This window comes from Cupressus sempervirens, chromosome 2 (assembly GCF_028749045.1).
Source record: "Cupressus sempervirens isolate cs-2001-9-10 chromosome 2, ASM2874904v1, whole genome shotgun sequence".
Taxonomy (NCBI): Eukaryota; Viridiplantae; Streptophyta; class Pinopsida; order Cupressales; family Cupressaceae; genus Cupressus; species Cupressus sempervirens.
Window position 1 is genome coordinate 198,973,858 of NC_143119.1, and position 144,179 is coordinate 199,118,036.

The 144,179-nt window shown below is 35.5% G+C and overlaps 1 protein-coding gene across 4 annotated transcripts; it reads right to left on the bottom strand.

Moving 5' to 3' along the window:
* Positions 1-15,382: 15,382 nt before the first annotated feature.
* On the bottom strand, positions 15,383-94,854 carry LOC149571762 (small G protein family protein / RhoGAP family protein). Of its 4 annotated transcripts, none has more exons than XM_089813170.1 (10): positions 94,701-94,854; positions 93,913-94,151; positions 77,032-77,315; positions 60,139-60,201; positions 59,958-60,006; positions 58,292-58,390; positions 58,106-58,183; positions 57,707-57,951; positions 15,873-16,080; positions 15,383-15,760 (listed from the first exon to the last, which is right to left on the bottom strand). In XM_089813170.1, the coding sequence occupies exons 2-10, from the start codon at positions 93,971-93,973 to the stop codon at positions 15,603-15,605; spliced, it is 1,245 nt and encodes a 414-aa protein (XP_089669296.1). In that variant the 5' UTR covers positions 93,974-94,151; positions 94,701-94,854; the 3' UTR covers positions 15,383-15,602. The 4 variants fall into 4 exon arrangements, with proteins under 4 accessions (XP_089669296.1, XP_089669297.1, XP_089669294.1 ...); XM_089813171.1 differs by lacking the exon at positions 94,701-94,854 and adding an exon at positions 94,305-94,595 and having other exon boundaries at positions 59,988-60,006; XM_089813168.1 differs by lacking the exon at positions 94,701-94,854 and adding an exon at positions 94,305-94,595.
* Between the last annotated feature and the right edge of the window lie 49,325 nt (positions 94,855-144,179).

The following is a 144,179-nucleotide window of genomic DNA, read 5'->3' on the forward strand; positions in this document are numbered from 1 at the left end:
AGGAAGATGATGACAATTATAATGAAGAAGATGTGGAAATGAAAGATGATGTAAATCTAGATGATGAGGAGGAAGAACAGGAAGCTACAGAGGAGAATCTCCCTGAGATTTAGAGTGTTGAGGAAACTGACCTGGAGAAGATTGCAGCAATAATAATGGCCTATTTCCTCAGTCTCTGAGCAAAGATTTAATGTCATCAAGCTCTTATAAATCTCCTATCAAGTTGGTCGTAACAACCACTGCAACACCAAGCACCCAACCAATCTTCATACCTATTCAACTCAGTCCTACATTAAGTAAAGTGATCAACACTTCATCTACCAAGAATCTAGTGCCTCCATCATCATTAGATTTGGCTATATAGCAATAAGGTATTTCTATTGTCTGTGCAATATCTACTTTTTTGGCTAGCCCCTCTATTTCTACTATTGTTTCTATTCCACATTTAGCTAGTACAAGGATAGTTGAGAACAAGTATCAACCGAGTACTAAAGTTTCAACTAAGGATAAGGGTAAAAAAGAAGATATTGATCTAGATGAGGATATAGTTATCCCGAATCAAGATATCTCTACTCTGAATTCTAATCAAATTAACATCATGGGTGAATCGTTGCAAAAGAGAGCTAAGCAATAGAAGCATAAAGAAGAGAATAGCAGGGAAAACCAAGTGCTAAAATGTGTGAAGAACATACTTGTAGATGCACTAAGAATTGAGGTTGATAGTACACAACCTATTTTGATTCAATTAGCAGAAGTTGTCCAGAAATTCAATGAAGATCTGAATGGGCAAGATAAGTTTCTACTAAGAGAAGGGAAATTTAAGAAAAAAATATTGGAACAAGTGGCACAAAAAATTGCAATAAATCAAGTAGAATTGTCTACTATTCTTAGTTCATTGGAAACATCTGTAAATAATGTAACTTCATTATTTTGTAAGTTTTGTGATACATCTATCTTCACCCAAGGAATCAAGGAAAATTTATCTAAGATAGATGAAGACTTGAAGGCAAGTGCACACTAGTTGTCACTTGACCCAATCTATAGTTTTGCTCACTATTCAAAGATTAGATAGCTGACAAATTTGCAAGTAGAATTATTAAGGGAAGAAGCTAGGATAAGGGCCACACTTGCAGACATCCAAGGCATGATTCTCCAAGCATGGATGCATTGTAGAAGCACAGTACACATGCCAAAACACTCATCCATGACAATAACTTCTCTATTACTTATCACATGATGGAGTTATCAGTAGAAGTACAGATTGCATTACATGCAAGCAAGGTGTTACAAGAAAATTGGGACAAGACAATGGCATTGATTTTGATGGTACATTATGACTTCTTGTCACATTTTGGCATCAACGTGTAGTATACACCTTTGGCATTTATGTCAAAAAGGAAGAGAAATATAATATAAGATATATATATATTATATATATATATGAAGAATATTGGGAAAAGTATAATATGAGGTATATATGTGATATATGTATGCGAAAGTAGCATAATATTATACAAATACATGTTCAAATAATCAAAAAATATCTTTTACAAAAGCAATTTTGAAAAATCTCAAAAACATAGTATGTCACCAAGTTGAAGACACGGGATGAAGATAAAAAGAATGTTTTGACCTGAAAATTTTGAGTATTCAATTTTGGATTAATAAGTGTTTTTGTCACTGATGCCAAAGGGGGAGATTGTTGACATTAAGGTCAAGTTTTTTTATTAGTGACTCACACTTAGTCAATTGGTTTAAGCTGCTACCGAGCTTATCTTGTAGTTTGCAGTGTTAATTGAGTAATCTAGTTGCTACTAAGTTCTACAGATGCCACCGAGTTCCAAAATCATTATATTGTTCATGTCAAGCAATATCTACTGACTTGATCAATGAAAGTGCTAACCAAGCTTCACAGTATTAATCAATTTGCATAGTGTCAACTATGGTCTCTAGTATCTACCGAGCTTGTAGTGTTAGTGATGTGAATCTAGTGTTGACCAAGTCAAGGAGTTTCAACCAAGTGATTCAATTTATACCGATCTCATAGTATTAGTGTTGACTGAGCCATGGAGTGTCCACCAAGTGTTTTAGTTTATATGTCAATTTTTACAGTGCTCACTAAGTCACACAAGTGTTGACTAAGTTCAAGCTACTTGGAAGTGATTAGTATGAACCGAGCTTCTACGTCTACCAAGTGCATGATGATGTCGAGTGTTGACAATGGTTGTCAAGTAGCAGAGCATAACCAAGTTTGTCTTTAGAACCTAAGTGTCAGCCAGCAGGCCGACTTTGTGATCTTGATGAAAATCTATGTCATTGTTGATTTTGATGAATTGTGTTTTGGATTCGTATATATGTAATATATTATATGACATCCAAATAAAAAAAAGTATGAAGCGAATATAAAGAGTAGAAGTGCAAATTGAGAAGGCTACAAGTAGTAAAAGGGATAGCAAAGATGTATCTATCATAGCAAGGTGATCTTCACATTTCAAAGGAATCTCAACCAAAAAATTAGAGTGTAGATCAAAGATCAACCACTGGTTCAGCCTTGTATATTTTTGTAAATCCTTTCACAAGGTGGACCTAGCAGTCCTTATTTCTCCTAACAAGGCAGATCACCAAAAAGTGATCAATTGTAAGCCTTAACTGACCAACTTTATACTACAGTACTAAAGCTTGTGGGTATCATCTGCACCCTAGTTTTACTTTCTATTTGGAAGGTTTCTAGGCCACCATATCTTGTTTCAAAGTGTTATGAATGATTTATTTCTTTCATTCTTTCATGCATGCAATTAGATCACAATAATTAGTGAAATAAGTTGAAGTTTTATTGGTCCCTGATTCAACCCCACCCCCCCGCCATCCCCTCCCCATGCCCCCCCCCCCCAGTGAACCTTTCCTACCTCATATTTCCAACATAATTGAGGTTCTTTGATGTGCAAACTCATGCGGAGTTTTCTTTTGTGCCAAACATTGCAAATTTGTGGGTGTTTTAGGTGTGTTTCCAAGTGTGTTTTTGTAAGGGGTTTTGTTACTAGTTGAGTTTTTCATATCAGTTTTGTTTTCTTTTGTTCATCAACCATTTTTCTATTGTATTAGAGTGAAATTTAGTGATTTGGTCCATGATTCTCTTCGTTTGTGAGTTTTGATAGAGATTTTGGTATTTTTGGGCTATTATAGTGTTATGTTTGGAACCTGATGAGCTTTGTATTTGAACTCCATTTTGGAATTATTGTGTAAACTCTTTTGCAGATCTGGAAGTGTCATTTTACATCTCTTTATGATGCCAAAATTTTGTTATAAATGTTTACTTTCATATTTAATAATAATATGTGAAGTTGTGGAGCTTTTGGCATTGTTTTAGGTATACTTGATTTGGGTATTTTGGAGAAATTCACACAGTCATTTGAAATGTTGGTTCTTTGATTTAAAAATTTTCTAAAATGCTTTAAATATGATTTAAAAAATTAGAAAGAGGACATTTCAGACATTTATTTTGACACCTTTTATTTATCATTAAACTGCCTTTTATTTTATCATATAGATTTGGTATGGCACAAATAAATGCAAGCATCCTCAAGATACTTCATCCTCAAAATAAAATAACATCTCCCTTTGTTTCTAGTTCCTACCTTGTTTGATATGGTTTTATTTACATATTCTTAAAAATGGCATTCACTTTATGATTTCATGGAGTATAACTTCCTTAACTACCATAATTACCTCTTGATTGTTTCATGTTTTACATTAATCTTTTTACACCTACACATCATTTTTCATCATTAAACACAACAAAATGTCACTTTAACTTAACATCCAACCACTTGTATAACATAAATATATCTTGTAATGAGAAAAATTTACTTTTGCACAATGTTACCATAGAACTTGGTAATTCTTATTAATAACATTTTAATTGGTTTTCGTAATTCAATGGCTTATGTTCCAATTTATGATGCACACAAACTACTTTATCTCCTCTAAGAGAACAACATTAGTAAAACAATAATAAGGCTATGAATTCCATCATCCAATTTAACATAGTGGTCCTTTTTTCATGTTTACATCTTACAACGTTTCTTATATGTTTTCTCGAAATGATGATAGTTTACATAAAATTCATTGCAAAGTTATTTTGTAATGACTTTTCTACATTATTTTGATACAATGACACCTTCGTATCATTTTATAGGATGAAAAATTCACACTATTTTCAAATAATGAATCTTTCTTATGTCATTTTCACATGATAAAACTTTTATAATATTGTTCACATAATGACACATTTTCAACACACGCACGCACGCGAGCGTGCACACTCACACACACATGGCACCTTCACCTAGTCATTACATAATTGCATTTTTATATTAATCCATAAAATTACACATTACTAATGTTTTTCACACATCATATTCTTACCAAAAAAAATGTGATGAAATATCTCCTATATTATTCTTACATAATAACATCTTATATAGTAGTTATTATAATTATTTTTTAATATAAAGTATTTGCATATGATACATCTATTATGTAATTATTACATTAAGTTTATTATATAATTATTTACAATGGCATCTTATCATTTTCACATAATGACAAATATCTTATGTTGTTCTTGTATTATAACATTTTACATGACATATACTACTTAATCTTTCACAAACATATCTTATATGAGTCTTATATTATTTTTATGCAATGGTATCTGACATATTGTCATTCATTTCACATTATTATTAACCTCATAAAGTTATAATATTTCAGTCAACTGTGTGCCTACTATTTGAATGGTTGTGTTATTAATGATAATATCAAATTTATCAAATATGAAGCTACTATTATAGATTTTATCTTTGTTATATAATCACAGTGAATTATATATCTTCTCTCTCCTCAAATTAACTTCATGAACATATGTTTATTTTAAAATGGACATTTGATCCTTTTTGTCTTGAAATTATATAGTTTTATGAACACATATGTAATTGGGCACACACTAATTCCAATTCTATGATTTCATTTGTCATGATTCTATCTACACTAGTTTTTCATGTTTGTATACATCATAATATCCATGTTCAGTGTATGTCTCATTATTCCATCTACAAGACATTTGCATGGTGTCTTGGTCGTATACTTAGTGGGAGCTATACTAGTTCCAACTCTATTATTGTATTGTGTGTCTTTAACAATAAATATTTAAAGGTGATTATGCACATACATTTTGGGGTGCACTATAGTTTCAACTATACAATTTCTTCATTTCATGATCTCTTTACACTACTCACTAGGTGCATATAATTTATGGGGGGCACAATTTTTTGAACTCCATACTTCCCTAAAGTCCATCCCAAAAATAACATCATCATTAATTCTTACTACAATTTCCACTTCACATTGTGCTCCATTTCATGAATAATGACTAAGTTTTATGTACAAACAAGTAACCCCATGATTTGGTTTAGGTAGTAAAGGTTGGTGTGTATATTATATGCACGTGGATTCAAGATATCATATTAAGATCCAATATCATATCCTTTTATCCTTACCTATATCTTTTATTATGTTCTTGAACTTTAGGATACATGTGAAATTTAGATTTACACATACATTAAAATGCCAGTAAAATGTAAAGAATAAATGTGCATTCCTGATAAATTTATACCATCGTTATACACCACCCTCAACACAAATTGATTCCACAATCATATTACCTAGTTTGCCCTATTTCACATGCCATTTGATTACTACCCTAAAACTCATCAAACATATGCCATTAGTGATTAACATAATCATTGTCGAGCATTATGTACATTCTTTTCTCACTTGGGACTAGCCAACATAACATATGCTAACTCTATTCACCCAAGTTTGAAGTTTCTCTCTTTGGTGCTACCTTTCTTAGAAAGTAACTACTATTTTGTTGACTTCGACAACAAAAGCTTAAATTGAGAACTCGAGAAATGTATTCATAGGCATTCCTCAATAAATCGTAATCATCAAGTGTCAACAAGATCTTCTTTGTAAATAGATCTGTTTAGAAAGAATCTTGAGCTACATTTCTATATTTAGACATAACAATATTACATGAGGATATCAAACATTTACATTTTACCTTGTATGTTATAAATGTGATTGCATCCTATGCTATAAATATGATTCCATCCATAATCATCTAAAAGATTGAAATGTAACAAAAATAGATTAAAGTCTCCATAATATATTGTGCAAATTACATTAAAGTAAAAATAAGTTAAGCCAAATTAACTAAATAACAAATTATGACCTTTACAACATAAATCAAAAACACTATTAGAATTATGACCAATACTTCGATCACTATTCTAACTTTGAAATATACTCGTAATAATATAAAAAGTTAAATCACCATCACCTAAAAAATAAACAATAGTACACTATCTATGACTCATTTTAAAACAATTTAATCTAAGACTAAATTATTATTGAATTACTTTATTTTCTAACTTAAACTTAGATAACAAACGTAAGAGATAGTGCAACATGTTTTAAAGTATCCCTAATGGTTATTAACCTTCTCTCATAATGCTTTAAATTATTTTATGAGGTAGTTGTTTGTCTAAGCCACAAATTTTGTGGCGCGCATTCTTATAGAAGCTTGTTGAAGGATTTGGATGCATGAATACAACACTTGTAGGTATTTTGAAAATCTCAATTTTTATTGCCTTCTAATCTTTAAGCTATCATACGACTAACCACACATTCAATTACAACCAATGTTATTGGTCCAATCAATACCCATAAATAAACTCTAAGGATAGAATGATGAAACTAAATCAATTTTTGATCTCAAATTTATTTTTTTATTTTTTTTTATGGAGGGTTCAGACCTGCAAGTCGCTGCCAAATTCCCCCGGGGCACGATCCCGGCCTCATCCCTTATGATGTCTATGGGCCTTGCACTCAACAAGACTTGATCCTTGGTGGGCTCTTGGTGAGCCATTCAATTTCACCAATAGACCAAGGGCCCGTTGACATTTGATTGACTCAAATTGTTGATATTGACATTTTAAAAAAAACATGTATGTCCACGTTGGCATGGGCACTTCATTATGTTCTTTCAATTGGGAGGTTTCTAATTGAGTGGAACATTATTTTTGTTGGTATTTGGCCTCATGTGCAAGGAAATATCTGAATTTAAACACTTACCTACCTCGCTTGGCCCCTTCAATGCCCATGGTGATGGGAGGATCTTTATCCGACCAAAAGTCCTATCATGGGTGGAAAATGCGTGGGAAAGAGATACACCATGATGACCAAGGGAGATCTTTAGAGTAGTTGCTTTAGAAGTTGTGGGGCACAACCATCATTAATCTTCGAGTTCATGGGGTCCTCCACAGGTTACATGGTTGAAATGTGCAAATCTCATGGAGGTGCGTGGATTTATGTGGAGGGCACGGGCAAGCAACAACCTACATATTATGGGCACATCCTCCTATAGTGTTGAAACAATCCCATTGGTTAATTGGTTAATGGTGGGTCACTTGGGAAGGTAGGGTGGAAATTAGCATAATTGCAATTTCATGGGAAATTTTGATTGGTTTGTTTTTACTTGAGATGTGTTTAGTTCGGACAATTGTCCTTAGCTCAAAAGGTTGTGCAATTGGAAGGAATGGGTTTGGGGTGGCAATTTATAGATTGGTTGTCTTTTCTTTGATGTTAAAATTATTAAATATATGTGAATAGTTTTTTATATTAAATTTATTTGGGATTTTTTTAAAAAATTAGGATTACTAGAAATGTTGGAATGTGTATTTTTACTTGTTCAATATAATATAAAATATATATTGTAAAAATATTATCTAAAATTAATTGATTATTATCTTGAAATTCTATCTAAATTCTTATGCACTTGTTAATTAATTATTCATAAATCAATTAATCATTTTCTATTTCACTCCACTCTCATGATCTAATATGAATAAACGATCAAACAAAATAATTCTTTATGCTAAGATACTCAAATTGAAATGCTTCACACAACCATTAAATGTATGCTTAGAAGTAAATTTAGTCGCAAGAGTAAGAATGCTCAAAATTAAGTTTGAAACTTCCAAGTTATTCTTCTTAAATTTGACCTTTAACACTTTCCTTAAATGTCACATCTAATGGATCTTTTAGCTTATGACATCTTCCACCTAACACACACATAGTGCAAAGGACTTTTCCTCAACCATAATTCATTTTCATCTCTTGTAGTTTAAGGATTTTATAGAATATCAAACTATCCTCTAGATTTGTGTTCTCCACTTGTTCCCTTGTTTTCGCAAGAAATACAACATCTAGAGTTTAGTAGTGCTAGTAATGATAAATTATTATCTATTTAGGAAGATAATAATTTAGGAAAAGCATGTGCACTAGTGTGCTTTCACATAGGATAATGTGATTTTGAGATTATTATAAGAAAGATATTATTGTAATAAGAGGAATTTCTTATATGCATATTACCAAATGTCCTATGCACATCCACACATAAAGATGGTTTTTGAAAATCCATATAATGAGACAGTTAGGTGAGTAGGAAAAGGAGTTATTCAGTGACTTTATAGCAACTCTCTTCCCCTCTATGCAAGGGTGATTCAAATGTATTTAATATATAGTGATTAAAACATAGAAGAATAAAATGTGATTTAAATATAGAAGCTTAAGATGTGTTCAACATATCATTTGTGTGAGGTTGTACATCTACTATAAGCTACGAGTCTATATGTATACATTTCCATAGATAGGAATCAATGTAGTTTTAGATCTACAATGCACCTCTAGGGACACTACCATTCAAAGTCATTATTCATTGTTCAAACAGGTTCTATGTGAATTACAATAATTGCTTGTCAAAAATATCTAAGCCTATGCAAGGTTGACTTTAGTCAACACCTTGTGCCACATTCAAAATCTTTTCTACACAACCTTGATCATAGATAGTCTTTGGACACTCAAATACCAAATAACCTTTCTACCCACATCTAAAGAAATTTGTATCAAAAACTTTGTTGCGTCCTTATATACCTTTTCCTTAACCTCTACTAGAATTTTTCAAACCCTTTGAAGCTTTTGCGGTGCTACTAGATTGGACGATCTATTTGCACACATATTTTCCTTCAACCATTCAATATACTCTTACATTCATCCCTATACATTACATGTCAACTTCTCTGCATTGAACACATGTGAAGAGGCTTGCATGAAATGAATATAAAATAGACAAATCAATTTTTGAATGAAACTTGTAAATTTTTCACATGCTTAGACTTTTTTTTTCAATATAAGGTCAAGTCTTGCCTCCTTTGCAATTACTTGCCATGTGTTTACCATCCACCTAGGAATTTGTTCCCCTAATGTGTTATAGGAGAATTTTTTATTCGCTAACTACCCTAGACCTTATAACTACACCTTAGATCATCTTTGAAAAGATAAAAAGATATCAAGACCCTAGTGCCCCTAATGAAAGAGCCTTGACCATAGCATGGCTTTAGGGCTTCTATTCAAATTCTTAGCTTTGCTAACTTGTTCTCTTACAACCTAAAGTTTACCTTGTCTTTGCAAGTGACATCCCTAGACAATTAATATGAAGACATCTTTAAGCATTCAAAGGATTGTGTAAGTAGGCTAGATACCCAAAAAGAAATCAAAGCATGCAAAGGATTTTGTAAGTGAAAAAAATATCTAGAAACAATCACATACTCTTGTGAGAAAGCCCAAGTTTAACAAACTAGAGGACATTAACATCTTAGAGGGTCCTAGCAGGAACCTATATGGGGAGCTCCAACACCTGGGTTGGAGAACAATCAAACCCTTGTATAAATATTTGTTGTAATATGCTTCCAAACTCACCCTATACCCTCCACACATCTCAACTCATTTCTAGCATTTTAGAAGCTATTTCCTAGGTTTTATCATTATTTTTTCATATATCCTTTATTACATCTTCTAAATATTAGCTCTTTGTAACCATCTCATTTCTTGTGACTTAAGATTTTACTATGAAATCTAGAGACAATCATTTATGTAATACAATAGTAGAATCATCAATAATATTTTCCTATTATTAATACTTTGATCTCTTCCAACCAATATGAATGTCAAGTTTTTAGAATTACTCCATACACCCTTTCATAGTTGTCTCCCTTGTGTTCACTATTTTGAGCTTATTAAACAAACTAAACAATGAAATTGGTAGATGTACCATCTTAAAATGGACACTCTTGCCTTTTAAGACCTTTTAGCACCCATTTTATAATGCCTTCATGGACCATGGATGGACATGTGCTTAATGCCCATTGTGTCCCTCTTTCCTTCCCCTTTCTTTATTATTTCTTCTAGCTTCCACATGAGCTTTATGTGGCTCTCATGTCCTCTCCTGTGGGACTAGATCGACCCAGGTCAACCTAGACTGGTCAAGGTCGACCTAAGTCAACCTTGACCCCAGGGTTTGTGGGGGTTGGAGCCCAAAGAGCCTCAGAGGTTTAATTAGTTTAATCTCACTCTCCAGTCGGCCTGTATTGTTTTCTCAACCAAAAACTCATATATGAGGAGACTTATGGGCTTCATTTTCATATCATATCTCATAGCATACTTCCACAATGGCCAAAATTATGCCTTTGCTTTCAAGGAGTTCAAGCATTCAAGACAATAAAGCAAGGAAGAATTTTACCAACCATTGGAGGATCTTGTGTGGACATTTCTTCTTCAAGATCTAGCATATGTTGGCCATCAAGGGAGGAGATCTACATTAAAGCATTTATTATCTTCTACATTAATGCACACTTGCATCCATGGCACCATGATGGAATTATGGTAGATCCATAGCAAATTGTGGAAATACCCTACATTCATACACTAAATTCAAGATCTACAACACACTACAAAACAAAATCCTTATTGACAAGGGTTTTAAGCAAGATGAATCCTAACATGTATCTTGTTTTAGTCATCTACATTTACATTTATCATTTTAAAGTTGATTCCTTAACATAGAGCTTAACCAAGGCAAGCCCTCAATCCACCAAACAAAAAAACTTTTCATTTTCTGTGTTGGAGCAGGATAACAAAATTTTGTATGCAAATCTGGAAATCACTCACCAAGAATTTTAAAAAGAAGTTGGTTCAATTATGTTACAATGCCCCTTATACACGTCAAGCCTACAAGAACTAACCCTCCATATTGATCTAGACCCTGTTGCTTTTCTGGAAAAACGATTTATGGGGTTTTTATGTTTCATCATTTCCTTCGAAAATCCCCATTCGAATATTCAAAAATAGGCCTGGATCTATGATTTTCAGAGCTAAAATACCTCTTCTACGACATATTTCAAGCTAAGTCTTTTATATTTTATTTTCTCTCATATATTTATCTTAGATATGTATCTTAATTCGATTGATTGTATACACTTAGAATCTAGATCTACATTATTTAATCAATTAGTTTAATTTTGCATACACATCCTATAAGGGTCAAAAGAATGTATTTACCTATATTGCATTCTCCTTTATAATTCAAACTTAGAATCTACACATTTTCTCCTTTGGATCCTTGCTAATCTAATTTGGGTTATAAAGAGGAATCATATTTGGGAATTATCCCTTTCCCTTAATCATATCCTCTTTTGAATGCTTTAGTGGCTTGAAAAGTGGAGGTCAACATCGTATTAAAGCATATTTATTTTCCCCCTAAACAGTGGATATAAACTTCTCCTTAATATTGATAATCATGAGATCTTATTACAAGGTCTTTTTGATTGAAAAGTTGAATAAGGTTTGTTTAGACAATACCACTACAAGGGAGCATGGTCTTTCACCTTCATGGCATCATACTACACACTTTTAATGACTTTGATTTATTCAATATCAATATTTCCAATCTTCATCATCTAAATTTTGCATATTTAACTTCGAGAGATCAAACCTTGACTTTCTTTCTACCTCAACCAAGACAATTATATATCTTACGTTTGTCAATTTCCTCCTCAATATCATCGCTAGTCCCCACTTACACATGATAGTATATCGTTGTATTATCATTAATATCTTTTATCACAATTATTCATCATCATTGCACAATGACTCTGATGCTAGCTTGAATAGCTCTTACAATGTCAACTAAATAGGCATCATATAATGTCAACTCTATAAGCCATTATGTTTCAGGCCATTTACAATGTGACCCACAAATATTATCATAGATATTGGCATTCACAAGCTTACCTTCGACACTAAAACACTTGTTTTGATACCAAACAGTAGCTATGGATCCAGTGAAGAAATAGCAAATGGATTTACAAAGTATAAAATAGAAGCAATTACAAAAGATAATTAGATAATTTGAAGATTAAATATTTATTATAAATTTAGAAGAGAAAAAACAATGAGAGATCACAAAACTCGCTACTCTTAGTTGCCAATGCGAGATATAAAGCCTAAGCACGTATTACATTACAATCCACCCAAAATTGACTTAATTATACCCCGTTGAAATGGCAATTTATATCTGCATTTCACCCCCCTAAAGTTCTCCTTCGGATTATTAGCATGGTCACAATTATGGCAATTTAACAAATGGAATTATGGTTCACCTTCTCCCTATTTTTAATAAGCTTCATTGATAAATATGCTATGCCACTGGATGTTCCATGTTAAATTGTTGGTGCGCTGCCCTATAGATGTATCATTATCATCAATGCTCAAAAGTTGCAAAATGAGATCTATTTCTGCATTTAAACTCCCCTTTCGGATGATTAACTAAATCACAATTTGGTAACTGAATGAATTGATAAGTCGAATACATTTTTTACATAAAAACATTTTGTAATATTGCTATCAAGATTCAGCTTTGTAGCTTTTCTATTCAAACTCATTGACCCAATGGTTCATGAGTACTGGTTCACAAGAACTGATCTCTCATTAGAATGAATGGAACACTAAGCATTCATTCCATCTAGGTAATTTAACACTCATTGAAGGTTTGCAAATAGGGTTGCAAGAAAAGTGGACTTCATTTTGGAGAAAACGGTGGTTAAGCACATTTGAGCTTTTAGCAGTATTGCAATTTGGGACCTATAGCAAAGTCTCAATGTTTCACCTCTATGAGCATCACCTATATACCATGGCCGTCGGCTAAACTCTGGATAAAATGTATCAAAGACAAAAAGAATAGTCAAAAAAAAATCTAGACTCACGAAAACACGGTGACTTTTTCTCAAATTTTTTGTTGTTTTCAACAACAAAATATGCAGATGATGAAGAAATGCTGAAAATTTCAGCAAAATCCATTGTGTTTTGGAGTTTTTGAATTTTGGTCAATGGTGTATTTTTTGTTGAGCTTAGTCGTGTTCTACACAATGAGTGTTAAGTGCTACATTCATAATCATGAGAAATAGGTTTTTGTGAACCACTACTCATGAAACATGGGTAATAATTTTGACTTAAAAAAACTAAACAGTAGAACCCTGACAGCGATATCACAAATGAATGAATGTTTTGAAAATTGTTTTCAATATGAGTTTCTGCTATAAAAAAATAGTGTTCAAATAATACTCACTTTCTTTTTAATCTTGAGTCTCAAATAAATATTGTCTCTCTATTTTTAACAAGCTTCAATAAAGAAACAATGCCAATAAAGATGCAATGTTCCAAGTTGAAACGTTGATTACCTGCTTTGTATACAAAATGACCACCCTAATTCAACAAATAAAGAAACGATGCCAATAAAGATGCACTGAGAGTGGATGTTCCAAGTTAGAAACGTTGATTAGCTGCTCTATATGCAAAATAGACAGTCAACAGAAACAGAAACAGAAACATCAAAGTCAACAAAAACATCTTGGTAACAGTTTAATACTGATGCAGTGGATGGTCATCGTAGTATTCTTTGAATATACAATCGATAGGGATAGGCTATAAAGCACAAAAAGGGCTGCTGAAGACCATCTAATCACGTAATTTTAAATTGAGGAAACAATTACATACCGATGAGGAAAGTAATCAAGCTTTAAAACAATGTTAGTGAGAGCAATTCTTCCCAAAATAATGATTTTTTTGAAATGTGGCAAGAACAAACTTTATCAATATTATGCATGTTATTTAATAATTCTTATGAAGTTTCAGGAACTTTGAGTAGAATAAATTCAGAAATAGTTTATTACTACTTGCTTTACAATACAGTTTAAATACACCCAATACATTATTCTCCTCAAACCTAGATTGCTAGCTACTGAAAGTATTATCATATTGAGTTATAAATAGATTCTCACCAGATCCCTTTCAAATCATTCTCTGCACATGTTTGCCAACAATTTGCAAAGGCACGACCAAATGGTTTAAGAATTGGGATATTCATGGAAAATTAAACATGTTACCAGAGACATGTACAAAATCCTAGAATCGGGCATCTTGAAAGTTGACATCCTTTGGAGCAATGACAAGTCAACAACAGGAAAATATAATTGGTAATTATAATAACACTGTCAACCATAAACTTGTGTCTTGCCATGAACATAAACTTGCTTCTCCTAAAATCAATGGGTCAATCACCTAAAAGCTGGTGGACAAACAATCGTTTCTACTTGCTCTCATTCCAAAGATATTAGTTTCAGTCGAATATACAAGTTTGCAAATAAAAACATATTATTCATAACAAGACAATACATTATGAAGCTTAATGCACTTCATCATAAAGGATAAGAACCATGGAAAGCATGGAACCAATGAAATCTACAAACCAACATGGTTTAAGAGATGGAACTTAGCATCATAATTATAATCGTTAATCAAATCAAGTCACAACCCAGCAAATCAACATTTTGCTAGATCTTGATTCTTGAAAAAATGATTGTATTTATGGTACCACTATTTTGAACGGTGGCCAAGACAGTAATTATTACATCGAGTTTTGTTCCAAACTGGCAAACTCATAGCACCACTCACAAATAATCCAGACAATAAATGAAAAACAAAACTCTTACAAGACGAACCAAAAAGTGGCCTACTTTACAATAATATACCTGCAATCCTTCCGCAACAAGCAAAGTTAATTAAATTCCACATTATGCATCACACACTTGTCCATGGACATGCTTTATATTTTTTCAAAGAATGAGGAAGCTGATATTGCAGCGGCAATAAGCACAGAATATTACCATGATCAGACATACAGTTTCCTCTGAAGAAGAGAATTCAGAGTCAATACATCTTACCATGATTATTAGCAGTCCAAGGCACAATTATTAGGACATTGACTTGCAATTAACTTCAAGACTAGAATATGCATAAATGATAAACATGACATGAATACGAAGGGCCAAAATGGAATAAAAAATGAAACTTGTGTGTAGCCTAGTTTCAAAGAACAATTTAATATTTATTTATATATTATCTACTCAAATGATTACTGCTACAGGATAGAAATATCAGCAATGGACCAACAAATCACACGAATATAGGATCCAAGGATTAATCTAGCAATAAGTAGCACAACTGCCAAATAAAGGCCCATGTTAAATATCTAAACCCATAGAATTGTAAAATCCAAGAAAGATTTTAAAAGCGGTGAATACTTATTACCAGACGGTCACACTTTCATCTGCGAAAATTGTATTATGCTGTTCAATCAAACATTGTACAACCTCCACACTAGCATAATCAATAGGTGGAATGCCATCATCTAGAGGAATCTGTGATGCAGCCTCCAACCCTCCATTTGAGCTGTTGCCATCATCTGCATTATTGTCATAAGAAAGTTCTATCACCAACCATAGACACAAAAATTAAACACTATGAAAGAGGTTATCATTATGGACCAACAGACCAACAACCAACTTTCCAATTACCTGAGGGATCATGCAAGTCATCAAAACTACGTTCACCAGTCCAAGTCCCATTTGAATTTCTGTCTGAAGCCCGTGGTGAAGATATTGGCCCAAAAATCCTGCTTGTATGCCATAACGGGAGTTGCCGTCGCTGAAAAGTAAATTTCCTTTCATCCCTTCGGCATAGCAGTGTTGGAGCCATTTCTACTGCAAGACTATGAGCATCCATCTAATATTCAAGATTTACAACATAGCAAATTAATAATGTTGATAAAATTAAATCTTATATGATAAGAAATCAAAATACAATTTGATGATATCTAGAATATTTACAAAAATGTAAAAATGACCCAGATCACTAACAAAATTGTTAAAAACAAACTGAGTTACCTGTATTATAAATAACTTGATCAATCTTAGCTTGGTAGTTATATAATGTTCCCTTTTGAGGTGATAGGAACATCAGCAAAGGTTGACCTATCATTCAAGTTTTCAAAGGTCAACAGTAAGGATAGGGGACTCGATCAGAGGGTCATGGAGCTTTGCAGGGGCTTTATGAGTCATTCCAAACATTCAGATGGCAGTTCCTACTTTTTAGGAGGGATCACTATTTTCTATAGAATGATTGGAAGATAGTTTTGAGATGTCTATGGACCATTCTGGATGATTTGCGACCATTTTCTAAAATTTAGGGAGGGGTCCTATTTTTTAGGGAGGACTGGCAGTTGACTCAATGACCACCCAGAGCACCATGGGCCATGTTAAGAAATCTCAATTGATTGAAGACACTCCTACTTTTTAGATAAAGTCCCTAATTTTTAGGGGAACTGCCAGTTGGCCTGCAGAACTGAGGCACCATCAGTGCTCAGGGTGATTTAGACAGATTCTAATTTAAAGTTCAAATTAGCATTTTAGGAATAAATTGGGAAATTTTTAATTATTTTCTAAGTTAGATTAGATAAATAATATTAAAATTATTTCCTTAAGTCGCACTTTACATAAAAATAAAATAAAATAAGAACATGGCACATTTTCCTCGGAGTTTGTTTATAGGTTTTTTCAAAATGTGGTCAACCTTCATAATGAGAAATAAGGCCATGGTGGTTGATTTTATGAGAAGTTCATTTTAAATAAAATTGATTAGATAAATTTTCAGATTATATCTTTTGATGATAATTCTCAATATAATTCAACTTTAGAAGTCTCTTTATCTTGAAATCTTCAATTGAGAGATGGCTGATTTACATCTAATCAGCAATGCTAGAATGTAATAAGGAATGTACGCTCGGAACTTATTGTGTATCAATTAACTTGACTGCAGCTGTTAAATGCAATGACATTTGCTCATTGAATGTAATAGATGACTGCCATAAACCGTACATAAATTTTTCAAGAAGAATTATCCAATTGACTATAAAACCTTAACACTCCCTCTTAGTCAAGAAGGATAAATACAATTTGATAATCATAGATAATGGACTATCAGTATTTTAATCAACCCAAAGACATTCAATTAATGATGTCTAAGCTCTTAGTTGATAAGATACCTAGTATGCATTTATACAAACAACCCAAAGACATAAACTTTAATGTCTAAGTTCTTAGTCATAGGCCCCACAAAATGCGTACTTACCAACATATCTAATATGTATCTGAATTAAGTTATAAACAACCCAAAGATAGTCAATTTAATGACATCTACACACATAGTTATAAGATTCACAAAATACATATTCTCATGATTTAAGTACAACACTTACTCAAAATGTATACCATAATTAAGTTTTAAGGATATCACTTAAAAAATAACTTACACAAAAAGAGATAATCATTTGAAAGTCATCACTTTCATAAGAGGTACACACACCTCATAAGATTAATAATCATTAGAATGTAATGATCAATTTTTCTGAGACCCATCCTCAGATTTTTCAATCATACCAAGTTCTCTTCTTAAGTGTTCCACTTTTGATTTAGAAAGTGGTTTGGTAAAAATATCTGCAGTCTGATTCTCTATACTGATGTATCTCAGCTCAACCACATCTTTCTCAACCATATCGCGTACATGGTGGTATGGTATCTCAATGTGTTTTGATCTATTATGGAAAAATGGATTAAGAGAGCCTAATACAACTGTGAGTATCACCATAGATGGTAGTAGGTTCCAATGGTTTCCCAAATAGATCAAAGATGAGCCTCCTTAGCCATACTGCTTCGTTAGTTCCCACTGAAGCTGCAATCTATTCTGCTTCAGCAGAGCTCTGAGCTACTAAACATTGCTTTCTACTAAACCATCATATCATGGCTGATCCTGAGGAAAAACAACATCTTGAAGTACTCTTTCGATCCACAGAGTTTCTTGCCAGTCAAAATCTGTGTAACCTCTTAGAGTTAGACCTTCATTTTTATATTTTAGACCATGTCCAATAATTCCACAAAGATATCTAAGAATGTGGTTTGCTGCTACTAGATGAATTTGCTTGGGGTCACTCATGAACCGACTTAGACCATTTACAACATCACAAATATCAAGTCTAGTATTTACTAAATACATCAAGGACCAATTTGATGATAAAGAGTAGGATCAGCATGATCACAATCTTTAGATGCTTCTCTTAGTTTTAATAAGTTTGACTCCATGGGAGTTTTCATAGGTTTCCATTCCATCATTCCATATCATTTTAGTATATCTAGTGTATACTTTCCTTGATTTAGAAAGATCTGATTAGTAAGTTGCCATACTTCTAGTCCCAAGAAGTAGTGTAGTAAACCTAGATCCTTCATGTCAAATTCAAAAGCTAAGTCCTGTTTACACTTTGCTATAAGATATTCTTCTTTAGTAATCACTAAGTCATCAACATAAAGTACCAAGATCACCATATCCTCATTTTGAATTTTGAAATATAAATTTGGATCTGCACAATTTTTTGACAACCCAATTTTGGACAAGTGAAGATCTATTCCTTCATACCAAGCTCTAGGTGCTTGCTTTAGACCATACAAGGCCTTCTTTAATTTGCATACATGTGTTTGTTTATCATGTACCACAAACCCTTTAGGTTTCTCGAGATAGACTTCTTCTTCTATTACCCCATTTAGAAATGCAGTTTTAACATCCATTTGATGTATTTTCCATCCTTTGGAAGCAGCAATAGCTATTACAGTTATGACAAATGAATATTTTGCAACTGGAGCAAAAGTTTCTTCGTAATCAATTCCTTTCTTTTGAGAAAAACCTCTTGCAAAAAATCTAGTTTTGAATTTGTCTATACTCCCATCTAAAGCATGTTTAATTTTAAAAAACCATTTTGAAGTTACAACTGATTTATTTTTGGGTCTAGGAACAATGTCCCAAACTTCATTCTTTAGGATGCAGTTGTATTCCTCTGTCATGGCATCTTTCCAATTTTAATATTTCATGGCTTCTTCCACGTTTTCAGATTCGGAATTTGATAGTTCTCTCATAAGGGCAACATGGTTAGATAATATATTCGGTCTTTTCCTTTCTCTAATGGATCCAAAAGGGGCGGAAATGGTTTCAGCTTCCTCCAATAACTTTCGGGCCCACAGAGGTCTTTTCTTACATTCTTTAGATACCTCAGTTGTATCCATAGATTCTAAGGAGTTGTTTTCTTTTATTTGATTCTCCCTCTGAATCTCAGGGGATGAGTCTTCGATAGGTTCTTCAAGATTTGACTCATCTTCTACTTTGGACCTTTTGAAGGCAATATCTTCATCAAAGATTACATCTCAACTTAACATTTCTCTAACTAGGAATGTATATCTGATATGTTTTAGATGTTTCACTATATCCTATAAAGATTACTCTTTTTCCAGAATGATCTAATTTAGTTATCTTCTCTTTCGGAATGTGAATGTACACAAGACACCCAAATATTTTTAGATGACTAAGGTTTGTTTTCTTCCTGGAAAAAGGTTTCTTCATGAGTCTTATGTTCAAGATGAGAATGTGGACATCTATTCTGAATGTATACAGCAGTGTTACAAGCTTCTCCCCAAAGGAAGGTTCCTATATTTTGGTCATGTAACATAGCTTTGGCTGATTCAATTATGGATCTATTTTTTCTTTCTAATACCCCATTTTGTTGTGGGTTGTAAGGAACTGTTAGCTCCCTCTTAATTCCAACACTCATACAAAAATTTAGAAAGCTTTCAAACATATATTCTTTTCCATTGGCAGTTCTTAAGATTTTGATTTTGTTTCCTGATTGGTTTTCTAGAAGAGCTTTGAATTCTTTAAATTTTGACAAAATTTCTTCAGACTCTTTACAATTCAGAAGGTAGATCCATGTTTTCCTAGAAAAATCATCAACAAAGATAATGAAGTATAGAAATCCTCCTAAAAAATAAACAAACATTGGCCCACATAAGTTTGAATGAAAAAGCTCTAAGACATCTTTGGTTTTGCTTACACTAGTTTGGAATGTGGTCTTAATATTTTTTTCCTAATGCACACCCTTTGCAAATTCCTTCATGCTTGAACTCTAACTTGGGTAAACCTGCTACCATCTTCTCTAAAGAAGGTAATACTCAGAAATGAAGATGACCTAATCTTCTATGCCAAAAATCATTTTCTGTAGTGTAATCATGTAATAGTGTTGAAGGAGAACATAGGTTTAGTTTGTATAGACATCCATGTCTTGAACCAATTGTATGAGTTCTTAGGCCAAGCTAAGACTTTTCCTTCCATAAATGTGACCCTGTACCCTTCATCTTCAAGTGTTAATATTGAGGCCAAATTCCTTTTTATGCCAAAAACATATAGTACTTTGGTGAGTACAGGTGTGATTCCGGATTAAAGATTGATATTACATGTACCAATCCCTCTTACTGGGTATTTGGAGTCATCTCCAATTGTTACATCATCAACACAGTCTTCATATATTGTGTCTAATTACCCTTTGAAATGCTCCACTATCTCCTACCCAAGTGTTTGATTTGTTTGACACTTCACTAGATAGGGCTGAATAAAAGGCATTGTTTTCTGACTGTGAAGTAGGACTACTTGCCTTGGCAAAAGATGCGTGTTGCTTGAGTCTATCAAGACATTGGTATACCATACTTATCACATCTATAACATTGCATTTTGGAGTAGTCTCGTGGTTTCCTTTTGAATTTAGGTTTCCTCCTTTTGTCTACTTGAGTTGAAAGGATTTGAATGTCCTCTTTTGTGGAAGTATCATCATTCCAAGCTTTCAACATACATTCTTCTTGTAAACAATTGGCGTTGATTTTGCTTAGTTTGGGAACTTTGTATCGAGAACATAATCCTTGTTTGAAGGTTTCCCATGACTTTGGAAGTCCTTTTAAAGCCATTATAGCAAGCTCTCTGTCCTCACATATGTGCCCAATTGTAGATAGTTGATTTCTTTGTTCAGTTATTCTCATGAAATATGAGGAGATGGTTTCTCCTTTGTTCATTTTGATATTGGAGAGATTATCTCTTAGAGTGATTATTCTGGTGGTATTGTTGATTTGAAACATTTCTTCTTGGGCTTTGAGCATTTCATGTGTTGTATCTAGTTCTGAAATGATTGGAAGTAAATGAGTCTTAACACCATCCACGATCAGTTTCATGGCTCTAGTGTTATGTATCTCCCATTTGTCTAGTTCATCATCTCCCTTAGGTGGAGGATTTAAGTCTTCAATGAATTTCTTTAGGCCATTCTCTTTTAGAGTTAATTTCATTCGTAGTTTCCATCCAAAAAAATCTGAGTCTCCTTCAAGTCTATCCTCTAGTGTCATACCATTAGTCATGTTGATGGTTTTAGATAGAATTAGTTGATAGTACTATAAGATATGTCTGAACAAGATCGTTTCTTAACCTTGCTCTGATACCAAGATAAATTTTCAGACTGTATCTTTTGATGATAATTCTCAATATCATACAACTTTAGAAGTCTCTTTATCTTGAAATTTTCAATTGAGAGATAGCTGATTTACATCTAATCAGCAATGCTAGAATGTAATAATCGGAACTTATTGTGTATCAATTAACTTGACTGCAGCTGTTAAATGAGATAACTGTCATAAACCATACAATCTGTTACTGCAGTCAGGGGTCAAAATTATAATCGATGTGTACTCCTTTTGCTGCGAGATCAAACTGTGTATGTCTCATATAGTTAAATCCACGACAATCAAGTGATACTTATATAGTGGTAATAAGTAACCACCTGATGGTGGTGACTCATTCACAACCATCGGGTTTATGAATTATGAATTATGAACAGCTCCATTTATACTTGGACTAACGATCAGTAGAATTAGATACTGTAAAATATTTTAATTAGAAACCATTATATATATATATATATATATATATATATATATATATATATATATATATATATATATATATATATATATGAACATATTCATAAGTAAGAGAAAATACATAAATTTTGCAAGAAGAATTATCCAATTGACTATAAAACCTTAACAAAAAAAAATTGTGAGAAGCCCTAATTAGGGTTCAAACCACTTGGAAGAGGAAAAAATGAAATAAAAGAAAAGATTGGGCTTCATTTCATTCCATCTAGATTTATTATTTTGATTGCATATTGTTGAGATCAACATTTTCAGCAGATTGAAGCTTCAAGAATGAAAACTCTTGAGGTTGCCAAGTTGGAATTATATATGAACATATACATAAGTAAGAGAAAATACATAAATTTTGCAAGAATTATCCAATTGACTATAGAACCTTAACAAAAGAAAAATTGTGAAAAGCCCTAATTAGGGTTCAAACCACTTGGAAGAAGAAAAAATGAAATAAAAGAAAAGGTTGGGCTTCATTTCATTCCATCTAGATTTATTATTTTGATTGCATATTGTGGGGATCAACATTTTCAGCAGATGGAAGCTTCAAGAAGGAAAACTCTTGAGGTTGCAAAGTTGGACATTCCTCCAACCTGCCAATGGACTGTAATTTCTTGATACATGTGGGCATCAAATTCTTTGAGAGGATATTGAAATTTGTGTGAAGAGGTGGTCAAATTCTTTATCAAGGTTGCAGATTAGAACGATTACAGCTGCATTGTGTTTTGTGGAGCATCTCTAGCAGCCATACATTGCCAGGAAAAAGACACGTCTATAGTAGGAGAAATTATATTGCAGACTGAGGTGTGAGCTGAATTGGAGTTCTGATTCAGATCAGTGATTATTGAAGACAATTTCAGATATCTATGGAGTTTATGCTAGTCATACCACTATTTTGACATTTAATTATTGTTTGCAGCTGCTTGTGGGGTCTGGAGAGCTAAGTGTTTCATCATCATTCAGCAGATTTGGACACTACAGCAGTACATATTGTTACATCCACAAGAGCCAGTTAAAGCATGATACGAAACCCATGAGGGGCACTAGCGCACTGCCAACAATCTCCCCCCACAGAGGAGATTCGAACCTGTGGACAAGCTCTAATAGCATTAATTATATCCATAGGAAGTGGTTAAGCCATGACAGTAATCCCACAAGGAATGCTGGCACACTGCCAACACATATACAGAGACATCTTCGAATCAGTTTGGTGCCAAAGTTACCAATCTTCTATATGCTGATGTACAAATCTGACATTTAAATACCCTGGTATGGATTGTCGTATATGTTGGTTTGTTTAGTTGGAATAAAATTGCAGAACTTGGCCTTCAATTAGGGTTGTATATTTTGGTTTGTTTCAAGTTTTTCCTTTCATTTTTTAATGCATTGCATTTGAATATCAGATTTTTTTTTTTGAATCACAAACTTACAAAAACCAGAAAAACAGAGATCACTCTAAAAGCCAATTGAAGTCAAGAAAAAATAAGAGGAAACAAATAACTTGGGCCTTGGAATCCTATTACGGATCTTCAGTGGTATCAGAGCTTCAATCTTGCTCAGATGTTGCATGAATGCAGAGTTGTGTGTACTTCCATTTGATTTAATCTTCAGTTGGGTAGCATGATGAGTCGTCATGGAAAAGTTGCTTAAGGATACAGAGGTGTGGAAAGAGTTTGAACAGCCACAACATAAGATCAACTGTCAATGGCAGCAATTGAATGATACAATTTCTAAGAAATTTGGGTATTTTGGTTAAGCATAACCATCTACTAGAACAGATAAAGTCCTCAAGTCTCACCGACATATAAAGCAACTATGGTTAGCTATGACAAGTATCATGCTCTTCTTCAAAAGATACAGGATATGCTTTCACACAATTCTTGGGTACACCAGATGAGGATGAAAATGAATTGATGTTTTCAATTCCGTACCAGCAGCAGAAAGGAAAAGACAACATTGGGAAAAGTGAAGAGATTTATGTGCAAGTGGGAGTTCTAACAAAGCAAGTTGAGTCAAAAACAACTTTCTATCAAGTGGAGATTCATAGAACACCATTGACCCATTATGTTGATCAACCAGTGAAAGGTGTTACAACCATGGATCCACCCATTGGAGATGTGGAAAACAATCTACCAAGGTATGACCACAATTATAAAATTCATAACAATAACATAATTTCACTTTCTGAAGATATGATAGTTTTTGATCAGGAAGAACACAGTGATTTGCATCCTACATTTGAGGGTACACATGGTTCAAGCATGCGTCATGATGATGTGAATGACACATACCATTATAAATCAGATTTTGTGTATTTTGGGCAGCAGATAACTAGCATTGTCAAAGACTGAATGAAGATTGATTGTAAAGAGCTACCCAAGCGAAGTTGCTTGCTGCCCAAGCAAGACAGCACTTGCAAGAGGTTAAGGAAAGATGTAGTCAACTTGATAATGCAAGAAAACAAAGAGTGTCATGCATTGGATCTATGTTTCTTCTAGGAAACGAATGTATATAGGTTGAGCAAACAAGGGAAGAACTCATAGGCAATGAGAGGAGAGTTGAAACTTAAGTTACCAATTGGGGTTCAAGGACAGATTTGGATACGAGAAACTGGTAGGTGGGTACGTGAATTATTTTTATTCCATTATGGTACATATGGTTAAGTGTGTGTGTAGTGTGTGTGTGTGCGTGTGTGTGTGTGTGTGTGTGTGTAGGTTAAGTGTGTATGTAGTGTCTATATATATATACAAAAGATATGAGAAATATACATAATTGTAAAGCTAAATCATTTCACAGTATGAAAACATAATCATTGATCAGTGCCAAATGCCAAAGATAAATATTAAATGTCAATTGAAAGTGTGAAAATATTCAAACAATCACATAAGTACCCTAGACGAACCCAGCAAGTACCCATACCAAGTGTGTAGCCAAACCCAATACGGGGCCTCTGAGTATGAACCCGGTAACTAAGCTTGAAACTAATCTTAATTTACAGTTTGAGAACATTAATGATATACTCCGCATTCTTCAAAACATAGCCATTATTAGCTATGAAGATAGTAATGGTACCATTTCTACCTGATGGACTACAAAAGGCAAATACGGTAGATGTTGTCTCTTGTTTGCGCACCGAGTTTATGCAATTTGATACAGCTGATGTTGAGGGATATGTGTTGCCTAAATCAGACTTTCCAATTGAGGTAGTTGGTGATTCTCATGATGGTGATAATGATTTGATCGATGTCTCTCTTAGTGGTCCAGTCACTCTAGAGTCTAGAGGCATCTTTATTGAGCACTGGTCTTAGTGGTACTTCAATAATAGATAGTTTCTATTATCTCTCTTTAGTATCTAATACTTATCTATTATAATTTTCTGTAAATATTAGAATGTTTCTAATATTTAGTTTTTTGCTTTTAGAATAGAATGTTTCTATTCTTTACAATTGTTTCTTAAGGAAACATAGCTCAGTCTCTTGTATAAATTGATCTCTTGATCACTGTTAATAACAAGCAACTATTTTTCAATTACTTCTGTAATATGGTATCAGAGCCAATACTCTAAATTTTTTCGAAAATACTTATAATTTCTTGGTTGAAATTATCTGCATTTTATTTTTGAAATTACTTACACGCATATTTGCTTCCAACTCTCTCTATAATCTGATTAGGGATTCTATTCTAAAAGATTTGAATCCGCTGACTTCTAGTTCAGTTCTGCAACCCCTGTCTATCTAGATTTGTCTGCTTTTTCTACACATTTCTGCCATTTTTTGTGATTTTTTTGTAGCAGACCCGTTTTTGTTCAAAGCTCTAATTTTTTGTTCCGAATGAAAAATAAATAAATTCTTGGTGGTTTTTTGATATCTCAACTGGGTTCTCATCTGTTTTTTTGGGCACCTCGATTTTTGAGCCAACGGATCCAAAAACCGACAACATATTCTTTTTGGGTTTTTTGAGCTCTCTTCTGGGTCATCCTTCAAATTTTCTAGGTCTTCCATTTTTTGCCTCGAAGCATGTCCCTTCACAAATTTTCATGCTTTTTCACTGAAAAAACATGCTACAACATCTTTGACTAATATTTTTCTCGAGGGAAATCAAAAGTTCAATGGTTGCTAACCATCTTCGAATATCACGACAGCGATAAGGTGGTTTTGGTTCTCAGTGGTTTTCTCAACAAAAGTCCTTTGTTCCAGCGTTAAAAGGAGCCAAGAAGGAAAACATTCAATGCAACTATTACCACAAGTTAGGGTACATGAAGGTTGAATTTCAGAAGCGCTTAGCTACCCTATCTAAGCAATTTGGTTCATAACCCACAACGAATAGTGCGGAGCATCTTGAGCAGATGAAATCTATCTTTTACGCTTTTTGACAGCTTCGTGCTCTGGATAGATTGACCATTAAGAGAGGGTATTACAATAATAGATAGTTTCTATTATCTTTGTTTTGTATCTAATGGTTATCTATTGCAATCCTCTGTAAATATTAGAATGTTTCTAATATTTAGTCTAATGTTTTAAGAATAGAATGTTTTTATTCTTTACGATTGTTTCTTAAGGAAACATTGTTCAGTCTCTTATATAAGTTGATCTCTTGATCATTGTTAATGACAAGCAAATGTTTTCCTATTACTTCTGTAATATGGTATCAGAGCCAATACTCTAAATTTTTTCGAAAATAATTATAATTTCTTGGTTGAAATTACCTGCCTTTTATTTTTGAAATTATTTATATGCATATTTGCTTCCAACCCTCTCTATAATCCAACTAGGATTTCTGTTCTAAGAGATCTAAATCCATTGACTTCTGTTTTGTTTTGCAACCCATTTTTGTCTAGATCCGTCTGTTTTTTCTACAAATTTCCACAATTTTGTATTTTTTTGTAGCAAGCCCGTTTTGTTGGAAACCCTAAGTTTTTGTACCAGATCAAAAAATATTCACAGATTCTTGGTGGATTTTTTGAGATCTCAACTGGATTGTCTGTTTTTCTGGGTGCCTCGATTTTTGTCCCTTGATTTTTGAGCTAGCGGATCCAAAAATCAACAACATATTCTTTCTAGATATTTTGAGCTCTCTTCTGGGTCATCCTTCAAATTTCTTGGTTTTCCATTTTTTTGCCTCGAAGCATGTCCCTTCACAAATTTTCACGCTTTTTCACTAAAAATGTGCTATGGCATCTCTGACTAATATTTTGCTCGAGGGAAATCAAAAGTTCAACAGTTGCAATTATGGCATGTGGAAATAGCGGATGCTAACCATCTTTGAATGTCGCGACAATGATAAGGTGGTTCTAGTTCTCAGCAGAGGTCCTCTGCTCCAACTTCAAAAGGCTCCAAGAAGGAAAACATTCAATGCAACTATTGCCAAGTTAGGGCACATGAAGGTTGAATGTTGGAAGCACTTAGCTGCCCTATCTAAGCAATCTGGTTCACAGCCCATAGCGAACTGCGTGGAGCACCTTGAATAGATAGAATTTGTCTTTTACGCTTTTTGGCAGCTTTGTGCTCTAGATAGATTAACCATTAAGGGAGGGTATTACAATAATAGATAGTTTCTATTATCTTTGTTTTGTTGGTTATCTATTGTAATCTTATGAAAGTATTAGAATGTTTCTATAAATATTAGCATGTTTCTAATATTTAGTTTTTTGTTTTTAGAATAGAATGTTTCTATTCTTTAAGATTATTTCTTAAGGAAACATTGTTCAATCTCTTGTATAAATTATCTCTTGATCGCTGTTAATAACAAGTAAATATTTTCCAATTACTTTGTAATATGGAATATATACTTTAGCTTTGAATTTATCATCTATACCCATTGGTACAGCAGCGATATCCTTCTTAATTGGTTACTTCATAGCCTTTGATTCCTTATGGACTAGTGGCTGTCCAAGATGGAATCATATAGCACTTCCTAAATTGGCATTGACTACATCAGTGATTCAGCATGAGGTTGTTTCAAGAGTGTTCCTTTTTGACATTCTTTGGTAGGCATTGGTTTGATGATATGTTAATTATCATCCATGTTGATGTACAGAGTTATGATAGCACAATAGCCATTTCTATTGGTTCTTGGAACTACGAGAGTCTATTAACATAGTGTTTCAATGTTTTATATGCAAGGATGGTTACTTTATGGTGATTGGTTAGGATCTGGGTATTGATTTGTTTGGTAAATTATTTCATATAGATTCCCATATGTTGCTTCATGGTTTGTGGTTTTTGGCCATTTTTATCATAGTGGAGCAGCCGGTTGTATGGATAGAGCTAGAGGCCAGGCCTAGGTTCTACAACATGACTAATAATTTATTGGCAACAAATTTTGTAAGTCACTATGACCACAACTTCCAAAATTGTGACTTAGGCAACATCTCATGAGATTTCTCTCTCCTCTCAGCAATAGGGGAGGCTCCCTTTTTACTATAGGTCGCTTCAACAATAACTTAATTGAAATAACGAAAAGGGTGGTTCTCTTAATCAATTTCACTTTTTTCAGAATTGATTTGCAAACAACTACAACTTTAAATTTAACAAAAAGTATCAGTGGCTTGAGTATTAACGTAAGAACAAGACCAAAGAAAGACAACGATGTACTTTATATTGGGTGGAACAACTATAGGAACCCAAATTCTCTTGCATTGGGTTCCCTGCGCTTATTCTGAATGAAGATTCAATAATATGAATAAAAAGTACGGCACAAAGCCTCTTACTGAATATTCACTAATTTCTATGAAAATACTTAACAATGAAGCACAAAGTCTTTCAGTCTTAAGTATTTGAAACCACTATCAACTATAAAAATTTGACCTCCTACAACACAAAGTCTTCATAAATTTAAATTGAACTAACTATAAATGCAATATGTAGCTCAAACTCTGCAAAATTGAATTCAAATCTCTCTTGAGAAAAGAACCAAAACTCACAATCAATTCAAGAAAATGTCGTCACATAACAACTTCAATTGGCAGAAAGGCTCAAACAAACCTACCTCTTTTATTGAAAGTAATCTAATTTACATCAAAGCTCAAAGTCTTAAAGTGCATATACAGATTGGTAGAGTTTTCCTGCATTGCCAAATGATGAAAATTAGAATGAGCACCCCCCTTTATGTAATGTCCCCAATTTTGTCCACACCAGAGTTTCAGGGATTAGCCTATTATTGTGATCCTCGTTGGCTAATTATTGTGAATAGAGGGTCTTCTGTAGCAGTGACTTGGCTTGGGAGGGTCTTATCTTCTCCACATCTAAGTAAGCTACAAGGTGATCTTCATTTGGCTCAGGTCGCACTTCGTTTGGACTTAGTTTTGTGTACTTACTATTTGTGGTAAGTTGGTGTAGATCAAGATGGACCCTTTTCTATTTTTGGAAAGTACATTTGGTCACATGGAGAAATAATAGGAATGACTCCTATTTCAATCAGCATATTTAAATAAATATTTGGGAGTTATTATATTTTTAGTGGCCAAATTATTATTAATTATTAAATGGCTTATTATAAAGTTATAATTTAACTTTATAATTTCACTTAAGTTGAGAAGTGTCATTTATAAATTAATTAAGCCAAGTCAAGTGAGAGAATCTAGTGGAAGCTTCTAGCTAATGTTGTGTGATAAAGCTTCTTGAGTGAAGTTGCATTTTGGCAACAAAAGGGAATCTGGAGGTTATAAATACAAGCTCATTTCATTGGAAAAAGCACGCTTGAATATATATTTATTTTTATTGCCTTTGTGGCTTCTTCCTGAGTTCTTAATTGTGTGCCCTTGCTGACGTATAAGGGTTTGAAATGTCTTTTGCAATTTAGCTGCTGAAGTATAGCTAAGATTGTCTAACTTCTCTACTATTCATCACTGTATCTAAGAAGTGTTTTATTCCACTGCTAAAGTATAGTGGATTTGTCATATTTCTCCAACCTGTTTTACTGTGGCTAAGGAGAACTTTACCATTGATGAATTGTGAATTGTGTGATCTGGATTACATTTCTCTCCTACTGTGTTGTCTGTGTCTAAGGAGATTGTTTTGCTGGAAGAGATATTGTGGAACTGGGGAGTGAATTCACTGAGGGATTATTATCAACCTACTGTTGCATTTGAAGGGCTCAAATTGGGCATTATTGTTTACTGATTTACATTTGAAAGGCAGAATTTATGTTGTTGCATTATTGACGATCCCTAAGCCAATTCATCTCTTTAGAAGCTGGGCGGCATCTTGTCTTGGACCTGCAACCCATAATTCTCAGCGTGGAGACCCGAATATCAGCTGCAGGTGTGTTTTGGAAGGCCTGCGTTCAAGTTACTACGACCTGCAATATCCTTTTTGGGCTTGCGATTCACTATGAGGATCAGCATTTCATTCCTTAAGTCTACAATTTAATTTACAGACCTGCTGTAGAATTTCTGGTACAAGTCAGCATTCAGCCTGCCAATGTGGATTCCATAATCAAGCAACAGGTTTCACAAATAATTGAAACTGCTATAGATAGACATTCTGTTACTGCCAATATAAACAGATTTTATTCTTCCAAGCTTGTTGGTTGTGAATTTTAAAGTAAAATTATGGTGTTAAAGTTTCATTGAGAAAAAATATTGGTTTGTGCATCTCTATTTCAGTATTGTTTCAGTATTTTAGACGATATGGAAAAGACACAGAAATTTATATAAATCCATCATTGGAAAAAGGGGTATCAAGCACAAACAATAGGTGAGGTACACACTTTTTGGCTACATCAAAGAGCATTAAATATATTTGCTTTTCTCAATCACTCTACTGGAGAGTTTGTTTGCAAACTGTTTGACAAAATGTCAAACTTTTGATTTGATAAAGAAATAGATGGGATAAAATTAATTTGGATAAGCCATAACCGGAATAGGGTAATATCACTTTATTTATAGGTGAGTGGCTGAGAAAAAGGTGGAGAGAGAAGGGGAAACCCTTTACTACCTTTGACTTATTCAAGATTACAAAGTCTAATGCACTTCAAATCTGATTGCATGTTACAGCTTTACACGTGATAATATCACATGCAATCGCATCTTGTTTTTACATTACATGTAATTTGTCAATCACATAATTACAAAATGCATAATGACAATATCTTAAGTACCTGACAAGACATGACATTTGTTTGCATCATCCTTTGTCTGTCTTCTTGTTGCTACAGGGTCCTCTATGAACTGGAATATGAATCTGAATCCTAGGTGTTCCTTGGAAAGTACCTTTCCATGACCATTTCAGACTTGAAAGCATTCTATGCCTGCAATCATTCCATCTTTCCTCCCTTCCTTTGTATGATTGCATTATGTTGTCTTTCTTTAGTTACCAAAAAACCATAACATAATCTTTTAAGCTAGAATATTGCAGATCTAGAAGAGTACACGGATAGGATATAAGCAAATGGTCATAGAGAAACAAAGGGTGAAGGATTTTCAGCAGAACCAGCTTTTCAATGAGAGAAAACTCAAAAACTGAATTTTCTGAAGGCACTACATATGAGTGGACAAGCAGCTTAGAACAAGGAAATGAGGTGCACATGTATATATACAAATGGGAAGGTTATTTACTCATAAGTGGAGTTTTTATGTCCCATTACTAGTTAACTGGAAAGCACTTAAAGCTCACAAACAGGTTTTTATATCCATTTGCAGCCTTGGCAAAAGCATGCAAAAGCATAGAGAATGTAGGTTATGTGCTTGAGAGTGAGTTTTTAGCTTGCATTTAGACAATGGAAAGTGACTTGCTTCCTTGGAACATTTCATAATCTTAGAATGGGAAGCAGAACCAGCTTTTCGAATGAGAGAAAACTCAAAAACTGAATTTTCTGAAGGCACTACATATGAGTGGACAAGCAGCTTAGAACAAGGAAATGAGGTGCACATGTATATATACAAATGGGAAGGTTATTTACTCGACTACATGTGCAAGTTAAAATGAAATCCTTGCATATGCAACTTAAATAATTTACACGGAAGTAGAAGGATCAACCATAATAATAAAAACATGCATATCTGAAAAAGAAATGAAAGACCTACATTTATATATACAAGAAAAAAGCCCAAATTTGCTCAAGAAAATTTTTCCCCTTCTTGAAAATCAAGAGAAAAAATCTTCCCAAAATCTTTGAGAAAACCTGAAAACAAATAATCCAAATGATATAGAAATTTCGAGAAAGATCCCCAAAAAGATGTTATATAGACAAAAAAAATTGTCTCAATCCCCTTGAGAAATGAATGCATACTCAAGTCATGATTGAATGTTTGACAACTATAGATGATTGAGAAACAAAATGCATGAATATAGCAACAAGAGTGTTCCAAACCTGCAAATTGAATCCTTTGCAGAGACGCAATGCCAAAGAAAAATGGCGCCTAGAGGAGTAAAATGCTATTTTGAATGAAGAAAACAAGCTATAAAATGTCATTTTCTCCCTAAATGGGCTTCTAGATTAAAAAAATGCAAGCTTTAGAAACTCGTGTTTACTCCTTAAATCCCATTTTCATCAAAACAGTGCCCTAGAAAGGCTATTTTAGGCAAAATGCAGGTTTAAAACATGCTTTGGGGGAGCATGTAAATGACATAAAAATCACCACCCTTGGTCTTTAAACAAAAACGCATTTTAAGAGTAGATTTGCACATGTGATTTGATTGAAAATCACCAGTTGTGAGTTTTTATCAAAAATACAGCCATTACAAGCGTTGTGTTAATTAGTTCAAAATTGTCACACATAAATATTGGAATCCAAATGCATCCTTAGCGGCTTTAAAACACATTTTAAGAATGCATTTGCATATGCAAAAGAAGATAAAATCGCCACGTATAAAGTTTTAATGCCAAACTTGCATGTTTATAACTCAAATACATGCTCATATTCATAACGTATTTTTGTAATGCATATACATATTTCCTTATATGTAAAAGCCTCAAAAAAATGACACCTTAAGTGGTAATGCGCTTTAAAACATTCTTTGAACAAAATTTAATATGCAATAGAGGTAAAAATCGCCACTTTTGAGTCTAGAAGTGCAAAACATAAGTCTAAACACTTAATAACAGGATTTAATATGGCTTTTACATATATGAGAAATAATAAAGTGCTTTTTGAGTTCTCTACACATACATTCAAATGTAGTTTAATACATGCAATCATGTTTAAAGTGGACACCTGATGTGATGACAGGTTGTTTTGACCATTTTACATGTGTTCACAACTCTTTTTTAGTACATTTAAAATTGCCACTATTGACTTATACTGGACTTGTAAAACAAAGCACATGTTTAAACATTTTTAATACCATGTACGTGACAAAGAAAACAACCCTTACACATCAATCCCTCATATTTTATATCTAATTTTAGTTCATATTTTATATGGTCCTCATTTTGGCTTCCAAAAAACCGACCTCCTTGGCCTCGCCCTCTTTGTTTCCCATCAAATCTCTGACCGCGATGACCATTCTAAACACACAACTGGCTTCCTTCTCTGTGTTGGTCCATGGCTTCTTCGATCATTACTTTGTTGGTCGCATTGGGCTGGTCATTCTTCATTCCATTTTGTTTTGTTTTGTTGGCTCTAGACTCCCTTTTCTTCTTCTATCGCAAGGTTTGTTTGTTTGTGTCCTCTCTCTCTCTCTCTCTCTCTCTCTCTCTCTCTCTCTCTCTCTCTCCTAGTTGCTTTGACCCTCGTTTCTCTTACATTATTTCTTCTCTTCTTCACGGGCGACTTCGTCCTCTCGCGGCTGGATACTTGACACACAATTATTCCATAGTCTGTCTCTGTATCGGTGGTGCTTGACTTCTAGATGTGTTGTCGACGAGTTTGTCTCTACATCGGCAATGCTTGACCTCTACATGTGCTATCAACGAGTCTCTCTGCACTATTCAGGATCTTCACATCACTCAGGGATAAGCTTTTTGCCTACTTGGGTGGCAATTCGTCTGGTTGCAATTCAAATATGACTGATGTTGGAGATGCATGCTCATTGAAAACCCAACCTTTAACCTAACAAAGGCTCTATGACCAAATTACTAAGCTGGAAAAGGACAATCAACAACTTAGAGAACAAATACTCTCACTCACTGAGGCAATTATGGAACTCAAACATATCACAGGTTCAAACACTTCTCAAATCAAAAGGTATTCTGATACTTTCACCTCCAAGACTGCAGGTTTAAAAACCCACCTTGAATCCATAATCGAGCAACTTGATGGGTTAGATACCATCAAAGAACAAACCACGGAAATTGCAACTAAACACTCTTTTCTAATTTCTGAAACCAAACAGAAAGTGAAATTATGGGCCTCTCTACAATAACACAACTGCTACTGCACCTATATCGAGTTTGGATAAGATTGTTCAGGAGAAGATAGAGGATGAGCATGTGAGACGTGCTCGTAGGCTCAACCTGCATGTCCGCAATCTCCCTCCCACTTCTGACCCTCTCTCAGTTAGACGCTTTTTCTTTACTAATCAGCTTGGTATCTTTGACATCATATTGGATAAATGTTGGATTGGTCAAGGGGACACCCTCTTCATCTGGTTTCTCAATTTTTCTAGCAGGCTTTGTGCTCTTAGAGCAAAGACAAAGTTGTTCTCTCCCCTCTGAAACACGCTCGGGGTCTTGTGGCAGAGGCTAGACGTGTTGTGAAATGGGCAATTATCAAGAATCTTAGAGTAGTCATTCGTGATTCCCCCAATGGATGGGAAGCGAGACAAGCCCCCAAGACCAAATGACAGTCTCGCCAGCAATCAAACAAGAGGAAGCCTCCACTTGCTCTCTTCTTGTTAACTTTTGGAATGGTAATGGTCCTTTATGGTCATTATCTAGTCTCTTCCATGATGTAGTGGGCTCCGATGATATCCTGATCATCACTGGGACTCACGAGAGTCTCATGTGTCCTCTTCCGAGATATGCAGGTTATAAGTGGTTATCAATTTGTAAAGAGGTGTTACAACCCAAATTTTGCCCTAATTTTTAATTGATCATAATTGTTGGTTTAATGAATTATTTCTTTTCATGATCATGTGAAATGAGTGAGTTACTTATATACGTTATACTAACTATTGATGATATGGCCGGTAATGAATTATTCTTTTGATGATCATGTGAAATGAGTTAGTTATTTATATACGTTGTTCTAACTGTTGATGAAATGGTCGGTAACCTATAACTATTATTAGATGATTAGCAGTTGTTAAATTAGCGATTAATAAGTTCTATTTTGATTTACTATGAATTAATATTTTGGCAAGAATGTTTTACATGGATGATTGCAAGAGAAGATTAAATAAAGGGGAAGCATTGCTAAACGGGATTATCGAAATGGGATGTTAGTTTGGTTTAGTCATCAGGATCGGCAGGTATGACCTTAGACTTCCTTGGAAGGGATACGATGACATGTCCACAGGTTACATTATGGGACCCACATGAGCTATTAAGGAAACAATATAGGAAAAACATAAAATAATCTAATTTAAAATATAATACATAACTTAAGAGATTGTTTATTAATTTTTATCATATCATTACAATAAACACTTACATACGAACACATAAATATAAAAATGAAATGGAACCAATAAATTATAATAATATAATTTAATGATGTCACCTCATCAATATACTTATGTGAACGTATATAAGAACATATTATAATAATAAAATAAAAATTATAACTCTTCAACTCCTTTTTCTTCCTTATTTCTTTTCCCTCTTTATTTTCGTCTTTTTCAAATCGAATTAATGTTTTTGAATTCGAAAGGAATCTTGGAAATTGATAAAAGCCGAGGAGTCTCGGCTAGCCTTTAAGAAGTCGTGAATCGACCAAGGCAACATCACTTTTTCCCACGTCTGATACATTTTCCCATTCCAAGCCGTGAGAATTGTTTCATGCCATGAGTCTTTTTTCCCAACCAAGCCATTTATTCCGTATGCTCAATCAGTGTTATATTGTTCTTGTCTTACTCCGCCATCGTTGAAATCCGCAAACCAAGTGTCAAAGTTAGCAGGTGAAACCAAATTGCCAAACAGGAGTTCCGGCCAAGGACGAGAGGAGCCACTTCTTGACAAACTTCAGGCCCAATCTCAGGTCATGATTTTATGCATTTGTATTCATAAATTCCTCTCTTTTCTGAGTATAAGACCGACTACAGCCGGCTTTTACATTGCTAGGAATGTGACTAGTAAAATATATGTATTTGTATTTCCTTCCTTTCTAAAGTATAAGTCCAACTGCAACCGGAGATGCAATGCTAGGACTGTGAATATTACAATACATCCATTCAAATATCATAAGCCTTCTTTCTTTGATTAGAATTCCGAATGCAGCCAAACATACTTAGTTTAAATACAAATACCTTGCTGATGGTCTCTCGCATTTCATAGTCATTGAGATCTTAGTTTTATCTCTGTAAATTGTAACATCAGTATGAAATCGAATGGTAGTTGTAATGATTATTTGAACCAACATCAATAAACAAGCTGCTATAATTTCCGAAACAAAGATCAGAGTACTCTTTGATTCTCTAACACCTAGGATTCACCAGCGATGAAGCCATTGAAATGGTGAAGAGGTGTAAATAAAACAGAGATCATAATCTTTCAGGCACCTAGGATTCACCACCAAAGAAGCCATTGAAATGGTGAAGCGGTGGAGTTAACCTGCAAGAACCAAGAATGAAATCAAATATGAATAACTATGTAATGAAACACTTAATAGCTCATGCTGTCCCTGCAATGGAATTTGTTAAGTCGAGTGGTGGTGATCGGGTCGTTGAACCCAAACGAAAATCCTTGGCCAAGGTAGTTTATAGGCATATGTGCCAATTTTATGATCACTTGATGTCCGTAGATGTCAATTATATAGGTATAACTGATTGGACAGTCAAAACCACCTGGTAACTCGAATGGCTGGACTGAAGAACATCCCAAGCCCGATCTCAAGGTAAGGAGGGCCATTCTAATATGTTGGGATGTGTGGAGATAAGTATGATCCGAGATTGGGAGGTTAAGCCTATGTCAATGCTTCTCCTCTCGCCAATGCCAAAGCTTGCACAACCAAATAAAAGATCCTTCGTTATTACTGCATGTTTTTCACTCTTTTACTTGTTAATCATCTAGCATGAATATTAGATAGCCTTTTTATTTCAATTAGGGTAATTAATTGCCATCTAAATTTGAGCAAGAATACGTATACTTTCAATTAAGCATGATTTCAATTAAGGAAGATATTTGTTGCTTTATTTTTTCAGTTGAATATGTTATTAGTTAGGAATGGTTAAATTATGTACAATGAATATGTTTCTCGTTATATCAGCTGAACATGAAAATATAGTTGGATTAGTAATAGTCATTTAACTGAATTAATACAGTTATTTCTTGTTATTGCTAAAAGAAGTCTTTGTCATGTGAAATGGAATCAGCTACTTTGTAATTGTTAGAAGATATAGATCTTAAGATGTCTTTGAATTGGTTATGAAAATTCGTTTGTTACAGAAGGTTCATGCTTCCGGTGGGGTCCGCGGATCTGGGGGTGTTGCTTACTTGATTATCAATGATATTTTTAGATCTACCTCTATAGTTCACTGTAACATGTGTACCAGATTCCTGTGCATCCATATTGGCCATAAGAATTGTCGTCAAAGAGAGATCTTCATTGTTGTGTGTTATTTCCCGTCAGCTTCTTCTCCTTATGTCATTCACAGTACCGAGGACAAGGACCCATTTGCTAACCTTTATGAGTGTGTATCTCAATTTGTTGCTTTGGGGGACATCATCATTCTCGGGAATTTCAATGCACGGACTAGAGAGCTCCAGACTCCTCTATATGACTGTTGTTCTTATTCGATCTACACTTTAGAGATAGATTCGACCTATTTGGGAGTTTAGTGTACTTCTAATGATGTTCTTGGGCCGATTTCTTGTTATTGTCACCACCTACTCCAGCTTTGTGAGTCCTCTGGTCTAGTGATTTTGAACGGTCTCTCATGCTTTTCGGGTTCTGAGCTCTTTACATGTTGACCTCACTATGGGGGTACAAGTGTTATGGACTGTGCCCTCACTTTTTCTTTCTTCATTCCCTTCATTCATAGCTTCACCATCTTCACGCTAACCATGCTCTCCTCAATATTGTTCTTTGCATTTCTCCCCACTCGTCGCCTTCTCTCTCTTCTCTCCAGCCTCTTCACCTTTTGTCTGTCATTACCTATCCTCTGCTAGTTTCCACTTCCTCGATGGTGATAGTGAGCTCTTTTCCTCCCATCTTAAGAGCCTCCTTAACCCTGCTTGCTTTAGCGACTCTTGTGAGGCCTCCTCCATGTTTGATTTACTTGTTGCTGTCATTTGGGAGTCCACTCTCCTTCCCATCCCTCACCACTCTTTTCTCTTCCTTAGAACCAAACATTGTAACACATGCCCTATAAACTAATGGTTCAATGTTGACTGCAAATCGTTCTATCGCTTTGTGAATTCTGCTTTTGAGGCCCATTCCCCCGCATATGCTCGCCTACGTTCTTCTTACCTATGTTTTCTTCATTGTAAGAAACGATCTTTTGTCATGTCTTAATGTAAGTCCCTATGCTCCATGCTTATCCACAATCCTTAGCTCTTTTGGCGCACCCTGTTCCCCCACCCTCCACCCTTGACTTTTGCTCCCTAACCACTCACACTGTTGCACTTTATGACATTCCTAGCCAGCCATCTATTTGCCCCATTCCGCCTCCTCATCGTCAATTGTTCACCCCTTCCAACATTTATAAGGCCATTAGATCCATGAGATGCAATAGAGCGATTGATGAGGGGTTCCACGCTGAACTTTTCAAGTTCAGTGCCTTGGTCCTCGGCTCCTACCTACCTATACTCTTTAATAGAGTGGTTTGTACTAGTTTCCTTGATCCTTGGTCAAGGATTCATAATACCAGGCCTGTCTCTAACCCCAACAACTATAGGACCATCATGATCGAGCATACATTTGCCAAACTTTATGCCACAACCTTGAATGCTATGTTATCCAAAGAGCTTGAGAGGAGAGGTTGTAGAGCTAGAGGGCAGGCCGGTTTCAGGCTGACTACCAGACGATGAATCACATTTTAACATTACGCGCTGTTATTGAGGAGGCTAGACACCAATGAATGAAAGTTTACTATTGCTTCGTAGATTTCCACAAGGCTTTTGATTTCATTCCTAGGGTGGCTCTATTCCAAAGGCTTCGTGAGATTGGGGTTTCTGAGATGACGTTAACAGCTATTACTATACAAAACTGTGGTGGGTAGATTCAAGACTACTAAGGGTCTTTCAGTTTCGATCCATAGCACCATTGGGGTGAACCAGGGCTGCCCTCTCTCCCTGTTACATCCCAAATTTTGATCTAGTTTAAAGTATAGCCGTTGAGGTTCACATGAAGTCAGTTGACAGTTTAATTTGTTATAATCTTACGAAATGATAAGATAGTCGTTATAATTTCAAGTGAAGATAACATGCTAGTTGATCATTAATCATGAATTCATGGAATTGAGAAGATGGTTAACCGTTGTGATTATTTATAATTAAATAATTTATCATGATAATATAATTTAACTGTGGAGAATTCCCTCATAGGAAACATGTCGAAGGGGTGGAAGCATTGTCAGAAAGGAATTAGGCAGGAGCATCACCATCACTGGGCAAATGGGTTGAGGACCTAGCAACTTGAAAATAGGATACATCCGTGGGACCAACATGAGCTATTTAAATAATTAATTTAATTAAAATAATTAAATTATAAAACGTACATCAAAAGATGTTAAATAATCTTTCATCATATTATTATAATAGATATATCTAAATACGTACATATAGATATAAAAATGGCACCATTATATTTATAATAATTTAATTAAGTGTTGTCACCTCATTAATATATTTACATGTGCTTATATAAATAATAATATTCAATATATAATAAAATTTGAATTTTTGAATTATAATCTTTCCAACCTTTTTAATTTCTTTTCTTTTGCAATTGATTTAATACTTGGTATTCGAATTAAAACATTTGGAATTTGAATCGGCTATAATCTTTTTTAACCAATGGGAGCCAAGAAGTCACAACTTGTTCCTTTATATGGAAGTCGTGAATCGACCAAGGCAACATCACTCCTTTCCATTTTCTGCTACCTTTCCCTCTCAAGCCAAGTATAACCATTCCCAGCTGAAACAATCTTTCCAACTACACAACCAATATTGCCTTGTTCTTCCTCACTCCACCGGCGTCTAAAACCTGCAACCAAGTCTCAACTAGCGGGTGAAACAAATAGCCAAACAGGGGTTCCGGCCAAGGAGGAGAGGAGCCACATCCAAACAAAACTTCAAGCTCAATCACAGGTCACGAATATATATACAATCGTACTTCATAAAATTCCTTCTTTTTTCTTATTTGAATGTCCGATTGTAGTCAACTACACATTGCTAGGGCTGAAAAAAATACAACATATGCATTCGTAATTCATAGTTTCTTCTTTTTCTAAGTAGAATGTATGATTGTTGTCGGCTACATAATGCTAGAACTAAGAATAATGCAATATATGTTTTCATATTCATAACTTCTTCCTTTTTTTATTTGAATGTCCGACTATAGCCGGCTATGCATTATTACACAGATCAATTTATAATACCTTGTTGTTGGTCCCCTACATTACATAGAGTTCATTGAAGATCTTCATTGAATATCCTTGTGATTTAACATCATTTATGAATTCAATGGTAGTTGTATAAACTTGAATGATTGTATGAATTGATATCAATGACCATGCTCTTATAATTTCCAAACAAGATAATAATACTCATAGATTCTCTATCACCTACAATTCACTGGCAAGATGCCATGAAATGGTGAAGAGGTGTAAACAATAAAATGCTCATAATCTTACAGACACCGAGGAATTCATCGACAAAGAAGGCAAGAAATGGTGAAGAGGTGTAAATAAAAGAAAGAATGTTCATAATCTTTCAAGCACCTGGGAGTCACTGGTTGATAGCCATGAAATGGTGAAGAGGTGGAATGATTTTGCAAGAACGCAGAAGAGAAATCTGACATAATTAAATTATATTAATTAAACAATAAATTCTAAAATCTATAAGAATATCCTTTTCAAATCACAAATTGTTATAAGCTAGAACATATATGTTATTCATGAATTTGTTAAGAATCAACAGACAAAGCCGAATGCTCTGAGATCTAAACACATAGGATTCACCGGCTGTATAGCCATGGAAAAGGGTGAAGAGGTGAGATGGAGCCTGCATTGACAGAAAATAAAAATCAGATATGATACATTAAATTTAAAATAATATCATTTAATAGCTCATGCATGAATCCTGTTAATTGTATCCTCTTGTTGTCAAGTCGAGAGGTATGGTTAGATACTAGGATGCTCAAAGGATGACAAGATGACCCCTATCTATTCCGGGTAGGCAGGGCCTTTCTTGTTAAAGATTGTGTGGGGATAAAGTTATGGTCCCCAAGGTTGGGTGGTTATGCCCCTGACAATGTTTCACCTCTCCCCAAGTTGTCAGATGTACAATAGACAAAGATAAGTTATACATTCAATTGTTTGTCGAAAACAGATATTAAATCACTTTTATGATGTATATGCAAGAAGGTAAGATTGATTGAGTTATATTATCATTGCAGTTATTTTTACACCTAGATGTGAAAAATAAATTTATGAATTGCTTTCATTTATATGAATATTAAATATGAGTATATTATCTAATCTTTAGTTATTGCCATAGTTAAGCATTCGAAAGGAAAGAAATGATACAATGGTATCTGAAGCCCTAATTGATTCAGTGGAATCTGATGCCCCTATGATCTAGTGGTAACTGAAGCCTTAATTGATACAGTGGTATATGATGCCCTAAATGATCCAATGGTAATTGATTCCCTAATTGATGCAGTGGTTTGTGATGCCCTAATTTTATGTAGTGGTATTTAATAGTAATCGTCATTTGATTTTGAAATAGCAGTATTGAATAGTAGTCATATGATTTTGTTATAGTGGTATTTGTGGACTAACCTAGGTGATTGCAAAAGCATTCTTACAATGATTTGTCGGTTCAGATTCCATGGTATGAGGATTTTAATTTCTATAGTAAATTCATTAATGGTGTTTTAAATTCTTAGTTAAGAAATTTTGTTTAACTGATTTTAACTGTCAATCCCTTTCATATGAACAAAAACGATTTAGCTGACTTCCTATGAAAAAGAAGTATTAACTGCTTTTCTTTGAGTATGTTAGTTGTTATTTAAGACCCGAGAAAATTGGTTGTTACACTCCCCCACTTTGTTTGGTTTGAATATTGTCAGTGATGGGTGTAACTTACATCAGGTCTTGATCTCCATTCTTCTTTTTGCAGATGACTTGGTTCTTCTATCTTCTTCTCTGGAGGGTCTGCAAAGGCTCCTTGATGGTTTGGCTTCCTTTTGTGACTACTAACAGCTTGTGGTCAATCTGAGTAAGACGCAGGTTATGGTATTTAATTGCTTAAAGACCTCTCACCTTCATTTCTTCTTTCAGGGACAAGAGATTGAGATTACCTCTTCATATGTGTACCTCAAAGTGAAGTTCTCTGGACCTCGCTTCAGTATAAGACCAGCCATCAAGCCCAGAGTCAGTAAGGGCATGGGATCCCTTGCTATGCTTGAGAGACAATGCTTCAAACATCGTTTCAAGACATTTTGTGCAAGGTATCCCTCTTGGATTCCCACGTGTGACCGATTGTTCTTTACGGCTCTGTAGTTTAGGGTCCTCCTCTTCTAGTCTTGGATTAGGCCTCGATCGAGGGCGTGCAGACTCTACTTCTGCGATGTATCATTAGATGTCACAAGCTCACCCCTCATAGTATCATATTAGCCAGTTTTGGTTCCCATCCCTTCAAACTTGCGGCCATATTCGACTTGATCTAGTTCATTCATCACCTCTATGGTTTTGCGAATTCAACTAGTAATGGATATAGATGATCCTACTTGACCTATTGCTCCTCTGTTACGACTACAAGCTCCGATACTAGTACTAGAGCTCATTGTTGGTATGCTTAAGCAACCTCTCTGCTGAGCTCGATTGAGATTGATATTGATCGCCTCCCTCCATATTAGTTCTCATTGGATGCCCTTGTTCACCTCCTCCCCTCGTGTCAAGAGTTGAATGGGCATGTCAAACTTGATATCTACATACAGTATATTACCACTACTTGGAGTAACCCTCCTAGAGGTTTATGTCCGAGGGTGGCCTTCTATGCTAAGCACTTTCTAGAGATCCGTGATGGGGTTATTATTCATCCTAACTACCTATCTTGACATTGGTGTCATGCCCTGCGTATCTCTCTGGGCTCCTTCAAAGTTGGTTGTCACCATCTTTGGGCCCACAGACCATCATACGGATAGAGATGACCGAATTTGTCAGTTGTGTACTTTAGCGGAGGTCAAGACAAAGACTCACTTTATTTTTCGTTGCCCTATCTATCTTTTATGAGATCAGAGGGAGATTTCATTGCTTGTTCCGAGATTGTTTCTCTTACAACATTCTTCAATTACATTGATCAGTGGTGTCTTGCACTTTACCTTCAAGAAGCCACCCTGCTCCGCAATAGTACTTTGCAGTCACTACTTCCTCATTGTCATACCTCTGATCAGCTTATTACTACCTTTTTCTCACTCTTGTCTCCATCACAGGGTGCGAAAAGGTTGTCCATTACTATGACCATCAGTCACTCTAAGTTTGTGAGACCCTGCAGAAGTTTTTCCCAATAGCGACACTCCTTTAGCAACTCTCAAAGACAGTTCAAGGCTCACCCGCAGTTATATTCTTCTGTGACTGATTTCTTTATGCCAACAAAGGACCCCTAGTCCTTGCCTTAGCACTTCTCTTCTCTTCTTGTTTCTTGCTTTTTTTCCTCGGACACTATTTGGTGCTCCTAATTCTATCTGTTATCTTGTTGTAAGCTCTCAGTCCCATAGACCCTTTTTGTGGTCTTTTGTTGGACAATAATAATCTTATCTTTACCACAAAGATATGTAATGGAACTTTAAAAGTCCACCTTAACATTACAAACTCTAGATTTAAATCTCATCAAAATCGTGTGAAGTTTTAAACTAGCGTTCTAAATCCATCTTAAATGTAAATGAAACTTTTTACATTATGCAATTGCCCATAAAAGCTCTGTTGTCTTGCATTTTGTCACCACAAAATGTCGGTAATAGTACAAAACTTTTCCAAGCTAGTTTCGTATTTCTCTAAGCTTATTTCATTATTTAATTGGCTTATATTGATCAATCAAATAACTCCAATTGATATAACGAATTATTTTACTGAAGGTTTTCATCAAGTCTTTTGCGTTTTCCTGTTTGTCGAGCCTATGCTTGATTTTTGAAGCCGTCAAAGTTATTTTCCTCCTTTTTGAGTGTGTTTATTGGTTTTTAATACTTTGGTTTTGCTCACGTCATTGCTTTCAGTTTTCCCTTCGATTTGATCTATCTTAGGGCTTAATCGGAGTTGACAATCAAGAGATATGGTCGTTTTAGTGCCCAAAAAGTGGACATTTTTTATGCAACAACACGAATTAAAAATATCATGTTATATTTTTTATTTCACATTCACTTTTTGGAAAATATAACTTAAATTCACTTTATGTTATATTTTTAAATTATTTTATCATTTAAATTTTCACTTAAAGTAAGTGTAGTGCATTTTATGTTATATTTTTAAGTTGAGTTTACTTTTTGATTTTTCACTTAAGTGACTATATTAACTATATAGTTCAATTTAATTTTTAGCATTTAAATCAAATGCTCTAGTAAATATTACTTTTTAAATGATATTTTCATGTTATATTATTAATATGATATGTAAATATAATTTATGGCCCATTTAAGTAATATTTTAATGAATTTAAATTGACATGTGCTTATTAAGTCACTTAAAGTCATCAAAAGTGGACATTTTATTTGTCATTACATGTAAAATCCATTAAAAGTGGACCTTTTACATGCCATGCATATAAAATTCAACTTAGAAGTACAAATCCATCAAAAGTGAACTTTTTTTCATGTCTCTGCATGTAAAAGTCGTCAAAAGTGGACCTTTTTGATGCCATTGCATATAAACTCACTTGAAATGTGCAATGACATCAAAAAGGTTTATAACTTCAATATGCTATTGCACCCAAAATGCAAGTTTTCACTTAAAATGTGTAATGACCATGAAAATGTGAGTTTTCAAGCTAAAAGCATATTTTAAAATATGCACTAAAGTTCACGTTAATTGTTACATCCCAATTTTTGCCCTAAAATTTTTAAACTAATTATAGCCGTTGAACCAAATTATTTCTTCATGTTCATACGAAATTGAATTAGTTCATTATAACTATTGTTATAACATGTTAGTTATAATCATTGCTTATTCCTTCATTTTCATGTGAAATTGAATTAGTTAATTATAGTCGTTGTATCGATTTAATTATCATATGAAATTAAGTTAGTTAATTCTAGCCGTTGTATCAATTTATTCATGCTCATGTGAAATAGAGTCAGTTAATTATAGTTGTTATATATATATATATATGATAAAGAAGTTAGTTATTATGATATTGATGAAATTCCTAACGGTCACTTGATGATTTTAAATTAACAATTTATAAATCTTGAATTGATGTCTTGGCGAGAATGTTGTTTTGAATGATTACAGGATGAAGACCGGAGAGAGAGGGGAAGCATTGTGAAACAAAGTCATCGAAAGGAGATGGTTATATGGTTCAGTCGTCAGAAAACGACAGATTTGACCTAAAAACCATCCTGGCAAGGTTATTAGGACTTCACAAAATATTTCATGGTGGACCCACATGAGCTATAAATAAAAACATTATAATAAAACAATGTAAAATAAATATAAGTTTTTACCTTTAAGAATTATCAAATAATAATATCATTTAAATATTATTTTATACTCTCAAATATGATCATATCTAAATAATATTAAAGTGGTACCATTACATTAAAAACATTAATCCAACAATGCCACCTTACCATTATGTACACAGACATAATTAAGAAAATAAAATAATTACAAATAATATTAAAACCTTTTCATCTTCTTTTCCTTCTCAATTTTTCTCTCCTTTCTCTTCTTTCTTTCTAGCCGTTTTGAATAAAGATTTCGAATATGATCTTTGTAACTGATGGTAGTTGTAAGGTCTGGCTCATGTCTATAATATGAAACCTTTAAACGTACCTCGGCATTCATTCCTAGTTTTTGGCATTCATTTTCTACTGTCGGCTTTCAAGCCATTTTACTTTCAAAACCTCCCTGGTAGTATACAAAATAACTTGCAAAGGCAACAGCGGATGTATACTGTGCTTACAGCTAAGTGATCTTGTAGCGTGTTGAAGAACTCACCCAACACCCGAGCCACTTAGTAACCAGGCAAAGTCACGTAAGAAATTTTATTGCATTTTATAGAAACCGCTTTTCATTTCTTCCATATTTGACTTTGAATATGCAATCACTCCAATAGCAGACGTATATGCTCATCATCTTTCATTGCAAGTATGTCGTATTTTCTTTTATAATAGTGACTACGATCTGTGATTAAAGCCAATTGTTTTTCCATTTTCAATTTGCCTTTTTATTAATAATGAAGTAAGACAATGATTGAAGCCGGCTATAATCTTTTCAAGTTCGTTATAACCTTCTAAAGATCAGTCAATTGCCATAGCAATGTTCTTATTCAAGTCTATTATTCTTTGTAATATCCAAATATGCAACTTTCTGAATTCTCGTCGAAAGGCTATCTTCTCTGATAAAATTTATTATGCAATTTGATAAAATGTTTGATAATTGAGAAGAGATAATAAACCAGAGCACCGAGGAGTTCACCAGGCTAAAAGCCAGAATATGGTGAAGAAGGTGCGAAGCATGTAAGTAAGGTTAATTTGAAGACACCAAGGAATCACCGGCTTGATCGCTTGAATATGGTGAGGAGGTGCAGATGAACCTGTAAAAACAAGAATGATATCAGAATCAAATAATAATAAATTAATTAATGCAATAGCTCATGCAAATTCCACATGTGAAATAAGTTGTCAAGCTGAGTGGTGGAGATCAGGTTGTAAACCCACAATTTGAAATCCTTGGCCAGGGTGGAATTAGGTAGACTTGCCAGAACAATTGATCTTATTGTTGTCCAGATGCTTTGATGGCTGGATCAATGACCATCCCAAGCCCGACCTCAAGGTAGGGAGGGTCGTTCTATTAAGTTAGAACCTGGGGGGATAAGTAATGGTCTGCGGTTGGGAGGTTAAGCCTATGTCAATGCTTCTCCTCTCACCAAAGCCAGAGCTTGGACAACCAATAATGAAAACTTCACAACATAAATTGTACGTTCTTTAACTGTATGTTAGTTAATACTTATCAAGTTGAAGATCTTTTCCTTTAAAATTAGTTGCTACAGTTACAAATATTTCAATTTGAAATTCCTTTCAAGAATGTTTGCTTTATATATATATATATATATATATATATATATATATATATATATATATATATATATATATATATATATATATATATATATATATATATTCTACTGAAACCTAGAAGTAGTTGAATGATTACATCTGATATTTACTTTCAGCTGATTAAGTAATTTATTTACATTTCAATTTGTGAATTCAGAATTGTAATTAGATTTATTTCAGTTTATATAGCCGTTGAAAATCTTAGTCATGTGAATAAGGGTTAGAAATCAGTTAGTTTAAGACTGAAATTAGTTAGTAAAAATCCATATGATACATTCATGCTCTTGAGAAACACATTTTTGGAAGAACACATGCAAAGAGCCTTAAAGAACCTGTTTGTGAAGATTGTGGTTAATTTCCTTCATGGTTTTTCACGAAATCTTCTCCAATAGGGTCCTTTTTGCCAATCCATGAGTTTTCAAACAATGAATGTGGATTTTTCTTGCTAAAAAAACGTTATTTTTAACTCCTTTCAAGGGCACATTTTTTAGAAAATCACCAAAAATCTTCATTATTGGCTCATGTTTTGGCAAGAGGAGGAATCGATTTGGCATTTTTAGTGGTTTGCATTGCATCTTGGCTCACGTTTTTGTTACATGCCTTTTATGAATCACGTTTTTGCTAAAAATGCCTAGAAAATTTGGGTTTTAATCCACTTTTATGCGATGTGAAGTCACTCTCTTGCATTTAGATCCATGTATTAGTATTTGGGAAAGTCATTTTTGCATTCACAAATCAAAAATGACTCAAAAAATGCATTTTTTGGCCACGTTTTTGCAAAAACAACTCAGATTTTTGCATAAAAAGTCACATTTTTGTTCAAAAAACTCAAAAAATGGCATTTCCAGCCCATACTTTTGATCAAGAGGGGTTGTTTTTTAGTTTTAATGCATGTAATTGTCTTTGGAGTCCATGTATTTGGCATTTTCATGTCAAATTCGACCCTTCATTGCTCATTAATATTTGTTGAATGCAAGTACAGAAAAAGTCAAATTATTGTTTGAGAATCTAGATTTGGAAGAGGATTGGTCTTGAAAGTCTATGATTCTTGCTAGTTTGGCTCTCTGATCTCCAAGTAAGTGGACATTTTCAAACTTGCTAATCAATTTATGCCTATCTTGCTATTTCCATGCATATTATGGCTTGTTATTGCACATTTGTCCAAATATATGCTATGAAAAGTGCATTTTTTCTTTAAAAATGATGGAAACTCTCATTTTCACACTTTAGGAATTTCTCCAAATTCCAAATTCGAATTTTCACTTGAAAGAAACTTGTCTGTTGACGTGTTTGAAATTAAGACTAAAGGCATGTGTTTGTTTTGTGTTTGTTTTTCATTATTTGCTTGTTTGCTTTTTGATTTTTCTTCTTTTGGAAGAAATTGCAAGTTCTTTCCCAAGAACTTGAGCACGTTTCACTTCACTCCACTTTCCATTTCATGCAAGAGCATCATTACATTCCATTTCCATCTTTCCATGCCACAACACTTCACATCTCATTCTTCACATGCGATTACATGTATTTCCATCCATCATCCACACATGCATGTAATCTTATTCTCCATTTCCATTTTCACTCATCACACTTTCCGCATCCAAACGCATGTCATGATTACATGAAAAGTCTTTTACATGTAATTGAACCTCTAAAACCCGTTTTTGACTAAAAGTCACTTTTTAAAAGGTCAAAGATGTCATATGCATGTTTTCTCATGTACTTTGACTTCACTTTTCCACCAAGATGACTATAAAGTTCACTTTGCCTCAAGTTACATTGTATTCGTTCCTTCCATATGCACTTACACCTCCATGAGCAAATCTATGTAATTTCATCATTCCATGCCATAAAGCGTGTCATCTCATCCTTCACACACACGTACATGTAAGCTCATCTACCACCCCCATTCGCATGTCATCTCACTTTTTGTTTCTTATTACATGTTGCACATACATGTAATCCACTTTTCGTGCAATGACATATTGAAAGTCCAAGTCACTTTTTTTAAGTCAAAAGTTGTCCCATGCGTCAAGCACTTTACTCCAAAAAAAAAAAAAAAAAAAGTTAAAGGTGTTGATGGAAAGTTGTTTTGAGTTTGCATTTGAACATCATCGAGAAGGTTTTCAAAGTCTTAGAGATTCCAGAATCTGTCAATCTACAAAGGAGAATTCACAAGAACTTGAGTGGGAAAAGCTTGATTGCATCAAGTTTTCAAATAACAACGAACAATTCAACAAAGAGAGTTAGAGGTTATCAAAAGATGTTACACCATGATTATCAAGGTGAATGCAATGGTACAAAATACAAGAACTTCCGATCTTGTGATCATCCGAGATAGCATCACCAAGTACAAGGCCCTTCAGAACAATCCCTAGGATTGTTTCAGTTCTCTTTCGTCTTTCTTCTTCTTCTTCTTTCATGTTTGTAATTGAAGAGAATGTATTACATGAAAATGTGTAATTACATGTAATACAACTTACATGTGTAATTATATGTAATACGAGTTGCATGTGCAGTTGCATGTAACCCAATAATTTCTCTCATTAGTTAGACCGAGTTAAAGTTGGTTGAGCTGCTCCCACTTTTTCCTCCATCTTTTTCTCAACTCCTGTGCCTATATAAAAGAGTGCCCCCTCATTGTAAAAATCATCTTTTGTTGTATGCAAGAAAGCTCTGTCACATTTGTGCAAGCATAACTTTGATTGTGTAGTATGAATTTGAGAGAAAAGTAAATAAAAGCAGCAATTGGATTCAAAGCTTTGACTATAAGCAATTGTGATAGAGCAAATTAAATGCATTGACTGTAATTTGTGCCTATTGTCTTTGATTCTTGTCATTATTGTGTGTTCAATAATAGAGCATTGTGATTTAAGAAGCAATTGGAGCCAAAGCTTTGACTGGGAGCAGTTGTGGCAATACATAGACTAGGAGCTTTGATTGTAGTTTGTATTACCATCACAAATTCACAAAAATTAGTTAGAATTCCCTACTTCTTGAAGTCTTTGTGCCCCAATGGTAAAGGTTATTCTTATAGAATAGGTTAAAAGAAGACTTAGAGCCAAATTGGTACGCTTTCAACTAGCCTTTGAGTTAGTGTTGGTTTATCGGTATCACCATTTACAACTTTAAGATATAAGTGTAGTTTGAGTTTTCATCTTGCCCATTATTCGCTCCACGGGTAAGTGGATTCTTTCCTAAAAGCTAAGAGGAATGAATATTGGTAGCAGGCCTTCCAAATTCTCTCAACTTCTTGCTTACTTTGAGTTGATCCAAGGAACAGTAAGAATGGGGAGTCTTTCCTTTAATGTAGGAAAGACTTTGTCTCACACACTGTGGCTGGTCATCCTATTTTGCGACTAGATTTTATCCAAAACTGTTGGTTGCAAAATATCCACCCAACAAGCCTCACTGTGAAGAACAAAGATATGCAATCAGACCAAAAAACCCTACCTCCAAAATGCTTAATTCCTTAACAAATTTTGATAGACAACTCCGATTGAGGCCTAAGATGGCTCACAATGAGCGGAATTGAAAATGTAAATTAAGACAAAAAGAAAACCAAAAACTAAACACAAGACCAAGAAAACGCCTTAATCAATTTAGCCTACAAAAATTTTCTACGGTCCAAATTTTGCAAATACAAAATTGGGGACAACAATAGAATTGATGGAGCATTTCATTCTTTGGTAACTTCAAAGTTTAGCTTGTTGACATCTTCAAAGTTATATAGAGCATTTCAGAATTGGTAACTTCAAAGTTTAGCTTTGTACCAGCTCTTTGTCAAGGTTTGATCTTTTTCATATTGGGGTCATGATGAGAAGAGATATTGAGGCTTATATGCGATGGTTAAGCATGTCATTCTTTCAGTTACCCTGGATTGAGTCAAGTGTTGGGATTGTTATTATGGCCCTCATTGAGATTCATTGGTAGTATGAGTCTATAGTTATATTTAGAGGGGCGCAACATCAGCATGGTGGGTTCTCTCTAACATCTGTTTAAATCCTAACATGAAGTTGTTTCACTTATGGTGTATTGATGTTTATATCAAAATAGAACAATAGATTGGTAATGTGAAGTGTCTCAGATTGTTAGGGATCTTCGGGAAGAGAGGACTGAAATGTCCCCTTCTTAGGTGACAGGAACATGAGCGAAGGTTGACCTATCATTCAAGTTTTCCTAGGCCAACAGTATGGATATGGGACTTAGTTAGAGGGTCATGGAGCTTTGCAAGGGCTCTATCAGTCATTCCAAACATTCAAATGGTAGTTCCTACTATTTAGGAGAAGTCCCTATTTTCTAGGGAATGACTAAGAGTTGATTTCGAGGTGTCTACAAACCATTTTAGATGACTTGAGGTCGTCTCCTAAAATTTAGGGAGAGGTCAATTTTTTTGGGGAGGAATGGCAATTGACCACCCAAAGGACCATAGAGCAAAGAAAGATCCATTTGAGCAATCTTACTATTGGAGACAGACTCATTTTTAGGGAAGGTCCCTAATTTTAGGGGGAATTGCCAGTTGGCTTAGGTTAGCATTTTAGGAATGACCTGGAAAATATTTATTTATTTCCTAAGTTAGATTAAATAAATAATAGTAAATGATTTCCTAAAGTCACTTTAATTGTAATAATATAAAGTAAGACAATGGCACATTTAGAGTTAACCATAAGTTGTTAAAATGGGGCCAACTTTTATAATGAGATATAAGGCCTTGGGGTCGGTTTTATGAGTTGACGTCAATTTTCAATAAAGTTTATTAAAATTAATTGTGAGAAACCTTGATTAGGGTTCACACCGCTTAGAGAAGGAAAAAAAGATACAAAAAATAAGGTTGGGCTTCATTTCATTATGTTCAGGTTTATTATTTTGATTGTATATTGTGGAGAGAGCTCTGAGATCAGGGTTTTCAGCAATTTGAACCTTTTAAGGACAAAAACTCTTGAGGTTGCCTAGTTGCACATCCCACCAGCCCGCCTGTGGAATGTAGTTTGTGATACATCAGTTGCTAGAGCATGTGGGCATCGAATTCTTTGAGAAAATATTGAAATTTGTGTGAAGAGGTGGTTGAATTCTTTATCGGGGTTGCAGATCAGGACAACTAGAGCTGCATTGTGTTTTGTGGAGTATTTCTAGCAGCTGTACATTGCCAAAAAAAGCCAGGTCTCCTATAGAGAAAGACATTATTGTTGCAGACCAAAGTGTGAGCTCAATTCAAGTTCTGATTCAGATTGGTGGCTACTGAAAACAATTTCAGACATCTATGGAACCTACATGCTAGCTATACGATTATTTTGGCTGACCATTATTGTTTGCAGGTGGACATGGGGTCTGGAGAGCTAGGCATTTTATCATCATTCAGCAGATTCAGACACTACAGCAGGTACATATATACCTGAGACATCTTCAGATCAGTTTGGTGCCAAAAGTTATCAATATTTTATATGCTGATACACAAATCTGACATTTAAATGACCTTCAATTAGAGTTCTATATGTCGGATTGTTTAATGTATTTGCTTTCAATTTTCCAAGCATTGCAATTGTATATTAGGAAATCTCAAAAAACAAATCAAAGAAAACAAAATTCACAAAAAATTCATAGAACATGCAAAAGCCCAAAATAAAAGTAGACTCTGCTCCAAACTCCAGTCAAAGTCAAGAAAAAAAATGTTAAGAAGGTTAGCAATTAATAAATTGAAACATCTGATTTAGTTGATATAATATTCATATATTATAATTGCTGTCTTATATCAGTGCAGTATATTTGCTATTTGCTTAATCTTATACATTCAGATGTGGATTATATCTACTAACGATTCTCTGCAGATAAACTTAGTCTGATTATATCGAGATGCATTAAACCCAACAATATCAAATTAGATTGAGGCACTTCTCCTTCACTCCGATCATAGTATAGGGTGATACTCATTGCACTTAGTATTCATAACTATCGGGTCTCACCTTATCATAGAATATACTAAAGTTGTTAACTTTGGTTATGAATCGGTGCCAGTACATGTACATGTTGAGGCATGACCACATAGGGTCATGCCCCTATTCGGTCATGTTTCAACATGTATATGTATTGGTTCCAATCTGTGTCTGCAGATCATATCAACAACGTGGCATAAAGATCTCAGACCAGAATTGGATTTTACTACAATAAGAACAGATATTTAATCAGTAAAAGATTCTAGGATAGATAAGAAAGACACTAGTCTGCCATATCAAATAAATCAGACTGAAACTGATTAATAAGTCTCCACCAACAAAGATTCATTAAACTTTAAAAAAATAAGAGCAAACAAATCAGTAGGGCCTTGGAATCCTATTAGGGGTCTTTCAGTTCACAATCTTGGTACAGAATATGCTTCCTTTCTACAAACAAGGACCAACAAAGAGCCCATTACATGGTAATTAAACCTCACTACTTTTTCAACTATGACCTGCTTTAACATATTGCAGGTGCTCATGGCTTTGGATGTGTAGAATGATTTACTGTTGGAAAAAGTGATTTGCATAGCTAATCAGCCAGTTTAAAATGAACTGCAGATGCTTAAACTTAAACCATGGTATGATAATGGGTGTTGAATTGCAATATCATTGAGACAGAGAAGAAATAGTTTTGTAAGAGTAAACCTTTTGGACTAGACAAAGACCATAAGTCCTCTCAAAATCTTTTCAGCCATCAAGTCAAGCTTTATGAAACTAGATTTCAACCATTTTCTCAACTTCCATGACCTGATTTTGGCTATAGAAAACATGAATGAAATTGCCATTTGGAATATTTCCTGAAGCAAGGGAGTAAGAGTAATTTTTGGCAGTGGGCTATAAAAAGTATGAATGTAGAATTGGAATGTTATTTCAATTAACTTTGGCCATTGTTTTAGCTAGGGTGCTACTAGCCTGATTGTAGTTTCTCTTCTCGGACTGTAATTGAAGCCATTAGAACTGCATCGGGATGATTCAAACATGAATTAACATTTTCACTGTTTGCCAGTTGAAGGTGCATATTTCCTTTGGCTTTTGGGCATTCCTGATTTACTGGATTATAAGATCTGAATCTCCATTGACTATAAGTTTCATTGCTCTAATTACTTTTTGATAAAAAATAAACTCCTCCACTGAGGGCTTGAAGTTCAGACATGTTATTTGTTTGCACACCTACTGCTTTTTAATAAGCAATTACTGCTGTCGGTAAAACTGGTCATTAATATTTGTTAGTGTGTCCGAAGGGATAGGTAATTTGGACTGGTTGTGACACTAGGTAGTCACACCCCTTCAGCACTGTATATGCTATGTACTGTATCCTATCATCATCGTCATTGTGGAGTAAGAATTGTGTTGGCATTGTAAATCTGGTACACATGGCTGTAAACATTTTCTAATATTAATAAAAAAGGCTTCGTGAGTTCTCTGATACTTGGGTTACATTGCATTTCTTTCCATTACTATCTATTCTCGTATGCCTTAACTTGTTACCCGAAGGGATAAGCACTTGGTGTTGTTGCCTATAAAGGATCTGGAAGTGACAGAACACAGTATATTTGCTGTGCATATGTGAAGCTGTGTCCAAGGGGTTTAGCCTAGTTGGTTGAAGCAATGAGTTCTCATTGTTGGTTTAAACAAATAAATGTCTTTTGAGCATTTAAAGCATTGTTGCAAATATCCTTTATGTTGGTGGATGTTATATTTTCAGGAAAGTCTGATTGTAACTTGTATTTGAGTTTGTACACAATCTGGAGTTGGTGCTCACTATTGTATTGGGTTGGTGCCCATGTTTTGTAACTAAAAGCTTTGTATGCTGTGGTTTTTTACCCAAGAGGGTTTTCCACAAGAAATCTAGTGTTTGTGTCTTGATGCTTATTCTAGTAATTGTTTATGTGGTTTCGTGCTTTTAAAAGTTTGAAAGTTTTGAAATACTGATTCAACCGCCCTAGTATTTCATGTGTGCTCTTCAGATGCTTGAAGTTTCCATGTTGTCCTTGGCATTGCGGCCCTTCCCCATCCTCGCCTTGTCTAATTTCTTGAAGTGAAAGACCCCTTTCTCTTGAACCTTTCTTTGATGTTGTCATCATGTTTTCAAGTGTTCCCATCCTCCATTTCACCTAGCAAAACAAAAAGAGACTTGAATAAAATTCATGAAAATGAATTTAAACCAAAATCAAAACACTTTGCACATTTCCAATTTTCCAACAGATGTGCGATTTCACACTCTCTAGATCTAATTTTCCTTGAAAAATGAGTTTAATACTTTAAAGCTGCTTGAGTTTTAGTGTTTTTCCAAGTCAACATTCAATGATTGTTGATGTCTTCTCCAAAATTAACATCTAATATAAAATTTCCTGGCTGCTACTACTGCCATGCTCTGCTTTTTGCTTGATCAAATTGTGTTGGGTGTTAAAATGAATTTCAACACGCAACCTTTATATACATTTGAGGCCAAGGGATGTGCTTTTGGGGGCTAGCCCAAATCAAAAAGAAAGAATTAAAATCATTAATTTCCTCACCACATGTAGGCCAACCTGATTGGGGCCTTCTAAATTCAATTTAAATTTAATTAATTTTCTTTTCATTTGACTTCCCCTAGCCTAGTTGATTAGACCTCCTTTTCAACAAATTTCAAGTGCAGATGTTTTTTGGGGAAATTGCTCGTCTCTTGGGCTCAGGAGTTTCGACTTTTGTCACCTTGTTGGGCTTCTACATTTTTAGATTTGGCCCAGCACTTCAGCTCATACGAATTTTGGATTTAGCCCATTTGTTGGGCTCGAGCAATTCACCTTGGGGCGGGAATTGCTTGGTCCACGGGCTCCATACATGGAGCGTAAAATGCCTAGTCGTGAGGCTTGATCTCTCAAGTTGGAGCAGAATTCATCATAGGGTTGGGCTTCTTGAATGGCTGAAGTAGAAATTGCTTACTTCTTGGGCTCACACACCTTGCATTTTCAGAGTTTGCCAAAGTCTTGAGCTCAATGCTTGAGCAGAGGTTGTCCACCCATGGGGCTCATCAAGTTTCAAACTTAGTCTTCTCAGCTCCAGATCCCACTTTCCCTTCCCTTCAACTCCCTTCAAGCTTAGATGTTGCTAATACCAATCCTCATCTCCAACTTGATCTTGATCAAAAAATCATTTGCTTGATTTGTCTAAGTGTTGCATTGATCTTATATCTCCCAACTTCACACACCTTATGCCTTCACTAAATCCATCTGACCTTGGATTGGATAATCTCTCACCGCACTTGATTATGATTTGAATCCGATTGGAAATGTTTCAACTTCCTTATAGCCATGCCCAAATTTAGCTCAAGTCACCACTTGGATTTGGACCTGACGTGCACCCTTCTGGTTTGGGGATTGGAAAGTACAAGGGCAGAGACCATGACTATCTTGGAATTGATTTCCACATTGATGCACCTAACAATCTACAAAATTCTCACAAATGTCTCCTTGAAAACTTGGGTCTTGAACTTGTTGAATTCGCTTGACATTCTAGCTCATGATTTGGACTTGAAACTAGACTCCTAATCGATCAGAAAAGTTGCTTAAATTCTACTTCAGATCCATCTGGAGAGGCCACGTCTAAACTGAGGCAATTAACAACTCTACTGCAAAGCAAAAGACGGGGTTCCATTTACAATGGGGCAATGGTGTGAAAAGGTCACAACAGTATGTGCTTATGTGTATATGTAAGTATAGATGTATATAACATCTACAAACTTGTATGTTAATTTTCAAGAGAATTTTTATATTTGCATGTTTAATAATTTTTGAGTTTTGTCAGCACCCCATCATATTAAATTTTTGGTATATTTGCAACAAAAGATTTGTTATTAACACACCCATGCCATAAATTTGTTGTTACACTGCTGGCTTATAAATATAATCAGCTTCACCACTAAGGTGCAGCTTATTCAAACCACAATAATCAAACTTCATATAGATCATTATGATTAAATAATCAAGCTAGAATGAACAACTTACATTATTGAGGCCAGATTTTTCGCTGATCCGAAGAAGAAGAGCAGTTACAAATTCAAGGGTTGAATGGTTCACGTGTGGAAGTCTTTTCAATATTATTCCAAGTTGTCTTGTGTTCCCTCTAGCAGCTTTGATGTCGTCATATAGGTCAAATGGAATAATTGGCTCAGGAAGACTAAGAAGATAAATTTTAACTAAAGCTGCTGCATCAATAGGACTCGTGCCCTCAGGCAATGAGGCATTCCCATCTGCAACAATTATTTTTTAAAATATGAATATCATGAAATTTTCAAAATATTATTAGCTATCTTCACTTATATAAGCTCACAGTTTGTCTAAATTGTTTTGCTTGGTGTAAAGAATGTCATGTCAAGTGAAAAACATGTGATTTAGAGCATTTACCTTCATTGTACAAAGAAATCAGACCTTGAACAACCTTTATATCTCCTTCAGTTCTGAATATGTACTCTGCCTTCAGTCCTGGTGATTTCTACTCGAATCAGACCTCTACACATTTTAGCTTTTCGGAAAAAATTTTATGAAATGGATTAAATCTTAAGTCTATCTAAGGAACTGAGAGAGACTTACCTGATTGCGCAATGTAATCACCACATTTCATCAATAATTGAGGAATATGCCTTGAAGAATTCTGTCTCTGTACAACAATCTCAATTGGCACTCCAAAAACTGTAAATTTAACAAAGAATGATCAAATAAAGAGTAAGATCATGAGAAGTAATGAAACGCCTGTACTTGTAAACCAGCTAGTTGCTAAATTCTTCATAAAAAGACTAAGGTAGTTTTTAACACTTCTGGTCACTGCCAATGGGCATATTGATTGATCAGTGAACAAAGGCAACAGTAGACAAAAGATGAATAAATGCTCAGCGACATCCAAAATCATTTCTGTATTTATATAAAAATATAGTAATATTACAAAGAAAATTCATCTAATATAATTGTTCAGAAGATGATTTTGGACCTTTCTCAAATTGAATTATAGTTTTAAACTATTTCTTCATATTTTCCATGAGAATTGATATAGAAAATGAAGCAGTTATTGAGCAAGACAACTATGCATATATAGATAAATGATTAATAATTTAATAGCATCACTTCTGAGAAGATTACTGAGGTTTTTGTCTCAGTAGTCAGTGCATTTGTGTAATGTTTTTCTCAAAATAGAACTTCAAAGCCTTCCCTTGCCACATCAACCCCTATAAATACAACAATCCTTCAATGTCGGGCAATATTAGAAAACTAACCTAAAATCATTTAATCCAAGACAGCCTCCAAGATAAAGTAAAACAATTAATTATGTATCTATAATGCAAGTAGGACACCAGCTAGGAAAGTCATCCCAAAATAAGAATAATTTATTTAATATTTATTATTCAATTACTATTTTATGGTTTATTTTATTTAAGGTATTGATGCGGACCAACCCAACCACCAATTGGGAGCATTACATTATCAAACTTGTATTTTCTACTTTTATTGTCCTAAAGAAAAATTTTCATTTCTAGATGATGGTCACTCGTGATTATTGCAAGCTACTTGCTTTCATATAATTGTTCTAAACAAATTATTTGTCTTTTATATCTTGCTTTCACCTTCAGAATTTGTTTGCTCAAATATTTGTGTATGTGTATCTGAACAATTCTCATTGATCTTCTTTATTAACATAGGTATCAGTCTTTAGACACTAATCAAGACACATTTTGGAGAAATGAAGAGAAGGCCCTTCAACCAGTTCGCAATCCATCAAGTATCATACTTGAATTTGTAAAACCCTCCATTATGTTTTTGAGTTCCCAATAGCTTGTGGTGACTGACATTTATAGCCAAGTGTAAAGCATGTATAACAATATACTGAAAAAATTAAAACTGCATTGTATTGTAAACAGCATCTATGCAAAATTAAACAGGCAAAATGATTATTACAGTCATTTTGCATGGCTATCTAGGAAAACATTGTCATACAGAAGAAAATTTGCCAACTCTTTTCTTTACAATACAACTTGATCTACAATAACGAAGTACTTCAGAAAAAATGAGAGTCAAGCCAGCAGTTTTCTTCATACACATTAAAGTAGAGCCTAAATATCTTGAGAGAATAATAAATATCCCCAATGGAAACATAAATATAAACAAATCCCTCATTTAAACTTTGTAATTCCAAAGTAAAAATTTGCACACATGAAAAAGGTTCTAAAATAATCTGCAAGTTTATGAACAAATCCATCTCTTGAACCTCTGGTGGAGAATTGTGACATGGACTCACCATCATTGCGTGCAACTCCCTGCACAATATTCAGACAAGGTTGGTGACTTATTCTAGACCAGCAACTTGGAATAGTCAGGATACTTCAGTTCATAATTAACTTTAGTCATAGTGTAATCAATTCACACCAGATCAAGTTGTAGCAGCATACCTTCTGCCATCTCTCAATGTTGCTCAGTATTGACTTGCTTCGCTGTGCAGTTTTCTTGGCCGCCTGCACATAACACACGTTTTCAACGAACTCCACATTTTCATGTCATTTCAAGAATCGATTCATTACAACTATATGTAAAATAAAGTCCTCAATTATTTCTTCAAATTGTTTGTTGTGGGTATCATAAATATCTTGCATAAGTTTGAATCAAAAGAAAGAGCCATCTTATTTGTTTCTTTCATTTGTAGTCAAAATGTCTTTCTTGCATTTGGATATCTGCATTGTTATCAACACTGCAACATGGAACATGATCCAATTTGACATGTCAATTCATATGGTCGGGGCCATCTAAAAAACTTCACAGTATCTTTGTCTTCATAAAAAAATCCTCACAAATTATCTAAGCAAGATCACCTACTGTAAGTAGGAACCACTGGGAATAGATATGCAACTGAAGGACATAAAACAGAGTAGGGGCAAGGCCAGGGTTCACCCCTATAAATGCCATGAGAGAGAACCCATCCCATGCAATCATGTAGGTAAGTTGACCTACGAAAGGTAAGGGATGGCAGGTAGGGATTAATTACCATGCTACCAAATTGAAGCCATTCATCCAAGCTGCTCATTGAAAGCCACTGCTCAAACGTCCCAACCAGTAACTTCATCACATTGTGGACTATGTTACCAACCAACTTTTCACAAAGTTGACAATAATGTCCCCAGTGATTAGGATTACCAATACTTCATGCAGTAATGAAAACATTATGTGGCTCACTCTGAATATTAAGAAACTCTGCTAGATTATTATGCCACCCCATTTATCTACTACTATCTGATTCACTCCTACTGTGTAATATTCTGAGACGTAACTTTTACCCAACGTGTGACTGAATGTATATGATGTAATTTTGTCAAATGGTTCTCAGACCTCCTGTAGCAGTTCTATTACCACTGTATGTAGGTTCTACCAAATTCTGAGCACTAAAAATCCAACCACTTGAAGTATTTGATGACAATTGTTATGAAGAAAACTCAGAACAGTTACACCAGTATAAATCTATGTTTACTGAAGCTAAATTTTGGGGTACAATAACATGAGAAACCAACCCAAACAATCATTCTGAGATTACAAACTTGGTAGTACTGAACATGGCATACATAACAATATGTAAAGAAGACCCTAAATATGCTGTAAGCAACAGTCAACTATGTTTCAATATGAAAGGGAGAATGGGTTGTGAACAGACCCGTATAACCACTGATATAGACCACTGATGTTTGCACTGGCTGAGGACCCCATATGTTTATAATGCCCGACTCCTATGCAAAGCCGACTGGTGCCAACTCGACAGACCACTGGTATCTGCACTGCTAGTTCGGGGGTGTTGACTACTGGCCCATATCCGCTGAAGAAGGAAGAATAACGTCTGACACGTTAAACCCGATAATGTGCTGTGTCTTACCCACATGAAATGCTACCGGCCGCTGGTCTAAGGTTACTGCTGGCAGTTCCAAATCATGTGTGTGCTTTCCCGACTTGGACTCACCTCCCCTTCAATGTGCAAACATGCCGTCAGTTAAGACTTATCGGCCTTCACGTTGGATGATATAATGCACTGTCTCAGGGTGCGGACTTCTCACAAAAATCCTTGCTCACGTGTCACTAAGTGAGTTCCTTATGATGCCAACTCTGAAATGTAGTTATTCTGACTTCTTAGTCCAGTCGGCCAAAACGCTGAATGATAGTATGCAGTCCACACATTTAGAAGACCAAACACGAATTTCTCTACAGTCACGTGCTCAAATTTCCACTTAACAAGCTCTCATTTCCTGGACATCTAAGGCTTCACTTAAGTTCAAATAACAAAATCCTGCGACTAATACTGTGAACAATGATTTCTTACCTTACTGCCTCTTTATCCAATCTTGCCGACTTCTGCCCATGCTACCAATATTCAGAAAGAGACTTGGGGTGACATCCAAACCTCTCACAAATAACTCGAGGGGTTTCGTCCTCTGAGTTTTTTCAGACCAGTCACTTTTAAGTAACTAGAATATGAAATCCCTTGGTTTCATCAACTTCTTGTGTGTCTCCAATCCCAAAACAAACTCTCATTTATAACCTTGAAGTGAGGGAAAACACAAGGAGCAAGGAACGTGGGATTAAAACTTCATTTTCGTCCTATAGTCACTTAAAGCCAATTTATAAAGTAAATAGCTTTATAACGTTAAAATGACTTAATTCCACACACTTTAATAAAATTCTAAAGTAAATTAAATTAAATTTCCATTGTGACTAGTAGGCATCTTGTTAGATAATGTCGTTAATCTATCCGGATGTGGAGATAGATTAAACTGGCGCCCAAAAATACTAGTGCTGAGAAGGGGACATGACAATCCTCCCTTCTTGAGATTGCTTGCCCTCAAACAATCTCAATGCTGGATGCTGCAATATAGACTCACCTTCCCAAGTGGCCTCTTCATATGGTAAGTCTTTCCATCGGACTAAATATTCCTTGACAGTTCTATTATGCAGCCTTCTCTCTCGTGTTTCAATCACTTCCTCCGACACCAAAATAAGCTTACCCACTTCATCAAGTGGGGGCAAACTCTCTGGGGGTACAATCTACTGGCCCACAGCCTTCTTGAGGCATGAAACATGAAAAACATTGTGGATTCGGCTGTCACCCGGCAAATCTAGCTCATACGCAACCTCTCCTACCCTCCTAGACATATAATAAGGTCCATAGAATCTGGGCTTAAGTTTCTCTGACCCACTTTTCTTCAAGGAACTCTGTCTATATGGCTGTAGACGAAGAAAAACTCTATCACCCACCTCAAAACTCCGCTCAGTGCAATATCGATCAGCGTATAACTTCTGTTGATTTTGTGCCTGCTGAATATTATCCCTGAGAGCTCGGAGGATATCCTGTCGGTCCATAAACCAATCTTTGGCCAGAGGTGCCTGGCTGTCCTGTAATGCCAAATCAATAAAAGAAACGGCCTCATAACCATAAAGGGCACAGAAGGGAGTCATTCGAATGGACATATGGTAGGTGGTGTTATAACAATACTCCCCCAAATACAACCACTTAACCCATGCTCTCTTCTGCCCTACAATGTAGTTCCTCAAGTACCCTTCCACCCACTTATTCACTATTTCGGCCTGACCATCCGTCTATGGGTGATAGCTAGTGCTAGGAGTCAACTCTGTACCTGTCAATCTAAAAATCTCCTGCCAAAAGTTACTGAGAAACCTATTGTCTCTATCACCCACAATAGTCCTAGGTAATCCATGAAGCCAAAAAACCTCTCGAAAAAATAGCTCAGCTACGTGAGAGGCTGACCAATCTACGGCTATCGCGAAGAAGTGTGCATACTTGGTCAATTTGTCCACCACTGTAAAGATGCAATCCCTGCCTATGACCCTTGACAACTTGGTAATAAAATCCATGGAGATACTCTCCCACCTCTAGGCTGGAATAGGGAGAGGTTGAAGTAATCCTGCAAGAAAACCCTGTTCAGACTTGTTCTGCTGACAAGTCAGGCACTCTCTGACATGCTGCAATACATCGTCCTTAAGCCCCTTCCAAGAGAATTTCTCCCTGATCTACCTGTAGGTTTTTAAAAACCTTGGGTGCCCTGCTGATGCTGCATCAATTTACAGTGCACATAATGTCCCCCTTCAATTTAGATTCAGGTACTAGGTAGATTATGTTTTTGTAATATATAACATCATTCATTACCTTGTACAGCTCGTCCTGAAGTATACTATCCAAAATCTGGCAGGCATGAGCATTTTAGGAATACTCCACTAATAACTGGGACCTCCAATCTACTAAAATCTCTGAAATGGCGTAACATGCTAGCACTAGGGGTCGTCGGGAAAGAGCATCAACAACTATATTATTTTTCCCTTTGACATATTCAATGTCAAAATCGTAAGTTTGTATCTTGCTGACCCATTTTTGTTGCCTTTCATTCAACTCCTTTTGTTCCGAGAAGTAATGCAAACTGTTATGATCCGTCTTAACTGTAAATTTACTTCCCACCAAGTAATGCCTAATTTGGCTAAGGCATGCATTATAGCCAACATCTCCTTATCATAAGTGGAATATAACAACTCGTTGCCCCTAAGTTTCTTGCTCTCAAAAGCAATGGGATGACGGTCCTGCATCAATACTACCCCTATTCCACTTCCCAAAGCATCAAACTGTAAAATGAAGGGCCTAGAAAAATCAGGAAGGGCTAGCACTAGACATGAACTCATCACCTGTTTCAGTTTATCAAACACTACCTCAGCATCCTCTGTCCAACTAAATGCCCCTTTCCGTGTCAAATCGGTAAGGGGTGTTGCTCCTTGTGAAAAACCCTTGGCGAACTGCCAATAATAGGAACAAAGACCAAGAAAACCCCATAACTCAGATACATCTCTAGGTGGCGGCCAATCTAGAATTGCATGTATCTTCTTCTAATGCACCTTAACCCCCTCAACACCAATCACATGCCCCAAATAGAGAATCTCGGTTAGCCCAAATTCGCATTTAGACTCTTTTGCAAATAAGAAGTGCTCCTCCATTAGACTAAGGACCTCATCCAAATGTTGCAAATGTTCTTCCCAAGTCTTGCTAAAAACTAGAATGTCATCAAAGAAAACCAATACACTCTTCCTTAGCTGCTTCTTGAAAATATGGTTCATGCATGATTGGAAAGTGGCAGATGCGTTAGTGAGCCCAAATGGCATCACCAAAAACTCGTAGTGTCCATAGTGGCATCTAAAAACTATCTTATGCACGTCCTTCTCACGAACTTGAATCTGATGGTATCCTAATCGAAGGTCTGTCTTCGAGAAATAAATTGCCTCGTGAAGCTCATCCAGTAACTCATCAATGCAGGGAATAGGAAACCTGTTCTTAATGGCCCTCTTGTTCAGTGCGCAGTAGTCTATACACATCCGAAGGGTGCCATCCTTCTTCTTAACCAACACCACTGAAGAAGCAAAGGGGCTAGAGCTAGGTCTGATATGCCCCATATCTAAAAGCTCCTTTATCGTCTTCTCTATCTCTTCCTTGTAGTGTCTGGGGTGATGATAAGGGGTAGCAATAACGGGTTTAGCTCCCTCCTCAAGCTCAATAATATGCTCAAACCCTCTATCTAGTGGGATTCCCGGAGGTATATCCTCACACACTCTCCTGTGCTTATCTATAACTGTTTGAATGTCATAATGATTCGCTGCCCTAGATCCTGTGTTTCCTTTGAGGAGATGAAACACTATGTAGCCCACTCTATATCATCATGTCTCAAAATGGCCTCCATCTTGTGAGTTGTAATTAATCTGGGTCCACTATCGGGTATGGCTTTGAAGACTACTAACCGATCACCCTGCAAGAACTCCAACTGCATAGTCTCGTGGTCAAAAGTGTACCTGCAAAGAGTCCTTAACCACTACCTACCCAGAATGGCATCCAACCCATCCAAGTCAACAATGTAGAAATCGGTCTCCAAAAGATAATCATCAAACTATATCTGAAGACCAACTACCTTCCCTGTACACCCCAAAACTTCACCGCCTGCTACCTTCACCTCAAACTCGGGAATGTCAACTATCGGCAAACCTATCCTAGATACCATCCGTGTGCTGATGAAATTATGTGAAGCTCCTATATCCAAAAGGCATACAATGCGCTACCCCTTAACCACACCCCTCACTTTAAAAGGAATACATGCCAGATCACTAGAAAGAGTAGCTATAACTGGAGGTTGTTCCGTAACGGTTCTTCTCATCTTTTAGGGGTTGCTCTTCAACTTTTTCCTCCTCGCTGTCCTCAACCTCTTCACCCTCCTGTTGTTCCTCTTCATCCTCGGACAGAACCTCAACATAATGTATCTTGCCTTTCCCAAGGCACCTGTGATCTAGGGTCCAAGGCTTGCAAGTAAAGCACAATTTCTTCCTTCTCAGTTCATTCCATGTTTCAAAATCCAACCTGGGAGGAGTGGGTTTCTGTTGGTTTTTATTTCCTTGGTTCGATGTAGATCCCCTGTAAGGTTTCTTCATAGGTTGTAATATCGATGAGGGTGAATCCAAATCATGAGTTATCTTGATCGCGTCATCTAGAGTGTTTGGTTTAAGGACCTTAACCAAACCCCTAAATCTATCCTGTAAACTTTCTGTGAATAGCATCACTTTCCGTTGTTCTGACATATCTGGCACCATAGCTGTTATATGTTGAAACTCATAAATGAACTCATCTAATGATCCACTCTGACATAACTGCGCTAAATCCCTGTAATAAACTTCAGCATCCTTCCTGTCAAAGCAGGTAATCAGCTTAGAGCTGAAAGTCTCGTATGAAGTTATGAGACCATGATTCTATGTGACTAATCCATGATGCCACTAATAGTATGCGGCTCCCTCTAGGTGCATAGTTACAAATCTGATGGCTTCTACTTCAGCCATGGGCTTAAGTGTCAAATAAGTATCCAGCTTATGAATCCAAGCTCTAGCGGATGTCTGAACACTGCCATCAAAGGTGGGGAGAGTAAGTTTGTTCATAACATGTTTTAAATCCCTGTTAGGTGCTCTCGGTCTCCAATCCTGTTGCTACTTGTCATCCTCTCTTTTCTGATTTAAATATTGAACGAAAGTCAAATTTTGTTTAACTTGATCCAAAAACAAATCCCACTCATCAAATGTTGCCATAACATTATCTGGTAACAAATTCGAGGCTGCAGGTGGTACAACTTCTTCTTCAGCATTAAAAACCAGCATCAAAGGTCTGTCTGTGTTATGTGTGGGGGCTCTAACTTCTCGGGGAGACCCAACTATACTACCACCTCCACTATGATGGCTAGGAGCCCTTTTGTGGACTAGGAGCAACTGCTGCATAGTACCTACTAACTGTTGAATAGCATTTGCAATGTTCTTTTGCCCATCTCTGATAGCCCGTAAAGTTTCCTGTACTTCCCTCTCTTGTTCATCTCCGTTATGTGCCATTTGAATATTGTTTTCTGGTTCAACCTGTTGAGTAATATCAGCTTGTTCACCTGTTTCCAAGGTTATTTCCTCATCAACAGAAAAACTATTTTCAATGTCAATATGTACTGAGGAGTCTACTTGTTCCGGTTGTAGGTGACTGAATTTATAATGTCTTCTACTCATTCCAGGCTGATATTTTAGGATGTTAATGTTATGCAAAAATTTAATTGTTTCCCACAAGATGGCAGGTCTTGTGGCTCTGATACCACTGTAATATTCTAAGACGTAATTTTTACCCAACATGATTGAATGTATATGATGTAATTTTGTCAAACGATTCTAAGACCTCCTGTAGCAGTTCTATTACCACTGTATGTAGGTTCTACCAAATTCTGAGCACTAAAAATCCAACTACTTGAAGTATTTGATGACAATTGTTATGAAGAAAACTCAGAACAGTTACACCAGTATAAATCTATGTTTACTGAAGCTAAATTTTGGAGTATAATAACATGAGAAACCAACCCAAACAATCATTCTAAGATTACAAACTTGGTAGTACTGAACATGGCATACATAACAATATGTAAAAAGACCCTAAGTATGCTGTAAGCAACAGTCAACTACGTTTCAATATGAAAGGGAGAATGGGTTGTGAATAGACCCATATAACCGCTGATATAGACCACTGATGTTTGCACTGGTTGAGACCCCCGTATGTTTATAATGCCCGACTCCTATGCAAAGCCGATTGGTGCCAACTAGACAGACCACTGGTATCTGCACTACTAGTTCATGGGTGTTGACTACTGGCCTGTATACACTGAAGAAGGAAGAATAACATCTGACGCGTTAAACCCGATAATGTGTTGTGTCTTACCCGCATGAAATGCTACCAGCCGTTGGTCTAAGATTACTGTCGGCAATTCCAAATTGTGTGTGCTTTCTCAACTTGGACTCACCTCCCCTTCAATGTGCAAACATGCCACCGGTTAAGACTTATTGGCCTTCACATTGGATGATATAATGCCTTGTCTCAGGGTGCGGACTTCTCACAAAAATCCTTGCTCACGTGTCACTAAGTGAGTTCCTTATGATGCCAATTCTAAAATGTAGTTATTCCGACTTCTTAGTCCTATCGACCAAAATGCTAAATGATAGAATGCAGACCACGCATTTAGAAGACCAAACACGAATTCCTCTACAATCACGTGCTCAGATTTCCACTTAACAAGCTCTCATTTCCTAGACGTCTAAGGCTTCACTTAAGTTCAAATAACAAAATCCTGTGACTGATACTGTGAACAATCATTTCTTACCTTATTGCCTCTTTATCCAATCTTGCCGACTTCTGCACATGCTACCAATACTCAGAAAGAGACTTGGGGTGACGTCCAAACCTCTCACAAATAACTCGAGGGGTTTCGTCCTCTGAGTTTTTTCAGACCAGTCGCTTTTAAGTAACCAGAATATGAAATACCTTGGTTTCATCAACTTCTTGTGTGTCTCCAATCCCAAAACAAACTCTCATTTATAACCTCAAAGTGAAGGAAAACACAAGGAGCAAGGAATGTGGGATTAAAACTTCATTTTCGTCCTATAGTCACTTAAAGCCAATTTATAAAGTAAATAGCTTTATAACATTAAAATGACTTAATTCCAAACACTTTAATAAAATTTTGAAGTAAATTAAATTAAATTTCCATTGTGACTGGTAGGCATCCTGTTAGATAATGTCGTTAATCTATCCGGATGTGAAGATAGATTAAACTGGCGCCCAAAAATACTAGTGCTGAGAAGGGGACATGACATACTGTGTTTTGCGCCACACTAGGATTTATGGTTTTTAACACCATTCCGCATAGCCATTACACCACAGATATGGGTTAGACAGTCCCTTGCAAGAATCTATAATCATGATGCCTCCATAAGAAAAAGACTGGTAAACACAGAAATCATCTAGCATACAGCATCGTTTTCCAAAATAGTAGTTAGGTCAACATATATACTTTTTTTAAGCTTTGATAATTTTGTTGTATTTTATTTTTAGACCAACATGCACCTACATATCCATACAAAATACTAAAAGACGTGGGAAGTTGGAAGAATGAGGAATTAGAAGCATTTGGGTCACACCCTGGCTGTTTGTCTATTATTCTAGTATGTTTTAATAACAGAAAATTGGTAAGAGTCACTTTGGCATACAAGAAAGAAAAAGTGTAAGTTGGAGAATTAACTGCTGAAAGGAGAATCAACAGCGCAAAAAGAAACATCTACGAGTAGAGATAACATCTAGTTAAGTCAACCAAGAAAAAGAAACCTACCGAATGTAACTGCCAGTAATGAAATTCTAAGCTCAGTAAACAGCAATTCTATTTTGTCTTTGTAAGTAATTATGACTTTCTTGATGAGCAGGATGACTTGTTTGGTGCAGAGCAGGCTTCTGTTCATACACCTCCTAATAGAGATGATATCAGAGAAAATAAGCTTTCATATGCCACAAGCTGCAACACGAAAAGGAGTTATTTCACCAAGGCAGGCCTGTCCGATGAAGCCTTAGTCAATCAAAAGACAGAAAACAGAGGATGGAACCAGGCGCCTATCCAAATTGAACAGAAGGCTAATTAAATCGATAGGCTTATATGTGGGGGTTTTGCTCCTGGTTTTTACTTTCTTTGCAGGCAAATTGTCAACCCAAGTCGTAAAATATTATTTCTGGTTACTTTTCTGTTATTTTAGAATTTGTTTAATTTCCTTTTAAAGAATAGAATAAATTAATGTCATATATATTTAATATACTTTCAATAATTTCTCCAAAATAATTATACAGAAAAATCTCAAGAAAGTTTCTATTTAATATAACCAGATTTGTTCAAAATGATTATAAAAGGCGGATTTTTGTTGAAAAAATCAAGAAAGTTTCTATTATATACCGTATGAGCCATATAGAAATATCACCCATTGCTCAAAATTGCATTAATAAGAATGGGTAGCAAGCTTGTTTATGTCTTCATACTGTGTTATTTCAGCAATTGGAATGCTACTATTAACAGATGCGGCTGGGAGAATTATTGCGAATTTTATTCCGATGGTAGATCTAGTAAGATTTGTTGTGGTCCCAGCATATGAATACTAAATATGAGTTTTTTTTAATAAGAAAAGTAGTTTATAGATTTGAAGATGCTAATTAAGTTAATTTTGGCAGGAGAAAGGGTCTGTTTCAGGAAGCAGAGGATCATAATGAAGAATTCTGGCACAGAAGATTCAGGGCCCGCCATTAAACTTCCATAGAAGCATTTCTATAATAAAACATGATGGCATCTGAAAACTATCCCTCAACTTACATTGTTTTACACCTCCTGCTCTCTCATCCTGATGATGGATCACGTAGTGTGATTCGAAACATTGATGAAAAAATCTTCACACAATCTAATCCAGAAACTCAGTTAACTATGATGGATTGTGGAAATCTGATCGCATTAATATGAACAAATGTTTTGTAGTTTCTCAAATAAAGAAATCAGAGATGATGGTATCTGGAAATTTTGTTGCATGTGGCTCTATCTTAATAGTAATATGAATAAATGTTTAGAAGTACTGAAATTAGGAAATCCGAGTTGTAATTTTGTCTGCCTAAATTGGGTATTCTATTTTCAGATTTGAAAGGATTTTATCTTTATAATAAAATTTTCATCCCTCAACAGAAATATTTCCAATGCATTTCCTGTTTTTTATTAGGATATCAATATTCTTGTTGTAAAAACTTTTTGCTGGCTATATAACACCAAATTCTTTTACTGAATTAATAGTTTGGCAATGTTGAAATGTTTTCTAATTTATTCAGTATTTCCCAAGTTTGTTATGTAATAGAAATTACAAGAATTTTGAAATGAGGATGTAAAATCAGATTGTAATTGTAAGGAAATTCTGTATTTTATTAGAAAAACCTCAGATCAGAATTACATATATTAATATTGGCACCTGAATTGCAGTCAAATATGCCTAGTTGTGCCACCAAAACGTCTTCCCTTTACTGCCAATTCCAACCACAAGTCATGAATACCCTTGCCGTCCTCAAGCGTTCAGATTGCTGGGCACATGCAAGGGGCTGCTGCGTAACGTGACTCCTTCTACACCTCAGTACGGCTGCCTTTATATAACCTAGGCTCCAGCAAATGTGACGTGGCCTCCCACAGTTGTTTCAATGCAAAACGCAAGGAGGAGTATGCAATGTTGCTGCCGTACAGTCTTCCTTCACCACGGCTGCCAGCATGCAGACTTCCAGAACAAATTCGAACACCAATGTAACCTTCCAGCAAGGTCACGCAACCTCCACAAGTCAGCAATTAAACACTCTCAGATATCTCCAAGCCACAGTAGACACAGTAGGAGAATGTTGGCCAATTGTATACTTCAGCACAATTGCCAAGAACTTCTCAGACAAGACCCTTATACTTCAGGAAGGGCTCACAAGTCAAAAATCAGAAAAAAGCCACAAAGGCACAAAAAGAAAATATATTTTCAAGTGTGCTTTTCCCAATGAAATGAGCTCTCATTTATAATCCTTCGTTGACCAAAGTTTCCTAAAAAACTCCACTTCATAAATTGTGGAAGTTTCCCAAAAGAACTCAACACTAGAAACTTTCCAACACACTTTTTAGAAATATCACTTAATATCATTATTATAATCATATAAACATTATTATAATAATGCAACTTAATAATTAATGAATAAATAAGAGCTCAAGCAATTATTAACTTTATTTACGGCAGGTGACGACCAACTGCCAAAGCCACCCACCCATTGCGCTGCCAAAAAAAGACCTACTAAAAATAGTAAATCCACAACTAGGACCCCCAAAACACCCTGTCAGCTCACAAGAAACACTATGATGAGCTAACTCCATCAACTGCGTAGACCTGCCAAAAACGGGGACATTACACTTGTATTATGTGGGAAGCCCTGAGAGGGCTAATCTGGTTGAGTAGTTTCAAAATGTTATATTTGATTGGATCAAAGAAATCTCATGGTTGATTTTTTTAATTACAAATTAGAGAGAGTAGAAGTTGTTATGTCTAATTTTTAAAAAAAAAATATATATATATATATATATAATGAGAGATCTCCTAGCCTTGTTATTGGGTGGTAAGGGTTCCACTTCTTGGGAAGGGTTTAGCATGCACTTGAAACCTATCGCCAGAGGGATGGATCAAGGTAAACTTCGATGGGGCGTCCAGACATAACGTAGGCCAGGCCAGGGGTGGGTATGTGGCTCATGATGCTCAGGGGTCCATCATTGCGATGGGAGCAAAGAGATTGCTTGATGGAACAAATAACAAAGATGAATGCAAGGCAGCTTTTGAACGGTCAAGATGGCCCAATGATTGGGAGTAAGGAAACTTCATCTAGAAGGAGACTCGCAACTGATTATCAAAGGCATCATCAAACGATCTATGCACACATGGTATCTCAAGAGGCACATTAGGTGTATTCGGTGTTTGCTGGAATCCTTGAGGAATTCAAAGTCACGCATTTGCTGAGGGGGGCAAACACAATGGCAGATAAACTTTCAAATGTAGGGGTGGATGGGTCCCTTGTGGGCAAATTTGAACTTTTTGAAGATCTTTGCCCAACGGTTCTAGATGAGTCAGCATTCTAGTACCCACATGTTGGCCGGGGATTTTTTACCACTTTGAGGCATGATTTCAGCCTTCATTCGATTATTGTCTACGGCAAGCAATGTGACTTCAAATCTATGTGGAGAGGGGGGGAAGGTTGAATCAATAATGGAAGTGTCCAAAGGGGCATTCATGACTTCGTTTGGCAAGGACAGATCGCTAATGCCAGCCTTTTGGTGAGGGCTCAGCCTTGTCTTTAAATTGGTTGTGATGAGGACCATTTGCACCTCATGCTCTGGCTTTTGAGTGCATCTAGTGCTGAATTATCCTAGTGCTACCATGGAAGCTAATTTCCCTTTGGAGACTTCATGTCTAATCCCTGCGTACAATGGCCCCATTTCAATTTTCAGGGTGCGAAATGTTTTCAAGATTGACCAGTTGAAGTTCTAGGAAGCAATGGTCGAAATACTCGACGATGAGTTTCTGAACACTTATGAACGTCCCAAGACAAACCTAGATATTTTGTCTCTATTCTTGGGTCTTGCCCTTTTGGTCAGTACTTCATGAGATGAGGTGTTGAGGGTAGCTCGTGCTTGTCTAGGGCTGAAGCGGGTGGTCGGGCTTGAAAAGATTCTCAACAGGGTGGAGGTTGGGGTAGGCCTACACATGTTTCAAATGCCTTGGAGACTGATTGGGAGCGGTCATTGTGAATAGCAACCGCTGGTAATCTTTACTTCTTCTCTGCCTCAGGAGGTGCATTTGGTGGATGCTCAAAAAGGGCGAAGGGCTATGCTTTCCTTCTTGCAAGAACTTGAGCAAAACCGGGCGACAATGATGGCGCGTAGGAGGAAGTACAAAACAATGCTTGTGAGATCCACAGCTCCTCATGGTCCTGATGCTCGTCCATTGATAAGAAGGCAACTCCGAGTCGCAGGCCAGGTTGGTGGAGAGTGGAGTGGTGGAGGGAGGGAGATGGGAGAGTCCAGTGGTGCTGCTCAAAAGGAGGTTGCGGTGGGGGGTAGAGCTGGAGTCCGTGTTGATGCCTGTACCAGTGCTCGTGGTCGTGGAGATATGGCAACTAGTGGTCTTGTGAGCCTGAACGTCTCCTCTAAGGGAGAAGTGGCCAATTGGTTCAAATAGCCTAGTTTGAGGCCCTATGGCCTCTCGGCCAATGTGTTGCTCTCAATGTTGGTTTGGTGTTAGTCTACTATTTTTTGATTTCTCTATACAAGGTGATGGTATAGGTTCCGAAGGCTGCCAATTTAGTGGCATTTGTGTTTTTGTCATCTTTGTTCAAGGTTTTGTAAAGGGTTTCATTCTCAGCCAGCCTAGTGGCTCAAAGTGTTTTGCTGGCCAAGTGCAGGGAGTGTAATGGTTTTTTATCCTTGTAAGTTTTGTGGCCCTCGGGATGAGTCTTTCACAACTTGGGCAAATTTTGTGTCTGTATGGATCAGTCTGCTGAGGCAAATTTACCAGTTTAGTAGTCTTTGTTTTGGTAATGCTTCACATCTCTCAGCCACGTTTTTTGGCTTGTATGTACTCTTGAAAGCTTTATCAATAAAATCCAATATTATTGATAAAAAAAAGAGAGTTCTCCTAATTCAAAATGGATGTAATCTATTTGATGAACCATTATTAAAATGTGTCTTCATTTATTTATTTATTTTTCTTTTATAGATTCTTCATATCTCATGAATTTATTCACCCTTCTAGGATTTCAATTCATAGTTTCTCTATCTTCAGGAAGCATATTGATTATAATTTTTAGGTTGTCATTACTTCAAGTTTAGAATGATATAATGTTTTAAGTGTTGTTGTACCCAATGAAGACCATTATAATTCAATATGTGAATGTATTTGTGACGTTCATTACACCAATTACACAGCAAACCTGGAACTTGTTGGAGGGTGTTATCCATAAGGAAGTTTGAATGCAATAGTAGAAGATATCAATCCATTTGAAAGTAAATTTTTTTTTTTTAAGAAATTATTTATTGTGAAGGATATCAACTTGAATTCAGGTCATAAACGCTCTCAAGCTTCATTGCTACTAAGCATTATTTGCAAGTCAAATCTGAAGTCAGTATAGATGTATATTTTTAAAAACATTTTATAATATAAAACATATATTTTGAAAAAGAAACATTTTAGAATAGAAACATATATTTTGAAAAGGAAACTTATTTCATTTATAATAAAAGCATTTCTTTTCAATCTATTAAATAAAATATTAGTTTTTGAAATTGATTTAATTACATTTTATTGCGACAAAAAAGAAGTCTTTTTGTACCTATATAAAGAACAAACTTTTTTACAAAACAAAATATAATTAAGGAACTAATTATTTTATAGAACTGTAAAATATTTTTTTACATTTTAAATTTTTATTTTTGAGGGTTGTATGATATATTTTACTTTTTTTTTAAATTATTTTTTTAATTTAAAATAAAAATTATTTATTATTAATAAGACCTCTCAAAGCATATAATTATTTCACAAAGTAATAACTTTGTCTTGGGATCCAAACCAAAATTTATACTCATATATGATTACATATACTAACTCTATTGTTGAGTATGATGTGAATTTAGAGATGTGGGAACTAATGATCGGGGTAAGAACATGACAAGGGAACCTCGGAAATCACTATGAGGGAAAGGATAGCATCTATAGTAAGCATTACTGAAATAGCAACAAGGCAGTCATGAAACATCAAAAAACCCAAGAGAAGGGTACCAATAAATGTATAAATCTCATTGTACAAAAGGAAGGCAAATCTTCCACGCTCCATATTTAAATTCAATAAAGATGTGAAAAAGTTATATGAAGAACTAAAATGTAAGGGAGGGTGTGCCCTCTCAAGACATTTGCTAAAACAAAGGCAATTGTACCATATATATACAGGGCAGGAAATGTCCCAGGCAATACTGGGGGTTTTTGCCCCATTCTTTCCCCCAGTGCCTGTACTTGAACAGGGAAAAAACAGTATAATTTATATTGTTCATAATATATAAGGCTTTAAGCCTTTTACCGATCAGAAAAAAAATTATTATTGTTTACAATTTAAGATTAAAGCAATGCTATCATTTAATTCTTTTCTCAATTTTATTGTGATATTGCCTTACAAAGTTAATATTTTAAATTTTTATGTAGTAGTAAAGTTTTCTATGAGTATAATAAGTCCTTATTAGTAGTAGTTTTCCCGTTTTGTCTCAATTTATTTTCCTCATAGTAAAAAGATAAAACTTTATAATAATTAAACAATTTTAAACTAAAAAAAATTAATTATTTTGAAGATTCATGTACGCATTTCTTTCAAATTCAAGTTTCATGCATGTCCAACTTGAAAACGTTAGTTTTTGTTTTATATGTATGAGAACTAAAATAACTAAATCTATGGAATCGAATTTTAGAATTTAATTTTACATTTATTTAATTCAGAAAATTAAATTTTGAATTTTGTTATTATGGGTATTGATTTCTGTCATATGATATATTTCTTCATTTATTTAACAAACAAAATTCCTCTAAATATTTAATTCTCGTTTAAGGGGGTATACAAGCTGAAAACCTCAGCTCTAAGTTAATATTCACACCAACCATCACATATAACCAAAATCCTACAACCTGCAACATGTCTATGACAAATATTTTCTTAATATTTTTAATATTAAATTAAAAATAAAACATAAACCTATTGGCTTATCGTTGCATGCACTAAAGTATGCAACTGCTAGTAATATTTAATATTACAATTGCAAAGGACCACCTCTATTAGACAGTGATGATTCATCAAGTTTTTAAAAGAAATCTCCAACTTTATCTGAACACTGCAGGTGGAGAGCCATTCCCTATGCATAAAAAGGGAACAGGCATCGCCAATGGAGAACTCTAAGAAAAAAGGAACAAATTGATCACCCATCTACAAGGAGCTAAACTGAGATAAGACAAAGGAAAGGAGGACCACAGCAAATGAAACATCTCATGATGACCTTGGCCATTATATTCTTATTCTATGTAAGAGAAAATTATTTATTCTCAATAATCTCTAGCTCTAAAGCAAGACAGAATTGCTGCAAAACAGAGAAATTTGAAGAGCTCATTAAGGTATATATGGTTGAAACTTGTAGAGCTGATGTCCAGCCACAAGTTAATGAACAAGATATGAAGTTGAACATTCTCTATCAAACTGCTCAATGCAAAAACTATGGAATTGGACACAATGATGATGCAAAGAAGGCAGTTATGGATGATAAGCACTTTGTTAAAGGGAAAGATTCTTAAAAAGCACATACCTCTCCCACAACAACTTTTCCAGAAGCAACCTTTTCTTTTGTTTCTGAAATGCTCCTCTTCAACAGTATACTTGTTGAAGCAGCAGCAGAAAGAATACGTTCCTGCATAGAATCTTGTGACAATGGTGAAGGCTGCTGCTGTCTTGTTTGCTGAAGAAGAGACCACCGTGATCTTACTGCAGTTCCAGCACGTTCAGCTGCTTCTGCAACACTAGACCCTGCATCCTTCGCAACCTCTTCTACAAATGCTCCTGCTGTATGGCTTGCCTGTTTTAGCTTGATACCTGTATCAAACAAGAATTAGAAATAGATTGTCATGATAACAGTATGATACCTAACACAAGTGCAGCATAAAGCAGTCACGTCAGAATTCATCTGCTGTTTTTTAATAAATTATCCACATATGTCAATAATGAGTAGCTTATGAGTAATTTGGATGCTCACATTGCAATTTAGAAATTCTCTTCGACCCTGTGACTAGAGCAAGCTCACTTACATTACAATTAGCTGGTGTTTCTGTTATGCTTTGTCAAAAAGTACCCAGTGTGTTTTTTTGTAGCTTACCAGATTAGTGTGAACCAAAGATAAGTTGAACCCCTAATTTACTGATTTGTTTTGTGTTTAATATAGGACTCTGGCAACAAGAAATATATCCATATTGACTATAGAAAAGAAAAGTATCTCATCCTCAGGCAAAGAATTACAATCAAAATCATTTGCAGCCGTAGATTGGACATGTCAAAGATTTTTGGCAAACCGAAACCTGTATTTCTTGAATTCTTTAGTTTCATTTTTTCCCTTTGGTAAATGGGAAGTTTTGCAGAGTGTATCTAATGCATGTGTGAAATGCTCATGCATTGTTTTAGTTAGACATATCGGTTGACAGAAAGAAAACAAGATCCTAGACTCACTCCTATATAAGGCACAGCACTTGCTGAAGGTTTTACAAATGGGTTACAAGCAAAGTGTTAAGTAACATGAATCGGTTCTGCAAATATTATTATATTGCCATTGTTGTAGATATGTTCCAAGTGCAGATTTGGATCTCATATAAGTATGAGAGGAGACATGTCTCTTGACTCCAAGGTTTAAACATCATTAGTTAGTATATTAATAATATAAATAACCATATGTATAATACATACATACATTATTATTATTATTATATAATATATGTAATCTATATTATATATTATATATATAATAATATATGTAATATATATTATATATTATATATATAATAATATATGTATATAAAAGAATATTTATCTAATGATGATTTACCATCAATATGAAACTCGTGATCATATCAATCTGATTATAACTACAAACTTAGCACTCCCTCTTAGTTAGGAAGGATTGATATAGAGCATATTATGTTCTTGAGTATATGAAGAGATATCATCTCAGTATGATATTCCTAGAATGGCATATTTAAGGATATCAACATAAATCTATCAACACACACATATATATAATAACATATATTACATATGGAAATGGCTTCGATTCACGATGAGGCTAAATTTCTCAATACTTCTTGTTTAGCAAAGAGGGAATTGAAGCAAATTCTATAACTTTAATATAAGTTTAAACACCACCTTAAGTGTGGTCTATAATAAATTTATGTTAAGATGTCCTGCAAGATCCGGCTGGAAGAACCATAACAATTTAATTTCATGGTATCTGGCAAAATCCGGCCCGAAGAACCATAATAACACTCGCGCCAACACATTTTGGTGTTAGGAGATAGGTCTACTATTGATAAGATCGTCATCTTTCAATAGTTACCTTATGTTCGTTACCATAACATCTAGCACTCTGGGACAACAATTTAATGTAGTTTGTTATGATAACAAGTCCAACTATTGATAAGATCGTCACCTTTCAACAGCTCCCCTCTAAATATATACATCAATGAAAAATCATCACCTTTCATGACATAATCACAACAGCATCATGTATTAACTCACATGATATCCACCATGAACCAAGTCAGAGGGTGGACCCACCATAGCTACTACTAGAGGGTGGAACAAAGGTTTTCACCTTAGACTTCTCTCTCATAAAGGAGAGCGCATTACAAAGAATTTCTCTTAGATCTTCTCCTCATAGAGAAGATATCATCCACAAAGGATTGCATCTCAAAATTTCTCCCTCTGAACATCAATTTTGGGAAATCAAGTCCTCTAGTTACTTCCTCAGAAACTCTCTTCACCCAAGAATGCATGTCGAACTCACTCAAAATCTAATATCAAATGTTTGATTTTCTAGTGATAAGTCATCACTTCCTCATAATATACGTAGGAGTAGGCCCATCAACATCATGCAGTCACCCACATGTATTTCTAGACTCCCTTTGAGTATCAATCTTCTAAGCTCCTACATTGCCATAGAAGAAGTGTCATACTCCCTCTTAATGTAGAAGGATCTCATAATTTCAATCATCAAAGATGGTTGCTTCAAGAGCCTCACTTAATCCATCTTGATCATCAGGGTCTTTGGAGCTACTATGATTAGATTGTGTCTGCACAATATTTGGTAGCATATGTAAAGTACCAACCTTCTTTTCTTGTAAGAACATCCTCAACCATAAAGGAAAAGATTGAAGCAAATAACCCTTATAGTATGTATAGAATTACAAATAAGAGAGAGACTACAAAGAGAAGATAAATGTAAAAGATAAAAATACTTATCTGCACATGAAGAGTCTGAAATTGTCCTTTTAGATTGAGAATGGAACATCTCCCCTCTAAATTAGGTTTAAGTGGGAATGGAAAAAGACTATTATTCAACCCACAATGTAAAATTTCCACTCATTCTTATATTGTTTGAACAATTTTGTATCAAATATGACAACTCCTTTCTAAGTTCCAACATGCTCTTTCCATCCATTGAAGGTCCAAACATTTATTTAGTTTAACAGTATAAGCAAACATGTCCTTCTATTTTATCAAACTCGTCCACAATACACCAATATCTTGATTAAGTATGTGTGACATGAATGACTCTACAACCCATAAGTCAAGTTTCATTCATCAAGGAGAGACTTGTAGATGGTTCAAATGAATTCTTAAAATACTTCACTAACGTCTCACAACTCAAATTTCCTTACAGTAACTTCTACAAATACAAGTGACATCATTTAGAAGTCATCACTTCCTCATGATGTGCACAGGGGGTAGACCCATTAAAATCACATGATCACGATGTATGAATCACAGTCCTCTTGACAATGGCAATTTATTGATCACTAGAGCAATCCATCTCAACATTGTTTACTCCCTCTTAATCAATAAGACTGAGATCATCGAAGATTAGCTAAATAGCATTCTCAATCTTCTCCCTCTCTTTCAAGGTTTCCTAAAATATCAACCTGCCTCTGATTCTCAATCTCCCTCTTTTCCTGTAATAACATTCCCAGAGGAAAAAAAATCAAGGCACATAGCTCTTATAAAAAATATGGGAGAGAGAGAGAGACTATATTAATAGCTAAATAAAATACTCAAGGATAAATACTTAACTATACATCAATATCCTTTTATATAGTCTTTCATACCATTAGACATTAATATTGTAATCGGAACAATTATTTATTACTTTTAATGTCCCCTTCTATTAGGTCGGCTTAGAATGATCCTACAAAGGATATGAGATTCACTAGAAGTTGAAACTTGATTTAATTAATTGTATCTAGACCAAGTTGTAAATATCATCACTAAATTCTATTAGAAATTCCAAATAACATCCATTTTCTACATATATCACATCACATAAGGGATGGTAGATTTACAACTGCTCGACGTTGGACACAACCTATGTGGAACTCTCTTACCCCAACATGGGTGTTTTACTCTTCCCCTTGTTCACACTCCCTATCCACTACATAATCAATGCAATTCTTCTTATAGACTTATCTGTCATTTACTGATAGTATTAATTATTACATTAGATTCCTTACAAGAGAACAATGTATAATCACATTAAAAACTAATCATTTTACCAATGCATATTTAGACTCAATTTGATTGTTATAATGATATTTCATAACAATATTATAATTTTTTATAATATTGAGGATTAGTTTATTATAACACGACAACTCTCAATAATAATCTAATCCTTCATCTTTTTATAAAATAAATAACCTAATTATGAAATAGAATAACAAACATATAGAATTTAAATGCTCTTTCTCAGACCTTGTAAATTTCGCGAGTGAGGTTACTCTTCACAATATATAATAGAGGGTCAAATATTCCTCATACCTTTTCATATATGCTCAATCTTGGGTCCCAGTGCATTTGTATTTACACATCACCCCTATCTTATTTGCCTAATCTTTTCGGGAGTTATGTATTATTTCTTGCCAATGCATGAGAATTTGATAGTAATCCATAATCATTATTCTATTCACTTAGTAAGGAATTCACTCATTTATGTTTAATCTCCTTTTCGAACATGCTTTTCATCTTGTATTTGCCATCGTGGCAATATGAATAATATTCTATTCTTGTTTGCTGATATAATAGCCCCTTGATGTCGATATAATAATCCACTTGTGTCAATTTAAGAGATCAGCTTTTCATCCCTTGATTGATCTTTCTCCAAGATGAACGCTGTCAGGAGGCTATGCAGAAGCATACCTCGGTCACATGATGAGGGGGGAGATAGTTTTCAATCTCGTATCAAAACCCTTGTAATGCCCCGCCAGAGATCCTTGGAACAAGGATTCAATATAAGCCAAGATTTATTTTTTACAAGTATGAATGCACATGACAACATCATACAGGGATCACAAAGATCGCAACGAAAGACTTCACCAACAATTCCGGCAATCAACGAATCTCCAAACGCCACTACCGAACTGACACGCACAAACTCAAGAACAAAAACCAAAGACAAACATCAGAACACAAAATCTCTAATCTCCAATGTGTTGAATCAAGGAACCACTAGCATTCTTAAAGGGCACTCAAAGTCCAAATTGCATTCTCTGAAAAATAGTGGAGATGCCCCCTATTTTTTGCGTGAGAGAATTACAACTGATAGTCTCACGCAAGGAAGTACCTCTTCGCACGAGAAAGTACACAGACCCACGCAAGGAAACGCCATCTTGCGCGAGGACATGCTTGGCCTAGCAACCAAAACACCCAAACTCATGTGGGCTTTCGCACAAGGATACACCACAAGCCACGCAAGGAAACCCAACACACCATGGGAAAATTTGCATTCTCACGTGAGAAAGCACAATTTCACTGAGGGTGCAAATCAATAAGCTAGAAAACATAAAGGTAAAAAGCTAGGAAATAAATTTCCTCCACACCGGGGAGTACCGGATTCTCGTAGATCGAGGAACAAACACTCGAGCAAAATAACTAAAAGACGAAAACTGCATCTAACCATCTAACATAGCAGTGAGGAGAAATAACTGAAAGCAACATCGCAGTGTACAAAAGCAACATCACAATGTACAGAAATAACATCGCAATAACTAAACAACCAAACTAAGTACGCGGTTCCTCCCAACCGTTAATAGCGTCATAAGACTATCGTGGGTCCTAGCCATCCCCTGCACGTAACATCCCAAACTACTAACCAAATCGTCAGAGCTATCTTATGAGGATGTCACTACTAAAATATGCTACAACATAAGATTAAGGAAATCTAACATGCTAGAAGTAAAGCATAAGATAATCCAAAAAACAACCACATCATCATAACTTCTGGAAGTACCACGAAAGATTGAGCCTCGCAAGTCACCTGACAAATGTACGCACACGTCCTCATGTGTTGCGCACCACCATCACAAAGATCATAACACAAGGACTAGATGAGAACACAAGCACAATATCACTCAATCGAAACAAGCTCGAGAGGACAAATTCTACACGAATCCCAAAGAGCAATAAAACCATACATCATGAACTCACTTAACCGGACTCAATCCAGGAGTATGGATTCTACATAAATCCCAATGATGCAACAAAACCACAACATCATGAACTCACTCGACCAACCTCAATCCGGGAGTATGGATTCTACACGAATCCTAGTGTCCACGAAACAAAAGCAAAGATCCAAAAGAAACCATAACACCAAATAAAAATAACTCAACCGAACACAAAGTCAGGAGCACGGATGTGGCAAGCATCCAAATGCAAACACTAAAGTCCAACAATGGTCTGACTAACATCCAAACGGATGATCCGGGTCCACGACCAAACTCATGCCAAAAAAAACCCAAGAAAACAAGGTAGCGCGCAAAATGAGGTAAAACCCCCAAAAATTGTAAAAACTTTCAAATTAAAACCCATTTGGTCTTTGGGCACAAAAACCCTAAAAATCCAATAAAATTTAGGTTAAGACATCGTATGTAAAAACGGCCAACATAACAATGCGAAACCCCAAACGCCATCCCAAAAATGGGGAAAATGTTCATAACCAACCAACTAGGCAAAACCAGCAAACAAAAACAGAGGGGAACACTAGTTCTCAGCCACCTAACAAACGACTACCAAAAACCGAAGCTGAAACAATAAAACAGGAGAGCCCTACCTCATAGCCAAAAGGGCAAAACAAGAATCTGAACCATATAATAAAAATCCTGCAGTAGTGGCCGAAAATCACAGCAATCCAAGTTCTCCTTGAGCTGATCCAACGAGACCAATCTCGTGATGATCCCACACTCATAGCTCCCACAACGAACAAAACAGTCATTCCTTATGAAGAGGATTTTGGGTTTTACTCTCAAACTTTTTAATTCAAATGTGAGAAGTGAGGAATTAAATTCCTTTTTGGATACTTATTCCCTCGAAATCGATTAGGAAAAATATCCAGCCAACCTACTTAAACCCGAATCGACCCAAATGAAAACAGGTTATTCCTAAAAATAGGAATTCATCTATGGCAAAGCTGTCAGAAATTAAAATAAAATAAAATAAAGCCCAAAAACCCCAAAATCACAGAAATTTCCTTAACAACTTCTGCAACAAAGCGAACCTCTAAATGCATAGACACGCTTACTGGTCTAATCACATAATGCAAATGAGTTCAGATTTAATAATCACCTAAAGGTTTAATTAAACAATTAAAATAAGGATACATCGACCATATAGGGACAACATTAGTAAAATATGAATGGTTGAATCACTAACTCCATGTGCCACTACCAAGGATATAAATCCTGCACACTAAACAACATAATCAAGTACAATTGCATATAACAACATAGTCGAAGCAATAAATGCATTAAATAACATAATTTAACCATTTATTCAATTATATTGAAATAATCTATTTACATCACTCACGTTCACATATAACATAGTGAAGCAAGAATGAAGTAAATAACTATAGCATTAAATCCATCACATAACATAATTAAAGATATGTCCAAATACCAGATAATCAGATATCATCATAAAACACACTATCATCTCAAAATGGCATCATTATGCAATATGATCAATTGAACAACATAGTAGTCTAACATCTATGATACTAAAATCAAAGTATAACCTCTGACCCTCAGGTCATCTCAAACGTAAAACATAACGAGTAACAAATATCTCTCAAATCAGAATATAACAAGGTAAATATCCGCAACACATAACCAATGAATCAAACATGAACAATCTATTTCTAATTATTTAAGCATTTAATAATGGTAGTTTACACAACGTTAAAGGCACTTAAAACACATAAGCAAACACCATCATAAACATAACTAACAATTACTACAAAAACCTAGTCCAGTGTAGCATGGTAATAATACACAGTGCAATCTCTGCACACATCTCACGGTAATCACAAAACAACCTCATGATACCACATTGATCCTGGTAACCACAAGCATAAACCTCAATGAAACATCTAACACATCATAACCAAAGCAAATGATATAGTAACATAAATCCAATCACCACAAGGGTGTAGACCACTCATGGTCCCAATCACGATCACTCCACACAGATAGATCAACAAGGTTGCATCCATCGGGATGACTTACAAAAGTCAAATGGGAGAGGCACTACAACCCTGCACTTGCTTATTCCTGGAAGTTTTCGTCTAGAGTAGACTCATCGAACATAGATTCTACAATAACATATATCTTTTCTTCTATAAACGTTTTGATTTATGGAATAGACGTGATGGTAACATTGGCTAACATAGAGTAAACAGAAGCTTACTATGGAGATTGTGACTCATCCATGCATCATTCTTCTTAATAACAAAAGAGATGATACATCTGTTGTAGCCCATCCAATTTACAAGTGCCAAATACCATATAATATGAGAGTATTGATGTTCTGACAGATACAAATGTCGTTCCAAATCTTTCCCATTGTTTCTTCATTGGGCATATGGAGGGTCGATATTTTAAACCCTAGATAGGGTCCACCTTATATTATCGTGATTTTCCTTTATACAGGCACCTTAATATCTAGTTGTCCTTATTTTATGTCAAGTCGAGGTATAATTCTCTCTGAGTTCTCGTGATCCCCTTCTATTATACTCGATTGGAATCGGGCCTTCTTGATATTTTTCACATACCTTATTCACTGGTCACATCAATGGTCATGGGGTTGTTATAGAATACATCGGCACCTATGCAGGGTTCAACAAAGTTTACTTGGTCGTGGTTGTAGTAATATCCCCTTCCTTGTCTAATTTTTCGTCCACATGTCTCAAGCAAGACACAATTGCAGGCACTTGTCTGTCCTTGTCGACTATCATGCCCTTTCTCCTCGGACCACCTGTGATTTGTCTGTGTGTCCTTAGTACCAAGCGCTGCTTGTTTAATATGTGCTCCCCTCCTCATTAACAAATTCTCCAACGCTAAAACTCTCAACGGCTTTTTTTATTGAAAGAATGCAATCCTCATCAAGTTTGTATAAGGTTTAGTTTCCTCCCTCATAAGCCAAGTTCATTTAATTTGATTGAGCTTCTGATTCTCGCTTAAGACATCAAGCCAAGTTAGCATGCATGAAATTCTATTTGATTCAGATATTCTCAATCCTATCAACTAGATGATATCATGAATGATCAGGTTGCTATCATCAGACGTCTTTAACAGAGTCGCCTCTTCCAAATGCATGACCTCATCAACTAGGTTGGTATCATCCAACCAAGTATTTCTATACTAATAATAATTCATTAATCATCCACACTGTAATCAATTCCCATATCATGATTCAGTGTATATTTTTATTTTCTTACATTTGCAGTTAGGCTTTGATACCATGTTAAGTAACATGAATGGGTTCTGCAAATGTAATTATATTGTCATTGTTATAGATATGTTCCAAATGCAAATTTGGATCTCATATAAGTATGAGAGCAAACATGAAGAGACATGTCTCCAACGTTTAAAAATCATTAGTTAGTATATTAATAATATAAATAACCATATGTATAATATAAACATTATTATATATATAATACAATATATGTAATATATATATTTTATATTATATATATAATAATATATGTATATAAAAAAAAATTTATCTAATGATGATTTACCATCAATAATGAAACTCATGATCATATCAATTTGACTATAACTAACCTTGGAGGAAACTCTGTAGTTAGGCACACTTGAGCTGTAATAATACTGGAATGGGTGACCTCCCAAGAAGTCGATGTGCTTCACCTCTATGAGCATTACGTAAATGCAATGAGTGCTAAGTGTTCAAATCATTCTCATCAGAGATGGGTTCTTATGAACTAGTATTCATAAAATATGGGTCAATTGCTTTGACTGAAAAACTACACAATTGAATCCTAATAGCAATATCACAATTTGACTTGTTGTAAAAAATATCTCCTACTCATCAATCGATGAGCTTAAGGGGGTTTATAATGAATGGTTCATAAGGCATTAAACTTGATGAAGGTTTTACAAATGGGGTTGCAAGCAAAATGGGCTTAACCTTGGCGGAAACTTTGTGGCTAATGAATGGTTCATAAGGCATAATACTTGATGAAGGTTTTAAAAATGGGGTGGGTTGCAAGCAAAATGGGCTTAACCTTGGAGGAAACTTTGTGGCTAAGGGCACTTGAGCTAGGGTGGTATTAGGATGTGTGGCCTCCTGGCAAATCCCAATGCTTCACTTTTGTGAGCATCAACTAGATGCAATGAGTGCTAAGTGTTCCATTCATTCTCATGAGAGATGGGTTCTCGTGAACCACTACTCATGAAACATGGGTAAATGAGTTTCACATAAAAACTACACAGTTGAATCCTGAAAGCAATACCACAATTTGGCTTGCTGTGGAAATCATCTCCTATCAACTTCCTAGAGTTTCCCCCCATCTGCTCAAAATAATGTGGCATGTATTTCAGCACAACTTTCAAATACAAAATTCAAACATTATAGATATTGTCCTAGAAATATCAATGTGCCCCAAGATGCATATTTCAGACAGGCAGATAAATAATTGTAACCACCAAGCATGCTCAGATAGACAGACAATAAGAAGAATTCATTTATGTCCACCTTCTTCAAACAAATATAAATTTACAACAGATCTCAAACAGGTTATGTTTTTTTTATATAAAATTTCAGCAAATTATTTATTCATATAGGCCACTATCCGAGGATCTTCCCACAAAAACAGTTGAAATATTAATATAAAATTTCTGCTCTACAGAAAAAGAACCTACCAAGGATGCTTTTGGTTAGTGGGCTAATTGTTAGCAACTTAGCCTTGCCATTTTATAAAAGCTTATCAAAATAAAGCAGAGGTTTAACCATTTTGCATGTTTCTTCTGTGCTCTGCAGTCAAATCTCTTAAACTTGTGTCACTTTACTACTAGATGTAAACCCAAAAGATAATACTGGAGCTTTTGGTGGGTTGCATGCATGCCAAAGTTTCGCCCATATTGGCTTAGAGCCCCAAAGGAATTAAAGCTATGCCCTTTTAAAAGCAAAGGTAATTTGGACTGAACTCTCAAGGTCAAGGTGCTCTGATGGTTCTTACAATACCATATTGACAAACATGAGAAAATTGCTAAGTTCAATCTCCAGGAATGAAACTCAGACTTCAGCAAATGGGAAAATATCCTTCCTCTAATGTGGTTCCAATAACAAATCCAACCTAACCAACCAATTAATAACTGTATTTCAAACTATATGGACTATTTTTTTATGTTTCTTTAACATTACCTTACATTGAAGATTTGTCTTAGAATTAATGCAAGACAACTTTGACTAATAATTGCACAGTGCAGTAGTTTAGTTCCCAGGGATCTGTGCAGAACAAATAACAAGCTTTCCTAAAAAAATACTGCAAAGATGTTTACCTTTATTTGCTCCTAAATTTGACATCAAATTTTCATTTTTTTTAAAACATATTTTTATCAAGCAAGATGACGTGATCAATTGAAGCCCTCCTCCATAGGAAAAGAACCAAAATCACAGTACACATCAGAAGCTCCCCTTCATGAACAAGAAAGGGAAAGAAAATTCTAAGAGCCAAGAAACAGCTCCAAAGCAATAGAAGAACTAAATTGAGAAGACAAGATTGAGAAACTGCTAAAATCCTTCAACAGAAGAAATAAAATGAGAAGAAGAGATCAAGAAACTACTAAAATCTTTCAGAAGGAGAGAACATATGATCATGTACAGGTCAAGGTCATTCTCCTTCAATTGCAGGAAAGAAAAGGCTACATAGTCCATTTTGCTTCAAAGAAAATACAATAACCATGGCTTCAAAACATAAACTTTCAGCTTTAGATTAACCACCTTTACATTTATTTATTTTTAAAGGATCAATAGAGGAGTTTTGAATTAGAAATTTGTCAGCATCAGAAGCTACCTCCTCAACATCCTCCTTGACTTGTGAAACAGCCACAAAAAATGTAAATAGAGCATTGATTACCAACCTCAATGTCCACAAGTTTTCAATTCTTGATTTCTTCCTCCTTTTTGCAGGGTAGGCAGGCCAGTTTCTTTTTTATTTCATATATTCAGACTGTAAAAAAGTTGAAATATCTAGAACAAATGGCCACATCTTCATCTTTCATGAAATCAACATCAGCATCACTAGGGATAAATGACTCAACCTCTTCCCTCTTCCAAAAAGAATTGATATTCCTTTTGTATTGCAGCTTGTTAAGACTTTTCAAAGTTAAAGTAATCAGAGAACTTTACTAAATTGTAAATTTTGGCAGTTTAATTCTTGGTGATTTGATCTGAAAGTAAATGGTTTTCCTTACTACAGAGTTTTTAGCACTACTTATTAAACTTTGATTAGCTCTGACGTATGCAACAGAAAAAAGCAGCCCTAAAATTGACTAACCTCCAGTACTATACTTTACGGTATACAGTGATCTGCTAAAGATTCTATTCAGCTTTTGACGGAAACAAACATTGACTAAAAAATAGAAACTGGGGCTTTTACGATATCCTTAAAAAAGATAATCAATTTGCTATAAAAAATTCTGCAGAATATTTTGCTTTAATTTGATTTCAACCTATCAGACAGACAAATGCAGCCCTAAAATTTAAGAAATGTGCAATATTTTACTTACATACTACACTCTGTTTAAGATGCCTGTTAAGCTTAATGCAAAACAATTCAACCTGTTCCCCAACCTAGTACTTTTGAGAAAATGATTGTATGGTATGACAAAACTTCATATCCTAGCATTATTGGTTGTAATTTTGACTAGTACGCAATTTTTATTGTCAGTGTGAAAAGAGTTAATACAAAATTAGTAAGCTTCTAGCCTATCTAGAAAAGTCATATTTACAATACGATTATTCTAACCATTTTGCCTTGCCTCATGCGTGCTCACCAACTGTTCTATAGTCATCCAAGTCCTACATATGTTCCACTCTTGGAGGGGTGGCTAAACTTCCGCTCTAACTTTGTCACCTCCGCATCATTGCCTTTAAGTACCTCATCTACAACTTTGACACCTATTCTGTATACCCATTTCCAAAGCTTCCTAGATGTCAGTTTTTTTAGTTAGGTTTGGGACTCCTATAATTCCTAGAGAGATTCATTATAATTTTCTTACTTCATATTATGTTTTAAAAATAGAAAAATTTACATACCCACCTTTATGTTTGTTTCTTCTTTCAGGGAGAAATGTTGTTCAAGGATCCTAAATTATTTTCAGCATTTAATATCAAGAATCCACCATCAGAGCAAGAGATTGCATGTTTCTCTCATGTTCTCTTTCTTTTAGAGGGACTTTTTTTCTTCACATGGGTTTTATGATTTATACTTCCCAATTCTCTAAAAGGCATCATTTTGTACATGGGTACCTAACAATGCTACATATTTGGTAAGATCCATCTATCCATACCCACCTATACCATGCTTATGGAAGGGTGTAGTGTATTTTATTTATTTATTTTTTACATTATATGCACCTAAGGTGGATGTATTACTTGGGTAGTTTATAACTTTTACTTCTACTTTCATATGCCTGGCCGCAATGGCACTACCCTTGGGAATCCAGACTAACCACTGTGCGGAGGTGATGGCTGCCCTTCAAACAACCAAATTAACTAAAGATCATGGTCTTACTAGGTTTCTTCTGTGGAGCAAACTCAACTTCCCATGGGAGACACCCCTATTCACCCCCCCTGTGACTAGCACGCCGCCTAGGATGAGGAAGATTGTTTAGAAAAACCTAGACATGAACACTGTGAGGTTGGGTATTGCCAGGGAAAAAATTGACTCGATGGTTGTGTTAGAGTGGGGGGTTGTCATTGCACCAAAAGATCGATTTGTCAATGCTCGATACAACTACTCAACTTATAGTACACAGGAGGCAGTTAAGCCCTTCTCAGGAGCACTAAACAAATTTCCAATAATCTCGCCCCCAGCATTTTGAGGGTCTGAGGATCTGAACCTGTGACCAAGCTCTGATACCACTTGTTAGAGTGGGGTTGCCATTGCACCAAAAGACCGATCTGTCAATGCTCGATACAACCACTCAACTTATAGTACACAGGAGGTGGTTAAGCCCTTGTCACAAATCCCGAGGGGAGCGCTAAACAAATTTCCAACAAGTTGGTTGAGAGGAGCCAAGAAAAATTAATCTCAAAGAATTAATTAATCCCTCTGCTAATAGTAAGTGATTCCAGCAAAGAGCCTAAGACGGATACATTGAACAATGCCAAGAACAGTCAGTTGGACAATTTTAACTCCATCAAGTGGTTGTATCATGAGATAAGTGATATCAGTGATAGGAATGGCTGCCTTGGAGGGTAAAGTGAGTAATCAAAAGGTCTTTGAGTTGGCTGACAAGGAGAGCCCAAATATGGGATCCTTAACTGACATGTCAGCCTTTTATAGGTTGAAAGCTAAAGTGCTAGAGTTGGACAACAAGCTAGCCAGCATTGAAAACACTCTAAGAGGTATTGCTGATCAGAGTTACAAAATACTCAAGGTGTCCAATGAGCACATCAAAATTCTTATCAGCAAGCTGGAGAACTCGACTGGAGACGAGGTTATCATAAAAGTTGTTGATGATCAAGGGGGTCCCATAGACAGTCAAGATAGGCCTGGTAAAAGGATCAAGGCCAGCACCAGAAAGATAGCCACTGCTGCTTCTACTAAAATCAAGCAAATCAAAAATGTTGCTGAGAAGATGGACTAGTTAGAGCTGCAAGTTGCGGAGCTCCTCAAGAATATGGGATAATTGTTTTGCTGTATCTCTTGGTCCTCACTGTGTTTTCTTTTTGTGTCTTTTGGTTGTATGCCTAGTTGTGGTCCTTTCGTGGCTGGCTTTTGTTCTGTGGCTGGCTCTGTTTCTTTTTGTTATGCTTTCCTATATGGGCTTTAACAGTATAAATCTTTAGCTTCTTTATACAAGGTTTCAAGGGCCCTTCAAAACCTGTTTTACTTAATCAAAAACTTTCACTTTCATAGTTTAATAGAGACGTACTATAAATGTGAACACGTCTCCTATTATCCCTGATTGGTTGCAAATTGACACCTCTTGGCGTTGTATCACTTTCATCTATATACCCACCTCTCACTTTCATCTATATACCCACCTCTTGCACTCATGTGAGCAATCTATCTCTCATATATTTTCTTCACATGGGTTTTCTGATTTATCCTTCCAAGTTCTCTAAAAGGCATCATTTTGTAGATGGGTACGTAACATAGCTACATATTTGCTGCGATCCATCTATCCATACCCACCTATACCGTGCTTATGGAGGGATGTTGGTGCATTTTGTTTTCTCACATTATATGCACCTAAGGTGGATGCATGAACTCAGGTAGTTTATCTATATGACTTGTACTTTCATAGTTTAATAGAGATGTACTATACATGTGACCACATCTCCTCCTTGGTGTTGCATCAAATTCATCTATATACCCACCTCTTGAACTCATGTGAGCAATCCATCTCTCATATCTTTTCTTTACAAGAGTTTTATGATTTATCCTTCTTAGTTCTCTAAAAGGCATCATTTTGTACATGGCTACATGTTTGCTAAGATCCGACCATCCATACCCGACTATACCATGCTTATGGAGGGGTGTTGGTGCATCTTATTTTCCTTTGCATTTTGTTTATTTTTCATTACATTATATGTGCCTGAGGTGGATGGACTTAATTGGGTAGTTCGTACATATTGATATGACTTGTACTTTCATAGCTTAATAAGACGTACTACAAATGTGACCACATGTGAGCAATCTATCTTTCATATCTTATCCATTGCAGGTATCTCTTATTTTTAATTAGAATTCAAGTTATTTAGTCATGGTGTTAGTCATGGTGTCTACTTCAACCACCAAATCTTACAAGAAAGCCAATAAAAACCTAAAATTGACTAAAATACAATATAGTGCTTCTGAACTCGATTCACCCAAAGATTTTTGCAAGTTCAGTGCAAAACAGCTCTAATTAAATATTGCAAAGCTAACAGTTCCGTTCTCAAAATCTGCTCAGAAGACAACAAATTTCATTTGCTATGAAAGTTTGAAGGACATTATTTTAGTAGATTTCTTTACCCTTTTTGAAAAATTGCATAAAAACACTGACACGGTTTTCTTCAAATGCTTTACAAAAATTTAGTTGTATGGACTCGAAATCCAATTATTTTTAACTTATTTTGTACTTCAATTTGTTGTGACTTATCAGACAGACGAAATCATTCCTAAAATTGAGCCAACAGGCGAACGCAATATGCTGGATTCAGTTCAGTATCCACGTAAAGGTTGTTGGAAAACAGCTATAACTAAATAATTGCATAGCTTAGCAGCTCCATTCATTGCAAGATACACTGGAAATGAATTTGATGTGCTATGAAATTTTCAACAAGAGATTCGATTTTAATCCGCTACTTAGCCTAACAGAATTCCCATTAACTAATTTGGCATCCACAAGAACTTACAAATTTCCATTCAGAACAAATTCATCAGAAGTACAATGGCATAATCTTTACGAGCTTCCAAAGTGGAGCTCCAGGTTCAAATCTTCAAGAGACATACTTATATGTCAAATTTAGATAAAATATCATATCATCTGGCTGGGTGTGAGCACAAAATAGGGCAAATCGCTGTTCTTAAGGTTAGACTAAAAGAGAATAAGTCTGACTGTCAAATCAACAGAACTTCGTCCACGCAAACTTCAAAAAGCATGCTTCGATCAAAGGTCAAATTTACAAGACCAAGAAACCCTCTGAAGCAATTATTTACAAATTGTACTTCGATCAGAAGTTCTTCCAGGAAAATTCACGGATATTTACAAACTTACGTTTGATCTAAACTCGTCCTCGATATTGATAAATAAACTTACTCTAAATGAACATTTATTTCACAAAACTTTCCCGAAATTAATTTCGTAACCGCTTCTTGCAAAAAAAAAAAATAGTACGAACAAAATACACTTACTAGATGACGAAAAGAATCCCGTAGCCTTTTCACGCCACTGTGAAGATACCGTGGACGACATGTGTTCTTCCCCGAGCTCTGAAAAAATCTACTTAACCTTCAAAACTCTTCCAGAAACTTCTGAAAATCTGCCTCTGGCCTTCTAGAAACTTCCGAAAACTCCTGCTCTGCTTTCCAGCAGCTTTTCAGGTTCTCTTCAACTACGTAGAAGCTCTGCAAAATAGAGGCATCGATCCAAGCTGCAAATCACAACAATCCCAATCATATGCCATGAAAATTTGTTTTACACTTCACAATAAACTCTATCTGCCTAAAAGGACAAAATAAATGTCAAAATAAATGGCATGAATCGCAAGAAAAAGTCAAGACCGTCGGGACAAGAAAAAACATGCATTAAAGACATGTAATCAAGCGCCTCTCCTCTGGATTTTAACGAAATTGATGATAAATGCGACAAATTTGTGCAAAGATCAGGAGATCCAAAACATCGGGCCGGCATATCTTATTTACATGTTTGTACGCTGCCTTTACTACTATTTAAAGAATGTGCAGTATTTTAATAACCTAATTTATAAAACAAGAATGATAACAAGCACTTTACAGGCTTGTTTTGTAATTATACTCTTAAAGAAATAATGATCACATGAGCTTTTTAAAATTGTGGGGCTTACAAATAGCGCCGCAAACGAAACGATAAACAAGGTTTTAACTTGTAACGGTCTTCTGAATAGACTGTAGGAATTGAAGAATATTGCGAGGGAATGTGACAGTGATTAATTCAAGTTTACCTTCAATGGCCGTGAAAAGAAGAGTATATTCTTGGCTGTTCGTTCTTCGTTAATTTTCCTGTCAACGGCTGGATTTGTTTGCGGCTATGGATTTGTTTGCGGCACGTCTTTGTCCGAATATTTGAAACTGTTATTTGTAAACTTTAAATCCGATATAAAAAACTTAGGCTTCATTTGACCCAAAATGATTGTGGTCAAGCCTCGCTGGCACCTTTTTTATTTAATTTAAGGTAGGTGTGTTTTATGGAAAAAACTAAAAACTCTCTTTTTGAAAATACTTATGTTCTAGTGGAAAAGAATATATCTCCTTAATAATACCTGTGTTCTATTAGTTTATGTGTTCTATTAGTTTAATATTCATGCTTATTATCTTAATGTCTAACTTTTTTTATAATATTATATCAATAATTGTGACTTTAAAGTTGTTAGTATAATATTGACTATACATAATTAAATTAAATGCACCCTTAGTTGTAAAAAGTAATGAATGATGTGATGTCACATCTATGGATGCCCTTTTTGTACAATCATTGGTCTCACTTTTTATTTGACCTCCTATCGACAACTTGGCAAAAGTGTGTTGATGTGGCATCATAATTGATGATGTGGACTTGAAACCTTAGTCATAAGGAGATAACTTGCCAAGGAAGATGATTAATGCAATCAGATTTCCACAATCCATGATTTATAATGTTGATTTTCTGGAATAGATTGTGTAGAGATTTTTCATCAACGTTTTGAATCACACTACGTGATCCATCATCAGGAAGAGAGAGCAAGAGGAAGATGATGTAAATATTGAGATTTTTTTGAAGTTTTGAGATAGGATTTGGATAAGCACAAAGTTAGAGTGCTTCTCTCCCCTAGCTCACATGACAATTATATCTTATTTAAGAGTTTAGATGTAATGAGTGTTAAGTATGTTGCAATACTCATGTTTTAGTTTGTTGTTAAGACTTTATGTATTTAAAGATAATTATGAAAAAAAAAAATTCCTTAGTAATACTTGCATTTTAATTTGTTGTTTAGATGTTTCTTATTTTACTTGTCATTAGCAAACATGACAACTATATATCATTTAAGAGTTCAGATGTAATGATTCTTAAGCATGTCATTTATTCTCAGTAGAGATAAATTCTTGCAAACTTTTATTCATCGAACATGGGTCAATGAATTAGACTTAAAAAATACATATTGCATTTTGATAGCAAATTCATAACTTTACTTATTATGTAATATATCTCTTACAGTTTATGACTTGGATTAATAAATAATGCAACCCTCTATTTTATGTGTATATATTGTTTCACTTACTTTTGGATCACATTAAGTTATATAAGCAATGAAATAAAAGATTTTTAATGACACTTATGAGGTCAAAGTAGTTTATGGGATTTTAAAGTGTCAAAATTCCCACCACAAAAATAAGAAGATTTGTATTGCTTGAAAAGAATAAGGACTCTCTTGCAAAACTAAGTGTCTCTTCTTCGTTTTGTTCAATGTGTTTGAGTGTCCTCTAACTACTAATTATCTCTTGCTTATGTTTTTGGTTTCAACATTTAGCTACAGTTGATATCTTTGTTATATTGGGAATGTCTCCAAGAAAATTAGCATATTTGTTATCTTGGACTACCTTGAAGAAAAAGGTTGGCATGACTTTTGTAATCTCATGTGATCTTCATGGCATTATTATATATGTAAGCTCATTGTGAAGATTAGTCGATATAAGCAATGTGTTTATATATTATTCTAAGATGTTTTCTTTGAGTTCTCTTTGACTATCTATTGATCGTCTAATTATTGCAATCATTTTTTATCTTTTTTTACATTAAAAAAACCAAACATGATAGTGTTATAAAATTTGTAAACATCTTTCGAGCTTTGACCTTCAGCAATAAACATTTATCAATAAGTTAGTACTTTTGTCCAGCTTGTTTCCTCGAACAAGATGTGTAGATTGGCAATTTCCAAGGTGTCTTCATTGTTGGTTCAAATACTTTAGCACATTAAGAACTCTATAATAGAATCATGTTATCTCCACCACCCCTTTGTTTCAATAACAACATATTCTTTTTTTTTCATTCTTACTAAGGTATTGTCCACTTGCTAGTCTCATATCTAAGATGATGTGAATGAGCCATTGATTGAACTACCAATATTTTTGCTTTCCAAAAATTTGCTCCATTCTAGGATTTTTCTTCTCTTTGACGTAGCAAGCTTTTATGTTCTCTATTTATTTTACTCATATGACCTTCATGCAATCTTGCATATTAACATCACATGTCTTTCACTTGTCATTATATTTTATTTGTGTGCTACTTCTTCTAGTTAGTTCTTCCTCCATAATTTGTTTAAACAAATAATAGTATCTTATACTTTAAAGTTTCTTTAGATATCTTAACAACTAAACCATTGTTAATGCTTTAAAAGGAAAATAACCAATTCAACCAATAAGATCTCAAATGTAACAACAATTTTAATTCTGAGGCGTTCATCAATGAATATGAAGGGTTGGGAAGAGTCAGTTTCAACAAATATGATCTCATATAGAACAAATTTTGATTTTGATTTTATCATTGAGAAGAAGAATTATTTTTTTAGTTAAGGGGTAAACTCTTTTAACCTAAAGCTATGAACTAATGAGGCCACAAACAAGGGACCTCGTCCCCATTAGATTTGAACCTTGATGGCAAGGATAACAACTCAACAACATAACCATCACAACATGCCACTATTGGCATCAAGAAGAAGAATATGAGGTATTAAAAAAAGTGAGATTAAAAGGGAAATATAAAAATAGAAGTGTCATGTAGTCATAAGTAGTTGTCTTTGTAATATTGTAAAACAAGTGTTGTTTGGTACAATTGAAGTTGAATTTGCAAGTTTAATAAAATATCTAAATTCTCATCTCTGTAAATACAAAAAAGAAGTACAAGAATATTAAGTACATTTAACTTTTTTCCTTGTTCTTAAATATATGAATTTCTCATTTATTTTTATGTTATGAAATTGCTAATTAAATTAGATGTTAGATGATAGATATAACATAAAATAATTAATAGCATTAATAGAATCGACAATAAATGCAATACTTCTTAATAAATAATAAATAGGTAGAAATGTGTGTTGTGTTAATACATGTATGTATTACAATAGTAAAGAGTTATTTTATTTACCACATATTTTAAAATTTTGCATCTTTAATTAAAGGCAGAGTCTAGATGTAAATAATTATAACTGAAAAAATAAGAATAATAACTTTATAATAAAATAAATATAGACTTTTTCGTTCATCTTATAATGTGATGGTTAAGTTGTGCCATTGTTGATATTTCCACCAAGTTTTGAATCGATGTTGGGTTGTCGTGATTACTGGCTTAACTAATTTGTTAGTACAACTGATAATTGATGTTGATGATAAAAAAAAATTAGTTAACTAAGCACTAAAAAAAATGTAGGAAAATTGGATCAATTATTATTTTGTCATTGATTTCAAGTTTATTGACTTACTGGTTTATATAAGTTGCCAAATCATCTAAAGGATGTGGTGTTGAGAAAATAAACGGTTGGTAAAGACAAAAGATGAAATGAAGAAGTAATGTTAAGTGTATGATCTTAAATGGGTAATTGATGAATAAGTTTGTGACAAGGTAATATTGGTTTGATCATTTTACATGATTTGATGAAGAGTTAGAAGGATGTACAAGTTAGTTATATTGGTTGGTAAGAAAAGTTTGAAAAGACAAGGAGTAAGTGTGTGCTAACAACCTGGAAATAGTGGTCGGTAAGCAAATATATTGTTAACTGTAAGTGTATTGAACATGTGTCAAAAAATAAGTTTGTCACAGTGTTACCAAGAAAGAAAGTTTAACCAAGAAAAGAAATGTCAACCAAGTCAATGGTGTTAACCGAGTAAATGATGGTGTTCAGTGAAGGAAGAACACAAGTCGATAAAGATAAACAAATTTGATAAAATCAATTATGGGATGACATTGAGTGAGAATCTAGATTGGTTTAAAAGATTCTAAGGAAGGAAAGAAGTTTGTTAGTAAAATATATGGATAAAATTGGTTAGGTAAGATCAAATGGAGGAGATTCAAGGAAAGGTTTGTGATCCAAGAAAAGTTCAATTTCCAAGGTGAATTACAACTGAGACAATGCATAAAATGTTTTTCCAAGTGCTAAAAACATTGAATGTAACCTGAGATGTGATCGAATGGATGAGAGGAATTCAGGGAAATCCTAATAAATATGATTAAGTGATAAAATAATGCTTAAATGAAGGATGAGTAGGAATGATGTTGTTGCTAATAGTTGAATGTGTACATAAGGGTTTATCGAGAAAAGGAAAGTGTGAGCCAAGTGAAGGAAATTGTGTTGAATTAAGTACTTTTTTATCAGCCAAATAAGGAAGAGTGTGAAGAAGAGTAAAAAGTAGAAAGAATATTTGAATAGACAAAGGTAATTATTATTTCTACAAATCATTTCATCATTACTTTCTAACCATTTTAGCATAAAATCTCTTATCCAAGTGGATTTAATAGTCCTATTTGTAAATCTTTTGTAAGGTGGCATTCTAATGAATGTATTAAGTCCTTTAATAAGGCCACTCATTGAGGAGTGATAGATCTAGTTGATCTTTGGTGAAAATCCCCTAACAAGGTCACATTTAGTAAATGATTTTGTAACCTTTAACAGGGTTTGATCTTAACCAAGCTTACTTCAAAAGAGTGAATTTCTTTGTGGGTGATAACTCTTGCAATGGTTTTTACTCAAATTAGGTTTCCACGTTAAACATTAGTGCTAATATGTTATTGGATGTGTTGTATGTTATTTCATGTTTTGATATGCTTAAAGTTATAAACTATTGTTGGTCAGTTGCACGTTGAATATAATTAAGAAAGATTATTTGATGATAAGTTTAAGAGGTGAAATTTGTTTTAAAGGGACCAGAGATAATTGATTCACCCCCTCCCCCCTCTCAGTTATCTAATAATTAGTATCAGAGTTGTTGGTGCTTAGAGGTAATAGTTAAAGACTTGAGCTAAAGATATGAAGATGTATAAGAGAGAGGTGCCCAAGTTAAACAAGGAACACTTTCCTATATGGAAAAGCAAGATGAGTCTATATTTATCTAGAAATAGAGATTATGCATTATACTACTTAGATAATTACTATATTTCACCACAACTTGGATCTATGACAGTTGAGCAGATGAGGGAAAGGAAAGAACACAACACCTTAATGATTGAGATAGCTTCTTCTTTGATTGATGTTGAATTTGATGATATCAAGACCTCTGCTATGTCAAAGGATATGTGGGAAAAACTTGCACTCGTTTGTGGAGGTGATCAAAATGTACAAAGAACAAAGTTTGAGGGTCTCAAAGGAAAATTTAATGACATGAGAATGCAAGAATGATGCAGGAGCATCCTGGATTTCCTTGCAATCCTGCACATTTGTTCATTCTAGTAGTTTAACCAAGTTCCTCCTATCTTGGTTGAGCTTTCTAGTATTAGCTAAACTATTTATGTGTTAATCGAGCTTACTGTGTCAACCGAGTTTCTTCTTTGCTAACCGAGCTATGCATTGTCAATTGAATGACTTCAGTGTCAATCGAGCTTTTTAGTGTTGACTAAGTCCTGCAGTACTAGTCGAGTTGTTCTGTGATGACCAAGTGAACCTGTTGTTGCTGATGCTTAGATCCTTCTTTGACTAGGTTTGTTTGTGTTTGATTTTTATTTGGAGTTGACTCTTGTATTAAATTTAGATTGTGAATTTAATGATAGGATCTTGTCTAGGGATGAGTGTTGACCATTTTTTAGGTTGCCCTTTCTTTATGTAATGTTTTAGAATCTTCTATAAGTCATTCTGGCAAGTATAAGTAGAGGTATTTGATTCAGTCTAGGATAGAGAATTGGAAGAGCAAATTTAGGAGGAAGAAGGACTTAGAGAGTCCATAGCAACTATTACAAATTTGAAGTTATATTTTTGTTTGGTCGTAACCCAGAAGGCCTCATAGTTAGGCATGTATGCTAATAACTTGATGAATCAATAAAGCATTATTTTCTCTCTCTCCTTGGTGTTGTTCTCTGTATTTTTCTTTCATTGTATTTTATTAACAAGGTGGTTGGATAGTTGGGTATGCCTCTAGCCCTAGCTATTCATCCCTCCTTGTACTAGGTGGTATTAGAGCCTGAGGTTCATCCTTGTGGAGATTGGATCATGTGGAACCCTAAGTGAATTTGATTATAGGGTGGCAAATCTAAGGATTTGGCCTATAACTTGCAAGGGGATACGATCTTGTAGGAACCTGATTATAAAGATGGTTCGAGGTAGAGGAAATCCTAACAATGCCATATTGGATACATCGAGACATATTGCAACTAGATTAGATGTTGTGGAGATAGTCCAAAGGAGAGGAGCACGCATTGATGATGTTTGTGATAATGGAGCCTTAGCACCAAACCCTAATCAAGAACCTGAAGAAGATCAAGATGAGAAATATTGTTGAGAGTATTATCTAGGGAACATTCAAAGCGTGTTGTAGAATTTATTCCTTATTATGGAAAATCAAACACCAATGTTGTGTTGGATTGGATCTATGATATGGAGAAGTTCTTTGAGTTTGAAAATACTCCTGATAATAGGAAGAAAAAAATTGTAGTTACTAGGTTGAAAGGTCATACCTCACTATGGTGGGAGCATTTGCAAACTAATAGACAAAGGAGAGGAAAGGAGAAGATTAGGACTTGGCTGAATATGGTGAACAAGGTGAAGAATAAGTTCCATACTGTTGATTACCAAGTTAGCTTGTTGAGGAAAATGCAAAATTTGAGACAAAGGGACATGACTATGAAGGAGTATACTGAGGAATTCTATCGATTGGACATCAGATATGGACATGTGTATGATGATGTGGAGAAAGTTGCAAGATATCTAAATGGATTGAGATCTAGAATTCAAGATGAAGAAAATTTTGTGAAATTGAAAAGTGTAGAGGAAGCATATCGATATGACTTGAAAGATGAGGAGATCTTGAAAAAGAAGCATGAACAAAGACAAAGAGGTAGAGGTGGTAGATTCGAGAGAGGCAGAGGTAGATCTTATGGAGAAGGTGGCAGATCTAACAACATTGTACAAGATAAGAGCAAATCTAAATGGAAAAATGATGATAAAGGCAAGACCAAATGGAAAGGTGGTAATTCTTACCGATGAGGTACTACTTCTTATTGAGGAAGAGATAATTCTTATTCTAGAGGTGGTTTTCATGGTAATTGTTTTAGATGTGGCAAAGAAAGGCATAGATCTTTTGAGTGTAGATCCTCTGGTGATAATGAACAAGGTAACCAAAATGTTATGATCCAAGGAGATCCTAAGGGTTCACCAAGTGAACCTGAGGCTAGAGAAAATATGATGGTGAGAAGAACTTTGTGTAATAAGGGAAGTGATGAGGAACCTGTTATGAGGATAAATATTTTTAAGACCAGATGTAAGATGGCTAGAAAATGCTACAAGGTGATCATTGATAGTGGTAGTTCAACAAATTTGGCATTAGAAGAGATGGTTACAAAGTTGTAGTTGTAGAGGTTGAAGCATCCTAAACCCTATCATGTTTCATGGATCAAGGATGAGCATAAGATGTTGGCAAGTGAACAATTTATTGTGAAATTCAAAATTGGACATTATATTGATGAAGTTCTCTGTGATATTATGCATATGGATTGTTGTCATACTTTGTTGGGTAGACCCTGGCAATATGATAGATATGGTGTGCATGTTGGAAGATTGAATCCAATATATTCTTCGCGTGAATGGGAGAAAGCAAGTATTGTTTCCTTCGATTGAAAGACCGGATGAGGTTGATTGTACTACTATGAGAATTTCCATGGTTAATGGAAAGCAATTTGAAAAGGAAATGAAGAGGAATCAAGTATTTTTTGCCATTATTCCTAGGTGAATGAGTTGTACCAGTAGCAATCGAGTGACAAAAAATATTGTTAACCAAGTGCTAGTTAGTAATAATTGAGTGTTAGTCAGTAGTGACTGAGTGACAAAAGTTAGTGGCGACTGAGTGACAACATAACCTAGTAGTGTTAACCGAGTGCTACTAGAAATTGCAAGTTTACTAAATAAGTATAAAGATATTGTTGTAGAAGATATACCTAATGGTTTACCACCAGTAAGAAGTATAAGTCATTGCACATACTTGATTCCTAGAGATAGTTTTGCAAATAAAGCACCATATATATTGACACCTACAAAGAATGAAGAGCTTAACAAACAAGTGCATGAATTTTTGTAGAAAGGTTTGATTAGAGAAAGTTTGAGTCCATCTATTGTACCTATTGTATTGGCACCTAAGAAGAATGGAGAATGGAGAATGTGTACTAATTCCAAAGCTATTAACAAGATCATAGTGAAATACAGGTTTCCTATGCCGAGAATGGATCACATAATGGATTGTTTGAGTGGATAAAAATATTTTACCAAGATTGATTTAAAGAGTGGTTGTTATCATATTAGAATTAGAGAAGGTGATGACTAGAGGACTACTTTCAAGATAAAAGATGATTTGTATGAATGGTTGGTAATGCCTTTTGGTTTGACTAATGCACCTAGTACTTTCATGAGGTTGATGAATGAAGTTCTCAATAGATTTTTGAGTAAGTTTGTGATTGTTTATTTGGATGATATTTTCATATTCAATAAGACTAAGGAAGAACATCTTGAGCATGTTAGAAAAGTATTGCAAAGATCGAAAGAAGAGAACTTGATGATTAACTTGAAAAAGTGTTCCTTTATGCAAGAGGAGATTGTGTATTTGGAAATTGTGATTTAGTTAATGGTTTAAGAATGGATCCTAAGAAGGATAAAGCAATTTTGGAATGGCTTACAATTGAGAATGTGGGTGAGGTAAGATCATTTCATGGTTTGGCTAGTTTATATAGGAAGTTTATCAAGAATTTTAGTTATGCTTGTAATGCTACGACTGAGACAATGAGAGGAGATAAAAATGATTTCAAGTGGACACATGGAGCTAATAAGAGTTTTGAGATTTTGAAACAAAAGTTTGATGAGTTACATGTATTGGATTTACATGATTTTGATAAGGTATTTCAAGTTGAATGTGATGCAAGTGGTAGTTCAATGAGAGTTGTGTTGAGTCAAGAAGGTTAAAATATTGCTTTCTTTAGTGAGAAGTTGAATGATGCTAAAAGGAAGTATTATGTATATGATCAAGAGTTTTATGCTATTGTTCAATCCTTGAAGAACTAGAGACATTATTTGATTCCTAAAGAGTTTGTGTTGTATACTGATCATAAAGCTTTACAGTGCTTGGGAAGTCAACATAAATTGAATCAGAGACATATGAAGTGAGTTGAGTACTTGCAGAGTTTCACATTTGTGATTAAGAATAAATGTGGAGTTACTAACTGAGTTGCTGATGCATTGAGCATAAGAAGTTCTTTGTTGACTGAGATGAATGTTGAAGTTCTTGGTTTTGATGAAATGAAAGTGTTGTATGATACTAACCCTGATTTTTCTAAGGGGTGGAAAGAGTGCAGAGCACCAAATCTATTAGGTCACATGAATAAGTATGACAATTATTTCATTCAAGAATGTATGTTATTCAAAGGAATTCAATTGTGTATACCAATAAGTGCTATGAGAGTTAAATTGATTAAGGAAAAATATTATGGTAGATTGGCTGGACGTATTGGAATGGATAAGACATTGATTTTGCTTAAGGATAAGTATTATTGGCCACAAATGTATAAGGATATTTAGAAGTTTGTAAGGAGTTGTGGAGTTTGTCAAATTGCAAAAGGAGTAAATCAAAATACTGGTTTGTATACACCCATTTCTGTTCCTGAGAAACCTTGGAGTGAGATTAGTTTGGATTTTATTATTGGATCACATAAGACAGTAAAGGAGTATGATTCCATATTTGTTGTTGTGGATAGATTTTCTAAGATGGATCATTTCATACCATGTAAGAAGACATCAGATGTTGAGCATGTTAATGATGTAAACTTCAAAGATATTGTTAGATTGCATGGATTACCAAAGAGTATTATTTCTGATGGAGACAAAAAAGTTTGTTGGTTATTTTTGAAGCACTTTGTGGAAGAAGATGAGTACTAAGTTGAGATTTAGTTCTACATTCTATCCACATATAGATGGATAGACAAAGGTTGTGAATAAAAGCTTGGGTGATTTGTTGAGATGCTTAGTTGGAAACAAACCAAGTAATTGGGAGCTGGTATTGGCACAAGCTAAGTTTGCATATAATAATTCTATGAATAGGAGTACAAGAAAAATACCTTTTGAGATTGTTATTGGAATGCAACCTAGAGGAATGTCATATTTGAGAGATGTTACAGATGAAGAGAAGAGAAGTGTTGAAGGAGAAGAATTTGTTGGTTTTATGGAGTCTTTGCATAAGGAAGTGAAGTTGAGGTTGTAACAAGGTACTCAAAAGTATAAGGAGAATGTTGATAATTCTATAAGACATCATGTTTTTGAAGTTGGTGATGAGGTGATAGTTCATTTGATGAAAGGTAGATTTCCTATTGGAACATATAATAAGTTGAAGATGAGGAATTTTGGACCTTGTAAGATCTTGACAAAGTTTGACAATGGAAATGCTTATGAAGTTGAGTTACCCAATGACATGGATATATCTCCTATATCTAATATTTCTAATTTGCATAAGTATCTATTGGAAATATAGATGAAGTAACTGAGAGGGGAGGGGTGAATTAGTTACCACAAAAATAATTTCAAAGATCCCTTAGATGTCTATAATGCTTACTTACTGTTGATACTCGGTAAATAGTGCAGGAATACTGCAACTCGGTAGATTAACTAGTTACTGAACATCTAGCATTCATAGTTATTAATATGCATGCAAAGGTTAAATAAACGAACACAAGAGACACCAGATTTAATGTGGAAACCCAATATGGAAAAAACCACCAAGTAACTAGTCACCAATTTTTCACTCTTCTGAAGTGAGCCCTATTAGGAGCCAACCTTGTTAAAGGTTACAAATACACACTGTTAGGTGTGGCCTTGTTAGAGGATTTAATCACCCTGTTAGGAGTAGCTTGGTTAGAGGTCTTAGAAAAATTCAAATGAACTATCACCTTGTTAGAGGATTTACAAAATGGTTGTTAAACCAACTCTATAAAGAGATTTTGGATTCATTGTTACAATGATTAGAAAGCAACAATGAAGTGACCTGAATAATATGCAACTTATCTTTTGTTGATTACAGATCTCTATTATTCTTTACTAGATCCTTATTGATCAAATACAACTTTGCAGCTTGTCATGTCCCCTTTTCAAATAATTAAAAATAATAATCTTTACTAAGGCAGGCAGGCCCAAAAAAAGTGAAGTTTCAAAAAAGGGGGATAATCTTTGGAAGCTAATGGACTAATAAATGAAAATTATTATTAAAATATGTTTTATTAACCCCTCTTGGACGTGAGTTAGAGTTATGCCCTCTTTTAAGGGGTTTGGAGGCATTTTGGGCTCATTCCAAAACTTGATTTTTGCTCATTTCTTTGTTGTTCTTAAGAGGTTGTCAAACCTGTGGAGAAGGAGACCCAAGAACGGGAGTTTGCAAGTTTCTAGGAAGGCTAAGGATGGGAGTTTGAAGCCATTCCATGTGCATGCTCATGCAGAGTTTGCCTTTGTGCTGAACAGTGCAGATTTGTGGATTTTCGGGTGTGTTTTTTGTAAGAGTTTGGTGTTTTCGGTTGAGTATTTCATATCAGTTTGGGTTGTTTCTGTATTTCATAATTTTAGATGTTAAAGTAGAGTTGAATATATTTATTTGGTTGTGATTATAATTTTTTGATAAATTATTAGTATTTTTGTGGTGTTTCTGGGCTATTCTGTGTTGTTTTCGGGAGCCCGATGAGCATTGTTTTTATCCTTCGTTTGGGAGCTGTTGTGTAAATGTTATACAGATCTGGAAATTTTATTTTGTAGGCTGTTATGCTGCTGAAATTTCTATAAAAATGTACACTTTCAGATTTATTAATAATATGTGAAGCTATGAAGTTTTTGGCACTATTTTCGGCATACCCGATTTGGGGTTTATTGAGAAATTGGTGGATCTTTGAAATATTGGTTGTTTGATTTTAAAGATATGATTAGAGGCTTGAAATCTCATATAAAATTAGTAAAGGGACATTTAAGTGGTATCAGAGCAATGATCTTGCCAGCCTGAGGGTTTGTAGAAGTTTGCATGTCAATTTTGACAACTACCCAAAACTTGCATGTCATAATTTATGGTTGCATGTTGCTTCTAATCAGCTACATGTCAAAATTTATGGTTGCATGCTACTTCTAATCATTTTCATATTACTTCTTGGTGAATATGGTGGTTGCATGTTGCTTCTAATCAGCTACATGTCAAAATTTATGGTTGCATGCAACTAAGTGAAAGAGAAAAGGGATATTTGCAGCGAGAAAAGAATAAAGAAATTTTGATCAAACATCCAGTTGAAAGTAAAAGTACAAAATCTAAGGAAGGAAAAAGTATGGTTTATCTAGATGAGATGGCAAAAAAATTCTTCCAAGACATCTAAGGTATTTTTCATAATTACTAGTTGCTGTAGCTGCATATTGCAAGTAGTTTAAGTCTCATATTTGTATTGAATATTGCCAAATTAGTTGCACATTCATGTTAAGTTATTGTTTAGACAATCTGGAGTCTTTTTGTAAGCATTCTCTTTGATTCAAATCGAAACAAGAGTCCTTGCAGCAATTTGAAAAATTATATCAGTCATACAACCCCTTGCTTGCAAAGTGTTTGACGAAATGTCAAACAACTGAAGTATAAAGATTCTTGGTGTTTGAAGAAGTTATAACATATTGGGGTTACAGTCTACTTTATCTAGAATGAACAGGTATAGTACAGAGTCTCAGAGGACACGATCTTGGACAATTGATATCCAAAGTCAGAACAGTAGAAAGGATGGTTATTTAGACATTCAAGATAAACTTAGGAAAATAAGCCATGACATGTTTGAATAGTTGGTTAAGCACCACCGTATGATGAATGACATGCTGTCTGACCTAGCTAAGGTGGATAAGTTGATTGGATTTCTATTTGGCAATTTTTCTCATAGGGAAAATGACACAATTACCAAGAACTTGCATGAGGAGTTTGAGAAACTAGCTTATAGCCAGGTAGAGGTCTCAGATTCTACTCTGCCATAGGAGGTAGTGAGAAAGGATATTACGCAGATTGATAGTAATGGTCAACTTGATACTCAAATTGAGACAATTGTATATAGGTCATTAAAGGGTGATGTCACAGGTATTCAGGATGGTATAGTTACAACAGGCAGTGACTACAACATAGTGGGTTCAGATGATGATTATGAGGATGTTGTTGTGCATGATGGTGAGATACCTGGTAGAGATGAGCAGACATTGAGCATTCATGAATTTGTTGAGAAAGAGTACCAGGCACAGTTAGATGCTTCATCACATGAGGTTGAGGCTGGTAGTACTTCACATGATTTGTCTAGCCAACTGAAAGTGAAAAAAGGCAGTATTGTGACTTCATTATCTCATCATGACAAGTATGTGGAGTTAGTTGGTATTGGTCATATTACTCAGGTGAGGAGTTTTCTTGAGTTACTAGCTGATTCTAGTTTACAGATATGGACTTGAGATTGTTATATTAGCGTTTGGGATTCATTTGACTGGAGATCTTTAACACTTTTTGGTAGTAGTGTTTGTTTGGGTGCTATCATGGATTTGATTAGCAGATTGCACGGTGTTGTCTTTTCTTGTGCTAGCAGCTTGTCCGATGTTGGTGTTAGTTTTTATACACCAGTGTTGGGCTTTGTTCATATATCTAGTCGACCATACTTACTGGAATGTGTTGATGATCTTTCATATTTGGTAGTGTGTACAGATGAGTCTCGGGATCATATTGGCATTGATGACATCCAGGAGGATGCAATGGGCAGTTTTGAAGACTTAGTTTCCTTGGTAGTTTCTTTTGGTACAGAGGAGTTGGACAGCAGTGCTACAATTTTCGATACTCCATATGTTGATATGAGCTTTGGAGTTGATTCATAGGATATGGATGGTAATACTCTAGAGACTAGTAACTTTGAGGATACTCCTTTAGACAGTGCATTAGAGGAGGCTTGTAGGAGACAATCTAGCCAGTGCCATCATGTGTCTAATCAATTGAGAGTTAGTGAGCGAGACATTGCTATCACTTGCCAGCATTTCGATGTTGCTCGTCAGTTGTTAGCATTTTATGGATGGGGTTCTCCTACTAGTGATGAGCAGGAAGGCAATTATCTTTCCTTGATAGAGATCCACTCTTTATGGGAGGCTATTCAAATTTTGAGACATAATTATATGCAATTGGTAGCCGATAGAGATTATCTTACGGAGTGGGGGAGTACAACATTTGACACATTATTGGCCAAGGAAGATGAGGTGAGTGAGCTTACTCAACAACTCGAGGTGACTTCTAAGATTCTTGAGAGTACATAGTCGGCTTTCGAGGAGTCACAGTTTCATTTGACTAAGGTGACCATGGAGTTGGAGCAACTATAATCTTTACCAGATTTTGTACAGTCACAAGCTGTGGTGTCTAGTGATCTGAGGATGTCCATGGTCGAGATTATCAGAGACAGTGGAAATGGGGATGCATCCATCCTTGATACTAACTGTAGACACCTAAATTTGATTACATTGCTTTGGTAATCCTATTTAGTTATCTCTAAAGGCATCACTAATTAAATTCCTATTTAATTAATCCTTTTCCATCTCCTAGCTGATTAATTTAATTAATCATGTATAATCCTAATTGATAAATCAAATAACCTATCATTTATCAATTAAATCCTATTCTTCTATCTAATTCCAAAATCCCCATTTATCAAATAAATCTATTTGATAAATAAAACCCTCAAATCTAATAACCCCTAAACTATCTTAAACCCCCTTTTTAGCCTAATCCACCCCATCCACCCATACTAACCAAGCTTAGCCACTAACTCACCCACCCTCATGAATGCCATCCACTTGAAAATCTCTAACAAGCTTAGTCTAATCCTAAATCACCTATAATCCCCCCTAACCTTGTCACATTCCCTAAGCAAGCTTAAGACTTTCCTAAGCCAAGCAAAGTCAACAATCTCAACTCCCTCCAAAATATCCCAACCACTAAGCTTTGAATGCTCTTACAAAGGCCATAAAGACTCTTACAAGCCCATTCATTGCTCTTACAAGCCATTATGAAGGGTCTTTATGAAGATATTATCCCTTGAGCCTCCTTTGTTGACTCATCCATCCCCTTGCCTCCATCCACTCACCTTGTGACATGTGTCACTCCCTGGTTGGTGCTAAACGAGCACAACCTCCTTAAGCTTTCATCTCTCCTTGCATCTTAACCCTCCATCTCTCAAGCCCTTAGCCTATAAATTGAATTCCCTCCCAAGCCATTTCATCACAATCCTTGAGTTAAAGTTATAATGCTAGTTTGAGAAACCAAAGCCCTTAACCATACTCTTATGATGCCAATTTGAGAGCTCACGAAGCTACCAATTTGCCATTTTCCATCTCAATTGAAGCTAGTTTTGAGAACCTTGAGCATACATTTTTAATCTAAGCAAATAGACTCATCCCTAAATCAAGTGACCATCCTCATTGGGAGAGCAATTCTATGGCTCATATTCTCATTTGAGGGTTTCACTTTGTCTCTCATACATGTTATGGTTTTTATGCTAGTTAATGCTTTTGTTTTTGAATAGATTAGTATTTCTTGCTAACATATTTTTCATATACATTTTGGCATGCCCGATGGGACCCCACTATGGGTCATTTAATCATCTATTTCTATCTATATGTTATTTTTTTCTAATAATCTAATGTTTCTTGTTGTTTGAGTGAGTTGTAGGGTGTTTCACTTGTTTTTGCAAGTTGAAGGGTACACTTGGGAAGAAGATATACCCTCAAAAATTCGAAAATAACAAAAAAGTATAAATTTTTTTGGAAAAAATCCACGCATTTCAGCTCTTTTCATGCAGTGTCATCTCCGCAGATTGGCGTCTGCGCCTGCAAACTATCGTCTCTACTTCTTTCTCTGTCGTCTCCACAACCAAATCGACGTCTCTGCAGATCAACATTTCTGCCTGGTCTTCTGCTATCGGTGCCGCCACTAGACTGTCATCTTTGCATCCTTGACTATCGTCTCTGTAGATCAGTGTCTTCGCTAGCTACTCTGTCATCTCCACAACCTACACTATCATCTCTGCCACCGCCAACCTGAACTGTCATCTCCATCGCCGCCAACCTAATCTATCGTCTCTGCATTTCAATGTCTCCGCCCTATTTTCTATTTTTTATGCCGCTAAACTGAACTATTATCTCTGCCTCTTTCTCTATTGTCTCCGCAGATCAGCGTCTCCACAGTTTGGCGTCTACGCCTGATGAACTGTCATCTCCGCCTGTCTCTGTTGCATTTTTGTTTTAAAATCTTTATTTCCCATAGTTAAAGTAACAAAAGTAACAAAAAAGGTTAAAATTAACAAAATAAAGTTAAATTTTTTTTTCCATAGTTAAGCTTTCATTTTGGAAGATTTTGGGTGACTAATTAATTTGCTTTTTTTTTTTGTCTCATTGCAGGTTGGAGCAACAAGCTTAATCATGTTTTTTAGGTTTTTCGTGGAATGAACTTGAATGGTTAAACACATTTTTCTTTGAATGTATGTTGTTCAAAACACACTCTTGAATGCCATGGATAAGAATCAAAATTTTTCTTGGAATGCATGACTAAAACAAACACAACTCAATCTTGAATGCAAAAGATCAACTAACCATTGCAATATCTCACACTTCAATTTTTGGGCATGAAAAGAATCTACATTCTAGAAACTTCCTAAATTATAAAAACCAAATAAAGATGCTTTAAGTGAGTTTGTAGTTGGACTCACCCTCTTTAATCACCCATCAATTTAACCATTGGTTGCAATCTCAGCACCATCTATGGGGATGGGTCCACCTAAGAGGGTGTTAAGTGCTCCACAAAGATTAAACTTCACTTACTTGTGTTGTTATTAATTTTTCTAACTTAAAAAATTCCTTGAATGCACATTGGGTTCGCTAACACTTCATTTGGGCACTAAAATTGAACAACTATTGACGTGGAGGGCCTCCGGGCGCGCGCTTGAAAACGAGTTTTACACATCTTTCTTTTTGGGCTTAAAACAAAATCACACCAACTCTTGAATGCCTTAAAAAAATTAATCGATACTTGACGTGGAGGGCCTCTAGGCGCGCGGGTTTACTTTCTTGTTGACCCTAACTCTACTTCTTGTTTGCATTCTTCGATCAATTTTGCTTTGTTGGCGCATTTCAAAGTTGGAATTGAACATTGTCTCTTAAACATGAGTGCTTGCAAAGTCTAGATCAACACACATAAGAGTCAGTTGGTAAAAGAACAAGCGTGTTTTTTAGCCCAAGGTCATCCAAGTCTTCTCTCCCCTTATGGTCTTTCGAGGCCATCTTGGGTGCATAAGATTAGGATCCAAAACTTTGTTTCTCTTTTTAAGAGGCTTGCTTGGGGATTTCATCACCCCTTGGGACGACCTCAACTCCAGCGTTCTGGCAGAGTATAAAGATCGGGAGGTGAATCCAAAGACACCTCTCTTGGAATCAAGATTTTGTCACTCGGGCTAAGCCTCAAGGAACTTTATACCCTTGAGAAGTGAAAGAGGAGAAGTGGGTTACCGCTCCTCTCGGCTGTGTGACATCTTTTTGGTTTCATCTACGAATTTGGGCCTCACGTACCTTGGGTATATTGAGGACTCCCTAGCTAAACCAACTGTTAGCCTTACAGACAACCATCTAGGATGTTAATGTGTTTGAAGTGACTGATTGAAACATTTGTAGAACACACACACTCCTTGGCGCAAGTATCACATTCTGAGAATCAAAACTTCTATCTGGTTGTTTCTATCTATTGCTTGGTCTTTTACTTATTAAATGCATGTTTGCCAAACTTGGTTAATCCTAGCTTAGGGCATACTTAGCGTAGTCACTGCCTATTTCAGAAGTTGAACAAGTTGAAGAAAAACAACTAAGATCTCTCAAAGCCAAGTAGATTCAAGAATTCATGTCAGAACAACCCAAACCCAAACAGAAGTTTCACAAAGTTAAACTCAAGCCATCTCAGGCATACCAAGAACTTTCAGCCAAAAGAAAGGAACTAACACCAAGCCCTCGAATTGCCAAACTCCACAAAGCAGAGGACAAAGCTACCGACGAAGCCCTTCAAGATGCCTAGTTAGATCGCACTATCCAACTTAACCAACATCTAGGAGTTAACAATGCTTATGCCTTACCAACTAGGCATGACTTCTATGATTAGACCCCCTTGTTTCTCCACATCTTCTTGCATGAGCTTCACTTTAGAGTAATCTTTCTAAGAAAGCCAACCATCTTTAGTCTTGCCCTTAAGCATTTTAGCTCATCCATCTCATTTAGAACCAAACCATCTAGCCAGCAATCCAAAACTTCACATCCAAGCCTTCAAAATTGTTGTCACTTTGCCAAAAGTTTTCCATTCCTAACATCTTCCAAATCCACCAACCTCACCAAGGTTATCCCTTTGACAGAGCTTTGTCTAGGGTAATCTAGCTTTGTCACTTGTTATCCCTCATCACCTTAAGCAGGTTGGGATCCACAAGTGGTCAATCTCGTGTTCTTCCTAAAGGATCATCAGTCTATCCTTAAGTTGACACAATCACCACCAAGCTTGCACATAGGAAAGCAAACCTTTCATGCTTTGGCAACATATCTTTGAAGTTAGAATCCCCAACCCAATCCTCCTTAGGTTTTGTCATATAGCTTTGCCTCAACCTAGGAAATCTTTTGCATAGAAAAGCCTTCTCCCCTTTTTGCATCCATCAGCATTGTTGCATCTCATCCCTAGGAAACATTCTGCATTTTCATGCCACCCATCACTCGCTTAGGTAAGAATAAGAAGGAAACAATGGAGCCCTATCATTTGGATCCAACAACATCGCTCCCCTTGAGCACTCAACCATCCATCAGCCTAGAGAACACTATACCATCACCTGCTGACATTGAAGCCTTCATGAACCAACCAGGAAATGCAGTATTGGTGAACGCCATTATAGACAAAAATAAGGAAACAATCATGGCTAACTTTCGAAGGGACAACATTGGAGCCTTTGACTTTGGAAGACCTCCCCCCTTATCAGAGCCATCTCACCCATTGTTTGGACAAATCCCACCACCCATAGGCTCTTATGATTCGAATTATCCTCAATATGTGCCAAAAGAAGAGCCTCAAACCCATCCATATGATCCAACAGACCCAAACATACCATCCTCCACTCAAGCTGAGATCTCCCTTCCATAAGCCAATCCAGTCACCACCACTACACCATTGGTCCATACCACTCCATCCCAAACTCCCTTCGCCCAAAACACCTCACCATTCACTACTTTCACTATTGTTGCTGCTGCTCCCAACCCAGCCTTCCAAATCCACGCATCTCCCAAATCAGTGCTAGTATCTTTGGCCAACCTCAGCAATTAACAACCAGGATGCCACCCATGGGGCCAAGTAATCAACCCTTCATCACCCCCAGCTTGTTTACCTCAGCTTAGAACACAATTCCATCATTTCCACTAGGTCCTTGGAGCTCAGTGTCATCAACCACAAATCCACAAGCTACTACCCTCACTCCACAAAGCTATCAAACCCCACAAGCTACTACCAATGTTCTGCCAAGCTCTCAAATGACCCAAGCTCCTGCCACCCCTCTACCCAACTTTCAAATCTAGCCACCAAGCTATCAAACCCCATCAATTCCATTTCCAAGCTTTCAATTCCCACCACCTCCACCACCAACTAATCCATTACCTCCTATTACCAACTATTTTTCTATGCCACTTCTAGGAGGAAATCCACCACCACCAACCACCAATTACCTGGCCTCTTTTGCATTGCAGATACCTTCCCAAATGGGGCCACAACCCACATATATTGGTCAAACTCCTCAAATCCAAAGCCAAGTTCCACAAGCTCCCTGATCCTTTCCCCAAGCTTCACAACCATCTTATACCTTACCTCCAAAAAGCAATCCATTTGTCCCATAACCAGCTTATGTTCCTCAATCCCAACCTCAAATCCAATATCAACAGCAAGCCTCACAACACATGCAGCAATATGTGCCACCTCCACCTCAGCAACCCATCATCCACCATTCAGTTGCCCAAGCCATGTACAATCCCTACCAGCCCATACCTCAAAGTCATCCATATTCCATTGCCCCATCTAGCACATACCTACCTCAGGGCACTCCTACATTGGGGGCACCCCAGCCATCACCCATTAATTTAGAATGGGAAGCCATGAAGACAGCTTTGAAGAACATCCAGGAGGGAAATGATCCAAAAACCTTCAAGTTTGAGAATGTGTGTCCTTACCCATTTGACAAAGCCATTACCATGACACCATTTCCCAAGCATTTTGAGACACCCAAATTTGACAAATTTAGAGGAAAAGGAGACCTTATCACACATATCAAAGAATTTTACATGCACTACCAAGAAGTGGCATACGATAATGTCTTCCTCTTGTGTCTCTTTCCCAAAAGCTTGGCCGGACCAGCTCTTGAATGGTTTTATAGAATACCATATGGCACAATTAAAAACTTTGCTGAATTGTCTAAGGCATTTGTAGCCCAATATGCCCATCTTGTTGAAACAGAGCTATTAGTAGTGGATCTTGTCCACACTAAACAAAAAGGTGGAGAAAGCCTTCTCGAATATTTGCAAAGATGGAAAACCCTTACCACCCGCATATCTTGCACCTTGCCAGAGCACCATTTGTTGAAAATGTTTATTGATAATGCCCATCCTAGCTTGGCTCACCACATGACCATGAACTATTTGCATACCTACAAAGATATCAAAAAAAAAGGAATGATCCTTGAGCAAGGACTCATTAAAGATGGTGTGGTCAAGATTTACAAGGAGACCAACCAAAATCAAACACATTCCAATGACAAGTCTAGGTATTGGAACAAAAACAAGCATGTTGCAACAGATGGCGTCATTGACACCAGACATGTGAATATTGTTGGTTCTTCTCAAAACCAGTCTAACCCACCATATCAATCAAACAATCAACAAGCTATCAACTACCAACAGCAGAATAACCAAAGCTATCAAAACCATAATCCAAGACCCAACTTCCAAGGGTCTAGCAATCAAGCTAATGCCATCAATGTAGCTGCAGGGCAAAAGCCCAGATTCCAACCTGCACCTAGAAACTATACACCCCTTGGTGAGCCATTGGATGTCATTTTTGAGAAATTAGTCAAGGAAAACCTCATCAAATTTCCTCCTACCCAGCAAATCAACCCAAGCCAATCCAAAGCTGCATGGCACAAAGATAATGAGTATTGCAAATTTCATAGGGTAAAAGGTCACACTACCCTCAGATGCATGAAACTGAAAGATTATGTGCAGGACCTCATTGATTGGAAAGAAATCACCGTTGGTGCCCAAACCTCTCCCAATGCAAGCTTACAGATCTATCAAAATGCTTTTCCTCCTCACAACAACCAAAATCCTAGAAAAGAACCTATCCAAACCAACAACAACAACACCAAAAACCGCCAACCAAACCAACAACATGGGAAGAACAATGATCACACTTCATCCTATATAGACTATGGTAGCCTCATAGGTTATATATACGAGAAAGAGCCTTCTGTCAATGTTATCAATATCCAAGGACCAAATAATGAGTGTGTAGTCACCACTCGAAGAGCACAATTTAACATCGCAGGTCCACCAGTGTCACCAGCACCATCAGCTCCATCAAAAAGCCAGTACAATATCTTGGAACACCTTGGGAACATGCCAGCCCAAATCTCCATTTTAGACCTTCTCTGCACTAGTCCTATGTACAAGAACATCCTTGATAGTGCTCTCATAGAATCCTGTGTCCCTTCAGATATTAACGCTATTGATTTTCGTAATCTCGTTGGACACCTATCCTCCTCATGCGTCCTATCATTTAAACCCACTGACATACCCGTGGTCAAGCCAGATCACACCCTTCCACCCCGCATAGTCATCATGGTATCCAATTTTTCCGTGAAAAGAGTAATGATAGATAATGGACCAGCCTTGAATATTTGCATCCTAAAATTCATAAAACAAGCTGGGTATACTGAGGCAGATATCATCAGTGAAGTTATCACCATCAAAGCTTATGACAACTTGGAAAGAACCACAGAAGGAACTATTTTGCTACCAATCAAGGTTGGGCCAGTCATCCAAGAAACACTCTGCCATGTTATTGATCTAAACCTACCATTTAACATCCTCCTTGGTCGCCCATGGATTCATGCCATGAAAGTCGTTCCATCCACTTACCATCAGTGCGTCAATTTTTTGCATCAAGGCACTGAGGTAACCATCCATGCCGATCTAGAACCCTTTGCTTACTGCAATGCGGTTGAAGCTTCATATACAAACCATTACCCTAGAATTGATATCGGTACAGCCATCGCAAGGTCATCCCACACTTATAATGACCCAGAAACCATCCTCGCCTCCACCCTGTCTATCGTGAAGATCAATAACAAAGGTTGTGGAGAGTATAATCTGTCATATGCATTTGTTGTCGGGGCACTCCCACTTGATCCACACTCCCATGGACGACTGACATATCACAAAGCTAAGGTGATTCCACCTCCTTGATACAAATAGTTTGGCCCAACAACCTTTGTATCCTCAAAATTCCCTCTTCATGAGGAGCTCACTCCAGATATCAACAATTGGTTACATAAGGATGCACCTCCAAGAAATCAAGCATGCCTTGATCACTTCAGCCAGAAGTATCCCCAAGAACATAAGCTCATCACTGATAAATGGAACTATCAAGGTGGTGGTCTAGGACCAGAAAAAAGAGGCATGCAGTGCCCCATCGATGCACACAAGTGGGAATCAAATTTAGGTCTTGGCTTTGGCATACCCACAACTAAGGGCACCAATACGAACAGTCACGCTTTTTCAAACATTCACCACGACCTTGTCGAAATCGAAGACATTCCTGAGGAAGTTGAAAAGAGAGCCTACGATGATATCCCAAACCAAATCTCCCTCAGAGACTCTGTCCTCCAAGAACTATCCATCCACCTCATTGACCTACCACTCGCCCATCCAGAACTCATAGATTGGGACCAACCAAGTGTCATACACATTGATGAGTTCACATCAGAGGAAGAACTTCTAAGATTCATGGGAGCCAAAACTCCTCACAAGAAAACAAAGCTAGATTCTGCCTATATCTATAAGCTAGATCCCAAGTGGTATTTTGGAGAAAATCCCCAACCTAGTTCCGATACACCCAAAATTGGAACTAAGGTAAATCCAAGACTAGCTAAGGCAATGAAGAGAACCCCTCAGCAAGAAAATCTAGAGTCACAAGCAGAACACGAGGATTTAGCATTGCCTCCTCAAGATAATCGACCAGAGATATCTTCTATTCTAATTGAGGATACTAGAGAAGTCAACATCGATTCTTAAGAGATCTCCAGACTTGTTCACATTGCTGCATCCCTATCACAAGACCAAGTTGACCTCCTCTTTGAGGTCTTAAGAGAGAACATTGGCCGATTTGCAGGGTCATATCAGGACATGCTAGGACTTGATCCAAAGCTTGTAGTTCATCGTCTTGTAGTCGATCCAAAGATCAAGCCTGTCAAACAAAAGCTTAGAAAAATGCACCCCAAGGTGGTTTTATTGGTCAAAGCTGAATTAGAAAGAATGTTAGCTGCTAAGGTTATCCGACCTATTGACTACTCAGAGTGGATCTCCAACATGGTCCCCGTCACTAAACCTTCCGATGACATCATAATCTGCACTGATTTTAGAGATCTTAACAAAGCTTGTCCAAAAGATGATTTTCCCTTGCCCAACATAGATATGATTGTAGATCTTACAACTGGACATGAAATTTTTTCCCTCATGGATGGATTTTTTGGGTACAATCAAATCAAGATTGCAGAAGAGGATCAGCATAAGAAAACATTCACTACCCCTTGGGGAACTTTTTGCTACAACATGATGCCTTTTGGCCTAAAGAATGTTGGGGCTACCTATCAAAGAGCTATGATAGCCATTTTTCATGATCTCATCCATAGCATTTTTGAGGATTATGTGGATGATATCTTTGTCAAATCTCACACTTTCATGGATCATCTTGCTGACCTGGAGAAAGTCTTTGATAGGTTAGCCAAATATCATCTCATGCTGAATCCCAAGACGTGTGTCTTTGGGGTCACATCTGGAAAGCTTCTAGGCTTTATAGTTTCTAAACGAGGTATAGAGATTGACCCCAAGAAGGTCAAGGCTACCTTAGACATGCCTCCTCCCCAGACATTGCAACAGCTTCGCTCTCTTCAAGGAAAGCTTCAATCCATTCAACACTTCATCTCCCAGCTTGCAGATAAGTGTACACTGTTTTCACATTTACTGAAGAAGGATGAGAACTTTAAGTGGGATCCTTTATGTCAGCGCAACTTTGATTAGCTCAAGCAGTATCTCACCAATCCCCCTATCTTGGTTCCACCAGTTCCTGGTTGTCCCCTGATTTTGTACATATCAGCAATGCCTACTGCTCTAGGGGCACTTCTAGCACAGCTCGATGACTATGACAGAGAAAGAGTCATCTACTACATCAGTAGAACCCTAGTTGGTTATGAACTCAATTATACTCCTATGGAAAAAGCTTGTTTGGCAGTTGTTTTCTCAACTCAAAAGCTTCACCACTACATGCTAAGTCATACCATCCAACTAGTCTCCAACATCGACCCTCTCAAGTATATGCTCTCCAGAACAACACTTACAGGTCGTTTGGCCAAATGGGTTATGCTCCTTAGCGAATTTGACATCCAGTATGTGGACAGAAAGGCAATCAAAGGGCAAGCTATAACAGATCACCTAGCTGATGCACCTCTAATAGATGCATATCCTTTGATCATAGAATTTCCAGATGAGCATATCTGTCTATTTGAAGAACAAACCCCATGGAAACTTTATTTTGATGGCTCATACACATCTCATGGATCAGGGGCAGGAATATTGTTGGTCACACCTCAAGTAGATTACATTCCAAAAGCCTTCAAGCTACAATTCCCTAGCACCAACAATATAGCTGAATATGAGGCTCTCATAGCAGGATTAAAGATAGCCGCAGAATGGAACATTACTGAGTTACAAATCTTTGGTGATTCTCAGCTCATCATCAAGCAAGCCCTAAATGAATATCAAACCAAAGATGAAAAGCTATTACCCTACAAAGAGCTAGTTGATTAGCTAACCCAGTATTTTACAAAGCTTCAGTTTACACAAGTGTCTCGAATATAGAACAAAGCAGCAGATGCTATGGCTACTATCGGCTCACTCTTGGAAATTCCCCAAGCAGCTATACAGTATGAGGTTTTAGTCGAGCAGCTCCTCACACCCACCTATGCGAATGAGGATTCAAACCGTGTGTGTTTCCTGGTTGGTCCCTAATCCCCTTGGTACCATGAGATTCATGCTTACCTTAACGATGGTATCATATCCCCTCACCTCACACGTACCCAATGCCAAAACTTCATCCGAAAATCATCCTGCTATGTTATCATAGCCAATACCCTATATCGTCGGGGTTATCATGACACTCTCTCTCGATGTTTAGACCAAAACGAGGCCGCGATGGTGTTAAAAGAAGTAAATTTTGAACTTTGCGGTGCCCACACGAGTGGTATTGTCCTAGCGCGACAAATCCTTAGAGAAGGCTACTATTGGCCTACCATTGAAGAAGACTCCTATGACTTTGTTAGAAAGTGTCCCTCATGTTAGCAAATCTTGTGCACACTCCAGCAAATGATCTACAGCCTATTGCACCACCTTGGCCTTTCACTTGTTGGGGCCTTGATCTAGTTGGAACTATCACACCTCTCTCATCTGATGGACATAAATGGATAATAACAGCTACAGACTATTTCTCTAAGTGGGTGGAAGCAGTTCCCCTAGTCTCAGCTACAGGAGTTCAGGTCTCTAAGTTCATCTTGTACCACATTGTTTGTCGCTTTGGCATCCCATCCACCATCTTCATCGACCACGGAGGTAACTTTGAAAATATCAACATGGAAGAATTATGCACTTCCCTCTGCATCCATCACCGCTTTTCTAGCCCATATTTCCCACAAGGTAATGACCAGGCAAAGGGAACTAACAAAACCCTCCTCAAAATCCTAAAGAAAGTTGTCAATGATTCTGGTCGCGATTGGAACCTACAAATAAATCTAGCCCTATGGGCCTATCGAACCTCCTTCCGTACATCCACAAGCACAACTCCATACTCCCTAGTCTATGGTGCTGAAGCAGTACTACCCATAGAGGTTGAACTTCCCTCCTTGCGCATATCCTTGCATGGGCAAATATCAGATGAAGAATACAGAGTAGCTCGGCTCACCCAACTAGATCTCTTAGATGAGAAGCGACAACAAGCATATGATCATCTCACAGTCTATCAAACTTGTCTCAAAAGGAATTTCAACAAGAAGGTGCTCCCATGACACTTTCAGCCAGGCAACATGGTCCTCAAAGAAAACATGAAAGTCCAAGCAGATCAAGAAAAGAAAGGTAAGTTTGAACCTACATGGCTTGGTCCTTATGTTGTCACTGCCTCCTTTGGCTCCAAAGCCTATCAACTATCTACACCGGAAGGAGAACTCTTGAATGATCCTACTAACATCATTCATCTCAAGAAGTTCTATGCTTGAAGATCCTTGGTATACCTAGCTTTTGAAAAATATAAAAAAATATAAAAACATAGTAAAGAGAAATAAGCATCCAATGGTGAAAACTTGGCAATTCAAGTGCCTTGGATAGGTACCTTGGTGAAAACTTGGTAATTTAGGTGCCTTGTGTACTAAGACTAATCTATTATCTATCACTATCATCCCTCATCCATTCACCCACCATCCCATAAAACACCTTCTTGTTCTCTTGGTGTTCCAACCAAATATCCAAAATCTAATGGAGCTTGTAAATACCTCATGTACAGCTTGTAAATCTTGTACATCAGCTTGTAAATCTTGTACGCTAGCTTGTAAATCTTGTATCGTCCCTTGTATCATAGCTTGTATATCCAAATCTTGTCCAAAGCTTGTACCATATTCCAGCTTGTATTATATACCAAAGCTTGTATCCTAGTTTGTATCCTATCACATGCACACAAAGAATCCCATTTTCCTTAAGCTTTTCACAAACCATCTACCTATCCGCCTATGACCTATTGTAGACATCCCACCCTTCACAAATATTTCCATCTCACAAAACCCAAACATGAATAACCTTATACATTTGTAACATATCTTGGTCCGTTAGTTTGTACATCCTCTTTTGCTTAGTACCTTTGTATCTATCCAGCTTTCGTGTCAGTTCCTCCTTGATTAGCATCTTGCACACATCGCACAACCCTTGGTTAGCTATTCCATTGCATCCTTTAGCTAGATCTCCTATCACCAAATTGTTATCCTTCTTAGTTCAACTTGCCAGATGCATCACTCATCCAGATCCATCAGCTTAGGTGCTCTCCGATAGATCCTTGCAGGATATAGCTTTCCTCATGTCTGATCTTGGTCCGTTAGTACCTCGTCCTACCCATCTCATTGGCAAACGGTTCTCTTTTGGATTTTCGCTTTCTTTTGATTTGGAATCTTCCCTTTTGGGTCTTGAAGTATCTTTTCCAAGCAATCTTTTTGTTCCCTCCTCAAGGTTGCCATGATCTTCCATATCATGGTATGCTGCGAATGGGGCAATCTGAGCGTAAGGTCTTGATTAGGTCTTTTGTTTGTTTTTCTTTTCTGCTTGTGGGTTACCTAGTGTTGGTTCCACACTACTTCCTCTGGGATTCATGTGTGATGCTGGGGCAATCCTTGCGTGTTTGTTTTGAGTCAGTTCGTCAGTCCTCTGGACAGTTGGTGAAAAGGTCGTGATGTTCTTGGAAACCTTGGCAATCAACCAACAATCCTATAGCAAATCTAGTGCTCAACTACATAGTGGTACTTCTCTTTGAAGTATCCCCCCGCTCAAAAAGCTTGAATGGAATCCCTTCATCTCCATTATCCCCCATCCATATCTAGCATCCGTCTCTCCTACCTCAGCTTATGCATCAGTATCTCTTTGAAACAATCTTCACTTTTAGCTTTAGGGATCCACAATCCTAGTCTTAGGGATCCACCAATCCAATCAATCCACCAAGCCTCATCTTTCGAGATCCACAATCCTAGTCCTAGGGATCTCCAAAACCCATCTTTCGCTAATCTGACTCTTTGAAATCCTGTTCATCAGCTTTATCATCATTCATCTTCGTATCCTAGATTCCTTTTTATAGCACTCTGCTCCTTCATCCTCTCCCCAATCCCAAAAGTCTTAAGCTTGCTTCCTCTTGTGCCTCTGATTCTCCCTTTATCATTCTCCCATAGTGAGAGTTTGAGCTAACTAAACCTCTTCTCTTAAGCCAATCTGAGTCTCCTTGCTCATCTCAGATTCTTGTACTTTTCAAGAAGTCGTCGAGCCTCGCTTTCTCTTCCCGCCGCCTTCTTGAGGGGGCATCATCTAAGTCTAGTCTCTCCTCTTCTTATTTGAGATTGGGGCAACCTTGTTGTTAAAACAACTTCCTCGTGTCGTCTTCGTTCAAACTTCTTTGAAATAATGTTGTCTCAACACTATGTCAAAGAGGGGAAAAAGGTAGACACCTAAATTTGATTACACCTCTTTGGTAATCCTATTTAGTTATCTCTAAAGGCATCACTAATTAAATTCTTATTTAATTAATCCTTTGCCATCCCCTAGCTGATTAATTTAATTAATCATCTATAATCCTAATTGATAAATCAAATAACCTATCATTTATCAATTAAATCCTATTCTTCTATCTAATTCCAAAATTCTCATTTATCAAATAAATCTATTTGATAAATAAAACCCTCAAATCTAATAACCCCTAAACTATCCTAAACTCCCTTTTTAGCCTAATCCACCCCATCCACCAATACTAACCAAGCTTAGCCACTAACTCACCCACCCTCATGAATGCCATCCACTTGCAAATCTCTAACAAGCTTAGTCTAATCCTAAATCACCTCTAATTCCCCCCCCCTAACCTTGTCACATTCCCTAAGAAAGCTTAAGACTTTCCTAAGCCAAGCAAAGTCAACAATCTCAACTCCCTCCAAAATATCCCAACCACTAAACTTTGAATGCTCTTACAAAGGCCATAAAGACTCTTACAAGCCCATTCATTGCTCTTACAAGCCATTATGAAGGGTCTTTATGAAGATATTATCCCTTGACCCTCCTTTGTTGACTCATCCATCCCCTTTCCTCCATCCACTCACCTTGTGACATGTGTCACTCCCTGGTTGGTGCTAAATAAGCACAATCCATGTGCTCCCCTTTGAGTGAATCCTAGCCCTCCTTAAGCTTTCATCTCTCCTTGTATCTTAACCCTCCATCCCTCAAGCCCTTAGCCTATAAATTGAATCCCCTCCCAAGCCATTTCATCACAATCTTTGAGTTAAAGTTATAATGCTAGTTTGAGAAACCAAAGCCCTTAACCATACCCTTATGATGCCAAATTAAGAGCTCACGGAGCTACCAATTTGCCATTTTCCATCTCCATTGAAGCTAGTTTTGAGAACCTTGAGCATACATTTTTAATCTAAGCAAATAGACTCATCCCTAAATCAAGTGACCATCCTCATTGGGAGAGCCATTCTATGGCTCATATTCTCATTTGAGGGTTTCACTTTGTCTCTCATATATGTTATGGTTTTTATGCTAGTTAATGCTTTTGTTTTTGAATAGATTAGTATTTCTTGCTAACATATTTCTCATATACACTAACATTGGCATATCGGGTTCGTTCCCACTAGAGTAAGGTTCAGTTGAGTTGGGTGCTGCAAAAAATTGCTATGGTATGCCTGACATGGTGGTGGCCTCTAGTACTAATGGCACATAGACTAGATATGTTGTATCAAAGATCACGTGTGATGTTGGTGAGCCAACAGTTGGCATGGTTCCTGCTAGTAATATTACTCCCTTGGCAATGTCTTCAAAGGTAGTAGTCAATTCCAACTTGGTTAGTGATCGATTGCAGTTAGTTTCATCTAGATTGTAGTCTGAGCCATCGACTGAGATTGGCACATTCTATTAGCACTACACTGTGAGGTATGCTCATCAATTTACCTTTGATGACCATGTTGATGAGATGATGATACAGAGATGTACTTTGGTTCCTAGTGCTTGTCCTTAGTTATGGGACGGTTTGATGCCTCGGGATGAGAGTTGTGATAGACATGACATGGCAATAGGTTTTGCAGTTGACAGCTTGATAATACATGACTTAGAGTAGGAGTTTGGGAGTGATTCTTTAGTAGTTGTTGTTACTGATTCTACTCCTTTGGCTATGACATCTCCTAACTTAGCTGGTGGTCAGTCACAGTGGGCTATATCACTTGTTCATGGAAAATTTGGTTTGGGTTCCATTTCTTGCTCTTTATCTTGTAATGTCTTTTCACCATCAGCAGTGCATGGGAGTTATGGTTATGAGATAGTGGCCAGTGATTTGAAGAGTTGTGTTGATTGCAGGAGTTGTACAGTGTGTGGATTCTCCATACTTGGTACAATTTCATTCGAGAGCGTTCACCATTGTTGCAGAGTTGGATTGTACATTCCATATAGGCCAGTGGGATACGTTGATGGTATTTACTATGTTGGCAGTTTGATTTGTCCACTTTACTTGGGTTCTGATGTTCTAAGAGTTTGTGTCTCATGGGCTTCTGACTGTGGCAGTGGTGATTTTGGAGTTTGGTTGAGCTATAATTGTCAGTTTGATTATGGATTTCTCTTGGTCATATTGCAGAGGATATTGTAGGAGCCTGTGTTAATTGGCAGTAGTATAGTTCATGACTACATTTGGGATCTAGGTGAATTGATTGATTTATTGTTTAGCCATTGCTTGAGGACAAGAAATATTTGGGAGGGGAGGACTTGTCATGTCCCCTTTTCAAATAATTAAAAATAATAATCTTTACTAAGGCAAGCAAGCCCAAAAAAGGTGAAGTTTCGGAAAAAGGGGATAATATTTGGAAGCTAATGGACAAATAAATGAAAATTATTATTAAAATATGTTTTATTAACCCCTATTGGATGTGATTTAGGGTTATTTCAAGGGGTTTGGAGGCATTTTGGGCTCATTTCAGAACTTGATTTTTGCTCATTTCTTTGTTGTTCTTTAGAGGCTGTCAAACCTGTGGAGAAGGAGACCCAAGAATGGGAGTTTGTAGGTTTCTAGGAAGGATAAGGATGGGAGTTTGAAGCCATTCCATGTACATGCTCATGCAAATTTTTCCTTTGTGTTGAACTGTGCAGATTTGTGGGTTTTTGGGTGTGTTTTTTGTAAGAGTTTGGTGTTTTCGGTTGAGTATTTCATATCAGTTTGGATTGCTGATGTATTTCAGACTTTTAGATGTTAAAATAGAGCTGAATATATGTATTTGTTCATGATTATAATTCTGAGATAAATTATTAGTGTTTTTGTGGTGTTTCTGGGCTATTCTGTGTTGTTTTCGGGAGCCCGATGAGCATTGTTTTTATCCTTCGTTTGGGAGCTGTTGTGTAAATGTTATACAGATCTGGAAATTTCTTTTTGTATGCTGTTATGATGCTGAAATTTCTATAAAAATGTCCACTTTCAAATTTATTAATAATATGTGAAGCTGTGAAGTTTTTGGCACTATTTTCGGCATACCCGATTTGGGATTTATGGAGAAATTGGTGGATCTTTGAAATATTGGTTGTTTGATTTTAAAGATCTGATTAGAGGCTTGAAATCTCATATAAAATCAGTAAAGGGACATTTCACAGCTCCTCCAGGATATCTAATCCTTCATCAAAATTCACTCAATATTTGCTTATTTCATCCTCATCCATATTTTCTACTTTCACACTTGATTTCACAACTTGAACATCTATATATATACCTTTCAGATTATCAAGTCAGCTCAAATATAAGTTATAATAACTGAAAAAATCATTACATCAGTCAGCTACATTTATTGAATGAAACAATTTAACTTAATATCAAAACAATAAAATCCTTCGTTGGTCGACCCAGTTCGGTAACCACTGCTCTAGAATGGTTTTCTAGTGTTAACCAAGTGAAGCTTGGTAAACACTGCAAATCCTGCAAAAATCCTTTGGAGATCGAATGAACTCAGTTAGCACTGACCTTCCTTTCCTGACCTTGTGAGCTCAGTAGAAACTAACTTTTTGTCACATTTCCTTTGATGACCAAGTGAGCTCGGTAGACATTAACTTTTCTTCGTTAACCTTGGGAGCTCGATTAACTCTAACTTTTTGCCACAAAATCCTTTGATGCTCGAGTGAGCTCGGTAGACATTAAATTTTCTTCATTAACCTTGGGAGCTCGGTTAACACTAACTTTCTACTACACAATCCTTTGATGCCCGAGTGAGCTCGATAAGAACTGACTTTACTGTGTAATGTTTAGGAACATTCGGTAGTCATTGTAAATTGCTTTGCTGATCATTTGAGCTCAGTAGACTCTGTCTAATGATTGATATGACATTTTTGTAACATCAAAGACAATACACAATTAACAATTGTATCCAACAGTATCATGAGTCAGATGATGAAGTTGTTGTATCAGATGATTGTCCTGAGAAACGGATTGAAGAGGTTGAATAGGTATTGGATCAGAGAGTTGGTAAGAGCACAAGAGGAAAATATTATTATGTATTTGGTAAAATAGAAGAATAGACCATTTGAAGACGCTGCATGGATTTCTCAATATGAGTTGGATTCAACTTAGTTTTTGACACTTACATGATTCAGAAAAATCATTTCTTTCAACCTTGGTTGTCTGATGTAAGAGCATCCTAGGTTTGCTTGCAATCCTGAACTATTGTTCATTCTGGAAATCTAACCAAGTTCCTGCTATGTTGGTTGAGCTCTCCAGTGTTAGCTGAGCTATTTTTGTGTTAACCAAGCTTGTTGTGTCAATCAAGTTTCTTCTTAGCTAACTGAGTTGTGCAGTGTCAACTGAATGACTTCAATGCTAACCAAGCTTTTCAATATTGACTGAGTCTTGCAGTATTAGTCAAGTTGTTCTATGATGACTAAGTGATCCTTCGTGTGTCAATTGAACCTGTGGTTGTTGATGCTCGGGTCCTTCTTTGACCAAGCTTGTCTGTATTTGGTTTTTAGTTGGAGTTGACTCTTGTATTTAATTTAGATCATGAATTTAACAATAGGATCTTGTCTAGGGATGAGTGTTGATCATTTTTAAGGTCAACCTTTCTTTATGTAATATTCTAGAATCTTATGTAAGCCACTTTAGCAAGTATAAGTAGAGGTATTTGGTTTAGTCTAGGGTAGAGAATTGGAAGAGGGAATTTTGGAGGAAGAAAGACTTAGAGAGTCTAGAGCAGCTATTGTGAATTTCAAGTTATATTTTGTATATGGTCATAACCTAGAAGGCCTTACAACTAGGCATGTATGTAGATAACTTGATGAATCAATAAAGCATTATTTTATCTCTCTCTCTCTCTCTCTCTCTCCCTAGTGTTGTTCTCTGTGTTTTGCTTCCATTGTGCTTGCTCAGCAAGGTGGTTGGATTGTTGGGTGTGCCTTTGGCCCTAGTTGTTCATCCCTCCTTCCACCAAAGAAGATGAGAACATCGTACAATATAACAAAAAAATCAAGGAAGTTGTTAGTGTTATTAAAGAAGATGGTGGAATCATAAGTGAAGAAGGTGTGGTAAGAAAAATTCTCAAAACTTTATTACCTATATATATATTATTAGAGTTTCTTCTATTGAGGAACTGAGATCCATACCTAGTAATATTGTTACTCTTGATGCTATGATCGATAAGCTGACTATATTTTAGCTTAATAATTATGATAATAGTTTACCAGAGATAGAAACCACTTTGAAGATATCTCTAAGCATTTCTAGTACAAGAAGTGAGAAGGAAAGTGATATTTACCATCATTCAAGTGGAAGTGGCTATGACTGCATGTTACTCGAGGAGAAAGAACAAGAAGATCTAGAAGCATTGTTGGAAAAGGGGTTACCAAGAGGAAAAAGATATTACAGAGGTAAATTGCCTTTGAAATGTTCCAGTTGTAACAAGATTAGTCATATTTCATCTATGTGTCCTAGCAATGATGGGAATGATAAGAAGGACAAGAGGGAGAACCAATACCAAAAGTTTAAGGATGGTAAGGACAAAGGAAATAAATCATGTTACCTAGATGAGGAAGGCCAAACTAATGAGGAAATTGATGACTTAGAAGAAGGTGATGAAATAGTTTGTGTTGTTAGGAAGGATGATTCAAAAGAAGAAAGGTGTGGAGATTAAAAAGCCCTTAATTCTCAAGTTTATAAGATTGATACGTGGATTATTGATAGTTATTGTGATTGTTCACATCATATGACTAGAGATTTTGTTAAGTTTGAAAAGAAAGAAGAATATGATGGAGGACGTGTTAGACTTGGTAATGATGCTCCATATTTTGTCAAAGGAAATGGATCCATTGTGCTAAATGCAAAGATTAAGTGTGATAATGCTTATTTGGTTCTAGGACTAAAATTTAAAAAAATTGTTTGGCATAACTAAAAAACACAGGTCATTGACTAGAATTTCAAGACTAGAAGGTGAAAATCTATGATGTTGTTGGAAAATTGATTGGTATTGGTGAGTAACCTAAAATTAACTTATTATATATGAACTTTACCGCAAATACATGTCTTATTGCAAGAAGTGAATCAAGAAGTGAAGATTCTTGGCTATGGCATAAAAGGTTCTATCATGCAAACTTTGATAACTTGATCAAGATTAGTAAGAAGTAAGGAATTAGGGGTTTATCAAGATTAAGCAAGCCTGAAAAATTCACGTGTAAGCAATATCAGATAAGTAACATGACTAAATCAAGTTTTTAAAGAAAGTCCTATTAATTTAATGATATAATAGAGTTGGCTCATAGTGATCTTTATGGTCCCGTGAGAGTACAAAGTTATAATGGTGATCAATATTTCATTTTATTTGTTGATGATTACTCTAGAACGATGTCTATAAATTTTTTTAAGGAAAAATATTATGCATTTCAAATGTTTAAATGGTACAAGGCAAGAGACAAGAAGGAAATAGGTAAGTAGATGAAGTTCTTAAGATATGATAGAGAGGTGAGTTCATTTTTGATGAATTTATTGTCTCCTACAATGAAAATAGAATCAAAAGACAAGTCTCTGCACCAAGAACTCTACAAAAAAATGGCATAGCTGAAAGAAGGAATAAAATTATGTAAGAACATTTCTAATTGAGCAGGAGGTTTCATAAACATCACGGAGAGAAGAAATTGGTACTATTATGTACACCCTAAATCAAGTACAAGTGAAGAAAGGTAAAAATAAGAATCCTTATGAACTTTGGTATGGGCATACACCTAATATTACTTTAAAATATTTTAAAGTAGGTGTTACATACTGAAAGATGCTAGGTATGGAAAGCATATTTCTAGGATACTCCACAAAGAGAAAAGCTTATAAATTTTTGAATAAGGCTACTTATAAAGTTATGAAAAGTACAATTGTAAGCTTTGATGAGTTTGAAAATAAGAATGAAGAAGATAGCAAAAAGGAACCTAAAAACTATCAAAGATTTGTAAATGTTTGAGAAGGAGTTCCTGACACTTTACCCAAGATACAACAAGCTAAAACTAATGAACCAATTCAGGCCACACCAAGTGAATAAAATTTTTAATAATAGAGAATTGAGCATGTCTTAGAAAAGTATGTTAGACTTGGAACCATTTAGAGAGTCAAATAATTGGAAATAAAGATGCACGAATCATGACAAGAAGTAAGTTAAGAGATAATGCATGTTTGATTTATGAATTTGAACCTAGATTAGTCAAAGATGCACTAGATAATGAAGATTGGATTCATGCAATATAAAAAAAGGTTGATCAAATTGAAAAGAAGAACACTTGGTCATTAGTGTCGAGGCCTAAGGATAAAAATGTTATTGGAACTAAGTGGACTTTTAGAAATAAGATGACTGAGAATGGAGAGGTGACAAGAAATAAAGCAAGGCTAATGTGTAAAGGATATGATTGGTAAGAAGACATTGATTATGGTGAGAAATTTGCTCCTATTGCTAGACTAGAAAGTGTGAGAATTCTACTTGTGTATGCTTTTAATAAAGGTTTCAAGGTATATCAAATGGATAAAGTTTGTAAATTTGAATGGGATATTAGAAGAAGAAGTATAAATTGAGCAACCAAAAGGATTTGTCAGAAAAGACAAGAAAAAACATGGTATATAAGTTGCACAAGGCATTGTATGGTTTAAAATAGGCACACTAAACATGATATAAAAGACTTCATTCATATTTGATGAGGATAGGTTTCATTAGAACCAGTGAAAATGGTAACTTTTAGTTGAAAAGAAAATTTGATGATAAAGTATTACTAGTTAAAATCTTTGTTAATGATATCATATTTGGAGGAAATGAAGCTATTGTGTAGATCATTTGTCGATGAAATGAGAAAGGAATTTGAAATGTAAATGATTGGAGAGGTCAAATAATTCATTGGCTTACAAGTTCAATAGACCAAGAATGTGGTATACATGGCACAATCAAAGTATATTAAGGAGATCTTGAAATTTTTTGGGATGGAAGACTCAATACCAATTTGTACACTGATGATAATTGGATACAAATTTTCAAAATAAGATGACTCTATCAAAGTAAATGAGAGATTTTACAAATCCATGATTAAAAAGCTACAATATGTTATTCATAGTAGACTAGACATTTTTCCTACTATAGGTATTGTGGCAAGATTTTCTTATAATCCTAAAGAGACACAAATGTCTATTGTAAAGAGAATCTTGAGATATCTGAAAGGAATCGAGGATTATGGCCTATGGTACAAAATGAACAAAGATTTTGATTTGAAAATTTACATTGATATTGATTGGGAAGGTAATGTGGATGATAGAAAAATCACAAGTGGAGGAGCTTTCTTCTTAGGAGAAATATTGGTGAGATGAATAAACAAAAATCAAAGTTGTATTTCATAGTTTACTATAGAGGTTGAATATAATGAAGTTACAATTAGTTGTTCAAATATTATGTGGATCAAACAATTATTTGAAGGGATAAAAGAGGAAGTAAATTGTCTTGTGACAATCTATTATAACAATACCACTGCTATAAATATTTCAAAGAATCTTGTGATACATTCCAAGATAAAGAATATATCAATCAAATATCACTATTTGAGAGAGAAAGTTCAGGAAAACTAAGTAAAGTTGGGATATAATTTCACCAATCTTATATCTAAGGATACTTTTGAGTACCTAAGAGGTAAACTAGGCATCATTCCCCATTCTAATTTTCAATAGAGAAAGATGCATGTTGCATCAATTCATGCTTTATCAGATTATCTATCTATGAGTTGATGTAGGTGTTCACTCTTTAGGAATAACCTAAAGTTGTGAAGAAGGTTAAAGATATAAGGATATAAAATTTATTGGTACAAAAACCTGTACAAGGGATGATTCCAAAGAAAAATAACTTTAGCCTATGTGTTGCAAGAACTTTTGGCATTGTTGTCAAAGGAAGAGAAGAGCTATATGGTGAGTGAAGCATAGAATGCATAGAAGTGTTGGATACAATTGTTAATTGTGTATTGTCTTTGATGTTACACAAATGTCATATCAGCCATCGGACAGAGTCTACCGAGCACAGATGGTTAGCAAAGCAATTTATAGTGACTACCGAGCATTCTTGAACATTACACAGTAAGTTAGCTCTTATCGAGCTCACTCGAGCATCAAAGGATTTTGTAGCAGAAAGTTAATGTTAACCAAGCTCCCAAGGTTAACAAAGGGAAAGTCAATGTCTACCAAGTTCACTCTGTCATCGAAGAGAAAGTTAGCTTTTACCGAGCTCACTTGGTAAGTGAAGGAAGGTCAGTGTTTACCGAGTTAACTCGATCTCCGAAGGAAGTTGCAAGGTTTGCAATGTTTATCGAGCTTCACTTGATTAACACTGGGGAAACCATTTTGGAGCAGTGGTCACCGAGCTAGGTCAGGCAGCGAAGAATTTTATTGTTCTAAAGAATTAAGTTTAATTATTTTGTGCAATGTTTGCAGCCGGTTGATTTAATGTTTTTCAGTTGTTGTAACTTGTAATTGAGCCGACTTGACAATCTATAAGGTATATATGAAAGGTCAAGTTGTGAATTCATGAATATGAAGAGTGTGGATGCATAAGAGTGCAAATGTATGGATGTAAATGGAATGAGTGAATATTGAATATATGAGCGAATGTTGTGGAAGGACTAGATATCCTTATGGAGCTGCAAAGTTGTATTCAATCAGTGAGGATCTAGTGAAGTAGAACAAAGATCTGTATTCAGCAAAGATAAATTGCATATATTTCAGATCACTTCATTATTGCTTTTTAATCATTGTAACAATGATTCAAAATCTCTTAACAGAGTTGGTTTAACAACCATTTTGTAAATCCTCTAACAAGGTGACAATTCAGTTGAATTGTTCTTAAGACCTCCAACCAGGCCACTTCTTATAGGGTGATTAAATCCTCTAATAGGGTCACACCTAATAGTGTGTTTTGTAACCTTTAACAAGGTTGGCTCCTAACAGGGCTCACTTCAGAAGAGTGAAAATTGGTGACTAGTTACTTGGTGGTTTTTCCCATATTGGGTTTCCACATTAAATAGGATGTCTCTTGTGCTCATGTTATTTCCTTTATGCATGCATGTTAATAACTTTAAATTCTTAATAAGTTAACAGAACATCTATCAAGTTTCATCATTTATTTGTGTGGTTACCGAGTGTCAGAAGCAACTATATTTTAAGACAGCTTAGGATCTGTGGATTTATTTTTGTGGTAACTAATTAACCCCTCCCCTCTCAGTTACTCCATCTCTATTTCCAACAAGAAGGTTGATGAGCAAAGAAAGGGGAGAGAGAACAAAGAAAATGAGAATAGAAAGAAAGAGAAGCATAGAAGCATACAAGGGAGATAATTGCTACAATGATGACAAGAGGAGAGAATACAATTAGGGGGAGCAGATTAAGGGAGAAGATGGATGTCAAAAAATGAAAGTATATATGATGATCAAGATCAAGAGAATGAAGACCATGAGGTTTAATGATAATGATATTGGATGGTACATTTTAGATGTGTTGACATCAATGCCAAAATGAGTGATTATTATTACAATTGATAACTGATGTTGATGATGAACAAGGATAATTAATCAAGCATTGAAAGGAATGAAGTGGAATTGGATATGTTGGATACAATTGATTAATTGTGTGTTGTCTTTGATGTTACACAAATGTCATATCAATTGTCACTCAGTGCATGCCAAGATCACTCAGGCAGTGAAGACAGTTTTCCATGTCTACCGAGCATTCCTATGTAGAAGACAATGTCTATCGAGTCCACTTGGGGCATCAAAGGAAATCATGCAAAAGAAGAGTGTTAATTGAGTCCACTTGGTTAATGAAGGAAAGTTGGATGAAACCTGTTTTAGTCAATCTCACTTGGTTACCAAAGGATTTTCACAAGTTTGCAGTGTTAACTGAGCTTCTATTAGTTAACACAGGAAATCACTTCTAAGTTAGTGTCTACCAAACTAGGTCAGCTAATGAAGGATTTTCTTATTTTGGTATATTAAGCTCAATTGATTTGTCTATTGGTTCTAGCTGACTATGGTGATGAATATTAATTATTCTAAATTGTATTTGAGCCGACTTGACAATATGAAAGGTATAAGTAAAAGGTCAAGTTGTGATTTCAAAGTGTGAAAAAAGTAATAAATGAATTGTAAGATATGAAGAGAGGAAGCGAATTAGAAGGATAAGCAGAATATCCTTATGGAGTAGAAAAGCTATATTTGATTAGGAAGGATTAAGTACAATCCAGAATGTAGATTTGTAATTAGTAATTTAGTTGCATCTCAATTAGGCCATTTCATTGTTACTCTCTAACCATTGTAGCAGTGATCTAAATCTCTTAACAAAGTTGGTTTAACAACCATTTATAAATCCTATAACAAGGTGGCAGTTCTATTGAATTGTCTAAAGACCTCTAACAAGGCCACTCCTAAAAAGGTGATTCAATCCTTTAATAAGGTCACAAATAATAGTGTATTTTGTAACCTTTAATAGGGTTGGCTCCTAACAGGGCTCACTTCTAAAGAGTGAAAAATAGTAACTAGTTACAATTGGTGGTTTTTCCCAAATTGGGTTTCCACGTTAAATCTTGGTGTCATATGTGTTCATGCTATTTATTTCATGCTTGCAATTAAGATTGAGTAATTACTGAAAATATCGTTAAATCTACAAAGTTAATTGGTTACTAAGCACATTCAACATTTATCGAGTTACAACATTTTATGTATGGTTACTGAGCATAAACAATATTTAGTTTTCAGATTATAATTTTTACTGACATCTAAGGGATCTAGGATTTATTTTAGTAGTAACTGATTCACCTCTCCCCTCTTAGTTACTCCTCTTATATTTCTAACAATTGGTATCAGAGCATTTGGTCCTTGCAGAGAAGGTTTCAAGTACCTAAGCTAAAGATCAAGATGTCTTATAAAAGAGAGATTCCAAAGCTCAATAAAGACAATTTTGTAGCATGACAAGGACTCATGAGGTTACATCTAGCTACTATCAATGATTCAAGTTGCAATTATCTTGATGTTGAATACAAAAGTCGCACTGGAACATTATCAGTTGAGGACATTGCTAAGAAGAAGAACCATAACATCATGATGATTGATATTGCATCTTCTCTTAGTTATGTTGAATTTGATGAGGTAAAAGATTGTAAATCTACTTATGAAATGTGGACCAAGCTGAAAGATATCTATGGAGGAGATGACAATGTAAGAAGAGCCAAATCAGAAAGTCTCTAAGGACAATTTGACCAAATAAGAATGAGAGAAGATGAAATCATTGCAAAATATGTGGAAAGAATCAAAGCCAATGTAAGTGAAATCAAAACATGTGGAGGAGACATTAAAGATGAAACTATTGTGAGTAAAGTACTTAGAACTCTTCTTCCTATCTATGCAATAAGAGTGTTTTTTATTCAAGAAATGAGATGTGATCCAAATAAAAAATTAAATTTGGATGCTCTAGTTGGAAGATTGACAACTTTTGAACTAGATAACTATGATAACTATGTTCTTGTTTCCAAGAGTATTGAGTCTACATTTGAAGCCAAACTCTCATTCAAAGAAAAGACCAAGAAATCAAAGGCAAATCAATCAGAAAGTGAGGAAGAAATTGAAGAAAGTTCTAGTAGTGACCTTGAAATTGTTGAAGCCCTACTTGCAAAGAAATACTCCAAAGGCAAAGGAAAGTACAAAGGTAAAATCCCTCTAATCTATTTTTCTTGTGAAGAAATTGGTCATATTTTTGCTAGGTGTCCAAACAGAGAAAGCAAGGATGAAAAGAAATCCCACAAGTACAAAGGTAAGAAGGAATTCAAAAGTCACAAAACCTACAAGGCTTGACATTGCCCTAGTAGTTCGAATAGTGGTAAGATTTTTAGAAAATACCAGAGAAAACCATATGATGGAAATCAAAAGAATCATGAGATATCTGAAAGGTTTTGATGATTATGGATTATGATACAAACTTGGAGGCAATCTGGGCTTAAAAGTATTTATGTTAATTAGGCAAGAAGTCTTGATGATAGAAAAAACACTAATGGTGGAGCATTCTTTCTTGGTAAAAGATTGGTATCTTGGACAAGTAAGAAAAAAAATTGCACATTTCAATCCATAGTAGAAGCAGAGTATGTGGCATCAGCAGTGAACTATTCTAACATTGTTTGGTTCAAACAATTGTTGAAAGGAATGAAGGTAGAAATCAAAGATCCAACAGTCATATATTGTGATAACACCAGTATAATCAGCATATCACAAAATCCAGTGATGCATTCCAAAATAAAGCACATTGCTATAAAATATCACTTCTTAGGAGAGTTGGTGGAAGATAAAGAAGTCAAATTGGAATATGTGAATACAAAAAAATAGATTATAGACATATTCACCAAGCCATTACCTAAGGATGCATTCTTGTATCTAAGAGGTAAGCTAGGGGTCATTCCCCCTATCTAGAGATTACTAAATAAAGTTTAGTGATGCATCAACAAGAACTAAGTTGAAGATCAATCAGTTGATGTAGTATTGATAACGACATATTGCAAATGAATTTGTACTTAAGGTACATTGATATGATTAGTATTGTTGTCTTTGGCATGTGTTGTCAAAGAGGGAGAAGTTTACAGTCATATCTCTCTAAAAATTTTGTTATTTCATAGAGGGAGAAGTTCTCTATAGTAAGAAACCAAAGAGGGTGAAGTTTTTCAAAGAAGAAAAAAATTGTATAGCTCATACTGATAGAGGGAGTCTTGCTCTCAAAATTTCATTGTGCTATGACATTTGTGTTGCCATCAATGCCAAAGAGGGAGATTGTTGGATACAATTGATTAATTGTGTATTGTCTTTGATGTTACACAAATATCATATCACTTATTAGTTAGTGCATACTGAGCTCACTCAGGTAGTGAAGACAATTTTTCATGTCTACTAAGCATTCCTATGTAGAAGATAGTGTCTATCGAGTCCACTTGGGCATTGAAAGAAATCATGCAGAAGAAGAGTGTTAACCGAGTCCATTCGTTTAATGCAAGAAAGTTAGATGGAACCAATGTTAACTGAGCTCACTCAGTTACCAAAGGATTTTTGCAAGTTTGCAGTGTTAACCGAGCTTCTGTTAGTTAACACAAGAAATCACTTTTGAGTTAATGTCTACCGAACTGGGTCACCTAATGAAGGATTTTCTTATTTTGGCATATTAAGCTCAATTAATTTGTCTATTGGTTCTAGTAGGCTATGGTGATGAATATTAATTATTCTAAATTGTATTTGAGCCAACTTGACAATATGAAAGGTATAAGTAAAAGATCAAGTTGTGATTTCAAAGTGTGAAAAAAGTAATAAATGAATTGTAAGAGATGAAGAGAGGAAGAGAATTGGAAGGATAAGTAGAATATCCTTGTGGAGCAGAAAAGCTATATTCGATCAAGAAGGATTAAGTACAAGGTAGAATAGAGATCTATAATCAGTAATTTAGTTACATCTAAATCAGGTCATTTCATCATTACTCTCTAACCAGTATAGCAATGATCAAATCTCTTAACAGAGTTGGTTTAATAGCCATGTATAAATCCTCTAACAAGGTGGTAGTTCTATTGAATTGTTTAAAGACCTCTAAATAGGCTATTCCTAACAAGGTGATTAAATCTTTTAATAGGGTCACACCTAATAGTGTGTTTTGTAACCTTTAATAGGGTTGGTGTCTAATAGGGCTCACTTTAGAAGAGTAAAAAACAATAACTAGTTACAATTGGTGGTTTTTCCCAAATTGGGTTTCCATGTTAAATCTTGGTGTCATATGTGTTCATGATTGCAATTAAGATTAAGTAATCACTGACAATATCTTTAAATTTTCAAAGTTAATTGGTTACTAAGCACATTCAACATTTATCGAGTTACAACATTTTATGTATGGTTACTGAGTATCAATAGTATTTAGTTTTCAGATTGTAATTTGTACTGACATCTAAGGGATTTGGGATTTATTTTAGTAGTAATTGATTCACCCCTCTCCTCTCCATTACTCCTCTTATATTTCCAACAGGATCACTTGTTATTTTTTCATTGATGTCAAGCTTATTGACTTACTAATTTATGTTATTTTTTGAATCATGTGAAGGATGTGGTGTTGAGAAAAGAAATGGTTGGTAAAGACAAAAGATGAAATGAAGAAGTAATGTTAAACCACTAGTAACATCTACTCATTCTCACTATTCTGAAGTGATTCCCTATGAAAGGCCAACCCTATCAAAGGTTACAATACACACTGTTAAATGTGACCTAGTTAGAGGATTTCAATCACCCTATTTGGAGTGAGACTTGTTAGAGGACTTTATATCATTCATTTGGAATGTCACGTAATTAAAGGATTTACAAATGACTTTTAGGTCAACCTTAATCTAATGGATTTACCCTAGACTGGTACAATGATTAGAAAGTAATAGTAAGGCTTGATCTGATAACAACTTACAACTCACTTGTAGATTACAAATCTATGTTTTAGTCCTCCATTCTACTTGGCTTTCACACACTTTAACTTTGATAGCTTGTTCACCCTTTAAGCATTCATACTCTTAAGCCTTCTTGATTTTCTTTCCAATAGCAGTCTCTTCTGTTTTGTCTTTGATGAAGCAATACTTTAGATCTCTTGCCTAACTTAGGTTCTCCAACATTGATCAACCTTTCTTCTAACCAACCATTTCTATAAATAGAAAATTAATATATTTTTCCATTCACCCTCTATCATCCATTTTAGGATTAGGTTGGATTAGGTAGAATTCAATGAATCTACCCACCTTTTCATTTTAGTCCCTTCTAGAAACTTCTCCTTCAATCCTCTTTAAATTCATCTCAAAATGGTTTACCATGAATTTTGTGCCACTAACTCATCATAGTTATCTTCCACACACTTCAAAAAATTCAAGAAAATAAAATAGTCAGCTTAGATTTGTCAAATCTATGATTTAACATGAATACTGGCACTCAAGATCAAAATGTTGTCACCTAGCTTCTATATTGTTCTTCCACTCGTCATCAACTAGATCACTCAAAAAAAACTAAAGTTTACTAGTGCTCAACATCAACTAAACTTTACTTAGCTTACATTGTGTTACTCAACATACACTTGAATTTTGACTTTGCTTGGCTCCAACTAATTTTTTGATCATCTTGCAGTAACTTTGCTCGACACCTACTATCCACTTTGTCAAGCTTGGTAGACTCAGTTCTTCTTACTTGTTCGTCTAGACTTTGTCAGTGTATCCAACCTTTGCAACCTTAAGCAGATAATCAATGCACTATATCATCACTGTCTTAACTGATCTTTGTACTTCCTTTTCACATACCATAACTCAACCTTTTCTCTAGGTGCTTTTGTTATCTCATTTGATCAAATCCTCCTCATCAATCAAATAAATGATAGTACTCAAATCTTCTAAGTAGTTGTCTTACCAGTAAGTAGTAGGTTTGACATCAGTGACAAAATAATAATTGAAACACATTCTCATACTTGTATCAATATGTTTTCAACATGTATGAGATTAAATGGGCAATTGATGAATTGATCTATGACAAGGTAATACTGGTTTAATTGTTTTACATGATTTTATGAAGAGTTATAAGGATGTACAAGTCAATTATATTGGTACAAGGAATAAGTGTGTACTGCCGAGCTTGAAATGGTGGTTAGTAAGGAGAGATATTGTTTGGTGGAAGTGTACCAAAAATGCATTAAGGAACAAGTTTGTGATAATGTAAATGAGAAATAAAGTATTACTGAATAAAGAAGTGTCCACTAAGTGAACTTTGTTAACCAAGCAAATGATAGTATTTGACGAAGGAAGAATATAGGTTGGTAAAGACAAATAGTTTTGATAAAATCAATTGCGGGACAATATCAAGTGAGAATCTGGATTGGTCTAGAAGATTCTAAGGAATGAAATAATTTTGCTAGTGAAATATACAAATGAAATTGTTTAGGTAAGATCAAATGGAGGAGATTCAAGGAAAGGTTTATGATCTAAGAAAATTCAAGTTTCGAGGTGAATTATAGCTAGCACAATGCATAAAACATTTTTCTATGTTCCAGATACATTGAATGTAAGTTGATATGTGATTAAATGGATTAGAGGAATTCAGGGAAAACCTAATAAATGTGATTAAGTGGGAAAATAATTCCTATATAAAGAATAAGTAGGAATGATATTGTTGGTGATAATTGAATAAGTACAAAAGGATATATCAAACCGAACAAAGAAAAAACAAAGTGTGAATGAAGTGAAGGAAACTGTGTAAAATGAAGTGTGTGTTGATCATCCAAACAAGTAATAGTGTGAAGAAGAGTAAAGAGTGTAAAGGAGATATGAATAGGCAAAGATAGTTATTATTTCTATAGATCATTTCGTTGTTACTTTTTGACCATTATAGAAAAAAATATCTCAACCAAGTGGATTTAATAGTCCTATTTGTAAAACCTTTTAAGGTAGAATTCTAGTGAATGCAACAAGTCTTTTAATAAGGCCACTCATTAACAAATTTAGTTAATATTTGATGAAAATATTCTAATAGGGTCACATTTAGTAAATGTGCTTGTAACCTTTAACAGGGTTGGATCTTAATTGAGCTCACTTGAGAGCAGTGAATTTCATTGGGGGTGATAAGTCTCACTGTAAGTTTCCACTTTAAATACTGGTGTTAAAGTATGATTGAATATGTTGCATGTTATTTCATGTTTTTATATACTTAAAGTTATAAACTTTTGTTGGTTGGTTATATGTTGACTATGATTAGGAAGGATTATTTGTGACAAGTTTAAGAGTTGAAAATTGTTTTAAAGGGATATGAGATAACTGATTCACCAAACACCCCCCCTCCTAGTTATCTAACATAAGCTAGTGTGATCTCAATTTATGAATCCTTGTCATGTTTTTGTTGGTGGTTTCATAAGTATGCAGGCTTATGCATAACCCTCACTAGATTTGTGTTCTTCTGGGCTATTTGCACATGTTAGGCTATACTTATGGTTATGGGTTCTTGTTGTTGTAGTAGTGTCAGGGATGACGTCTCTCATTTGTGGCCTCAACTAGTTACAAGCCAAACTCCAAATTACCTATGTTCAATCAAGAAAATTTAGAGTTTAAAGCTATGAACTCTTGTTATAGCCTTGTGTGGCTTGATATGTTGTTTAAACTTTATTTCCAATTTAAGTACTTTAATGCTTACTTATATGAAAATTTTGATTGAAAATATGTAGTGGTGCATTACTTTCCTAAAATTGGTTATTAATAGAGGAAGGGTTGTTATTATGCAGTTTAATGTTCTTTGTGCTCTATTTGTTGTTACTATGCTTCTAGAGTACTACTATTATACCACTAACCAATACACTCTTGTTGGTGCTATTTTCAAAAACATAATTATACTTGTAATTTACAAACAATATAAATATTTATAAATTTATTATGGAGTTTATTTGTTAAAGTTGACAAAAGCTTAACCCATAGCTCCAAGAATCACTTGCATGCAAACACTTGTCACATGAAGAGAGAAGTGTTGAGTTGTCATTTTGCACAATGCTTAATTGTTACAAGCTAGAGTTGTCGTTGCAACAAAAGATTGACCTGTTAATGCCTGATACAACCACTAGACTTATGGAACATAGGAGGTGGTTAAGCCATGCCACAAACCCCAAAGGGGAAGGTTGGCAGTTAGTCCAACAATTCCACCCTAAGCGTTACTCGAGGAGATTCAAACCCGTGACCAAGCTCTGATACCACTTATTACAAGCTGGAGTTGTTGTTGCACCAAAAGATCAACTTGTTAATACTTGATACAACCACTAGACTTATAGAACACAAGAGACAATTAAGCCATGTCATAAATCTCGAAGGGGAAGGCTGGCAGTTAGTCCAACATTAATGATAGGATTCCTTTCAAACTCCTCTTTTAAAAAGCTTATCTATGATCAACTCCAAGGTTCTAGGAAATCTTGTGAGCTACTAGAATCTGCACAATTAAAGATAAATGTGTAGGTTCATGAGGAGGCCTTTGTTGGTTCAATCAATTTTGGATAAGATGTATGATCTGCTATTTTGAAAAGTGACTACAGAAAGAGATATCTTTTAGTATTTTTTGTTTTATGATGAGTGCAATTTATTGATGCAACTATATGAATTACTATTTTAACCAAGTGCTAGAAAAGAAAATATTAAATATAAGGTAATGAGAGATTAAAGAAAATAACTTGAATGGGAAATTCCTAACAAACATAAACCACAGTAATAACACATCTTCAAGTTAAATCATCAAAAAGATCAGATAGGAAATCAATGAAAATAGGAGTAATGCTTTCTTAATTCCACTGATGCAATTGTTGATGGGAACTCAATAATGACTAAAAGATTTTTCACTTCTCATCAAATTGCAAGGCCACAAAAACTGCACTCATGCAAGACTAAAAGCTATGGAGGAACAATAGGTGATCTTTTTCTCCAACTCGATATGTCAGCGAAATTCATTAACACAAGGCAAATAATAGAACCAAAAGATCACACATTCATAGTAATAAAATAAAACTATTGGCTCCATTATTATTCATGAACATGCATTCAGAAAAATAATATACTCTGGCAAGAATAACTACACTTAGAATGAGAGTAGCAATAACACATATTATTGCATCAAAATAGTGGTTTAGAGTACATATTACATCCATGTATTTATAAGAAACCATATCCTTCCTTTGTGTTAGGAGAGAGAGTTCTCAAAATGTAACTCATACTAAAAACTAATAAAACTAATCTTATTATATACAAATTGACTCTCTAAATGGTGCTAGGTAGGTCTCCAACCCTATTTATATTCATTAATGGGTGCATGAGCCTTTACATGACTTTAAAAAATAAAAGAATGAGAAGATAAGAAGATAGAAGCCATGAGATGATCTAGGAGTCTTTGAGAGCTCTAAAAATGGAAGGTTGACCTTCTCTAGGTGTCTCTGGGAGTAAATTGTCGTCAAAATGTATTTTTGATGCATGGAATGCTCTAAAATAGCAACTAGCAATTAACTTTTGGTGCATTGCCCTTCAAAACTATCAGTGTACCTCTGAGAAAAGTGCACCTGCGTACATATGCACATACAAACTTGCACACCTTGTTGACATGACCTAAAAATCCAAAAAATCTTATGTGTCAAAACTTGATTTCTAGCATCTGGGTTTTCTTCCCCTTTATACCAAAATGATGTGTGGATGTTTCCCTTTGAGATTTTGGATAGAAGAGGTTATTTATTGAGGAACTAATAAGTCTAAAGCTTCATAATTTTTCCTCACTTCCCTATAGAAATCATGAAGTGTGACTTCTTGGGTATTCCCTAGAACTTGAAAGTCATGGGTTTGAGTGTGATCTTAACTGCTGTAGAAGACCAGGAAGCCATGGTAATATTTGGGACCTTGGGGGGCCTCTAGATGTTTTAGATATGCACACCTGTGCATCTCTAGAGATAATTCATTCAAAAAATATTCAAATTGTGCACTTGTGCACATGAACACCTTCAAGGAATTGTGCAAGGTGCTC

Excerpts from the sequence above, each read along its gene's own strand:
- LOC149571762 (XM_089813170.1), bottom strand. The coding sequence starts at position 93,973 with ATGTCGTCCACGGTATCTTCACAGTGGCGTGAAAAGGCTACGGGATTC. Across the intron at positions 60,202-77,031 it reads GAAAAGTTGTTGTGGGAGAG|GCGGCCAAGAAAACTGCACA; the intron begins GTATGTGCTTTT and ends TGTTATGTGCAG. Across the intron at positions 58,391-59,957 it reads GTCACAATTCTCCACCAGAG|TTTTTGGAGTGCCAATTGAG; the intron begins GTTCAAGAGATG and ends TTAAATTTACAG.